This window comes from Dendropsophus ebraccatus, chromosome 7, assembly GCF_027789765.1.
Source record: "Dendropsophus ebraccatus isolate aDenEbr1 chromosome 7, aDenEbr1.pat, whole genome shotgun sequence".
In the NCBI taxonomy this organism is placed as follows: Eukaryota; Metazoa; Chordata; class Amphibia; order Anura; family Hylidae; genus Dendropsophus; species Dendropsophus ebraccatus.
Genome location: NC_091460.1, coordinates 117,967,009 through 118,111,187, shown reverse-complemented (window position 1 = coordinate 118,111,187; position 144,179 = coordinate 117,967,009). Strand labels below are relative to the sequence as shown.

Genomic DNA, 144,179 nt, shown 5'->3' with positions numbered 1-144,179 from the left:
CGGCTGTATTTGCGGCTGTAATTGTGCGGCGGTATTTTTGGTGGTTCGTGTGTATGCTTGGAAGTATAGGATATGCGGCTGCACAGTGCACACTATGTATGAATCTACGGCCCTATCGTAAACGGACCCGTAAAAAATGAACAAGACCATTGTTTGCGGCTGGACATGCGGCCGTGGATTGACAGGCGGTCCGTACGGAGTACTTCAAAAATAGCCGGCAATGATGCCGAATGCCGATGCCTCTAATAGTTAATATATTAAATTAATCAAACACATTTTCTTTGTAATCAAGACACTTTCGTTGATCAATAATTTATTTCTAACGAATCCATCATTTTGCAATTAAATATACTGTTAAAAAAAATAGATATATAAATAAATGTATATTTATCTATATATTTATTTTTTGACAGTATATTGAATTGCACAATGATGGATTCGTTAGAAATAAATTATTGACCAACGAAACTGTATTTATTTCAACGAAAATGTGTTTTATTCATTAAATATTAATTAGTACAGGAAACTCTATAAGCCGGTAATTCATATGCCGGCAATAGAGCATTCTGTACTAATCATCACTTTACTTTAATGAAAACATCAAATGTTTCTTCTAATTATGTTATGACAATAGCATTATTAGAAGAAACATTTAGAATTATATGTGCGCTCAGCTGATTGGCTGATCGGCTGAGCGCACATATAATAAGCCGGTCCGCAGCACAGTAACTTCATTGTGCTGCGGACCAGCGAAGAGGACACATCGGGGTGAGTATAGAGCTCTCCCCACCCCCTCCCCAGCACTGCACCCCTCCCAGCAAGGAAGGGGGGGTCAGTTAACCCCTTCCTTGCTGGGATGGGTGCAGTCTGACATCAGTCTGGCCCCCCGGGGGTTAAGGGGGATGCAATACATCCTCCCTTAACCCCTTGGGGGTCAGACTGTAAGCAGCGATCTGTAAAGATGCTGCATACTGTAAGGAGCACAACACCGCTCACAATGATGGGTGTTGTGCTCCTGTTTGTGTGTTTTTGTGTGTTTCTCCCTTTTTGTTTTTCAGATATCGGTATCCTGGGGATTACGTCGGATTCCATGGACTACGTCGATGACCAGCGTTTTTTTAATGTTTTTTTTAATAAAATGGTCAATGAGGGGTGTGGGGGTGTTTTTATTTGAATAAAAAAATTTGTAAACTTGTGTCTTGTCTTTATTTCTTTACTTTATAGACTTAGTAGTGGAAGCCGTCTAATAGACGGAATCCATTACTAAGTCGGGGCCTAGTGTTAGCCGGTATAAAATGGCTAACACTAACCCCCTATTATTACCCCAGTACCCAATGCCACCAGGGGTACTGGGAAGAGCCGGGTGCCTGTGGTCCTGGAGCGTCAAAATTGGCGCTCCTGGACCGGGCGGCAGCAGGCTGGTAAGATTTAGGCTGGGGAGGGCCTAAACCAATGGCTCTTCCCACCCTGGTGTTACCAGGCTGCTGTCGTTTGGTTTTTAACCCGGCTGGTTATAAAAATAGGGGGGACCCTATGCGTTTTTTTTTAATTATTTATTTATTTAAAAAAAAAAAAAACGCATAGGGTCCCCCCTATTTTTATAACCAGCCGGGTTAAAAACCAAACGACAGCAGCCTGGTAACACCAGGGTGGGAAGAGCCATTGGTTTAGGCCCTCCCCAGCCTAAATCTTACCAGCCTGCTGCCGCCCGGTCCAGGAGCGCCAATTTTGACGCTCCAGGACCACTGGCACCCGGCTCTTCCCAGTACCCCTGGTGGCATTGGGTACTGGGGTAATAATAGGGGGTTAGTGTTAGCCATTTTATACCGGCTAACACTAGGCCCCGACTTAGTAATGGATTCCGTCTATTAGACGGCTTCCACTACTAAGTCTATAAAGTAAAGAAATAAAGACAAGACACAAGTTTACAAATTTTTTTATTCAAATAAAAACACCCCCACACCCCTCATTGACCATTTTATTAAAAAAAACATTAAAAAAACGCTGGTCATCGACGTAGTCCATGGAATCCGACGTAATCCCCAGGATACCGATATCTGAAAAACAAAAAGGGAGAAACACACAAAAACACACAAACAGGAGCACAACACCCATCATTGTGAGCGGTGTTGTGCTCCTTACAGTATGCAGCATCTTTACAGATCGCTGCTTACAGTCTGACCCCCAAGGGGTTAAGGGAGGATGTATTGCATCCCCCTTAACCCCCGGGGGGCCAGACTGATGTCAGACTGCACCCATCCCAGCAAGGAAGGGGTTAAGTGACCCCCCTTCCTTGCTGGGAGGGGTGCAGTGCTGGGGAGGGGGTGGGGAGAGCTCTATACTCACCCCGATGTTGTCTCTTCGCTGGTCCGCAGCACAATGAAGTCACTGTACTGCGGACCGCCTCTTTATATGTGCGCTCAGCCGATCAGCCAATCAGCTGAGCGCACATATAATTCTAAATGTTTCTTCTAATAATGCTATTGTGATAACATAATTAGAAGAAACATTTGATGTTTTCATTAAAGTAAAGTGATGATTAGTACAGAATGCTCTATTGCCGGCATATGAATTACCGGCTTATGGAGTTTCCTGTACTAATTAATATTTAATTAAGAAAACACATTTTCGTTTAAATAAATTCAGTTTCGTTGTTCAATAATTTAATTCTAACGAATCCATCATTGTGCAATTAAATATACTGTCAAAAAATAAATATATATATAAATATACATTTATTTATATATATATTTATTTTAACAGTATATTTAATTGCAAAATGATGGAATCGTTTACATTTAATTATTGAACAATAAAAGGGACTTTATTACAAAGAAAATGTGTTTTATTAATTCAATATATTAACCATGAGAGACATCGGCTATAGTGCAGAGGATCGCAAACCCCGGTAATAGCGATTCATGTAAACTGTGTTCCCTGCTTTCCCAGATGCATCCAGAGGTGTTTCCATCACTTTCTTAACATTTTATTTGATATTTTTAGTTGAACCAGATTTCCAAGTAAATGACCGTATGTTTTGAGCCGCATGTCTATTTTTTCCCACGGCCGGAGTTTCACCCGCACATTTACAGCCGCATAAAAAATACAGCCGCACAGTTACAGCGTGTGAATCCAGCCTAAACCTGAACAGGTCCCTAAAAATATCTGATTTTGAAATTTTACTGAAAATTTGGAAATTTGCTGCTAATGTTTTAAGCTTCCTATTGTCTAAAAAAAATGAAAGTTTGTTTAATAAATGCCGCCAACATAAAGTAGACATGTTGCTAATGCTATTTAATATATAATTTATGTGGTATAACCACTTTCTGTATACGCAAAAAAGTTTCAAAGTTGGAAAAATGCAGTTTTTCAAATTTTTTCACATTATTTGTTTTTTTTTCATAAAGATTCGTTATGAGTATCGACTCCAATTTACCAGAAATGTAAAGTACAATATGTCACGAGAAAACAATCTCAGAATCAGCTGGATAGGTTAAAGCATCCCGAAGTTATTAATGAATAAAGTGACACTGGTCATATTCATAAAATTTGTCTCTGTCATTAAGGCCATTTCAGGCTCTGTCCTTAAGGGGTTAAAGGGACCCAGGTCGTTTTTAAATTGTCCAATTTCACTCTTAAAGGGACCAATTTCATGCTTAAAGGGACCCATTTCGCTCTTAAAGGGACTCAGATCGCTCTTAAAGGGACCCAGGTCGCTCCTAAAGGGACCTAGGTTGCTCTTAAAGGGACCAATTTCGCTCTTAAAGGGACCAATTTCACTCTTAAAGGGACCCATTTCTCTCTTAAAGGGACCCAGGTCGCTCTTAAAGGGACCAATTTCACTCTTAAAGGGACCAATTTCACGCTTAAAGGGACCCATTTTGCTCTAAAAGGGACCCAGATCGCTCTTAAAGGGACCCAGGTCGCTTTTAAAGGGACCCAGGTTGCTCTTAAAGGGACCCATTTAGCTTTTAAAGGGACCCATTTAGCTCTTAAAGGGACCCTTTTCGCTCTTAAAGGGACCCAGGTCGCTCTTAAAGGGACCAAGGTCGCTTTTAAAGGGACCAATTTCACTCTTAAAGGGACCCAGGTCGCTCTTAAAAGGACCCATTTTGCTCTTAAAGGGTTATATTTCGCTCTTAAAGGGACACATTTCGCTCTTAAAGGGGGGCGTGGCCTGCATCTGAGGAGACCGGACATGTTCTTGCAGAGCTCCGTCCTCAGCTACAATCAAGCATTCCCTGCTTTGCTTATTCCACTAGACTGACACCGGGAGACCTCGGGAACTCCTCCACGACATACCGGGATGCGACACACATCTAGAAAGGCATCGGCAGCCGCCAGAAAAAAGGCAAGGGCCTCGGTTCCCGCAGCGCCGGCTTTTCAAGATGGCGCCGGCTCCCTCCCGAACTCACTTATCGATGCTATAATAGCCAGTGCGGTGGAGCCGTGGGAGGACTCCCCTGCACCCGTTCATGAAGCTCTTTGCCGGGAGGTGAGTCTTGCCAGCTTATCACCTACTAAGGCAGAGAAACGGAGAAGGAGGAAGACTAGAATCACTGAGGCGACTAAACGGCGATTAGCGGTAGAAACGGACCAAGCTTTGGGAGCAAAGTCATGCTCTGACTTATGTCTTCCTAGTTTGTTTGATGATACTTTTGACTCTACTACTGCCGAATGTTTTATCCAGCCGACTGGAGATATGGATGTTACACATGCACACCGAGATGCCCTAGCGACTCTTCCTGCTTTGACACCTAAGACTCTCTCTCCTCTGGCGGTGCCGTTTACTACTGTGCCTTCTTTACACCTGTCTGGTGACATGGACGGTTCTGCTCCTCACTGCCTCTCAACGTGTACTGCTACCTCGGTTTCCCCACGACACTTGACAGCGCAGGTACCCAATGTTTCCACAAATTCCAAGCACAACTTCTTCTCCTTTGGATGCTGTTTCTCATGATCTTGCTAAGCATTTGGATTTTCTTCTTGCGTCCCCAGCTCCATTGTCTATTTCCACTGTTAAAGAGATGATCGCAACGCTAAGAGACTCGTTGTTACAGACACTGGACCATGCTTTTGCATCTCTTTCTTCCCTGGTGAGAGCAGCGGAGGATAGAGCATTGTTGGCTGAACAAAAGCTCTGCGAAGTCATTGGAGCTCACAATTCCTTGACAACTACGTGTGAGAAATTGGAAGCTGAGCTTAAACTCCTGCATGACAAACAGGGAATTTTGGACGATGTTCAAAGGCGTAATAATATTAAACTGCGGGGAGTCCCCGAAGCTGTTACTCTTTCTGAACTCCCATCCTATACTCAGAAACTCTTGGGTACTGTGCTCCCCAACTGCTTATCTACGGATTTACAAGTTGACTGGGCGAAACGTCTTCCGAGACCGGTTCATCTTCCATCTGATGCCCCGAGGGACGTAGTGGTTCGGGTTCACTACATGCATGTTAAATCGAAATTCTTGGCAGCAGTGAGGGACAGACAGCATCTTCCGTCTGAATATTCGGGTGTCACAATTTACACGGATTTGTCCCCAATAACTTTGCGAGACAAAGGCATTTCTTATAGGTGGATAAATTCCTCACAATTACTGATCTCACACCAGAAGGTGCAACACCTTGTTATTAACCCGGAGGAGGCCCGGCGTTTGATGTCTATCTGGAACTTAGCCTAAACATTTTAGCCTGGACTCTTGGTCTCACCATAGGTCCCTGTAAGGTCTCTGAATAGGCCGGACTCTGTGCCCCTACCACTCATGCCAAGTGGCGTGATTGTCCGCCCGTTTCCTGGCATGATGTTTCTAAGCTTTTATTACTCCTATTGTTGAGCATCATATTCTACCTATATTGGTACTGTGTTTGATGTTTGTATCCTTTACTACCTTTGCGATTCTTTCTTTTATATTCAGTTTTGCTAGCATGCTCTAACATTCCCTATCTTTTTGTTTGTTTGTCTTCGTGTTTATTGATCTCCGATTTGACTTGCTCTGCTACCCCCACATGATTATATATGTATATGTCTTTCCACGATCCTGAGCAAAGTCGAGTTTTCTATTCATCAGCCTATATCTGCTCTGTTCATATAGTAGCATTGTCATTTCATGTCGCTTATATATATGCAAAAAAATCTTAATAAAAACTATTGAAACAGAAACCAATTTCACGCTTAAAAGGACCCATTTCGCTTTTAAAGGTACCCAGATCGCTCTTAAAGGGACCCAGGTCGCTCTTAAAGGGATCCATTTCGCTCTTAAAGGGACCCATTTCGCTCTTAAAGGGACCCATTTCACTCTTAAAGGGACCCAGGTCGCTCTTAAAGGGACCAATTTCTCTCTTAAAGGGACCAATTTCACGCTTAAAGGGACCCATTTCGCTCTTAAAGGGACCAAGGTCGCTCTTCAAAGGACCCATTTTGCTCTTAAAGGGACATATTTCGCTCTTAAAGGGACCAATTTCACACTTAAAGGGACCCGTTTCGCTCTTAAAGAGACCCAGTTCGCTCTTAAAGGGACCCAGGTCGCTCTTAAAGGGACCTAGGTCGCTCTTAAAGGGACATATTTCGCTCTTAAAGGGATTAATTTCACGCTTAAAAGAACCCATTTCGCTTTTAAAGGGACCCAGATCGCTCTTAAAGGGACCCAGGTCGCTCTTAAAGGGAACCAGGTCGCTCTTAAAGGGACCCATTTCGCTCTTAAAGGGACCCATTTCTCTCTTAAAGGGACCCATTTTGCTCTTAAAGGGACCCAGGTCGCTCTTAAAGGGACCCAGGTCGCTCTTAAAGGGCTAATTTCTCTCTTAAAGGGACCAATTTCACGCTTAAAGGGACCAATTTAGCTCTTAAAGGGACCTAGGTCGCTCTTAAAAGGACCCATTTTGCTCTTAAAGGGACATATTTCGCTCTTAAAGGGACATATTTTGCTCTTAAAGGGACCCATTTCGTTCTTAAAGGGACCCATTTCGCTCTTAAAGGGACCCAGGACGCTCTTAAAGGAACCCAGGTCGCTCTTAAAGGGTCCAATTTCACTCTTAAAGGGACCAATTTCATGCTTAAAGGGACCCATTTCGCTCTTAAAGGGACTCAGATCACTCTTAAAGGGACCCAGATCGCTCTTAAAGGGACCCAGGTCGCTCTTAAAGGGATCTAGGTCGCTCTTAAAGGGACCAATTTCGCTCTTAAAGGGACCAATTTCACTCTTAAAGGGACCCATTTTTCTCTTAAAGGGACCAAGGTCGCTCTTAAAAGGACCCATTTTGCTCTTAAACGCAATATTTCACTCTTAAAGGGACCCAGCTCGCTCTTAAAGGGACCCAGGTCGCTCTTAAAGGGACATATTTCGCTCTTAAAGGGATATATTTCGCTCTTAAAAGGACCCAGGTCGCTCTTAAAAGGACCTAGGTCGCTCATAAAGGGCTCTAGCGACATTGGTCTCTTTAAGAGCGATATGGGTCCCATACCTTTTGGAGTGACTCTGGTCCCTTTAAGAGCAACATGCGTCCCGTCCGTTTAAGAGCAACTTGGGTCCCATCCCTTTAAGAGCGACTTGGATCCCTTTAAGAGCGACTTGGGTCCCGTCCCTTTAAGAGCGACTTGGGTTCCTTCAAGAACGACTTGGGTCCCTTTTAAAAACGACTTGGGTCCCTTTAAGAGCGACATGGCTCCTGTCCCTTTAAGAGCGACTTGGGTCCCTTTAAGAGCGACTTGCGTTCCTTTAAGGGCGACCTGGGTCCCTTTAAGAGCGATCTGGGTACTTATAATGGTAAAGATCATTGATCGGTTACCATGACAATCTTACTCAGGTCAGTGAGACAAAATCATTAAGGACCTTCCATATATTACATCTTCTATTGGCCAATAGTGGACATGTGACTGTGGATGGTGTGATACATTGCCTGACAAAACCTTAGAGTTCCTATTGGCTGCTATATCTCAGCTATTTGCATATGTGCTGTGATTGGCTGTTAGCGGTTAGAGTGTGGCCATTATTTGCAATGAGCCATTATTTTCTATGGGAAATTTGGGGTCTTTAAACGTAAATTTCTTAAAAACGACAAATCTGATCGAAACGAAAAATACCACACACACCACACCACACACCTCCGAGGGCTTTGAAACACAGTTTGAACGGAGTCTGTGTGTAAAGCGGTTCGGGCTGTATTACGCGCAGAAAAATAGCTGGAAGAAGAAACGGAAGAAGAAGAAGAATACGGATTACAATATAGTGCTTTTCAAGCACTATAATAATGTGCTACATTAAGGTCTTTTTATGACTGGGGTCACAGAGAGATATAGGAGAGACACGGACAGTGGACCCTAAGCTGAAGCCTTGCTTACTGTCCTTGATGACATGCTGCGTCAGCAAGCAACTGGGCGACAGTCCCTAACCTGTATACGTGGAACACATAACGCAGACAAGACAACACAATAGAGAGTAGTCAGCAATTCAGGTCACAACAGTTGGGCAACAAAAGTACAAAATCAGGATCCAATATCATTGTCTAAAGTTAGGCAAGCGGTCTGGGCTGACGGCAAACAGGGAAAGTCAGGAAGGTAGAGCAAGATCAAGAGTACAAGGGAATTGGCAACAGACAATATAGCAGACATCAGGCAGAGCTCAACAACCAGCAAGGAAGTAAGGGCCAGTACACACTTTATAGGGGGTCAGAGGTCCAGTCCAGGCACTGATTGGACCAGCCCCTCTGATCCCAACAGAAACACCTATGACCCTTGGAGCTCAAGGGCAGGAAAACCTGCCACTCTCAGGCCCTGCTGGCAGGGCATTCTTCTAATGGTCCAATATAGGTAAATGAGGTATTTTGCTGAACTGGAGGTTGACGCATGAGTGACACATTTACCTAGCCCTGACTCTGGGTCAAGTCCATCAGTTGGATTCCTACCCCCTGCTAATGACAAAGCTTAAAGGCTGCACAAGATCATGTGCATGGCCAGGCCGGACTTCACACAGAAAGTAGGACCGGTGGAATACAGAAGCCATGCATCTCTGGGGAGGAGATATCGGTGCACTGGGGGTGCTGGGCCCACCTCCAGTACAGTAATGATCAGATCTTACTAATATACTTAGCTAATATATGGGTTTAAGTGGTAGATTTGTTTTAATATTATGGAGTATTTGTCTCCGGTGGTCAAATTTTTTTGTGAAAATAGTCTAACAAATGGAGGAAAGTTGTTTAAAACAATAGTGACTGAACAGTAAGTTAGATGCATATAAATTCAATTCCACATGTCTAAATTACCTTAAACTTAGAGATATTTTATAATATGGATGGTTTTATTAATTTAAATAGGTTTAGTAGGTCAGATAAAACATTTCTTTAATGTGTGTAAAATTGGAAATGATCACACTTACTGTATAATTTCAATATGAGGGCTTAGCTATTCAGCTAATAAAACCATAAATCAATAAATTTAAGTAAATTTAAGCTATCATACAGCTGCGGACTTTTACAGCCTAAGAGCAAATAAAATAAAGGAACAATGTGGAAGCAGCTCCATGTTTCAGAAGAATAACTAAAAGCTTCACTGAATAATTCTACTGCAATACAGAAAGAGAATGATGGGAGAGATGTTTACTTTTTAATCACTTATTTTTGGTCACATGCTTAAAAAAACATGTAATGACACCCTAGACCTGCAGGAAGTGGTGATTTCTTTTCAGTCTGACACAGTGCTCTTTGCAGGTGTTTAGCTGTTTTGGTTCAGTTCAGCAAGTTTACTCAACAATACTTACCTGTCCGCGCTCTGCCCGATGCCCCCCGCTAATCACAGCTCCTTCCACTTCCTGACTGACATGAGAGTGACAGCCCGCTCAGTCAGTCACTGATTGGCTGTCACTGCCGTGGCAGTGGGTTTTCACTCCTGAGATTAAAGTGACAGCCCACTCAGACAATCACTGGCCACTGCACTATGTTTCTTTGGCTACAGCCATTAGCGGTCTGTCACTGCAGAGATGAGAGTGACAGCCTGCTTAGCCAATCACTGGCCGCGGTGCTGTCCCATCTCACTGTCCCAGGGATTGGCTAAGAGTGATTTTGGTGGCTGCAGGGGACACTGGATAACAGATGAGAAGGACACTGGGGGACCACAGACAGTTAAGTATAGAGTGAACTTTGTGAACGACACTAAAAAAAGTGCGGTGTGTTTGAGGTTTGGTTCAGACGAACCCAAACTTTACGCTAAAGTTTGTTGAACCTGCTGAACTGAACTTTTGAAAAGTTTGATCATCTCTAGTTCCCATATGTGAGAGATGTGGTTATGGTGTCTCCTTGGGAAAATTTATAGACTAGGCATTGCTTTCTGGGAAATTTATACTATACAAACTAGCTCCTGTGTTTAGTGCCACATGTAAGATTAGTAGTATTGATTTACAGCCAAAATAGTCCCAAAAGATGACTTTGGTGAACCCGGTAATTATCCAGAATTTACACTCTTGCAAAAACAGCATTAACCCTGTCCCCAGGTGGACAAGGGTGGTTCTTTGTGGTATCTTTGAAAGACAGCTGTCATGCTTTTCTAAGCCCAGAATCCCTTTGTATGTCCTATAAGATTCCTCATGACAAATTGGTGGTCTACCTTAGGTTACATGCTACCATCGGCAGGGACATAATTTCCAAACAAGGTTACCGCTAGTAGGCAAGATTTGTGTGTCAATTAAAAGGCAGAGATGGAGTGGTCACAGGGAAGAAGTGTGGCGACCCAGGGGAACTGTGAACTGCTGAACACACCTCACTGACACTCTTGGATCCCTTAAAAAACATTTTTGAAGGACGATAAAGCCACCAAGGAACAATGAGGCATGACATGCATCATTGCACAATTACCTAGTACACTGTAACAGATTCATTTTTAGGGTATGCTCTCACTGGGAAAATGTGGCAAAATCCCGCCTGCTTCAGTGTCAGACCGCATCTCTATGGGACGGCTCACGCGCCTTCCCTCAAAGAATTGACATGCCAATTTTTGGAGCAGAGAGTGAAGGAGAGCGGAGGCACACAAGCCTTCCCATACAGATGCGGTCTGACACTGAAGCATATGAGATTCCGCAGCCAAGAGTTGCGCCACAGAATTCCGCCCCATTTGCTCAGTGTGAACTCTCTGCCGTGGAAATCTGCTCCTTTGCTCAGTGTGAACATACCCTTACAACTTGGCTTCATTGACGTCAAAGAATGAAGCTGGGCAGCTTTATAACCTGAGAAAATAAAGAGACTAATTCACAAATAACTATATAGATTTCAAGCTGTCATTTATGTTAGAGGGGACATTACATGGTATTAAGAACTGGGGTATGTGAACTTTTGATGAGGGTCATTTGGATATTTTTGGTTGTCATTATGATTTATAAAGAGTACACACAGTAGTTTGACAGTAAATGGCTTCAAGCAACCACTAACCATGAGTGGTAAAAAAAGTTTTTGTGTTATCATTCATATTCTCTTAAAAAAGCACAAGAAAGCAAAAATTCTGCCAGGGTATGTAAACTTTTGAGCACAACGGTATATCTCTAGAAAAGTCACAATGACAAAAATGGTGGTCCTTGAAGAGAAGAACAGAGCTTTTTAACAATCAAAACGAGACATGTCAACCTATCAAGCATTAACAACAGTGGAACCTTTTACTTCATTTGCTTTGCTATTTTATAAAAATCAGAGACATGAATAGTCAGCAGTAGTTCTGTAACTGCAAAGTGGAGAATGAGGAATTGTTGAATATTTTACCAAGCTTCTTGCATTTATTGAAAAAGTTTTTTTTTTAAACCTGAGAGAGACACTTGGGACATATGTTGCTATTAATGTGAAGTAACATGTTTTCAACACAATAAAATTTGAAACTTTTTATTTTATAGTAAAAATCTGAAGGAACAGCCTAAATTGCAAGAACATAATTCAGTTCAGAAAGCAGAATAGGAAACAGTCAAAACCAGACAAGCAATCGATGAGCACAAAAACAGAAGTTTACTGACAATTTACGGCAATAAGTCATACATTTCGGAAATTACCAATATACCAATAATCAGAAGTGGTTTTGTGGACTCCTCCAACAAAGTATTTGTCCACAATAAGAAATGAAAGACATTTTTTTCGATAGCTTCTAAAAATCCTAATTGACACCCTATTGCAATAAAAACAACTCATAAGAGGATAAAAACATGCCTCATCTATCGGAAATTCATTATTTTGCAGTAGAAAACAGTAGAAGGCTGTTTTGCAAAACCTTCCTTTTGGGAATCCCTTGTTGTACCAAAGCACTTACGGATTGAGTTTACCTGATACAATCATGGCAACTTAGGCCACTTGGGTTCTCAAAAACATTTTACTGATACACAAAGAAGTACACTGCACAAATTAATGTCATGTCTCATTTGTTTTTAAGTTAACTTACCACATAAAGGACAAAAGCCTCGATTCCTACTTATTAAAGGGGATATATGGCATCTGGTGAATATGGCATCTGGTTAGGGGCCTGGATGTTTATGGTCAAGCTTAAGCATTCAGGAAAAAACCTATCTCATCAGAAGATATTAAGTCATGATTTTCTACCAGGGTCAGCCAAAGCTCTGAGCTGTGGGGGGCTGCCCGGGGGATCATCTAATCGCCCTGACAGCCCAAAGGAGACAGCAGCGGTCTGCTGCTGTCACTTTTATTACACAGAGCGACAGCAGCAGATCTGTAACAGGTTGATCGTTGCCGTTTCAGCCAGTTGAAAGACAGCGGTCAGTTGACATCGCGCATATCGCCTGATCGTTGTATTCTATTACGCAAAACGATTATTGTTCGTAAAATGGCCGATAATCGCTTTGTGTAATAGCGCCTGTTATTAAGCATATTTCTCGCTTGCATAGACCGCCTGATATAGCTTCTGCTGCAGTCATTTATCTAACAGCCCGGCACAGGAGAGAGGGACATGGCATTTTTCAAAAATGTATTGACAACTTTAATTGCAATATGAAAAAAATATCATTATAAGGAAGAAGCAATGTAATTGGTAGGTTTGTTGTATTTGTTTATTTAATATATGGATTTATTTAGCATTTTTATGTTTTGTTTTCTTTTCATCCATATTTAATCCACCATAGAGTTTCTGCTTGTTCCTGCTTCACCTCAGTGGATGTAAACAACCAATTCACTCAAATGTCCTTTGAGATCCCATAAGTGGTTAAGAAGATCTGAAAAGATAATTTTATTATGTGGGTTATCGAAATGACGCAGAATAAATGGTTTCATAATTTAACTTGACGTTTGCATATAATAAATAATGTTTTCTTGATAAGGCTTGCAGAAAAAAAAGGTGAATCCTTTGCTCATGTGTTTTTAGTAGTTATAAAAAGCAAATATAATATTTAATACAGTAGAAATGGAACATAATCTTGAAATTTTCCAATTTTAGTATGGGAATGTTTTATTCAAATTAATCAAAATATATTTGTGAAAGATAGAATTAGCACTGTATTAATACTAAACCTTTATTTTTGTGCAGAACCATGCAAATTATAATGTCAGGATAAATAAATCTAGCCAGACTGACAACAGAATTAGATAGTAATTATTCAATGTTTTGAGGCATTGATAGGTGAATGCTATATTCAGTATGAAACCGCTACTGTACATTCTCTGATTGAAAAGGTCAGACCATCCTGATTTTTGTTTACCTCTCGCTACACTGACAAATACTTAAACCTAATATTGTGTAGGTCACCCTACTGCCACCAAAACAGCAAACATAGCAGACAGAGATGGAGCCTTAGTGATAGAACTAGAGATTGATGGCTTCATTGTAAAAGCTGACATCAGGTAAAGCAAACTCTTGCCATCGGTTGTGTTATAATGCAGTAGGCTGATTTCTTTAATGTTTTTTTGTTAAAAATTTTCTTAAAGGAGAAGTCCTGCAATTTTTTTTAAAATTAAAGATTGAATTGCCCCCCCCCCCCCCAAAAAAAAGTTATACAAATTACAATATAAAGGGCCGTATCTACCACTAGGCAACCGTGGTCCAGTACCTAGCAGGGGGGCAGCACCAGGGAGCAGGGGGGAAGGAAACAACATTTTTTTTTCTGTTTTAATTTTTTTAGTCACTTACCTCCCATCCAGACTAGCCAGTAAATCTGGTGTCTTTTCTGGCTGTTAAATTAATCCATGGGGGCCAGGCTGTGCTCTGTTGGGAAAGGAGGGGGGCGATTATACTTACCACTCTTGTCTTCTATCTTCACAATCGCAGCTCAGTCAATCAGCAGCTGCAGCGGGACAGCCATTGATTGGCTGAGTCAAGATAGAGGACTGGCAATAGTCAAGATAGAGGATAGAAGGCTGAAGCAGTAACTATAATTTTACTCCCCTTGGGCTTAAGGCTGTGGAAATGCATTATGGATTTCCACAGCCTTAAAGCTTCTTGAAAGGCTACTCAGCAGCGTTTTAACTAGCTTTTTGTATACTGAGCACCCGAGCAGCACATGGTTCTCAGTTGAGTATCAAGCTGAATGAAGCACCCCAATACTCGATTTAGCAGCTCAGCCAATCACAGGCCGGGACTGCAGCAGCCTGTGACTAGCTGAGTGATGCTGCAGCCACCAGGATCGGGAAGCTGTGGAGCACAGGAGAGAAGACCGGGAGTGGTGAGAGGTAAGGTGTCAGGTGTTTGGGTAATGGTCAGCTGTTGCCAGCGCATCCCTATTACCCAAAGCAATGCACGATCGGCGCCCTGCGATTTTAGGTCCAAACCTAAAACAACGATCAGCCGATGATCGTTGTTATTGTCTGATTCTTGTCTCTATTACACAGAACGATATTTGGCCAAATCAGCCCGATTTAGCCAATTATTGCTCCATTCAATAGGGCCCTTAGAGCACAGTAGAAGATCTCTGCAATGATTACATTTAGGAAACACATTTGCTCACATTTCTGTTGTGGTGTCTACTTTTAATGGAAATTATTACAGTGCAGGATCACGTCATGGTAGACATCAGCATTTGGTGGACCCCACTGAATTGTTTTAAAAAAAAAATCTAAATTCTTGTGTCAACATTCCTTTTAGAAGTAGTCGGTGACTAGTGGGTACCATGTTGTGTAGAAAGCTGTAACATATAACAATCATCATACAGGAAACAGTACGTGATGTAGAGCTTAGATGGAGATCTGTCTGTGGAGATGCTAATAAAAGAAGAAATTGCTGTTGGATTTCATCCCTGATTCCATGTAATGTATAAGAATATTACATAACTCAGCTACTTTCCCTGAGAAGTTGTAGATTTCCCAAGTGGCCCTCGCCTGGTTCTAGGACTATTTTAAGTAAGAACCAGGGGTGGTTTCACATGACACAACTGCCTAGATAGACTGCAAGCAAATTATTAAAGAAGTGCAAAGGATTGTGGGAAGTCAGTAATTTGTGACTGGCAAACATTAATTATGGATGGTGTGACAAAAACCACTGCTGTGACCCGCAAGCTTGGTTGATTTGTTTACTTATGTACAGCCATGATATTAGTAAAACTGCCATTCAGCAATGAATTGAAGGATGTATTAACAAGCCACAAGCCATTAATAGACAAATGCACCAATAAAATCAGAATAAAGTCCCTTCTTTTTAAATTAATGACAAGTACAATTATACACAGGCAAATGATAATGTTATTAATTGTATTAATGTGTTGACAAGAAGAGCCAAAATGAACAGCTTGAACACATTTGCACTGGATTTTGTATCCAAATAAATTAACATTTTTGTGCTGTCAGGCAAAGCTTTCTTTTTCTCTGGGGCGGACACATACTCGTCTTCTTTCTATACCAATGTAATCATAATCAGAAAAAACTTTTGTCAACAGGAAACTCCAATACTGATTGTAATGTATGCTAGTGTAGAATGTCATGAGAATACAAGGTCAGGGGTCTAATTGGCATTCTAAGGGCTCAGCCACACTAGCGTTTTTCTTTGTTTCTAACGGATCCGTCTATATTCATTAAACGGATGAGCACAAACTGATGAGCAGACTGATGCAAACGGATTGCAAAATGTTCATCTTTTTTTAATGGTCCGTTTGTATTTTGGCTTAAAAAAACTGACTTTTGTACATCAGTTTGCATCCATTTGCATCAGTCAGCATCCGTTTTTCTATCCGTTTATTTTTCTTCTTTGGTTTCTTGCTGCTTCTGCGCATGCTCAGTGCAAAAACGGATGAAAAAAACGGATGTGAACGGAAATACCTTCCGTTTTAGATCCGTCCTCATTGACTACAATGTAAAAAAAAAAACGGAAGTGCACTTTCCGTTCGTGATCCGTTTTTTTTAAGCGGAAAGAAAAAGAAAACACTATTTTTTCTTCCGTTCAAAAAAACGGATCTTGAACGGATTGCATGCAAACGGAGCACAATTAGGGCAAACGGCGCACACTAATATATCATGGGAGTCTATGGGGATTTTAACGGATCCGACAGTTTCTGTTTTGCTTACTCCAAAACGGAAAAGGTAGACGGAATGGTGCCGGATGGTCAAACACTGATGTGAACGTAGCCTAAGGCTTTATTCACACGTGCAGTGATTTTTTAGGACTGTGATTTTAGTCCGCTAGCTAGATCCTTGATTGCATCAAATTTTACATCCCATCCCTGGCAGCACATAAGCACACCATACCCCCACCCTTGGAGCCCATCCCTGGCAGTGCATCCCAGGGCCGGCATACTCATTTTCACCAGAACGGGCGTGGTTGCCTGTTGCTTTCATCTCCCGTCTGATGTCACTTCTGCGCCCAGGAGCCAGGAAAATGAACTACAGGGGGCTACGCCGGCTCTGGTGGATATGAGTATGCCAGCCCGGGGGGAAGCGTGCCATGATGTACAAGGGCGGAAAAGGTGTTCCGAACATACAGTACCTACCTTGCTGCGGGCAGCCTTTGTATGTGACTGTGTGTGTAGAACTCTGCAACAGAAGAAAGGCTCTGCGGGCAGGTCCATGTCTCACCTGTTCTTCTTGCCTCTCTGGAGGGGTTTGAGCTGGAACAAGTGGTACAGCTCCTTCCCTTACAACTGGCACACTCCCTGGTTTTATGGAGATGTTGTCAGATTTGTGAGGGAACACCAGCTGGAGGGACTCAAGCCTGACTTGTGGAAGCCCACAAGTTCATCAGAGTGCAGGACACAACAGAGCTCGTTCCAGGGCTCACTGTGGCCACCGCAGAGACTGGATGGACTAATGTGGCTTCGGCGAAGTTGACCAACTGGCACAAGGATTTGTCTTGGATGGCCATTCAGAGAGGACTGCCTTTGAGGTCATTCATGCATGCCCGCAACCTGTGCAACACGAGGTACTGCCTTCGGTGCCCCTTCACGGAGGAAACATCTTTGCACCTCTTTTGACAGTGTCCGTTTGCTCAAGGCCTGTTGGACGTCCTGGAACTTAAACTCAGAGACAGTGTGCCCAGGAACAGGCTGTTGTACCGTTCGGTGCTGTACTGTCTGTTCCCTGGGAATTATGGCGATGAGGCAACCCGGGAGGCCTGGCATCTTATGAACTGTTTTAAGGACGCTGTATGGCTTGCCAGGAATCGCCTCATTTTGAAGAGGGAGAAGATGCACTGATCCACAGCCCGCTTAGAGACTATTCCATCATGGACAGATCAGACCAGGAAGAAGAGGATTGATACCCCTTTCCTTCCCCCTCTCCCCTTGTGTGTTTTTTTGTTTTTAATAAAGCTTTGGGCCTGTGATTCCCCTGCCTACCCCCTCCTTCCCACCCCCCTTACCCCATCACTTGTCTGTAATGCTTTATTGTTTGTTGTTTAGGATAAGGTGTGCAGGAATGTTAGTGTAGCGGGTGGTATGATGTATAGCGTAGGGAGCCTGTGCTGTATGTTGTACTATTACATGTGTATAATGTTTTATTTTTTTGGGCTGCGCTGCGTCGCAGTTTATGTATGTGAGATGATGACTGATTGTAATAAAGTTATTTTCAAATGAAAAATTTGCTGCCAGGGATTGGCATTCATGGAATAAGTAAAAAACACAGATCCCAGAGAGTTTTATTAGGGGAACCGTGCGGTGATTCCACTCTGCACTATGACCCGTCCTATTTTTCACAGGACGTGTTCCTATTTTTCACAGGACGTGTAAATGTAAGTACAGTATAAATTAACAGGATGTGTCAATAAGACCTAACATGATTTTGAATGTGTGGGTCCTTAAAGGAGAACTCCGGGTATGACACTTTTTTTCAGTATGCCAGAGGAGGGGGCATGAACTTACCTCCTTTACTCCAGCGCTGATGCCCCCAGTCTGCTGCTCTAATTTTAAAAAAATTGCCTGGTCTTGAAAGAGTTAAGCTACCTTCTGGTTTCGACCCGGTGTGTTTAATAGGGTGCTCCGGCAAAAATCTTTTTCTTTCAAATAAACTGGATTCAGAAAGTTATATGTTTTTGTATTTTACTTCTATTTAAAAGTCTCGAAGTCTCGAAAGAATCTGTTTTCTTTCCAGTCTGACACAGTGCTCTCTTTTGCCATCTCTGTCCATTTCAGGAACTGTCCCGAGCAGCAGCAAATTCCCATAGAAAAACTCTTCTGCTCTGGACAGTTCCGGTCTCAGACAGAGGTGGCAGCAGAGAGCAGTGTGTGTGGGGGTTTCCCCGGGTACTCCGGTTTATCCCCCAACCCCAAAACATACAGATAGGTTAATTTAGATTGTGATCCCTAATAGGGACAGGGACCCAAATTGACAAACTATTTAAAGTGCTCCGGAATTAGTTGGCGCTATGCAAATAAATAAAAGCATTATTATTCAGGTATTTCTCTGGTTGTTTTGGCTAGTGACAATCCTTCCCATTGTTTCACCATTGGCTTGTATTTGGTTTTGCTTCTGATTTGGTTCCTAACGTCTCTTCCTGGCTTTGACTCACACTGTTAAGAGATGAATAGAGATTGTCATTCCATCTGTACTCGACCAGTAGTGACCAGCCAGCTCCGCTCACTTCAACGGGAAAAAAATCTGCAACAGAGACCCCAAATGGAGCCTAAGACTGATGTAAATCTAGCCTAACAGGCACGCGCATACACGCACACACACTCACATGAATAGGCAGATTCCATAGATACACAGATATGCACAAATACATATACACATACATACATATAAGTATACATATGTATGGACACATACACACACAAGGACATTCACCTGTCATGCAGACAATCTCTGAGAGATATAAAGAGGTCATTTATCACCTGCTGGACTTCTTTTTACAGCCAAGCCTGTGAGGAGGGAGTGGGCAAGGTTTGCAGGCAGTACAGTTGGGGCAGGGGCAAAGGCAGCAACAAGGTGCCAATATCAATACTACCCCAATGTCGGCTCTGTCTTTTTATAGCACAGTTTAACCAGGTTGGTGTATATTATTACTTTTATTATTGACACTTACTGTACAGTACAATATCAACTCTTTTTATCTCATCTCTTTTATTTCTGTTCTTTAGAAGGGCTCTTTTAATCCCTGGTGATGCTGGTCAAACCACTCACATTAAGTAATAATTCTGTAAGGGCCACTTACTATGGAAAGGATTTGTGTTCAAGTGGAACTGTTTTGCATTGTGACAGACACTTTTGCTATATACAGTGATCCCTCAACTTACAATGGCCTCAAGATACAATATTTTTAACATCCAATGGTCCTTTCTGGACCATCGTAACTTGAGACTCAACATACAATGCTGTGGACAGTTGGGATCTGCAGCACATGTAAATAACTAGATGATCAACCAATGAAACTGGCCATTTTACTGGTTAAACCCAAATACTGAAATGTTGGCTGTCTAGTAGTGATTATCCAGAGTATAGTGTGATACTAAATGTCCTGTGCTGCTCTTTACCTGGTCCAGTTTTCCATAGAATTTTGGTCTCAACATACAATATTTTCAACATACAATGGTCGTCCTGGAACCAATTAATATCGTATGTTGAGAGACCACTGTACTGTGTGCAGAGAATTACTTATATTTCAGAAATACATCAATTGGAGTTGTACTTCTGTGTGTCAAATTTATCAGAAGGCACAAAGGGACATAAAGTGCATACAGAGATCCAACTTTTGGTTAACATTGCACAATATTTTTTTGTGGATTTTAACACTTTATTTTTTTAACATTCTTTAAACTTGCAGCCCCATGCCCAACGGCCATGGCTTGGAATATCTGTGCCCTAACTTTTCACCACCCCTCTCCATCCCTCCCCCCCACCCTCTTCATCATTAGGAATGCCACTGAGACATTTTCTCCTGTCTGAACATTGCACAGGTGCCTTATCGATCCAGCCCATGTTCAGTATTCACACAGCTGATGAATAGGAGACAATCTGCCTGGAACATTCCTAATGATGAGGTGAGTGGGGATAAGGGACAGAGAGGTTGTGCCAGCCTAATGCATACACAATCTAGGCCACACCCGTTGGGCATGGGGCTGCAAGTTTAAAAGTTGTTTTTTAGGACAATAACTGCATCACCTGCCGAACAGACCCCAGGACAGATCTTGGATTAAAAGCAGCCATCCGAAGGTACAAGCGGTTTTGTGGGGGGGGGGGGGTCAGATTGTGGGTGCAGAGTCGCTTTAACTGTGCATACTGCAGTGGTGTTTATCTAGCCGGTGCAAGGAGAGTGATGGCCCACTTGAGCAATAAATGTATATACATACCTCCCAACTATTTGGATGGCCAAAGATGGACACTTGTTGGTCACTCTAGGAAAATTTTACAGACATTTCTATACTTTTTAATTCAAGGATGCAATCACACATACAAGATCTGCTGCAGATTGATGCATTTAGTTGCAGATCCTGTATGTGTGAATGCATCCTTAGGTCCCTGTCACACATCAGTAAGCCTGTCTGTAATTACTGATCCGCAACTGCAGGACACAACCCAGGATTATGAATGTGTGTCAGTAACTGTCCGCATTTGCAGGGACCCACTGTCAAATAGGTGACATGGACGTACAATGGCTTCATTGTTTTTTTTTTATTTTGTGGTACAGATCATGGTCCCAAAATGGATCCAAAACACCTACAGATGTGTGTGGTCATATGATGGGGCCATATGATCTGCAATCTGTGAAATGATGTGTAAGAGGGGCCACAATGTCACATGATACATCTGAATATAAAAATTTTCAGGATCCAACTTGCACCACATGATGGAATAATATGCAAGTTTGGGTCAATTATCTATCTTTCTAGAGCAAATAAAAAAAAAAATTATTAATACAGATCTAGTTCCTAGGTCAGAAAGAGGAACATGTACGGGGCAAAGAGGGACGTGAGTCAAAAGTAGGGACTGTCCCTCCAAAAGAGGGACACTTGGGAGGTATGGTTTATATATTCTTTAAAGTTCTTTGTGATAGATGTTGTGAGGCTTAGCTTCCCCAAAAGAGATAATTTGGGCAAATTTAAAAAGCCAGGGAGGGCAGGGGATGGTGAAGACCTAACAATCAAGTTACACTTACCCATCCTGTAGCACCACGCTCATGGTCACCTGCCGGTCTCCTGTATGCCCTGGTCCTGTGAAGTCATGGCCCCGCCCAGTAATGCCTGCTCAACCAATCAGTGACTTAGGCCAGACACCTCTTCAGTCACCGATTTGCTGAACTGTTAGATCCTGTGGGGTTGTGATGACATAGGAATCGGGAGATACAGGAGACCAGCTGGTGATTGTTAGTGGTGACACTGCGGCTATGGAGGTAACGGGATGGGTCATCACCTTACAGGACTTTTCTTTAGAACCAGGCCCTGTGGGAACTGGTGGGAACACAACTAATTGTTATGTTCCCACACCCTGTCCTCCTTGTTTTTTAAATTTAACCAAAATACCCCTTTAACAGCAGCTTGCAGTTCTAACTTCATTGCCAGTAGGTTCTATAAATGTCAACATTCTCCGACACAGAAAAAAAATACTTCTGGTGTAAAACACTAAATAACAGGAGGTATAGAAAGTCATGTAGCTGCTGAGTGTTGCTGTAAGACTGCTTGCTGAGGTACAAGAAGGATAGCAGCAGAGGAAGACGCCATTTACTCAGAGCACAAGCACAACTCTTACATTACTTCAGGAAGGGCTGACCCACAAGAAAAGATGAAAAGTCCATGTATGAAGCCAGTAGCGGGAAAAGAACTTAAATGCAGGCAAGCCCCAACATTTCTGTTTTCACTGCATCTAATATACTGTACAAATATCTAAATATACTATAACTGTTTATGAAGCGGTTATGTTACTGTTTGTAATAAATTTACATTTCTGTCGATTCACACACACACACACACACACACACAGCTTTTGTGGCAGTTTTATATTTAATTAGACAAGACATGCAAAGCAGTTAAAAATTTGACATCGACATTGCGACATTAGCAATTTTTATCGCACAATTTGCAAACTTCGCAAACTGAACTTAATGAATGTATACAAACCTGTCTGCACTCCCCCGGTGACTTCTGTGTCTTTAGCTATGTGCTCAGGAAATCATCCATCAGGCAATGACTGTGGAACAGCAAGAGTGATAGCCAGCCCTGCCATCACTGGCTGTGGTGCTGTCAGTAATGGTGCATTTACACAGAGATTTATCTGACAAATTTTTTAAGCCAAAGCCAGGAACAGACTATAAACAGGGAACAGGTCATAAAGGAAAGACTGAGATCTCTCCTCTTTCTCCTCTCCTCTTTGTCAGTGATTGCCTGAGTGTGCGGCTAAGGATACACAAGAGGACATGTAGGCAGTTGAATAAACTAATTTTTGTTTGATCAACAGCAACAAAATGTGAAGCTGAGGGCACTCACTGGTCTTGTGCGTAGTCTTTATTTCATGTAGAAAACTTAAAATTTAGCAGGCATTTTCATGTTGGGCCTGGCCTCGTCAGTACAGGCTACAGATAGCCTTTACATTTTGTCGGTGATGATTGGGCACTGTATGCTATGTGCATAGGAGGAGCACCCAGATAGGCATTAGTCTGAGTGTAACCCCATCCTGCTACCCGCATTAAGCCGAGCCCAATGGTAGAGCCGCTGCAAACTCTTATGAACAAACATTTGTTTTGTTGTTATCGAATTTTATCAAATCGAATTTTGAATTTGTTATCGAATTTTGAATTTGTTGTTGTAGAATTTTGTTAACAAATTTGTTTCGTAAGGGCTCGTTCCCACTGAGCAAAAGCAGCTGAATTTCTGCGCTGAATCAGCGCTGAAATTTCAGCCGTTAAAATAGGTGCAGAGCTAATTTCCATTGTGTTGAATGGAAATTCTGCTGTGCAGTTCACACAGTGGAATTTCCGCACTGAACTAATCCGCTTTCCGCCAGAAGAATGAACATGTTCATTCTTCCGCTAGCGGAAGCCTATACAAATCAATGGGGCTCTGATTTTCTGTTTCAGCGCGGATTCAGCGCGGATTCAGCGCGGAATACAAGCGTAATACAAGCGGAAATTACTCGCTGAATCAGTGCGGAAATGGGGAAAAGGGGGGGGAGGAGGATTCTAGTATATGTTCTGGTATAGTCTAGTTTACTCACCAAATACTCGCTGAATTTCAGCGCTGAATGCATGCGGATTCAGCGCGGATTCCTCGAGTATTCCGCGCTGAATTTGTCAAGAGCTGATTACGAGCTGAACACTTTCCTAGCAGAATACGCAGGGATTCTGCTTGCATTCTGCTTATATTCTGCTCGGAATTCAGCGTCAGTTGATTTCAGGCGGAAATATTTCCTTGCGTAATCCGCTCCTTTTGCTCTGTGTGAACGTAGCCTAAGGGTAGCTTCACACGTACCGGATCCGCAGCTAATTTCATGCTGCGAGTTTGAGGCGAAATCCGCTGCGGATCCATGTAGTGGGAAGGTCTATGAGGTTACATATCACTCTTCATCAGCCAATCAGTGCACGGCAGCACTGATTAGCTTATGGGGAGCAAGGGGAGCCGGGAACCTCACACACAGCCGTGGCGCCGAGCAGGTAATATGTGCTCCGGGCCGGGGGCTGTGGGCGGCAGGCGGTGGGGGGGGTTAAAGGGGCCAGGTTACATATCTGCAGTGGATTGAAAATTCTGCTGTGGATATGTAACCTCATAGACCTTCCCACTACATGGATCCGCAGCAGATTTTACTGCAAACTCGCAGCCTAAAATCAGCTGTGGATCCGGTACGTGTGAAGCTACCCTTAAACAAAAAAATGGCTGAAAATAAAGTATTTAAATAAGCCAAGAGAAAATGGTTTGTGAACATAGGCAAAGCCTAAAGTGAATCTAGAGAGAAGTATATTTCCCATCCACTTCAAAACAGTGAATGAAGAACTGCCACAACCAGCTACTGTCACTGTTCTTGAGCATATAAACGTCCCTTTGAATGATATATTCAAAACTCTTCCGGCATATGTTACTCCCTCCAGAAGCAATTAGCAAAGCCCACTGATCTTTAGGTTTCGATCATTAAGGTTGGCTAAAACATTACGTACTGTATGACAGGCCAATAATGTACAGTATGTTCTAAAACATAATTACCCTTATCAATGGCTTTGTTAGACTTTGTCACTTACAGATGCTATTTCTTTCTTGTTCTGTAGGAAATCTGTATATTGGTTAGTAAAGAAATCATGTGCACAGTAGTGCTGTCAAAGCCCCATTCTTTACTGCCTTTATTTTAATTGGAACTGGCTTCAATCTGAATGCTAATGAACAGTCACTGCAAGCCTAGAGCTCTAGAACCTTCTGCCAAATGAACCGTTACTTATCACAGTTTTGTACATAATATATATTTGCCATAGATGACAGGTCAGAAGATTAATTATAATAACTTATAGGGAGACATTTATCAAGGCTGGCGTACTCATCAGTCTTAAATAAAGTCCCACCCCTATTTACCCGGCTGAATTTACTAAGTGGCGCACACTTTCTATAAAGCTGGTGGGACCTGCATCTGTTGCGGCTTCCGAGAAGGTGTAGATTAATGTATTATTTGTACCTGAACCTGCATGTCCACACCTCCTTATTACCTTGACCCCCCTCGACCGACCATTAGGTGAGCTAAGCTTCAGCTGGTATACACCATGGAAAAGGCACAATTTCCATGGCATACACCAGAGATGCATAATGATAAATGTGTCCCAAAAAGTGCATAATGAAGCAAAGCTACACACATACGTCTACAATGTGACAAATAGCATTGTTATGTCTTTCTGCATCCCTGGCCTTGTCTAGCCATCTAATTGCTAATACTAATAGAATTTTATTTAGGATTAAGGAGGTACTCCAGCATTTTATTTTTTAAATAAATTGATGTCAGAAAGTTATATAAACTTGTAACTTACTTCTATTTAAAATGTTCTAGTCTTCTAGTAATTATCAGCTGCTGTATCTCTTTCCAGTCTGATACAGTGTTCTCTATTACCATCTCTGTCTATGACAGGAACTGTCCAAAGAAGGAAAGGAATTCTATGGGAATTTGTTACTGCTCTGGACAGTTCCAGACAGGGACAGAGGTGGCAGCAGAGAGTAAGGGTCTGTTCACACGTGCAGACTCGCTGCGTAAAACTCGCGCAGAACTCGCATCAAACTGGTGGTGTTGAACTTGCCTGGGAAAATCATGTAAAAATGAAAACTCGCATGTAAAAATCGCACCAAATACGCAGCGAGAATACACATACATTGACTTGATAGCAATCAGTATCACTGTGGATTTATGTGAGAGAAAAATACGCGATAAATATGCAGCGAGTCTGTACGTGTGAACAGACCGTAAGACTGTAAAAAAATCACCACTTCCTGCAGGACATACAGCCACTGACTTGATGTTTTTAAATAGATGTAACTTATAAATCAATACAACTTTCTGAAACCAGTTGATTTGAAGTAAACTAAATTTTGGGGGAGTACCCCTACCAACTGACAAAAAAAAGCATCTTGCCAATATATTAGCAACTGGATTATGCATCCACTTTCTCCTTTAGGTACCTTCTGCACTAAGTAATTCTTCTGACGTTTCCTCCCCTCTGGAAGATATGCTGGGGAGGTTTTTTTTTTTTTTTGGGGGGGGGGGGGGGGTATATGCACACAAAGTAATTCTTGTAGAATACTCCGTGCACAATCCTCCGCTCGCTCCCCCGCACTCCCACCCAAATTTCCGCCTGTCACATAGGCTCCATTATTTTACAAGACAATTCTTTGGGCGGACACCAGAATCTGCTCAAGCATATAATGGAGCTTAATGGACACGCGGAAATTTGGGTGGGGAAACGGGCGAGTGAGCAAAAGATTGTGCATGGAGTATTCTACGAGAATTACTTTGTGTGCATATAACCTTATAGAGTTTGTGGTTTGGAATATCCAGTACATATAGAAGTAGATCCTGTTAAAATATCAACATTTACATTTTGTATTGAACTGAAATATGTTAGTAAAGAGTTTAAAAAACTGTTCAATTGTATAAAATTTTAATACGTCCATTTACATTTTGATCATATAGCGCATGTCATACCTTAACAAAAATAGTGACAGCTTTATTTACATGAGCTTGCAAAGAGTCGTTGCATAAAACCCCACGTGATATAGCGGCATTCAATGCGGTGGCTGTACAAAGCATCTTACAAAACACACAACAATCGGTCAGCAAAAACGTGTACATTGTGTGTGAGTCAGTTCCGGACATGATAAATAGATATTAAAAAAAAATGTTTGCAAATGCATTTTTCTCCTCATTTATCACAGCATGTCTTTCTGAATCCCATTGTTATTCGACATTTTTTCCAAGTCTTCCATAATTAAGTCTTGGTCACTGGTCAATGGTTTTCTTTTATCAGATTCCTTATCATCACTGCTTTGTTTGTCAAAGGCCGAGTCTTGTTGACCGGGATTTTGTGAAGTTGCCGGTAAGATAGCGTTGCCCTGTGCCCGATGCGAATACGTCGTTCTCCTTTCCAATTCTTCCGAGCACAGTTGAAGCTTGAAGGCAGCTTGGAAACCCCGTCTGAAGTTCTCGTTGAAGAAACCATAAATGATGGGATTGATGCTGCTATTGAAAAAGGCCAACCAGTGGGCAAACGGATAGATATAAATATTGATGATTTGGTATTGATTTTCCGTCAAGTTTGCATAGTCAGAGAGCATCATCAGAGTCCACAATGGCAGCCAAGACAAGATAAAAAGCAAAGCAATGATAATGAGCATTTTGATCACTTTCTGCTTCCGTCGGGAAACGGCATGTCTTTGCTGTTGATGATTCTTACTTTCGATATTCAGTTCACTCTTAAACAGAGTAATACCTATCCTGGCGTACATAATGACGATAAGGGAGAGGGGAGCAAGGTAGATATTAGAAAAGAGTACGGTGGTGTAGATTTTTCTCATCTGTGGATTAGGCCAGTCTTCGCGACACCAATATATGGGACCTGTTTGGTTGTTCGTGCCAAGAATTATTCGAAAGTGTTTATCCTCTTTTACATGAGACATAACTGCAGATGGACACATGATAGCAATAGCTAGAACCCAGATCACTGCGATGATAACAACAGCTGTGGATATGGTCAGCTTCTGCTTGAAGGGATAAACAATGCAGCGGAATCTGCAATGACAAATAAAAAAAAATATACATATAAAAAGTTCTCTTCTACGTAAAGTATACATGAAACAGATGGAAAAACAGGTGGTACAAATCAAATATTCTAATGTTGGCTTAGATAAAAAAAAAAAAAAATAGATCGCATTATTAAGACATTATATGTCTTTTCATGGATATATACTGATTTCTGTAGAGAAGGCTTTTTTTTTTTTTAAATCCTCTATCCTTTTCTATAATCTTCAAATTATTTTCTTAAAATCACTGAACATACCAAGAGGAAAAAAAATCTGTCCTGGTCATGTGATGGACACACTGGTGCACAGCTCATTAGAGGGCAGATCCCTACGTACAACATACAGTAATGTAGGTCCGTCACATGAACTGCACAGTTTTTAATCTCTCAAAGAAAACCAATGAAAAACAAGCAAAATCTTGTACACCATGAGAAAAGTGCTTAAAACATATAACATTTATTTATTTTAGTAGAGATGAACTAACCTCCGTCACACACCGGTGGCTGAAGAAGAACCTGGATGATCAACATTTGATTACTGGTGGCTGAAGAAGTTGGATGCAGCTTGGGGCTAGGTTCACACAACCTTGAAGTCTATGGAATAACGGACGTCTTTTCCACACAGTGTATTAAATGTCAGACGTCTTTTGAGGTGGACATCTTTAATATGCTGTGTGAAAAATACGTCAGTTATTATATAGACTTCAATGCAATTTATTGAAGTCACTTAAAATGATGCAATAACGTCTTTTTAAAGCTGCCAATTTTTTTCCTTTTTTTTGGATGTTGTGTGAACATAACCTTAGGGAGTACTGGAAAATATGAATACAGCCATAGGCCATAGGCTGTGTCCATGTTTTCCAGGCAGCCTTAGAGCTGCATCTTCAGACACCGGTTGTCAAATGCAGAGCATCCGGGTTGAATAAACCCAGTTTGCTCATCTCTATTTCTTAACCCCTTAACGACATCGGGCGTAAATTTACGTCCTGATGCCGGTAAGGGAGTTCAGAGCGGGGCCACGCGGCGACCCCGGTCTGAACCGCGGCGGTCCCGGGTGCCGCGTGTAGTCCGGGACCGTAGGTATTAGCGGGCACGGTCCGATCGCCGTGCCCGCTAATACAGTAATCAGATGCAGCTGTCAAACATGACAGCTGCATCCGATTACCGGATCCAGCATCTCCCTGGTGTCTAGTGGAGGAGATCGTTCCTCCGGGATGTTATCCCGGAGGAGCGATCTCCGTTTCTGAAGCCGGCCGGGGACCGCTCCAAGATGGCGCCGTCCCCGGCTCGGCACTCGTTTACTTCCGGCTGCAGCAGTCGGAAGTAAACGAGTGCCTATCTCATGGATCTCTGCAGCATATCTATGCTGCAGAGATCTCTATGAGAGATCAAAGCACTTATACTAGAAGTCCCCCAGGGGCGCTTCTAGTATAAGTGTAAAAGTAAAAAAAAAGTGTTGTTAATAGTGAAAAGCCCCCTCCCCTAATAAAAGTCTGAATCACCCCCCTTTTCCCAGGTTATAAATAAAAGTAAATAAATAAATAAATAAACAAACATGTTTGCTATCGCCGCGTGCGTAATCACCCAAACTATTAATTAATCACATTCCTGATCTCGCACGGTAAACGTCGTGAGCGCAAGAAAATCCCAAAGTGCAAAATTGCGCATTTTTGGTCACATCAAATCCAGAAAAATTGTAATAAAAAGCGATCAAAAAGTCGTATATGCGCAATCAAGGTACAGATAGAAAGATCACATCATGGCGCAAAAAATGACACCTGACACAGCCCCATAGACCAAAGGATAAAAGCGCTATAAGCCTGGGAATAGAGCGATTTTAAGTGACGTATATTTGTTGACAATGGTTTAAATTTTTTACAGGCCATCCGATACAATATAAGTTATACATATTACATATCGTTTTAATCGTAACAACTTGAGGAACATATATAACAAGTCAGTTTTACCCCAGGGCGGAAGGAGTAAAAACACATTTCCCCCAAATAAACAAAATGCTTTTTTTTTTTCAATTTCACCACACTTTGAATTTTTTTCTGGTTTTGCAGTGTACTTTATGCAAAAATTCAGCCTGTCATTGCAAAGTACAATTAGTGACGCAAAAAATAAGGGCTCATGTGGGTTTCTAGGTAGAAAAATGGAAGTGCTATGGCCTTTTAAGCACAAGGAGGAAAAAACAAAAACGCAAAAATCGAAATTGGCTCTGTCCTTAAAGGGTTAAGCTAAAATTAGAATACCCCTTTTGAAACAATATAGTTAGTTTACAAATTTCATTCTGATAGTACCAATGAATGTTCTCCTTTCTCTGAGCATTCAGTTGTGTTTCTCCATACATGATCTGACGATTGTGACAGTAACATTGGACTGACAATAAACACCACTTAAATTATGGACTACCAGATAACTAGCTAATAAGTGGATTCTGACCGCTGAGACCCCAACCAATCACTGGTGCTTCTAAGTGAGCGCGGGGTCTGCAATGTTCATAAGCTCCACATAGAATAAATGAATTGCTGGCCTTGCATGTGCTGTGCCACTCCATTCATTATCCTAAATAATCAGGAGCAGCAATGGTTGGACCATTTAAAAGTCTGATATTTATCCAATTTTATGTGGACTCAAGATAGCTTTTTCATTTTTCTATCTATCTATTCTATCTATCTATTCTATCTAGGGCCATGCAAGGGCTTTTATTTTTTTTTTTTGCAAGAACAAATTTACTTTGTATGGCACCTTTAAATGTCCTATAACATGTATGACCCAAAAATATTATTTATGAAAATACAAATTGGTGAAACTTGAAAAAATTGCAATATTGTCACTTTTTTTTTTGGGGGGGGGGGGGGGGGGGGGTTGTTAGGGGGTGTTCCCGTGTCTACCTAATGCACTTTACGGTAAAAGTGACACAATACCGTTATTCTATAGGTCAGTCTTAACACAGTTTTAATAGATTTTCTTTTTTTTGCAAATTATTATTAAAATGTTAAAATGGTCCTTTGTGACTTTATTTTTTCACCTATGGGGCTGCATTGGATGTAATTTTTTTGTGCCATGATCTCTAGTTTTTTTTTAATACAATATTTGTGTATATCGAATGTTCTATCATGTTTTATTAATTTTTTTATATATAATGTAACAAAAATCAGCAATCCTGGCCAAGGGCTGTATGGGATCACTAATGTTATATTTTACTAGATCGGACAATTACGCATGCTACAATATATAACATGTAAAAATGGTTAACCATGTTTTGTTTAATGGGATAGATAATGGTGTTATTTTTTATTGGGGGAGGGGCTTTGGGGTATATTTTATTTACTTTTTATTTTGAACACTTTTTAGGTCCCTGTGTTGTCGGCCTGTGGCAGACTCTATAAGCAGAACGCCTATCGGAGCGCATGGTGGTAAGGAGAACTCTCCTGGCAGTCTGGGGAATCGATCATTAACCCCTAAATACTGCGTATTGCAGTGTGATTGTGGGGGTCCTGATTGCAGCATTTAAAGGGTAATGATAGGCTGCAGCGCAATCGCTGCAGCCTGTCATGAAGAGCGAGGGCCCGGCTGCTGGCAGCCAACCCTCACTTGCTATGAAGCAAGCTCAGCTCCTGAGCTCGCTTCATTGCGGTATATGCAATCAGGATGTTCGTTTGCTGTACCAGTCGTCTGGTAACACGTGGCAGTGGCGTACTGGTACATCCTTGATCATTTAGGGGTTAAGGAAGACATCTCAGTCTTTCCTTTACAAGATTTCCTTCATTTATAATGTGGTTCTGTATCTGGCTTCATTAATAGCAATTTAAAACCTGACCGTGTAAACTCTCCCTTAAGAGTTTATTCTTGTATTCAGACAGCTCCTTGTCACAGTAAGTAATAATTAAGCTGGAATTCCAGGTGGTGATAATAGATTTTCAGAAACAATGGACCTAATAATGCTCTTTGTGTCAAACAACATGAAAACACTATACTATCATCTGTCAGCACAGAATGTTCAGCCATGTGTGGTCTGACTCCCGGGACCTTGTCTTCTCTTCTATTTCTCTTCTTTTTCTTTTTTTTTTCCATTGTTTTAGAAGTGGTTGTATACATGAAGGAGATAATTACTCTTAAATGGTTTTATTTTGTGTGTCGTATTTTCATTTGTGATTGGACTCTTGCCCCTTTAAATTATGTCTCCGCTTATCCTGCTAACCATGAGGAAGGCATGTGATTCCAAAACTCATTAGAGTGCATTTAATGTCATCTTGCCTGTGCTTTTACTGTCGAAGACTCTGGCCAGCAGCTACATAACCCATAGAGAAGCACTGCAGCTCACTACCCTATTGTCTTTCATAATCTTCTGCTGTACTAAGGGAAGATTTTTTTTATTTTTTTTTAACTCAGTCCTAAGCCATGATCACTGCTTATTGCAGGTTATTAGTGACTGCCACTCACTAATGATGTGAATTAACCATCTGGCATTTACAACATAGCTTGCAACCAGGTTCTTACATTTTCTAAAAGTACATCTAAGTGCACACACTGGGGGGAATTAAGCAATGCTAACACCAGAAAAACAGCATAAAAAGTCAGTTTTTATGCCCAATTTTTTGCACAAAAAACGAAATGCCCCCGACACAATCCCACACAATGCTCCCCCGACACAATGATGCTTTTGTGCACCAGATTACTGGCATGCAAGACCTTCTTGTAAAGTTTAAGTCTCATAAAAGATTGTGTGATGGACAGTTTATCTGGTCCAGTTCAGGTTTAGTTTGCACTTAAGGGGTTATCCAGCGCTACAAAAACATGGCCACTTTTTCCCCTCTTTTGTCTCCAGATTGGGAGGGGTTTCAAACGCAGTTCCATTGAAGTAAATGGAGCTTAACTGCAGACCACACCAAACCTGGAGATAAGAGAGGGGAAAAAGTGGCCATGTTTTTGTAGCGCTGGGTAACCCCTTTAAGCTCTATACTGGTTGCAAAACCCCACCCAAACTGAAGACAAGAGTGGAGCTGTCTCTGGAAGAAAGTGGCCATGTTTTTCTAATGTTGGATAGCCCCTTTATTGCACATTGCATCCTATTCCTTAGCATTTATTGTTGCTCCTGTGCAGGCTCACCTAAGGAAATGTTTGAATATTAAATTTATTTACATCTTATACTTCCTTATACTTTATAAAAAAAAATCACTAAAATACACAGTAATGTATTTCTAAAAATGCAAGCTGTCACAATAATGGACTTACAGAACGACATGCGGCCGGATGCGTACGAACCGCGAACATACGCCTGTAGTACAGTTATGCTTCCCTAGCTTGTTTCGAAGCGATCTGAAACAGGTCATTTACTTGGAAATCTTCGCCCAGCCCCGTAAACCACACAGAACCTTTTGGATCAAAAAATCAAGTTCAATTTGGCTGAAATAAGTACTTTGTACGGGACCGCATGGAAATCCACGGCCGTGAGTTTCAACATTTCCATCCTCAAACAATGGTCTTGTTAATTTTTCACGGCGCAGTATACGATCCGGCCGTAAGCTCATACGTAGTGTGCACTGTGCGGCCGTATATCGTATACTTTCAAGCGAATGCATCAACCTCAAAACTATAAATATATTCGCGGTTCGCACTACGGCCGGAAACATACGCAGTGTGAACATAGCCTAAGAAAGCAAAAGTTGACGCACATTTTCACAATGTCTCTAGCTGTCACATATAAATACGATAAAATAGCTTGGCATGTTCAGTTTTCTAATAGTGTAAGACACCCAGTTTACACACAGTGTAAAAATAATGTGAAGCAAAAAAAAGGGGTAAAAGAAGAACAAAATAATAATAAAATAAAAAAATTAAAAGAAAAAAATGAAATGGAAAAAGCCTTAAGGTTTTAAACTAGGATATGGGAAAAACAGTTAAAAATGAGTAAGTTGAGAAAAGTGAGAGGGCTCAAGCATTTGTTTAGGGAAACTGTATAGATGTCTATCAATTTACTGGGTTAACAAAATAACACTTTCCCAAGGGTACTCTCGAAAGATGAGCGAAGCAAATCTGGTGTATATACAGCAGTTTGTTTACGGGGGTGGCCAGTCGGCTGTGTGTGAAGAAGAGAGCAGGATGGCAGCAGGCATTTAGAGCAGAGCAGGGAGAGACTAACAGAGGGATATAGGGACATTGGATGAGTAGCTGGCTTACTGACTTTGATTTTCTGATTTTTTGACAATTTAACAACAACTTGCTTTAACAAATTCACCCTTCTGTAATAGTCCCAGTATTGTAGCTACTATAGTTTTGGCTGTTTTAATGAAATTCATTAAGATTCAATTTGCGAATATTAGCAAATGTGACCCAAAATTTGTGAAGCTAGTGAAACAAATTTTCAACTGCTTCACTCATCTCTAGTATTCTCTTCTAAAAGAGCAAAACTTTGATAACTTTGCCAATACTATCTATCTATGCATCTATCTATCACAGTATATAGGTAGCACTATACCAGTAGTGGATCCGAGTGCCAGCAGGGACGGCTTTGACCAGGAGCCTGTTGTATATAGCAAGGAATTCCCCACAGCACAGCTTAAAAAGGCTTGAGAAAGGCGGCGGAGGCCGCAGAAACACCGCATCAGACTCACCTTGCTGTGTTGCACTGTTTACTGCTGTTTTTGGATATGAAATAAATCACAACGTTTGAATTCTAAGCTGTGCAGTGGGGAATTCCTTTCTTCCTATCTATCTATCTATCTATCTATCTATCTATCTATCTATCTATCTATCTATCTGTCCCTCCCTACAAGCAATGTTGTTAATTGTAGAATTCTACAAGCAATATTGGGGTAGGCATAACAAGAGCATAGCCAAATGAAAGGTATTGCCAGGAATGTAAATGTGGAAGACTATATTGTGTAAAAAAAAAGGATAAAACAAAAGGTAGAAATATTTGTAAACAACAACAGACTGGAGTTTGTATAGGTAACTATATATTTAGTAAAAAAAAAAAAAAAATATATATATATATATATATAAATATATATATATATATATATATATATATATATATATATATATATATATATATACGTAGTAAATTAAATTTAGTGAAAAATTCTACAGGTACTGTAGCTCAAGAAGAAGCAGAAAAGAAAAGATGCCAGTAAAAAGGTTCACTATGGGAGATTCCTAAAATCCAGAGTATTGAGTGGAAAAACTACTTTAATAGATGTGCCAGTCTATTGCATGTAATAGGATAAACAATTTGGCTTGATTTTCTATTTAATTTGTCGAAAGTAAATCTTAAAGCTGGTGAATAGATTAATCAAAGCATCCAAATGGCCACTGATTCACAAACTAATTTGCAATCGAGCTAAATTGTTTGTAAAATTCTCTCACTATAAATCCTGATAATAGTTTGGACATATAAGTTGATGCAAAATGCAGCAAATGTATAAATGCAATTCTAAACAATTATGTTATGTTGATAAAAAAAAATAGATTCCATATTTTGTTAGATCTTCTCTTGCTTAATTGATCAAACAAATAGAATACCAAACAAGCAGTGTCTGGCAGCAGTGACAATAATATGGTAAACAAGGTTATAATATCTAATATAATTCTACATAAATTACTATAGCTACAAATACCTCGAGTTTTAAAAAGACTGAGTAAATCAATAATTTAAGCACTTAGGTGGACATTTATTAAGACCGGCCCCATTAGACCCCACCCTTCATTACTAAGAAGCACATGCCTCTTAGGTAAATTTGCCGTGACCTGATGCTCAGAGGGCGGCGGGCACAGAAACCTACACCTGCTCCAGAGCAGGTGTAGATTTTTGCCACGATTTCAGGCGTAAACCATGGTAAAGCAGGGGTGGGAGGAGGCCACACCCCCTCTCGGCCTTGTACCGACACACCCCAGTTATGGTAAAAATTGTAAGAGTCCGCACCTTCTCTGTTGTGTATGCCAGAAGCTTAAGTTTAATAAATGTCCTCCATGGTCTCCTACACTCAAAAAAAATTAGAAAATGAAGCCAGGTAGGCTTTCTTTATATCCATATTGGATCCGTGACACAATGGACACCAACAGTGCCTGATGGACTCCACTAACATGAATTTGCATGTCATAAAAAGGTGTTTTCTTCATTATTATCATCATATCATACAAAAAAGTTTTCTTTGAAGAATAACCTACTATAAAAAAATAAGAATGGTAATAGGAATCAGTATAACTACTAGTATTAACACCAATAGAAGAGGGTAATTATATTAGATTAAGGGGAAAAAAGTGAACTGGGATTATGAAGAATGTTATATTCAGTAAAGTGCTGCAGTGAATGGCTCCACTCTCTCCTCAGTTCCTCAAGTCCGTGACCGTTACCACCAGGCCATTACGACAACCTGCACCTCGAAACATTTCTTGAATGTGCTCCTTTCTCATTGTCTCAGTCATTGGTCAATTGTATCCTCCTCCTCTGTGTCCTTCCATCAAACACTTTTGTTTCCATTCAATCCATCCCCAACTCCTCCCAATCCCTCCCCAACTCCTCCCAATTCATTCCGACTAATTCACCTCTCCCCTACCTTCTCCTCTGCCTTTTCCAACTATCAATCCCGTTACTGGCTAACCGCTGCCTAATAGATTTAGTTTAAACTGTTAATTGTTAACCATGACCCTCAGACAATCTCCAATCTTCTGACGACCTCCAATTATGCTTTTTCTTTGTCCACACCTCACACAAGCATCTTCAAGATTTCTTCCATGCTTCTCAGATACAATGAACTCTCTATCCAAGCACATCTGGCTCTTGCCCACCATCCAGATCTTCAAAAACAACCTAAGAATCCATCAATTCAGGAAAGCCTTCAACCTAAAAAAACAAAAAAACAAACAAAACCCTGCTGCCACTGTTTTGCACTATGAATGGCTGCTGATTTAAATGCGCATAGATGACCAGCTATCTCCCTCATCTACTCTTTTCTTTCTTGCTCAGATCTCAACAGTTAACCCTGTAAATGCTGCAACCGCACTGACATCTCCCTTTATTCCCCATTAAGGCTCTGCAAAATGATCGCAGAGTTCCGAGGATAGCTCTGGCAACCTGAGGCCTCCAGTGTCATAGCTACAGAAGCCCTAAGGCTTAGGTCTGATCAGCTAGGCCTGTGACAGGCATAATATACTGCAATGCAGATCGGCACTGCACTGTTTTATGCCTGTCATCAGAATATCAGATAGATAAGTCCCTGAGTGGGACCGTAAAAAAAGATGTAAAAGTACAAAAAGTATAAAAGAAAGTGAAGCAAACACATAGGGGGACATACAAGTGCACCGGTCTTTTTCCCAACAAGAGTTACTAAAGGCCTCTTAGTAAACCCACCTGTCCCTGCGCCCGGCCCAACAAATCTGTCCCTGCTTCTGCACCCCCTGCCTGCCCATTAGGTGAGCGGGGCATATAGCAGGTAAGTACATATATCTTGTATCGCCAAGTGTAACAAAGCGGGAAATAAAAGTATCACATAATTTAACCTACACAGTGAGAATTAAAATTTTGAAAAATGCTAAGTTTGCTAATGCTACTTTATATGAAGAGTGGGAGTTGTTCAAGACAACTGTACTGATATCAGCCAAAATCTCAGAATCTCTTGGATAAGTTAAAGCATCACAGAGCTATAACCACATAAAGTGAGACAAGTTATATTTTTTTAAAAATGGACCCTGATTCTTAAACTGTGACTGTCATTTCTATTTTTTTTTTTTTTTTTTTGTGGCTGAAATCAATAGTGCAGGCAATTTTAGGAAACTTTTTTATTGGGTTTATTAGGCAAATATGCCATTATCTGCATTCAAAAAGACTTTTCCCAGTCCCCCCCCCCTTACTCTCTCTCATCCACTGCTTATTATCAGGAAATCACGTCTTGTTGCATAAGACGTGCCCCTGTCTGTTCTATGAAGAGGGGAGGGGGGAGGAGGAAGGAGGGAGATTAGTCAGCAGCAGAGAGCAGAGTACAAAGGATTACACAGTGGGAGCTGTATGAAAGCCTCTATTCAGAGGTCAGAGAGGTTAGTGCTGACTTCAGAGGAGATAGCCCGGTGATGTAGCTGTAAAATAACTCTTTGTTGTCCTGTTTTGGTGCCTCATCTCCCTCCACCCCTCCCCTCTCCATAGAAAACAATGAAGACAGGGGGGGAGAGCTTTAAACTGCTTTCTCATGATAAAAATGTATTTTTCGACTAATAAACCCAATTACAAAGTTCGTTAAAGAGGATGTACCATCAGGTACATCCTCTTTTAAATGACCCACAGATACAACGGCGCCAACACATGGAAGCCGTTTTTTGAACCGCGGCCCAGTTTCCGTGTACGGTGCCGTTCTATCCACGGGTACTGGGCCTGAAGCAATGGAGGTGGTTCGGCCCGCCCCCAGTGGGAGGAAACTCCTTCCCCTCTATGACGCAGCTCCATTGATTCTAAAGGACCCGAGTCATAGAGTGGCTGGAATCCCCCCCACTGGGGGTGGGCCGGCCCGCCTCCAGTGCTTCAGCCCCGGCCCAATACCCGTAGATAGAATGGTGCCAGACACGGGGACCAGGCCGCGGTTCTAAAAACGGACCGTGGCGCCGGCTTTCCCGTAACAGCACCGTTCTATCCGTGGGTCATATTAAAGAGGATGTACCTGATGGTACACCCTCTTTAAAATCGCCTGTGTTATTGATTTCTGCAAAAAAAAAAAATCTAAAATTAAACGACAGGTACACTTTAAGGTCACTTTTTGCCTTGTCCTGAAAGAGTTAAAGTAACAATAAAAAGTCTACGGCTACCATTTATTAAACATTGCTGTAGTTTACTTTTGCAGTTGTTTTCTTGCTTTTACACTATATAGCATGTTGTTGTTCTCATAAAATGACTCCGGTATCTTTTCCATTAAGCATTTACTTTCTAATCTCCTCCATATAAAACTGAATCATCTTTTAAAGTCAAAAGCAGTTTTATAATTTTCTTCTAATTGAGCAAAACCAAGGTAAACATCCATTTTAATCTTGTGAGGATTATGACACTAGAAACCATTAGTTCTACAGCAAGGCATGTATCTGTATGATAGCATTAAGTACATCAAGCTGTTCTTAACCACTCACAGACTGTTGGACCTTAGATAATGAACGCTAAGAGCTACCTACTCAGCTGTGGTAGGCATCCTTTATAAAGCTCTATATTGGTCTCTGCATACTAAATTTCATTAAATATGGTTAATACTTTTTCTCTATGTAAATTCTTATTATACGTAATTTATAAACATCTATGGTCTGATTTCTTTGCCTGTGTGGATTGGATGGGATGATCCCCACATCTAGTGACAATTTCTTGTCTATATCACCTTCCAGAAGTAAATTTGTGATGTGTTTAACCCCTTCATGACTGAGCCCATTGATGCCCGGATGTCCGGATCAAATGAATGCAATGTTCCTCCCCGCCTTCTAAGAGCCATAGCGCTTTAATTTTTCCACCTACAGGGCTGGTTGAGATGTTATTTTTTGCACCATGATCTCTAGTTTTTATTTATATCATATTGGTTTAACAGAAAAATTTTGATCACTTTTTATAAATCTTGGGTGTTTTTTCCCCCCGCTTACGCCGTTCACCGTGTGGGAACAATAATGTTATATTTTAATAGATCGGACAATTCTGCACGCTACGATATACAATGTATATTTATTTATTTTTTAGTATTTTTAGTCATATAATGGGCAAGGGGGTATTTTAAACCTTTATTGAGAGTGGGGGTTTATAAGGTTTTTCTTAATTCTTTTAAAAACTTTTTTATTACACTTTTTACACTTTTATTTTACAGTAAAACATACAATCATTAAATTGCATGTACTGATCTATGCTATGCCATAGCATAGCATAGATCAGTTTTATAGGCCATCTATGCATAGAGCCTGCCTGAGAGCATGGATGGCCAATCCAACAGGATGGAGGTAAGTGACTTACCCCCGCCCATCGGTACAAGCCGTGCAGTCCCAATCACTCAATGACAGGAACTTGTCCTGTCACTGAGTACCCCAAAGACTGCGATCGATATATATTGCGGCGTTTAAGGGGTGAATAAGAGGCAGCTGAGGGATCATTATCATCAGCCCCGAACATACTGATGTGTGCGGGGCCGCTCTCACTGTAGCGGTCCCACACACATCAGTCAGCCCCTGAAGTCAGTAACGTATAAATACATTCCTACTGTACGGGGTATGTGCAGTAGGATCGTATATATACAGATTACCGACGTGAAGGGGTTATTATTTATTTCACCCGCTCTAAGGGTTTGCCTAAAGTTACTCATGATGAGGACTTAAAAGCCACTCTATAGTCTCAGATTCAACAATAGAGATGATAGAGCCCTAAAATGCTTGTTATTCTTGCTGAGTATCTTTCAAGACTTGAATGCTCGATGGAGTAACAAACCCAAGTCAATGGGAGATTAGAGCATTTTTTCAGGAGTCTCCTATTCGGCAGAAGGAAGGGTGTCTGGTCCACCTGAAAACCTTAAGAAATGATGATAACACCAAGGAAATGGAACAGAAATAGCAGGGAAAGCATGTATGGGTGCATCTAAGACTCCCAGGCCCCTGTATTAGCTGTACTAGCTGTATACTGAACTACTATCAGACAGAGTACAACATTTAATACTGTGTCAGACAAGGATATCACTAGTTCTAAAAAGCACGTAACTCAATCCAGCATCAGGTGACCTGGGTCTATATCCATCCAGGTCACCTGAAGCAGCCAGCCAATCACTGCTAGACAAAGAGACAACTTTGCTGCAGCACAGCCGGATGTGCAAGCCCCTCCCTACATGTTTATTGGCTCATTCAAGCCACCAAACATGCAAGGCGGAGACTTGCTATTTTACATTAATACCACATGGTACTTGTTAGAGTATTGAGTACTTTTGAGCACCCTAACACTCAAGAGAATAGTATACTTGAACAAGTATACTTGCTCATCTCTAATCAATACCAATTCATGTTTATGAGCATACAGCCCATCTACCTAAAGGTTACACCCCCACAACCAAAGTATGTTATTTGTTGTTTTAACAGACTTTGAAAACATCATCCATAAGACAGAACTCAACGCTCTATAGTATTTGACAACACAACCACTTAATTTGTTCCTGACCTTTCTTGGATCACTATACAAAGCAAAGACACCTACGTCCTTTCTTATAAATTCTGAAAGACTATAACATCATCTACCAATGGTAATATTCCTTTAACCCTTACAGCTTACTCATACAGGGTATAACATTTCAAGCATTTCTATTGACCGCTTGCATTTGGAACAAACTCCGTACTTGGCAAAGGAAATCATTGTAATAATTAAGTCAAATTGAAAAATCAATTAAAAATAAAAACAGTGATGTATTTTTGTATGAATATTCAATTTTTTGTCTTCTCCCTGTAGTGAGCGCGAGGGGCTGCAACAGGTGGTGCTTTGCATGGCTAGCTTGGTGCAGTAGTGTTCTGTCACGTGGCAGGGTGATGTTGCTAGCAACCCCTGTATACCACACACACTCCTTTTAAATGAGTTGTTCAGTCCTACAGAGTGCAAAATGACTTCTGACACTAAGATTCTTGAAACAATGTAAAACTTTACTGATCAGTTTTTGTGAAAAATCCAATTAAAACAAAGTTTCTTACAGCAAAAGTCACTATACATATAACTTTATCGCTTGAGAGAAGGAATATCTGGTCACTTTGCATTTGTGATCACTGCTGATAGCAGATAAACTGAAGAATTTAGCTTAGAGGCAATTTAGAAGAAATGCATATCTTGGTTGCTATGGACTACAAACCTACTTAAAGGCATCGCAGTCCATTTAGACTTGACTCTACTGACAAAGATTTTTAGGGTTTGTCTTACTATGATTTGGGAAGAAGAGAACAAACCTACTCCCAGGAGAATTCTGCAGATGTTTTACATGATACCATATGAGAGGGACATCTGCATAAGCACGATTACTGACGATAAACCCAATCAACACCATATCCTACCAGAGGCCTAATCTAGGATGGCAATGCCAGAAGGCCCATAACCAAGAAGCAATTTGTCCAACCCTGGACATTCTCACTGTGTAACTACAACAACATGGCTGACAGACTTTCAGTGGCAGAACCAACAAACATGAGCAAAGACCAGAGGTCGGGCTCCTAATCCTTAGACTTGTTTCAGTCAACCCTTTTAAATGCATCAGGGATTGCTCCTATTATTGGAGAGACATGACGTGATGATTGCTCTCATTGGTAGAAAGACATGAGGTGATTTTGGGAGTACTTGGATTTGTTTACAGAGGGTCATTGACCAGATTGACATACTCTCAAACATGTGTCAGGGTGTGATATAGTGAAACAGAAGAAAATCTATAACAGTTACACTAACAAAACCATTCAGTGTATAATGCTAAGAAGTGTCATACCCAGACAGAATACAAGGTATCCCAACATAGCATAGAGTATACAATAAAGTACTTATCAGTCACCCCAGCAATATTATATATACTGCGACTGTAAAACAGGACTGGCACACTTTATGCTCTAATACTAACTCTCAAAGAAACAGAAACAGCAAAAACTATTACATAACTGCCTTATTTGTGCATGTTAGAGGTGATTTCAGCATATTGGCATGCCACTTGAGGTCAGTGATGTGGTGCTAGAACGTGATGCAATGCGAGATGAATGGTCGAATATGTGTCTGTACAGTTCCCACCATTGGCATGATGGTGTGTTCGTCAAAGGGAGTCCCAAAATTTTTGTGGAAGCCCTAGAGTCACCATAAAGACCGTTATTTTTCCAAATTTGTTCAGCAATCACTTCTTGATGTTCTGTTAAAAGTTACATTACTTTAAGAACACATTTTTGTAATGATGATTGGTTTGATGGTAATGTATTTCTAAAAACTTGATTCGCTTGTATTTAACATGACCTTTACCAATGTAACAAGAAATATAATGAAAAGTATGGCACCTGTCATAACTTGGTTTAAGAATTCAAAGAAAAAAATTGATTTAACACATCACTCACCTTTCCACAGCTATTGCAACCAATGTGAAGACAGAGGCAGATACTGAAATTCCTTGTACCATTCCACTCATTTTACATACTGTATTTCCAAACGGCCAACCTAAAAGGATAATAAACGAGAATGATATTTTGTGCTATGAATACAGATTAAATTATCCATTATACCCAGCTGCGTATATAATGCAACAGTAACAAATTACAACAAATGCAGCATTACAAATTAAGCTAAAAACAGGCGAATTGCGGTAGGTAAGCAAATACTGTAACTACCATTGATGTTAACCTCTTGACGACTGTCGATATGTCTTTTTAGAGCAATTATTAAAGCGACTCTGTACCCACAATCTGACACCTCCGCTTGTACCTTCAGATATCTGCTTTTAATCCAAGATCTGTCCTGGGGTCCGTTCGGCAGGTGATGCAGTTATTGTCCTAAAAAACAACTTTTAAATTTGCAGCCTGTGCCAAACAGGAGTATCTGTGCCCTTACTTTGCACCACCTCTCCGTACCTTCTCCCCACCCTCTTCATCATTAGGAATGTTCCGGGCAGATGCCTCCTATTCCCCACCTGTGTCAGCCCGGAACCCGTACGTCCAGGGCCACCTCCATTTGTTCAGAGCGGGGCCGCGCGATGGCCGCGCTCTGAACCGCCACGGTCCCGGGTGCCGCTCGTAGCCTGGACCGTGGCGTAGGACCGCGGCTATTAGCAGGCGTGGTCCGATCTCCGTGCCCGCTAATAAAGTAATCGGATGCAGCTGTCAAAGTTGACAGCTCCATCCGATTACTTGATGCAGCCGTTCCCTGGTGTCTAGTGGGGTGGATCGCTCCTCCGGGTTGATCCACACATCCTCTTCGATCTATGCAGCATAGATTTCAATGAGAGATCAGTGTACTTATAATAGAAGTCCCCCAGGGGGGCTTCTAGTATAAGTGTAAAAAAAGTGTAAGTATAGTGTTATTATCAATAAAAAGCCCCCTAATAAAAGTCAGAATCACCCCCCTTTTCCCATGTTATAAATAAAAATAAATAAATAAATAAACATGTGCAAAAAAGTGCAAAATTGTGCATTTTTGGTGGCATCAAATCCAGAAAAATTGTAATAAAAAGCAATAAAAAAGTTGCATATGCGCAATCAAGGTACAGATAGAAAGAACACATCATGGAGCAAAAAATGACACCTCACACAGCCCCATAGACCAAAGGATAAAAGCGCTATAAGCCTGGGAATGGAGCGATTTTAAGGAACATATATTTGTTAACAATGGTTTGAATTTTTTACAGGCCATCAGATACAAAAAAAAGTTATACATGTTACATATCGTTGTTATTGTAATGACTTGAGGAACATATATACAAGTCACTTTTACCCCAGGGTGAACGGCGTAAAAACGAAAAAAAAAAAAAAAATTTCAATTTCACCACACATTGAATTTTTTTCTGGTTTCGCAGTGTACTTTATGAAAAAATTCAGCCTGTCATTGCAAAGTTCAATTAGTGACGCAAAAAATAAGGACTTGTGTGGGTTTCTAGGTGAAAAAATGCAAGTGCTATGGCCTTTTAAGCACAAGGAGAGAAGAACGAAAATGCAAAAATTGAAATTGGCCCGGTCCTCTAAGGGTTAATCACCTGTGCAATGTTCAGCATGGAGAAAATGTTTCAGTGGCATTCCTAATGATGAAGAGGGTGGTGAGGAGGGACGGAGGGGTGGTGCAAAGTTAGGGCACAGATACTCCCGTTTGGCACGAGCTGCAAGTTTAAAAGTTGTTTTTTTAGGACAATAACTGCATCACCTGCCAAACGGACCCCAGGACAGATCTTGGATTAAAAGCAGCTATCTGACGGTACAAGTGGTTTGGGGGTGTCAGATTGTGGGTACAGAGTCGCTCCTTATTCTAGGCTACAGCCTTTTCGTGGCAGGTCTAGATCCCTGTGCAGGGATCACTGGAGCACAGAAGTCAGGCCCTTATTGTATTTACCAGGAGTGGACCCTTTGGATGCCATGGCCAGATCAATAATGAACCCTCTACATGCTGCATACCACCGGAGTTTTAATGTGACTTGCAGTCATCCACTACATTTTTTTTCTTCTAATTTTTGTTTATTTAATTTAAACATCCCTTCAAGCAACGAAATATACAAAAATTAGAATGAAAATATTTTAATAGGTTAACTCGGCGTCCTCAGCTCTGACGAGAAGGGGACACCTAGTAAAATGCTCAAATCTTCCATTGATTTCAATAGGATTGGTTACTCGAGTTAAACACTCAAGTACTGAAAAATGCTCAACTTGAGTAACAAGCACTCGAGCTTTTAAGTGCTCACTCAACAATTCTTAACATTCGTACTCCAATTCCAGATTGGTGCCTGGACCCCAACTTTGTGGTCAAATACCATTAGCTAGGCCTTCCTTTACCTTGAGAAATGACTTAAAGTGAACCTGTTAAAAAAACTTTTGACATGTTACAGAGACATGTCAAAAGTTTTGATCGATCCGGGTCTTAGTACTCCAAACCCCTACCGGTCAGGAGAGAACAGAGCAGGGAGAGGACCACAGCTGCAGTGCGTTCTCTCCTCCCCCCCAAAAAAGAAGTCATGCTCTATAGGAGCCCATTATAAGTTTGGCTCTTTTTTAAATTCAGAGTGGAGAGTGGATCCTCCCACTCTATCTCCTGATTAGGAGAACACTCAGACCCGGACCGATCAAAACTTTTGACATGTCTTGAAAAGTTTTTTTTATAGAAACAGGTACACTTTTATTCTTGTTCCTTTATCTAAATACCCTCATATATATATTCAGTCAAAGGCTAGGTTCACACAAAGTACACTAGAAGCTGAATAGAACTGTAATTTTAAGCAAAAAAAAAAAGTAAACCGATTTAAAAAACAAAAAGGCCATATTTTATTATTATATTGAAAACACCCCTGTATTTAGCCTTTAAAGGGAACCTGTCACCTGAGAACAGAGGGAAGAGCCCGCCCGACCCCTGGGGAGCCTCGGATACTTACCTCATCCTGCAAGTCCCTCTCCAGAAGCCGACTCTGCCGCAGAGAAATTGTCGCCCGACGGTCTGCGGGCGCGTTATGTAAATGAGAAGAGATGAGTCCAACCTCATGCAGGGCTCATCTCTTCTCATTTACATAATGAGTGCGCAGACCGTCGGGCAACGATTTCTCTGCGGCAGAGCCGGCTTCTGGAATGGGATTTGTAGGATGAGGTAAGTATCCGGGGCTCTCCAGGGGTCGGGCGGGCTCTTCCCTCTGTTTTCAGGTGACAGGTTCCCTTTAAACACATGCTGTAATTTACCTTTATTTTATGGTGTGTAACGCACACATCCTTGGAGGCTCATTGCTGAGAAAGATGATGGGCCTTTGGGACTATTATCAACGATGCTTAGAAGAAGTTAATGCCCAGTAGAAAATTATGTGGCTTTCTGTTTTTGTTGATACTTAAACTTTATCAATAGACTGTATTATGTAAACCATTGGACTCTGTTCAACGATTCGATTCTCTTAAATAGATAAGAAGACTTACTAAGTTAGATTTTGTGTTTCATACTGATTTTCAAGCAACAAGCAGATCTATTTATTTCCTGTTTCTCCACTTTCTAGTCTAAATTTACACTTCTCCTTTCAATCAGCAGGTTTGGATTTAATTACGATCTTTATGTTGACTATCCCCATCTTCTCACCATCTCCTTTTGATTAACAACATTAGCCGTATCCAGCTGCCACTTCCTCACTGCCAAGGTTAACTCGTGAAAGTCTGAAGGCTTCATTTATATAGCAGATATAGCAGAATGCTTTAGGGTGCCTTCACACCTACCAGATCCGCAGCGGATCTCACTTCTTCGGATTTGCAGCGAGATCAGCTGCGGATCCAGTACCATTGATTCCTATGTTAGCACATACTCGCAGCGTGATTGACATCCCACTGTGAGTATGTGCTTTTGCCCCCTGGCGCCCACAGCCCCGCCGCTCGCATCAGGCCCGCCAGCGGCATCTTCTATCCCCGCATCCTCCATCCCGGCCCCCCCATCAGCACTGCCGCCCGCATCCTTCATCCCGACCCCCCATCAGCACCACCGCCTGCATCCTCCATCCCGGCTCCCCCATCAGCACCACCGCCCGCATCCTGCAGCCTGCCGCCGAGGGCATACATTACTTGCTCCTCAGCACGGCTGCAGTGAGGCTCCCGGTCCCGCTCAGCCAATCAGTGTTGCTGTGCGGCTGAGCGAGGCCAGAGCTGGGAGCCTCACTGAAGCCGCGCCGCCGAGCAGGTAATGTATGCTCTCGGCGGCAGGCTGCAGGATGTGGGCGGCAGGGATGATGGAGGATGCGGGCAGCAGGGATGATGGAGCATGCGGGTGGCGGGGAGGATGGAGGATGCGAGCGGCGGGGAGGATGGAGGATGCGGCCGGCGGTGCCGGGATGGAGGATGCGGGCGGCGGTTCCGGGATGGAGGATGCAGGTGGCGGTAAGGATGGGGGCGGGGATAGAGGATGCCGCTGACGGGGCTGATACGAGCGGCGGGGCTGTGGGCGCCAGGGTGTTAAAGCACATACTCACAACAGGATGTCAATCCCGCTGCGAGTATGTGCTAACATAGGCATCAATGGTACTGGATACGCAGCTGATCTCGCTGCGAATCCGCAGAATTGAGATCCGCTGCGGATCCAGTAGGTGTGAAGGCACCCTTAGGAATATATTACGTTGACCTAAATATGTTCCCTACATACCCCCTAAAAGAATGGAGCCCCTATCGCATTATACTGTTTGATTCATGGTAAAAACTTATGCATGTGAACCGCATGTAAGAGGGAGTTTATAACTATCAAATTGACAAATGTTTAAGCTATTTATTGTCATAATATAGTAATATTGGAGCCAGACATTTCATCCATGTATTATCTGTACAGACAGTTCAGCAGGGACAGTGGGGGAGAGTTATCAAACATGGTGTAAAGTGAAACTGGCTCAGTTGCCCCTAGCAACCAATCAGATTCCACCAGAGTCCTCACAGACTTTTTGGAAAATGAAAGGTGGAATCTGATTGGTTGCTAGTGGCAACTGAGCCAGTTTTACTTTATACCATGTTTGATAAATCTTCCCCAGTGTGTGTGTGTGTGTGTGTGTGTGTGTTTCTGACAGTTGAAGTGATTGGTTAATAGTCACAAAATCATCAAAAAAAACCACTACCACTTATAGAAATAAATGGACAACAGCAGGGGTAAGGAACCCTTTGGCTGTGCAGGCATGATAGGAGTTGTAGTTTTGCAACAGCTGGAGAGCCAAGGTTCCCTACTCCTGGACTACATTATCCTTCTCTTGAGACAGAGAATGACAGAAGATGTATATTTAATCTTAACTGGGTTTATAGTGTTGCTATCCAGCCTTAAAGGGGTACTCCAGCATTTTTTTTTATCAACTAGTGTCAGAAAGTACCAGAGATTTCTAATTTATTTCTATTTAAAAATCTCCAGCCTTCCAGTACTTATCAGCTGCTGTATATCCTGCAGGAAGTTGTGTATTCTTGCCAGACTGACACAGATCTCTCTACTGCCACCTCTGTCTTTGAAAGGTACTGTCTTGTAATGGTCTATTAAAAGGGGTGCTTATTGGTCAAAGAGTCTTATTATTGTCCTATTTAAAAGACCCAGCCATTAAAACAAACTTGTACAAGACACCACCCACCCCAAACCACTGGTATGGTTTTCTAGTGTTCACTACAACATGTCTGATCCCTGGGTCAGCCTTTTTCCTGGGGATTGTATTATGGCTAAAAACTAGCTATATTCTGGTGGCGTGTTTAGATAGGGAGTCAATGAGGCGGGGCATTGACACTAGGGCGTGGATGCTCTAGGCCCCGGCCTGAAGATTATTGTTAGTCAGTCACACATTGCCCTGCCCTGCATAAACAGGGAAATTAAGGGCCACATAATCATTAAATTATGTAAAAGCCTCATTAAGTGAATGACGATCTGGCACTCCTATCCAGCATGGGTTTGCCCATCTAAATAGACTCTTGCTAGGTTTTTGGAGGCACAATAACTCTGTTACTAAATCTCATGGCGTTTGCTGACTCTGCCCAATTCTATACAGTAAAGCCGACCAGTGAGCTGTAGAAAATTTTTGTTTATGCTCTAGTGTCCAGTGTGAAAACTGGAATTTTTCATTTAAAGTATCATTACTTTATACTGGAGATGAGCAAATCACTCAGAAATTCCTTTCGCGAAGTTCATATTCGCAAATTCGCAAATATTCACAAATATTCGCAAATCGCTTACAAATTTTTATTAAAGCATGCAAACTATAGCAGCTACAATAATGGGACTGTTACAGAGTAGCAATTTTTTTTAAACAGCTGTTGCTGTGATAGTGTCAAAGTTAAAAAATGGCAATTAAAAAAATGTCAATCAGTCTGTCAATCATTCATTTTCCGCCCCGGACAGTAGTGAATGTTGGTGGATCAGCTGTGTAATGTCAATTTTCTCCCAGGACAGCAGTGGACATTGGTAAATGAGCTCCCAGTGAGGTATTAAGATGGACACTGTGTTCACTGTGACCTCCTATAATGCACACCCAGCACCCAGTGACTTGTAATGAACAAAGGTCGCCCAGTTACTTGGTATACTCAACAATGGCTTCATTGTTTCCATAGAAAAGAACCCACAATCCACCCTTCTCTCCTCTCCTCTCTGTATTTCTCTCCCTGCTGCCACCTACTCTCCAGTGTACACAGCCGACTGGCCGCCTCCAGGAAGCCAATCACCTTATATAGAGGGTGAGGAGGGGTTGCTGACATTACAGTGGGGTTTGCAACTGATTGGACGTGTGCTAAGGATGATAGATAATCTCTTGCCTCGCCAAAAGACAGCTCTGTAAGCTAATATGTGCGGCCGCCATGGCGGTTTGCATATTTAGTGAATTTGCAAAGTGAACCTGGCAAATTCATGAATCACTACAAAAAAAATGTAATGCCCGATTCGCAGCAAATCGGAATTGGTCAGATTCGCTTTACTCATCTCTACTCTATATGTTTATTTTATAAGATAGTTTTGAAAATATCCATAATATTTATTTTGATATAATGACTTTTTCTGATTAGACATTACTTATCTGTTCTCTATCTGTTATAACACAGTGAAGCCTTGATTCGTAATGAAAAACTGAGGATTTCTCCCATGGATTAATCCCAACAAAGTAATGCTTTATATTTCTATACAATATCACAAACAAAATACCTGCAATGATGTTATCCAACAAGGTCGTGGGCATGCAGAAGATCCCAACCAGCAAATCACTGACAGCGAGATTCAAGATGAAGAGATTAGTAACTGTTCTCATATGCTTGCTACTGAGAACAATGAAGCACACCACTCCATTGCCTAGCATGCATAAGATAAAGATGAGCAAGTATGAGATGATGAACACTGCTGCCACTGAGGGTCGATGAAGATAGAAATCAACAAAAGTTACGTTTTCTTCTGTGTTGGTCTGGGTTTTGTTCATGGCTTTCTTAGGAATCCATACTAAAGATACGTTCATGTCCATTTTTTCATTCATGATGAACCTTAAAGATAAACAGAAGTTATTCAGTTACAAAACAAATCTCCAACAATCGTAGGGCTATGTGCACTTATTATGAGACCGGGTCGCGGAACGGCAGGTGTTAGAAAAGATCGTTAGTGCCACAGAGTTCTGATGCGGGCGCATCCATGTGCACCCGCATCAGAACTCCCCACTGCACACTATGATGGAGCGTGCAGCCGGAGCCTCTTGCTGCATAGTGCGCACTGACAGGGTTTTCTGCGGCCGCTATTCGAATAGCGGCCGCAGAAAACTGACATGTCAGTTTTCTACTGCGCCGCTAGGGATCCCGGCAGCACAACGTAAATTCTGTACCAATCACGGCCGTTGATGCAACAGTTGTGATTAGTACGGAACTTACGTTGTGTGAAAATGGCCTAGAAGTGCACGAACCACATGGTGGACATGAACATCACAAAACAATAAAAACTCACTATGTTCACACAACTTATTTTTTCCGCCGTATTTTAGGACAGCTGTCATTTTGGGACAAAAATACGGATGTATTTTGGTAATTACAGCCATAAATAATATTAATTATCAAAATACAGATGTATTTTTGCCTCACAATAAAGCCATCTTAAAATATCTGTAAACTTACCCTGAAACTACAAACCAACAAAAACTCTATAGAATTACAGAAGGTAGCCTGCTTCCACCCTAGAGATCATGTGATCGATGGGTACTGGCTAAGGGCCTTAAAAGGCTAAAAGTGGCGGAATTCTCTGCCGCGGAATGCCGCCAGCCTCACTGTAATAATGACAGTCTATGGGAGGCTCGTGCACCTTCTCTCCCTGTGCTGAAGAATTAACATGTTCATTCTTCAGCGCAGAGAGAGGAGCCGTGCAAGCCTCCCATACAAACACTTTTATTTAAAAAATGTAAAAAAAAAAAAATTATAATTATAATATTGACCCACACTCTGTCTGATCAGAAGTAGAGATGAGCGAACCACGAGCATGCTCGAGTTGATCCGAAGCCGAATTTTCAGCATTTGATTAGCGGTGGCTGCTGAACTTGGATAAAGCCCTAAGGCTATCTGGAAATCATGGATATAGTCATTGGCTGTATCCATGTTTTCCAGACAACCTTAGAGCTTTATCCAAGTTCTGCAGCCCCCGCTAATCAAATACCGAACGTCCGGGTTCGGATCGACTCGAACACGGTTCGTTCATCTCTAATCAGAAATTTTGGAAGTTAAATGAACCTTAAAAAAATGTATTCTGTTTTCAATTAAAAAAATACTTTGTAGAGTCTCCTGTGGCTAGCACCTTCTGTTGCCTTATCACATATTTGCCCAAAATTATCAGTTCCGTCATTTCTGCTTCAAATGTTTTCCTTTTAAGTGTATATATTTAGGGTTCTTTTTGCACCCATTACTTTGAATATATTAATAAAGAATTCATTAGCAGATTTTTATCTTATCTTGTTTATTCATGTCTTCTTAGAGTTTGTAGCTTAGATGTGTCTACCGAGAGATTTCAGGTTGAAATGACCTAAACAGCTAACCAAAATATGTGCATGAATTATGTAGACTCCTACAGTGTGGTAGTTAACACACTTTTATGTTATTAAAGTAAAAAGAAAAAAATACTGAAGAGATGCAGAAAATGTCAAAGGCATTAGCTCTCCAGGAACATCACACTGTAATATATTAGACCACAGAACAGCAAGTAGCTTTTTGATCCCACATTTGAATTTGAGAATTGCAGATAAAAAGCACAAAAAAAAAAAGAAAAAAAAAAGAATGAATGAAAGAAAGATTTTTAGATTGAGCTTGATAAGCAGCAGCTGGCAAAACATGATTTTGTAATTGTCTTTATTTACTGATCACATTGCTAAACGCAGACAAGACAGCTTAGCTTCTGATTATGTAACAAAGAAAGTCATCAAAAATGCAAAGGTGGAAACATGGCTTAAAGGGGTAATTTAAGATAAAATAAGTGGGCTACTAATAGATTCAAGGGGGTCTGACCTCTGTGCCCCCCAGAGATCTCAGTAACCGCCCCCGGCTCTCGTGTTATGAATACAGCCCCTGGTCCTGCACGTGACCCGCAGCTCTATTCATTCCTATGGAGCTGTCGGAAACAGCTCAGTGCTGTACTTGGCTCTCTCCGGCGCCTCCATAGAGGATGAATGGAGCAGCCGGAGAAAGCCGAGTACAGCACTCAGCTCTTTCTGATGGCTCCATGGGCATAATTAGAACTGTGGGTCACGTGCCGTACCCATGGCTCTATTCAAAACAAGGGAACCGCAGGCCAATATGGAGATGGGAGGAGGTATGGAAGTCGGATTCCCCGCAAACTCTTACTTTAGTCTTGGAATACCCCTTTAGGCTATGTTCTCTGGTGTTCTGGCAGCATGGGTGAGTGCAATAGAATCAGAAGATAATAATAGCTGATTGTATACCTCTTGCAAATTGTATGTAAGCATATGGGAGACTAGGAGATCTTTTAGTCCCTAGATACATATATACCCCTGTGTGACATATTGAGGCAGAGGACTATAATTAAAAGAGATTATCATAGCTGCACCTTCCATGATGATGTATATCTGCTGACACCAGTTTTTTATGGTATTATACTTTTTATTGTGGTCATTTTTAAACTTTTTTCTAATGAGAAATATTCTGTATTTGGTACCAATGTATACATAATAAAAATCATATATATTTTTTAAAAAACTAAAACCCAATGTTTGTCTGTATAAATTTTAGTGTGGGTTGTTTTTTCGATAAGGTGACATCTGGTGGTGCAGGGTGGTACTGCAGCCTGAGTTGTGAGATTACCCCGTTCCCCTTATCTCAAACCTTGTGTGTAATTATGTTCACACAATGTATTTTTTACTATAAGAATGGTCGTTGTTTGCAATTAAATCAACGGCCGTTCTTGTCATACGAAATGTTTTTCATTGAAGTCAAAGCAAACGATAGACATTGTTCACACTGTGTATTGAACAATGGACGTTCTTTGCTTTGGTCATGGAAATAATCAACATGTCAATTATTTCCGACCGTTGTGCATTAATTTCAATTAATTTTTAGTGCAACAATGACTGTTGTTTGACACTCACTACAATAGACATTGTTTTTGAGTGCCAAACACAGCCATTGCACGTACAGTACCTTGTGTGAACATAGCCTTAAACTGTCTGTCTGGGCTGCAGTGGAATCAGTATACTAAGCTTGGTCAGATGGTTTATAATAAAGAAAGACTGATGCTAAATCATGTTTCGTCAGTTCCTTCTTATCTAAAATTACATGCTTTCTTTTCTTTTGATTTCATTGCGTTTTCTCTGCAGATGTGAAAGGGAAATTTGGAAACACATCCTTAGAATGTCAGCCATCTGGAAATCATGAGCTTGTACCTAAGGCTGTGTTCACACAATTTCAATCACGAATGTGATTGCCGGGCAATGTAACAATGATAATTCTGCCAAGATTGCGTGGCTATTTTTGGAGAAATGCATTCTGCTGAGCACTGAGCACTTGGGTACCAAATCACTGGACAACAATTAAAGGGGTGGAGTCACGAAGCAAAGAAGGTAAAATCAGATGTGTACCACATACATTTATGTACAGGAGAACAAATCTTTTGATTTTAGTAAAGAAGCTTATATCACAATACCATTTTTCTTCATCAATTTTACTGAGTATGGCAGTATCTCATATGTGACCATAGACTACTGTTTAATAGAGATGAGCGAGTACTAAAATGCACGGGTGCTCGATACTCGAGACAAATATTTCCCGATGCTCGGGTGCTTGTTTCGAGTAACTAACCCCATTGAAGTCAATGGGAAACTCTAGCATTTTTGCAGGGGACCAAAGCTCTGCACAGAGAAGGTTGCGTGAAAACCTGGAAACCTCAGAAAATGATGGAAACAACACGGAAATGGACAGGAAACAGCAGGGGGTAGCATGCATGGACGCTTCTGGGGCTGGCTAATTTCAACATCATGCCAAATTATGGGCAACAGCCGGGTGATGCCCCTTAATACAATTTTGCTGACCCAGACCAAGATGGGCAAGGCACATGTGCTGACACGTGTTAGTAAAGCACCCAACTAGGTGCAACTGGGAGCACTTTTGGTGTAGTCTATGGAGTCTGTGTGTACCAGGTACCAGGGGATGTTTGTTTTAGAGCACCCGTTACACTGCACACTGCACAGCCAGGATAGGTGGAGCTTCACTACAGATCCCAGTAAGCCAAGGTACAGCAGCAGCAAAAATGAGTACTGAGAGGACTTTGGGCACCTTCTTTGGAGTCTATGTGGACCACGTGCTGTTCCCTTTCTGTACCTGTCACTCTGCACAGTGTGCAGCCAAGATGGCAATCCCAGCCTGCAGTCAAGAAGAGGCCAAAAAAATGTAGTTGTAGCTCTTAGAAGGACAGTTAGGTTCTTTGTGGATGATTCCTGCCTAACAGACACACATTTTCCCTCCTTAACACTCTCCCTAAGCTTATCCAGCCTGCGTCTGAAGCGAGCATCGCGGGACCTGATTCTTATATGCCCCGGTCATCTGATCTGGCCAGCCAATCGCTGCTAACAACATGTAGGGTTCCCACGTGATGCTAAGAGCTCCCAAAGACTCTCCTGCATAATGATTGGCTGAAAAAAAAAGCCGCCAAACATGCAGGAAGAGGAAGATGCTCGTCCGAGTAATGAGCACCATTGAGTACCCTAATACTCGAACGAATACCAAGCTCGTCCGAGCATGTTTGCTCATCTCTACTGTTTAAGTATCAGTACAGATGGAACCACTCACAAGTGACCCTATTTTGTAATAAATAGGACCCTCAAGGACTTCACTTAGGTGTAAGTTAGGCACTAGTAATTTATAATGGAACTCAGTAAGTAAGAATAGCAACTTTTCCACAAGTATGTCATTCAGTTCAGCATATGATGCAGCTTGCCCATAAATGTAGGTAGGGATCTTTCTACGGACAGGCAGTTCTTCAGAGTGCCCCTTTTCAAGTTGGCAACATTGTATATTTTCACTTCCACTCTATTCAAACTCTATGGGTCTGACAAGAATAGCAGCATTCGTCTATCTTGAGCAGTCCCATAGTGTATAAATAAAGCAGCGGTCTAGTATGCATGTTACTTTTTCATTTCCAAAGGCACTCAGGACCCCAATATTTGTAATTGGTCAGGATTATAGCAGTTACTCCCTCACCCCTCACTTATCTATCCTCTGGATATGTCAGAAATTATACTTATTGCATTCCTCTGTAAGATTCAAAAGAAAAGAAAGAACAATAAAAAACAAACAGTTTTTTGCTGCTATATTCTGACAGCCTTTTTTTTTTTTTTAACTTGATTGAGTTGTGTAAGGCCTTTGCAGAATAAAATATATGTTCTTTTTTTGGAGGTCTTTTTATGGTCTTATTTGGTGGACTTTTTATCAGATCTCTTTATCAGTATTATTTTAACAGGAAAAAATACTAATTCTGTGTTTATAAAGTTATCTTTTTTTTTTTGGGGGGGGGGCGGACTTTACATGCAGTATAAATTGTATAAATTATATTTAGTCTGTGGGTTATTGCAGCAATATATCTTTGTTTTATTAATTTTGCAAATATATAGCTGACACATATAAAGGCTATGTTTCCACAATGTTTTTTCTCCTAGCCGTTTTGCAACCGTTTTTTTTCTGGACAGACATAATTTTGGCACCAAAATGCGACCAATTTATTCAAATTACAACTGTTAATTGGCCAAAAAAATACCTTGTGGGAACACAGCCTAAGGGTCCTATTAGACAAAGCGATTTTTAAGAATTAACGATCGTAAATGAGGTAGTTTATCATTAACCTGAAATTGTTCACCATATTACACAGAAAGATAGGCGTTGTGTTGTGTGGAATTACACTGAACGATTAGTGAACTATTAGTGAAAGAGTAACAATAATTTTAGGGTCAGATTTAAATGAACTATAAACGACACATGAACGATTTTTCGATTGTTGCCTGCAATTACGTTAAACGATTATCATTTGAATTTGAAAGATATAACGATTTTCCGCACGATAATGGTCCTGTGTAATAGGGCTCTAAGTCTGTCTAATGGTCCCTTTAGATGGAGAGATAAATCACCCAATTGATCATCTAACAGATCAGTGTTTAGACAAAGCAATAAATCATTGAAAAAAATTGTTTTTACGATTGTTTTAAGTTCACTTAAGGCCATCTCACACAATTGGATGAATCTTTGAAAGACTGTTTAGACTAAGCGATCTGTAAATATTCAGCTAACGACCAACGACGATTTAAGAACATGTTGAAAGACCACAATGAACGATTTCTCGCTCGTCGCTTGATCATTAGATGTGTTTACACAAGCCGATTATTTCTCAGATGCGATCGTTATCACGAAAATTTGAACGTGTAAACGGACCATAACCCATGTGTTCTTTCCCCAATAAGTACAATTATATGTAGGATTCAAGTAGACAGGCATTCATAAACTGAGGCTGATGCTTCCCTTCTATACACTGGAAATGTCGGATAGAAAAATGGGAGTTCACTAATGACTAATCTATAACCTAATATATAAGTATGAAGAAAACCAGAGTCACATGGTTATTCTCACCATAAAGAAAATACTAATGCGGGTGTGGGTCTAATAGGGCAACATCAGCCAATACTAAATACGCTGCTGACACTTTCATATTCAGCCAAAGCCCTGAGTCATTGAAAAAATTACCAGTTATCAATCTATTTCTGCCAACGACCGAAGGGCAGAAAATGAAACCAGCAAAATTATCCTGCAATGACAAATGATATAATGTACAAAGAAAACTGCTTAATCATCAGTCTACAAGGTATAATTCATATTAAACTATTGGCAAAATGACTAGCACATCGTAATTCAGCACACACTTTATATGGCATGATAATAATTAGATTTAATCCGCTATGAATTGACAAAATTCAGTTCATCACAGCTGTGACATTTGCATCAAATTTTATCGCAGAGGATTAATATGATGAAATATTGATTAACATTTCATGTTACTACAATAAAATGGAAAAAGTTACATCATAAGAGCTCGGACTTTTCATAGTTTATCGGTCTCTTTCTACCCTGTAGATTTCTAGAGCAATGAATAATCAAGATTCTAGATATACAGGTTAGCTGCTGAAACTCTTTATGAATCCAAACTAAAGGTGAGCGAACCGAACATTACTAATCAAAATTCGTTAGGAACCAAAATTTTTGCAAAGTTTCATATCGAGTTTGTAAAGATGATGGCCGCACATTTTAATAAATAAAAAAAAGAGCCTATGCTTATCTGTCCGCGCTCCCCCAGTGTGCTCCTATGGGTCTCTCGCGTCCCTTGGTTTTTGCAGCCACCTCCAGCCCACTCAGTCAATCACTGACTGAGATAGGACAGCGTTGTGGCCAGTCATTGGCTGAGCAGGCTAAGAATGGCAGCCCAATCAGCCCAAAGGCAGCTTCGCTACATAAGAAAAAAACAATATCATGAAAGGTAGACAGTGGTCGTGTTACAGATTTAGCAATGGGGCCCAGGAGCTCAGTTTAACACCTTCTTGATCCCACAAATTTTGATTTTTGACTTGGACTAAAGCATAAAACGGCTTTCCTTCCCACTGACAGAACCATCTGGGGGCTTCTTTTTTTGCAACACAAGTTGTATTTTTTGCTGGTATGCTTTTTTATTTTCTTTTATTTAACCATATAATGTTATTTGATTGCTTACATAGATCAATGAAATTCATATGTGTTGTATTTATCTATTAGGTTGGTGCTTTGCTAATAAAGTCTCTATCAGCAAAGCCTTGGGCTGCTATGCTAGCCGGACAGCTCCCTGTGATTATCATGTGGCGGTACCAATTGCTCCATTGTGTCACCAATCGCAACCGGCAAAACTTTTTAAATGCCACGAATGTCAAGGTAATGATCATAGATGACATAAAATCGTTGTAATCTTCATATGAAACACATTATATTCTTCCTTAAAAGATCATCATATTATCATACTAGTTTGTAGCTGAAACTTCTACTTATGCAAGATGGAGTCTACGTACAGAAGTTTCCTAGTTCCTATATGTATGTAGAGACATTGCCAGCTTGCCAAGGGACAATACCTAGAACCTTACTAAGCAGAAACAAGAAAAGTGCCTTATATTTCTATATATCCTGACTATGCATTTTATACCAAATATGTTCAAGTACAGTATACATCTATCCAATCATCTTTGATAATTATACATATGTGATTATATCTGTATATCATGACTATATAAATTGCATAACTTCCTCAAATAAAGCAGAATTTTCCAGATTTTTCTTTATTGCTGGCACTCGGCTAAATAACAAATCACTCAAAGCCATGGGATCACTACTGATCACATCACCTAAACAGGTAAATTACAGACATCAGAGGGATCTCCAAAGTCTTATTACCGATAGATGTTGTCTGTGGATAGTAGCCAGCACCCGACAGGTATGACACTGGGTTGACACCATCTATCACCATAAAATGGTTGTATTTGCTTATATATATATATATATATCCACACTCAATATAACATGGTTAACAGAAGTAGTGAATTGAAGCTATTAGCCCCAGAACAAAACGAAAACATTAAATTTACACTGTTAAAATGTGTGGATTTTATTTATAGAGAGCAGCTGACCAAGGTTACATTAAATACAGAGTTGCAATGGAAAAATAAGATTGCTTCTGGCATAACAAGGACAAGAGCTTCCTTTAATAACAGCTTAAAAAAGATGACAAGGCATAGATAATGCTGTCACATCCATAGCAGGAAAAGAGGGTAAAAACTCACATTTATTTTCTGTTAATTATGAATTTTTACAAGGATTTTGCCGCAAATTGCTAAATGGCGCTAATTTTGCATTGATATCATACAAAATTGCAACCAAAATATATTTTACAGTGATCATACAATTTGCTGCAAAAATGCTGTATATATATATATATATATATATATATATATATATATATATATGGTAGGATATCAGAGCAGCACTACTTGGTAGCATCAGTTGGTGCCAGCAAATTCCCCAACCACGGGTACAGATATAAAAAATGATGAATAATCTGCAGCGTAAAGGCTATCGAAACGTTGCGTCTGTGCTGCATGTTATCACTATTCTGATGTTTTCGAGTTGATGGAATAAAGTTACACCTCACCTACCCCTTGGAGTGCTGAAGACTATTCATTATATATATATATATAGATATATACTGTGTATATATATATATATATATATATATATATATATATATATATATACACATATATAGCTTTTGAAAAGCCTTTTTGACTTTACTTTCCAAGTGAAAAACCTGTTGCCAATACAAAAAAAAGGGTAATTTTTAGACCTTTTTATACTGCTGTGTCTGTTTCTGTATAAACACTGGCACACATCTGCTATTAAAAGAAAGAAATATTCAACCTTTTCATTTTCAAAAGCATAAGAAATCTGTTAATACAATTTTTTAAGCTGGTCACTACCAGGTACCATCAGTTTACCAATAATAATAATAATAATAATAATAATAATACAAATTTCCATTGCATAGACATTAATTTTGTCTTTAAAAAAAGAAAAAGTCCAGCAAAAATTAAAAATCTTGTACAGGCAGGGGTGGTAGCTAATAGAGAAAATATACTTACCCATCCCTGTGCCCCCGCAGCACCATATTACCGCTTCCACACCTCTGCTGGCCTCATCCAGCTCTTCCTCTTACAACATCATGACCTAGCTGATGGATTGCCTGCTCAGCCAGTCAGTGACTGGGGCGTAACACTGCTGCAGTCACTGACTGGCTAAGCAAGCAATCTATCTATCAGCCGGCTCGAGTTGTGACGAACCAGGAAGCTGGAGTAAAATGATTTCCGGCAGTGGATCAAGGAGATGCAGCGATGTGGGGGCACAGGGATGGGTAAGCATACTTTCTTTATATACTTTCGCAAATATTTTATTTTTTATTATTTTTTGTGACTCAACATGACAACTAAATGTGGAAAACCATTCAAAAGCAGTTTGGACTAAAGAAATTTCAGTAACATCAAAGCTATAAATTCAGAGAAACATTTCTAGCTCTTAGCTGAACTGAACCATTGAAGTTGAAAATATCTAGGGGAATTGATGTACCACTTTTATACCTCGCTGAATAAAATCCTTTATAGACACAGTTCCAAATATTATCTGATAGAGCTTTTCCACTTGGTCACACGGTTAACCTTTAATGAATGTATGTGAGGTCTTTTTATAGCTGTGTGTTTCACCCAGGAACTGAAAAAATAAAAATTTGCAAACATTTGATACGGTTTGTTGCCTGTTCTACTAAAATACAGTATATCCCAATGACATACTCAGAAAAAGAAAATAATCCCTTGCAGATTTGCTGTGCCAAGAAGAAGGGATTTGCACTGACTGACCGAGGAAGGGGGTCATCATACTTACCTCTAATAATAGGCACTATCAACTAATAATGCAGTCAGAGAAAGCAGTGTGTGATGGAGTTCACACTGCGTTTTTGCAATCCATTTAACGTATGCATTTTATGGAAAAAAACTGATGCAAAAACAGATGCAAATGTTTGGATCCATTTTTTTTATTGACTTCCATTATAAAAAAAAACGGATCAAAATGAATGTGTTTTTTTAACGGACACAAAAGTAGTGTTGACTAAGTTTTTCTGTCCGTTAAAAGTAACCAATTAAAAACTGATACGTTGAACATAATGGGAATATCATTATGTCATGATCATTATTAGCATCCGTCATATAACCCCGATTTAGGATGGGGTGTCCCATAGTGGGAACATAGCCTCAAGGAAAGTGTCCATGTAATTAAACTCTCCCCCAAAAAAAGATGTGGCACTCACCAAAGCGTAATGCAAGTATAACGTTTATTCCATTATTCAGTCAGTGTACAGAGGTGCAAAGACAAATGGGTGTCGATCGTTTTCCATACATGTTTTGCGCACACACGCTTCCTCTCAAACAATAGCTCCAAATTTGTGATCATGATAGCCTGAACAGTAAAATTAAAACCTTGGAGAAGACTAGATAGTAAGAACTCTACCTAGTAGTACAACTGGCGGTGTGGGTGTATAGCGAGTGAACTACTTGGTTGGCACCAAAAGACCAGTAAGTATATCAGTTATTAGTAGGCTCTCTAGCATAACCCCCTTAGAGTGACTAGATTAATATATTTGGTATTAAAGGGGAACTCCAGATAAGAAAAACTTGTTTTCTCTTAAAAGTACATTAAAAGTTATATAGATGTGTCTATACAATGTATTACTTTATCTGTACGGTTCTGCCACACTGGTAGCTGATAGAAATCCAGGAAGTGAAAAAAAAATGGCCCCTGTGCAAATCCACAAAGTTCGTTCCTTCTGCTATCCCTCCTAGGAGACAAATATTCCATCTGCTGTCCCTCCTAGGAGACAAATATTCCATGCCTCTGTCTCACATTGTGTGTGTTTGCTAATGATGCAGTCAGGGGGCAGGGCGTGATCTCACAGGAAGCTTGGCTGGATAACCCAATCCCCTGACTGATTCACTATCTCAGACCAGCCAGAAGCAGGTGCAGGACTAATTTTTCTGATTGTAATGGGTGGGGGCTGTAATGGTTAGCTGAGGGAAAGCATTGCATTCTGGGAAATGCTAAACCAGGAAGAACAGAAACACAATACAGAGCAACCCCCCCCCCCAAACAAATGGATTTTTGGTAGTTTCAAAACTGGTATAGACAGGTAAGCAATGCTACAGTAAATGCTTCTGCAGAAGTTTCAATTTTTAACCTTTACCCGGAGTTCCCCTTTAAGCAAATCAATATATATGTTCCCCTTTAAGAAGATCAATATATACGTCATGTAAAGCAGTATGACGTTGTTATAGTAGTATATAGATGCAAAAGATAATAGTAGTACTACCACTGCTATTATCTTTTGCATCTGAATACTACTATAACAACGTCATACTGCTTTACATGATAATATATATTGATTCACTTAATACCAAATATATTGATTTAGTCACTCTAAGGGGGTATGCTAGAGAGCCTACTAATAACTTATAAAATTAAAACCTAGATATTTTGTGGGGAATTCCAAAAGTGACAAAAGGAAAAAAAAATCCTTTTGCAAAATTGATCAATAAGTCCAATTTACCCCCCCCCCCCAAATATTATCAAATAAATCTACAAACCCTGCAAAATCACATTACAGTTAGAGATGAGTGAACCTCGAGCATGCTCGAGTCGATCCGAACCCGAACTTTCGGCATTTGATTAGCGGTGGCTGCTGAAGTTGGATAAAGCCCTAAGGCTATGTGGAAAACATGGATATTGTCATTGGCTGTATCCATGTTTTCCAGACAACCTTAGAGCTTTATCCAGGTTCTGCAGCCCCAGCTAATCAAATACCGAACATTCGGGTTCGGATCGACTCAAACCCGAACCCGGTTCACTCATCTCTAATTACAGTCCAAATCACATCCTGCAAAAATGAAACAAATCTACATATGCAACAGAATATTAACATTATAGGTCAACACAAAACATTTGGTGTACCCCAGTCTTAACTAATCCCTCCCCCTGTGCCCCATGTCACATGACAGAGGCTTCTCAACAAATCTGAGGCTGCTTCGCACCGTCACAGAAACCTAAACCAGCTCTTAGCCAGTATAAATTTCCTCTCACCACTTTTTATACCTGCTTGCTGAAGGAGGTCACATCTCCTCTATGCCTTGCCATAATGTGCCCTCCAAGCTCTGGACTAACCTCTGAGCCCCCAACAACATGGCTAACCTCTGTGCCCTCCACAACATGGCTAACTTCGGAGCCACCCACAACATGGCTAACCTCTGTGCCCCCTACAACATGGCTAACCTCTGTGCCATCCACAACATGGCTAACCTCTGTGCCCCCCACAACATGGCTAACCTCTGTGCCTCCCACAACATAGCTATCAGCTCCTGCTCTCCTCTATCAGCTTCTGCTACTGGGCTCAGGTGTTATCTCCTCCTACAGGGGTGGGGCTAATGAAATTTGAATGAATAACCCCACCCACCTGATGACTCACTGTTCCATCTCTGGCAGGAACAGGAAACAGAAAGGGAACGTGACATCACAGGAAGTAATGAAAACACACGCAAAGTGGTCATGTGACTGAACCTGAGAACACAATAAGGATAAGTGCTAAGTATATGATCAACAGGGATCCAATTGATCATGAAAACAGGATTTCCTGTCCTACAAATAGATTGAGCAGCATCAGATATACTCAACCACCCTTTTTCCCTTTTTCCCCTCGCTATTGAACTGCTAAATATCGCACAGTGATCAACTAACTTTGGCAGTCCCATAATAAATAAATGTAGCTGTGGCTGAGAATGTGCACTGATGCTCCATCCACTTGTGGGAATAGAGACCCTTTTTTCTTAACCAAAAGGGTCCCAGTGGTTGAATCCTTGTCAAATACATATCATCTATCTTGCCAATAGATAGCTACTTCACAGGTTTTTACCTTATTGTTCCTGGCTCCTGGCTTCCCACTGTGCAGAGACTACAACACTATGACCCCCTTTATGCTGAGTATCATGGGGGGTCCAGGTCATTGCCAAAAAGGAAGTGATGTTATATTGCAGTGTTATTCTATAGTTGAGAGGTGAGACGGTATAGAAAACCTTCTTAATGACAGCTGTAATATTGCTAAAGGCAAAGTGGGAAAAATAAATAATTTTATTATCCCTTTCTGCCTGGTGCTAGCAGCACTACCGCATGGTACATTTTCTAGTAGGTGAGCAGTAAATTCATAAGATAGCACAGCATTCTACCTGCACAATAATTTAATCGCGTCAGATTGAGTGATCTTACAAATAAATGTTTTGTACTCAGCAACTCAGAATTCTATTGCAGTAAATGTAAGTTATAGAATAATATACTTTAATACATGAAAGTTTGATGATTGATATATGAGGTTAAATTCATTTCAATTTATTAAAACCCACTTTTCTGTAATAGGTTTAAAGCTGAAAATAAACACACAAATTAAAACACTGAAGATGCGTAGGTTTATATCATCAGCTACATGACCTACATTGTTTTGCTATGTTTTATTTTGTCAAAGCTGTGCCTAAGACCTAAACTTGAAGTGAAGTGGAAAAGAATAATTACTCATAGCATATCCTTTGTGGAGAAAACAAGAGTAAAATGTCACTTGTACGGCATTATTGCATGGGATGGGTATGCATTTTGTTTAGATGGTTGTCCAGCGTTAGGTAACTTTTATTACTGCTGGTATATAGAAAACAATAAAGTGCTTGCTTATACTTACCTGTCCACGCTCCCCCAGTGCCCTGTTACAGTGTTGCTTCTGTCCCAACATGACTACAGAGCTTCCACCTCCAAGACTGAAGGCCCTATTACACCAAGTGATTATCGGCCGTATTTGGCCAATATTGGCCTTTACAGCTAATAATCGTCTTGTGTAACAGAAGGCAACGGTCAGCTGACATGCACGATGTCAGTTGATCTTTATCTTTCAAAACGTTGAAAGATCAACGATCCCAATAGCAGTGATATGCTGCTGTCGCTCCGCGGAATAGGAGCTGTGGCTGCAGACCGCCGCTATCTACTATGGGCTGCGCAGTAGATTCAGCCATAACCCAGCCATCCCCCCCCCCCCCCCAACAGCAGCCGGCGCCCCCAGCTCTGGGCCGATTACTGCCGACATGTGTAATAGCGCCGGTAACGAGGACCAAGCAAATGCTAGCTTGCTTGCTCCCCCTCATCGCCCAAGGTAATAGGGGCTCATTTGTTCTCAGTTGTTGCCAGGTCTTGCCCAATTGTCCTATTTTCTCTAAATGTTTAAATAATGATTTGAACACCAGTTTCTGAAGCATGAGCGAATTATCTAGTTTCCTCATAAATATCTCCTTTATCTCTTTTACATGCATATGCAAAGACTACTAAGCTGTGTTAAAGTAAATGTCTGTGTGTGTATTTAGCATTGGCTGTTTTAAGTATAGCATCATGTCAGGGACATTTGTGATAACGGTCGGGAGCGCTGAGCTGTAACTTATTGTTTTTAACAATGGGAGCATGGAAAAGTAAAGGTGGCAGTAGGGTGCAAAATAGGAAAGACGGTAAAAACTGTAAATAGTAAAACACTGACAGAGTTCATAATATAATTAGTGTCTTTTCTGTAAAGAATCCGAAACGAATAAATAATATTTTTAACAACATCCATAGAATAAACAATAGTATCATGAAATATCTTTGAGCCTTTGAGTCCTATTCAGACTGGAGGTTGAACTTCCAGTGTTAATTTGCTTATGACTTAGCTCATAAACAACCCCTTTCATCTACCTTCTAGTTTTTTTGTTTTGTTTTTGTAATGACAATAATCAAGTGACGACAACGTCATAGCCTAATAATTGCAACCAATATCACAGGTGCATGGCAAGAACCAATAAACAAATGGTAAAATGGTAGAATTAGAATGTTATTTTAAGTTCTATGTCATTGAAATTTTTGTTGGACGATCGACATTTAACGACAAATAATGGCCGTTATTTTTCAACAGCCAACTTTATGAGTAACAGGTTTAAAAAAGAGAGGACAAAATACGGGCAGACAAAATACAGACAAAAAGATGGGACACAGAATAGAATGGTCAGAGAGGGCTGGGTCAGCAACAGAGAGTGTAAGCAATGTACAATGACGGAAGACAAAGGTGCAGTCGTGGAAACGACAGCGGTCAGAACCAAGAAGGCAGCGAGGTACAAAGTCAAAATGAGAACAGGTAGTCAGAAGGAAACAAAACGTCAGGATACCAGGAAACACTGAAAGAGGACAAAAAAGCTGGATCAAGCTGAACAGAGCTATGCTGGACAAAGCTATTAAGAGAAAAGATTTAGGCTATGTTCACACATACACAGTATTCTGGTCAGTATTTAACCAAAACCAGGAGTGGAATGAAAACACAGAAAGGCTATGTTCACACACACTGTTAAAATTTAGTGGATGCTCAACAATTAATAGCAAATAACGTCAGTTGTTTTAAAATAGCGGTAATTATTTGCCATTAAATGGCGATAAATTTCGATCCACTAAATTTCAACAGTGTGTGAACATAGCCTTTCTGTGTTTTCAATCAACTCCCGGTTTTGGTTGAAAAATACTGAGCAAAATACCGTGTGGGAACATAGCCTTAAGGTGAAATCTTTGGCCTGAGCTATAAGGAAAATATTAATAATAATAATAAATAATAATAATAATAATAATAATAATAATAATAATAATATATAAAATAGTGATGTACTGGTATCATTCTCCAGACTTACTGCATCATACGTGCCTCCCACGTGCTGGAGATGTAATCAGTTGAGTGGAACACTTTTGCACATTTTTTGGAAGTGCCTGGGTCTAGTGCACTACCGGCAGGAAGTTTGCCATCTCATTGTGATAGTTCAAGTAGACATACCTTTAGATATCTATTGCCTCCTGCTCAATATTCCACCAAAGTGTCTCCGCAAGCCGGCAGCTCAGCTGTTACTACACATACAGCCGCCAAATGTTCGATCTCTGCTATGTAGTAACACACACAGGCTTCCTCCCTTACACAACTTGTCCAAAAACTCATGGATAGAGATGAGCGAATCTACAGTAGGAATCAAGTGAATCGCTTCTGCATTCTGCTCATCAAGTTGCGGGTTTTGAAGTCTGCTCCATTCTGTGCCGCTCCTCCCCAGGTGCTTTGAAAAGAGGGATCCAGTCCTGGGAAACTTCTTCCAGTTTCCCAGGACTGGATCCATCTTTTCCCAGCACCTGGAGGGAGCAGCACAGAATGGAGCAGACTTCAAAACCCGCAACCTGATGAGCAGAATGCAGATAGTACTACTGTAGATTTGCTCATCTCTACTCATGTAGATCAGATGGATGGAATATTTGACCTCACTGAATAGTAATACGGTAGATACGTTTTGGAGGGTTTGGCACCCTTGGGATGCTAAATATGGGATGACCAATTTAGTCTTGTATTTTTCGCTTTGGTGTTTGTGTTTGCCGTTTTTATTGTTTATTTTATTGTAAGATATTTTATTGTAAGATACATTGCGAGAATTCCTTTATTCTACAGTTTCAGGTCATTGTTGGAGGGACTGGACGATGGCTCCTTGGCCTGGTGGCATTATCCGACAAGATTGTGTAAAATACACCATGAGCCCCTGGAGGCATGACCGAAATTGTTGCCACACACAGTTGAGATGGACTTTAGATCTATCCTAATTTTGTATAAAATAATGTTACCCACTGAGGACTATGGGTGATTAAAGATGTACTAGAAGTCCTGAAGTTATATGGTTGTCTATAATTTGTATGTTTATAATGAAAAAAAATGGAGAACAGATTAAAGGAAGTCCCGGACTCAAAACTCATAGGTCCAGGCAGAGAAACACAAAATGACAGAGGAGCAGAAGACAATTTGTAGCAAAGCAAAAAGCAAAGGCAACTGCAGGGGGGACTGAAAAAGGCACGGACCTGACAATGAATAATAACGAAACCCCCATTTCCTCATTTATTATAAGATAATCATAATTGCTTCTTTTGGAAGCCTATTGAAGTGTGATTTTTTTTATTCCACAAGGTCAGGACCACCTCTAAAAAAAATTACCCAATACCCAAATGTTGTATTTCTGGCAGTAACCATACTGACAAATAATTTTTTTTAGGTATTTTAACTGCAGAATAAACAAAAACTACCCCCCCCCCAAAAAAAAAAAAAAAAAAAAAAAAAAAAAGAAAAAAGTCATATTATTTATTTATTTAAATAAATAAAGAGTGCTTTAGTTTAATAAAGGCCAAGAGCAAAAAAAAAATTATGTTACCACAAATCATTGTAGCAGGAAAGGGGTTAAACAATCAAAACAGTAGGAACTCACCAAAAATCCCTCATCTCACACTGCATGATAATCCTTGTTAATTTTTGGAGTATGCAGCTTGTAGCCCAATTATTTGCTATGTTCTAACACAGCAGTATAAGAAATCAAAGCTAAATTGCTATGACTACATACTTACACACTGGGCTCCCATGCAGCTAATCGCGCCTTCCACTGCTCCATCTGATGCTGAGGCTTCAAGCCTATCAAGCCTAGGCATCAAGCCTTTCAGAGCTTGGTCACTGCATCCCATGCACCCTGGAGTTTCCCTTTAAAAATGCAAACATCATTTTTAGTGGAGATGAACAGAGCAGCCAGAAATTTGTTTTGTGAGCTTTGTGATTTTTTTGGTCAAACTTGTTAAGATTCGCTATTCGGATCTTAATGTTTTTTTATTAAAACACCCAAGACTATAGTAGCTACAGTACTGGGACTATTACAGGGGGGTGAATTTGTTAAAGCATGTTGTTGTAAAAGTGGCAAAAATTGGAAAATTACAATAAAAAAAAAAAATCTAAATCAGTCAGTCAATCATCCAATTTCTGCCATTCCTCTCCTCTCTGTCCTAATATCACTCTGTTAGTCTCTCTCTGCTCTGCTCTAACTACCTGCTGGCCACCTACCGAACCTCCTTATATAAAGGTGGAGAGGGAGGTGCTGACATCACAGAGGGGTCTGCAGCTGATTGGATGGGCGCTAGGGATTATGGTTAATCCCTTTCTCCCTCAAAGTAACACTCCAGCCATTTCAAAAATTTTATTTTTTGGGGGGGCGAATTTCTTTAACAAATCGTCGGGAATTCGCAGGACAAAGTGAATTGACAGCACCATTCTCAGCGAATCTCTAATTTTCAGCATGAAATAAACTAATTGCCCTAATGTCATTTACAGTTTTGCAGCTTATTGCGCCATTCACACTTTATTAAACTGCTGGTGGATGAATCAGATGGAAGCTATCATGCACCTCATCACATAAAGACAAGCTGATATAAAATAACACACCGCAGGGGAATCTTCTAATCGGTCAGTACTATTTTAGCAGCAAGTTATATTTAAAGGCAGGACATTTGTGACAAGTGATAATTTTATTGTCAGGTTATAAAAGCTAAATCCAAAGCGTGTCAGGTGTTGGTCTTTAATCTGTTATCAAATTAATATAGTCGTGTCAAAGTAGCAGGAATGTAACAATTCCTTTATCACTGCAAACAATGATGATTACTTGTTATGTCCAAACTGTTATTTGTTTTATTTCCCTCTAAAGTGATTCAAGTACTATTGTTTATTAGACAGTTTACATTCAGGTGAAGCTCTAGTTTCTGATCAATTTTTGTTCTTGTTCAAATTCGATGGGATTTGTCAAATATACCTACTATATAAAATGCTATATTCACTCTGGAAAAAAATAACTTGGTTGCAAGAGTGTGCTATATACACTGTACAGTTTATTAGAACAGGGCAAGTGGTATTCAAAGTATATCACTAGAGGTGAGCAAGCACTAAAATACTTAAATGCTCGACTGAGTAACGAACCCCATTAACGTCAATGGGAGAGTGGAGTATTATTTCAGGAGCCCCTACTCAGCAGATGGGAGGGAGTCTGATCCAACTGAAAGTGATGAAAACACCTCATAAATTGAATGGAAACAGCAGGGGGAGCATGCATGCATGCATCTAAGGCTCCCAACAGAACTAACTATATACTGTACCATCTCACACTGGTATGCTATACTGTATACTGTACCATCTCACACTGGTATGTCATACTGTATGTCAGATGTTTTTTTTTCTGTGTCACAGGGATATCACTAGGCCTGAAAAGCACTTTTGCGTAGTTGGGGAATAATGCTAGCACTCCTAGCTTGATACTCTAATAACACAAACTATAGCACAGTATACAACTGTGTACTGTATACTAGCTGTATACCAGTACTAGTATACTAAACCACTTACTGTACATATTGTATAATTTTTTCGTGTGTTACAGTGTGAGATTACTATAGTAGTCCTGACTTTTTAGCTAGCCTCCTACCTATAAAAACTAAGCCTTTCACTACCTCTGTCCCTGCTCCAGCAGCTCTACCTCTAAGCTAATAGAATGCATGTGAATTAAGTTACAGGTGACCTGGGTCTATATACACTCAGGTCACCCGATGCAGCCGGCCAATCACTGCTAGGCCAGCAGCCAACATACTGTAGATGCAGCATAGCAGGATGTACCAGCTCCTTCCCGCAAGTTTATTGGCTAATGTAAGCAACCAAACATGCGGGGAGAATTGCTATTTAACACAAATACTTTTGAGCACCCTAATACTTGAGCGAATAGTATATTTAGTCTTTAGGCTGGTGCTTGGTGATCCCACACTGCTTCTCCATTGGACCTTAAAGGGGTATTCCCCCCAAGAACTAAAAAAATAAAATGCCCCCAAACCTTAGTCCCCCTGAGTATTTTGAGCCGCCTCCTGTTTTTCTAGCTGCTTCCGTTCCATAGTTACACATTTTTTTTTTAAAAAAGCCATCTATATCCAACCTGGCGCCGGCCAGAAAACTACATCGCCCATGCTTATGCCTATGCCTGATTGGTCCATGATGTAGCAGAGCTGATAGCCACAAGATATAGCAGAGTTGAGTTGAGGTAGTGACATAGCAGAGTTGAGGCAGTGACACAGCAGAGTTGAGGTAGTGACATAGCAGAGTTGAGTTGAGGTAGTGACATAGCAGAGTTGAGTTGAGGTAGTGACATAGCAGAGTTGAGGCAGTGATATAGCAGAGTTGAGGCAGTGATATAGCAGAGTTGATGTTGTGATATAGCAGAGTTGATGTAGTGACATAGGGGGAGATGTATCAACGTAAAAAGGCATATTTTTTGTCGGAAATGGGCACAATGCAAATAAATTTATTTGCAAATGGACGTTTTGCGAATAAATATTAAAATTTTTGAAGTATTTGAATCCCTTGCCGCGCGCAAGGGATTTATGTAGAGGCAGTCTACCTCTACATAAATCTCCGTACTGTCGGAGCTGCGGGGACATTCGGGGGTTTGGTGTGCCGCGGGTGACTCACCCCCACCCCTGAATAACCCCCTGCCTCAACTCACTAACTCAACTCTGCAATACCCCAACATCCCCGTGGGTGAGTCGCGTGGGGGGGCAGCGGGTGAGTCACACGGGGTGTGTGTGCCGCGGGTGAGCCACAGGGGGGGTGGTTAAGTTGAGGGGGTGCACAGGGGCCCACGGGTGAGTGCCAGGGGGCACAGTGTGGGGGCTACAGGTACGGGGGGCACACAGGTGACCTGGGGGAGGGAGACACTGAGCAGCAGCAGCTTTTAGTGTCCTCCCTGACTTCAGTGGGCTGGGTTAGAAGCCTTAACCCAGCCCATTGAAGAGACGGAGGGCATGTGATCCCGACATTGGAGGGTGGGGGCCAGGAGCAGGGAGTGGTGTCATAGTTGACTGAGATTTGATGATTCTATGAGTTTAGTGGGGTTGAATGCATCTAGATAACAGCAAAGTTGCAGAATCCGTAATTAATTGATATTCGAAAGATGGAAAGCAATGGGTGGGCAACGTAGGAATACCCTTTTAAAGCATTGAACATTAATCCAAGGTAAAGCAAGTGTTTTATTTCCTATACTAGTTCTCAGATTTCTGTGTTTTCTTTACACCGTGCATCACAAGAGTTAAAACATTGCTTTCTGCATGAAATATCGAGAAATAGGCAAATATTTTTTTTCATAAACCAATGTAGAGAACAGTTTAGCATTTGGCAACTTTTTCTCTATTTCACTGTATATTTCTTTGCCCGCTTAAAGAAGACAAGGTCATTTTCAGGAGCATATGATCTTTATTGTACTTTTTGTGTATTTATTCAGCTGTACAATTACTATATCCGGGGGTTAGGCTTTTTAAAGTATTTTATAACTGACTGCAATTGACTCCAAGGGAAATATAAACTAGTGATCCAGACAGTGTGCTAAAGTCTCTAAAGAGATGTTTCTTGCTTTATTGTCTTTGAAGGACAGCCAAAAGGAGTAATGTGTGAACAATGTTATTATGGGATACTGCACACCACCAGACTTAAAACATTTTGATGCAGACAAATGTAATAAAATGTTTCACATTTCATGACACACTCACCAGTCCGGCTCCTGCGGTATCCTCTGTTCAGGGCTGGAGCAGAAACAGGCCGTGTTTCCCCAGCCACCCGCCCGGATGTCAGAGGGCAGATAAGCCAATAAGAGAATGGGAGCGCTGGGCCAATCAGAGGCAGCACCAGTGTTCCATACTGTCCCAACAAGGGATATTTAAACCAGTATCTGCTACTGACAGGCACCCGTGATTGTGAACAATAGCACTCAATAAGCAGCCCTATTCTGGTCAAAAGAACATGACAGACCCAAATAGACCATAGACCTAATTTTACTGTATGTCAAAGGAGCTTATCAAAGATGATCTGTCAGAGCATTGTAGCTTTTATTATGAATACAAACCATGATGTGTGATCAGAGCCTAAAAGCAAATCTGTACTGGCCAATACCCACGCCCAAACCCCCAGCACCGTCTTTGCACACTTCATTGTGCCATGTATGATCCAGTGGTTGGCCAGTAATTTGGCAAAATTTGGCCACCCATCACCTGATAGGCCATCGCCCCCACACACATCTACTCTATCCAGCAGGCACCGTGACATGACATCATTGCGCCTGCTGGAGGATAGGCCTCCTCCTCTCAGAAGAGAGAGGGACCCGCTGTATGCAAGAAGGTACGTATAATGTTTTTTGTTGTTGTTGTGTGTGTGTTGTGATTGGCAATGAAGGGGGGGGGCAGTATTTTTATAGGGAAGAACATGGGGGCATTATTACTATGGCGCAGAACATGGGGAGGAATATTACTATGGGGCAGAACATGGGAGGGGGGATTATTACTATGGGGAAGAAAGTGGGAGGGGGAATAATACTATGGGGCAGAACATGAGAGGGGGATTAATACTATGGGGCAGAACAGGGGGGGGATTATTACTATGGAACAGAACAGTGGAGGGGGATTATTACTATGGGGACAGCACAGGGGAGGATTATTACTATAGGGCAGAACACATGGGGAATCTTACTATGGGGACAGCACAGGGGGAATTATTACTATGGGGCAGAACACAGGGAGGATTATTACTATGTGGAAGAGCACAGGGGGATTATTACAATGGGGCAGAGCACAAGGGGGATTATTACTATGGGGACAGCACACGGGGGATTGTTACTATGGGGACTGCACAGGGGGATTATTATGAAGGGGGGCAGCATGGGGGGAGGGTTATTACTATGGGGACAACACAGGGAGAATTATTACTATGGGGCAGAGCACAGGGGGATTATTACTCTGGGGACAGCACTGGGGGATTATTACTGTGGAGACAGCACCGGGGGGATTATTACTATGGAACAGAGTACAGGGGGGATTATTACTACGGGGACTGCAAAGGGGGGGGTTATTACAATATGAAGGCGAATCATGGGGCATTATTACTATGTGGGGGCAAAGCAGGCGCATTATTACTATATAGAGGGTACAGGAGGAGGCATTACTACTGTATGGAGGGCAAAGCAGGGGGCATTATTACTATATGGAGGGCACAGGAGGAGGCAGTATTACTATGGGACAAAACACTGGACATAATTACTATATGGAAGCACAGCAGGGGATCCTACATACAGGGGGCAACCCACTTACTGATCTTACTGAACATGACACAAAAAAGTGGAAGTTGTTGCAAAAGTGCGGAGCCTAAGATGTTTGGCAGGTTCAGAAGAGATGAATTCTAGATGCAAGAAATCATCATGGTGGTCTGGGCCAGAAAGAGAGGAAAAGGAAAGTGACTCCTCAGTTCAAAGAAGACGTCACCAGTGAGCTACTAAATCAAGTTAAAAAAATGTTGAGTAACACTCTATGCTATAATACACACACTGCTTCTTCATAGCAACAACCCCCCCACCGACATCACTTGAGAAGGGATGGGGGTGGGTGCTTTTTCACCCTGTTGTCAAAATTACCTAGAAACGGGACTATGTACCTGACTGCCTAATTTGCATACTGAATACAGTGACGATTTACTAAAAGTTGTACTAAGGATAAAGGTAAGAAAATTACTCTCATTCTCAGCGTCCTTGGCCCTAAGGGTAAATTCACACGGGCGGATCCGCTGGGAGTCTCACGCACGAAATCCACAGCTAATCCGCAATACATGTATTAATAATAATAGGAATAATACATGTATTGCATATTAGCTGCGGATAAGCTGCGGGTTTCGTGCGTGAGACTCCCGGCGGATCCGCCCTTTGTGAATTTACCCTAAGGGAAGATAACACAGTTTAAAGTCTGTTGATCGGCGCCAGTGTGAGGACGTTGGTTGTGGGGTCCTTTTTTGAACCACCGCCTTTATCCCTCGTACGACGCTGGTCTATTTAAACTCACAGCGCCAGTTTGAACAGCCACCAGCATCCCCGCGTCGGTGCCGATCCCTTAACGGAAAAAACCCAAGGCGATGTACAGTACCTGATGGTATATTCAAATTAGCTAACTGTAATGCAAAAACACAAGAATCAGGTGCTATGATATAAAAAAAAGACTAAATAATTGAATAATTTTACATTGCATTGCCATATTTCCTTTTTATTTACATTAAATGTAAAATTGTTGGTGAATATTTATTTTTTTGTTTCTTTTTTGACTAAATCATTAACACCATCATCATCAGCGATAAAGCATATAGTAACCGGATTCTCTGCTGCTTGGATCTGTGTCAGTACAATTTGAGTTTAATTACTGCCAGACCTTAAAATAGATTTTGGGTGCCTTGCAGAGGTGTTTGTAAAGATTATACACATCATAATATACTGCTTGTACCATTGCAGACTGGGGCAGTCTGTTGATCTTAGAATGACCTTGTTTACACTGCAAAGGTTAATTAGTTTGCTTAGTAAATTTGTTAGATAGCCGCAACAAGTCAGACTGGAAACAATATGGTGTATGAACAAAGACTGCCACTGGTTCCGTAATGACAGTTGCTATAATTTTACGTTACGTCAATGTAGCCAAATCTGCATGTGGAAGAGACTAGAAATGTGACACTAAATTCCAAAACAGACACACTTTAATATCACATAATTATTAGTGTTAAGCGAGCATGCGAGGGCGATTGGGGGGTACTTCACTGAGCTTGATGCTTGATCAAGCACCTTGTATTGCTCGGGGAAAGATGGCATATACGTCCAATAACTGATGGCTGAATGATCATCAATCTGCTGCTAGCTATATCTCCTGCCAGCGGCAGAAACCAATTACATTTTTCCATTATAAGTTTTGTATATTTGTTCCTTGAAGAAATTTTTAAAGGGAACCTGTCAGGATGGGTTTGTGGGGCCATCCAGGGGTGACAGGTTCCCTTTAAATGAAATATACAAAAAATAGAATGAAAAAATGTGATGGGTTCTAATTAGAGTTCTAATTTGTCTTGCAAAAACTTACATTACATTTCTTATTTTAAGGTTTAAATATTTTGTTTAAACATTTCTTCAAGGAACAAATATACAAAAATTAGAAGGAAAAATGTAATAGGTTACCCAGGCACCCTTTGCTCTGCCAAGTTAGTTAAATGCTTGAATCTCCCATTGATTTCAATAGGGTTTGTTAGTCAAGTCAAGGACTCGAGCATTAAAAAAAATGCTCACCTTGAGTGCTGGCTCAACATTAATAAAGAAGCACAGTAGTCCCAGATTAATTTTTTTTAAATCAGATTTTTGTCTCTGGCAGATAACAACCAGCGTACTTTGAGAAATGAAAGCCGAGCTGTGATTGGTTGCTATCTAAAACAAAAAACGCATTTTTTTCTCTGACGATTGCTAAATGTGTGTTTATACAAATAATATGAGTAAAATGTTATATCCTTATACATTTACAGACTATGTGGTTAACAATTGGAGTTGGATCACAAAGACAACTGCTGTCTATGCTTATGTATATAGTATGATGCAAATTCATGTACAGCAGTTCCTTCATATGCATCTGTTATGAGAATTACTTGAGTTTACAGTGAGTTCCCTTAATGACTCATTTGTACCAAATGCCAATTTATAATCCTCCAATTTCCTAACCTTTGAAGACTATTGGTAGACTTTGCCATTAACCAAATAAAATGAGTATAGAGAATGGACAACATATTGGTGCAGAAGCAAAAATATACATTACTTTACTACACCACAATGTAGTGTCCTAGTACTGCTGCTTCAGCTACCATCCATTTTTTGGGTGGCTACTGATAAGTTCAGGTATAAACACCTGACACAAGTATTGGGTGCTCCAAATTAATAAATTAGGGCAGCTGTAGTCTGCCGAATATCAGAAAGGACATATGAGACAACTCTGTGTTCAAGCTGAAAAGCTTCTGTTCAATTAAACGGTAAGCGTCTTGTTATAAGCAAGGATAAGGAAAAAGAAACGATTTCAAAATACACACTTTCTTCTACTAGCAGTTACATAGCCTGTGTCTTAGGGTCCTATAACACAGAGCTATTTTTAACGATTAATGACTAATGATGAACGATCGCAAATGAGATTGTTTATCGATAACCTGAAATTGTTCCCCATACTACACAGAAAGATAGTTGTTAGTTACGATCGTTACTACGATCGTTATTGCGATCATTACTATGATTGTTTATTCCTTCTGATCTCAGCAAAACAATGAACAATGTACAATTACACTGAACGATTAGTGAACAAATGCGGAACTTGAGCAAAGAACGTGGAATTACAGCGAACGATTAACGATAATTTTAGGTTTAGAGGTTCAGATCTAAATCAATGGTCAACGACATACAAAGATTTTTCGATCGGTACCTGCAGAACGATTATCGTTTAAATTCGAATGATATAATGCTATACGCCCAGACATAGCTGCTTCTTTCTCAAAGTCAATAGAAAGCCAAAGTCTTGTCCCAGTTCCCGCTGTGAGAATAACATTTAAATTCTTAACTCTGCTGCTCCAGGAAGGAGTTAGAAAATGCTGAACAATGACCCCCTTGCATTAAACATATCTTTTCTAAGGCCTATAATCAGACATAGCACTGATCAGCCACCATGTCGTCAAAAGATTCCTGGATACATCCCTCCACATAACATGTGACAGACCAGAGTTTGTGAGTAAAAGTACAAGAATTGCATCACAGTAAAGTCAATCATTGAAGATTCCCATCAGTGGAGTATAAACTAAACTGCTATATCTACCTTAGTAACTAACAACTAGTGTTGTGTCAGTCAAGAATAGTACTCGATCGAGCTTGGTGCTCTGGTAAAGGTAGCCATATACCACTGTACCTACCACTAGGCGCCTAGGGCAGCACCTTGAAGGAGGTAGAACCAGGGATCAGGGGCTAAGAAATAACTTCTTTTTTTTTTTAGTCTCCCACCTCCCGTTCAGATGTGCCAGTAAATCTGATGTCTTTTCCAGGGGGTTAGGGAGTTTGGTTATATTGGTCACGGTATGGCAGTATAGTTTAGGTCTGGTGTGGCGGTGGTAAATGTGGAGCTATTACCTACCAATCCTATGGTAAGTATTCCTTCAGACAATATGCAGATGGCTCTAATCATTGATTAAATGTAGAAATTTCTTTATGTTTTAAGCAGTTAAAAACCATGAAAATGCGATTTAGACAATGTTTCCCCCACACTGCCCAAGATGGGGGCTACTTCAGGTGTAGTGCCTCGGGCAGCAGCAGCTGTTAATACGACCCTGCATATACCTTCAATAACTGACTGCTGCACAATCGTCAAATCGACGTACATCACATGACTAAGACATAGGCTCCTCTTTGATTTGAAGGGTTTATCCAGAATTAGAAAAAACACAGCTAATTTTTTTTTTTGTAATCAAAGTTTATTATAAAGATTTTTCAGATATCATAACAGGAAAAGAAGAAAGATTTAGAAATAGCAATGTCATGGTCGGGGAACAGTCCCCAGGAGGCACATGGTAAAAACTAATAAAAGACAATAACATAACCATATACATGCACATCCAAAGTATGTCTACACACGAGAAATGTAAAACTGAGACAAGTGGACGGCTTGTCAATATGTATGACCTGAAATGTCGCATCACCGACCATCATACTCATACCCCATGACCTCTCTGGTCTGAGTCGGCAAACTATGCATTCTGACATCTGGGAGAGAAATATGCATTTGCACGAGAGTAGAAAAAAGGACAAGAGGGGTTTTCAGTAGGGGGAGACGGAGATAGAAAAAGAAGGGGTAAGCACAGAGAGACGGGGGGATTAGAAGGGGGGGGGAGGGAGCATAGAGAATCCAATGGGTAGGGACGAGAGCACTATGCCATCTCTAGGGCAACAGAGGGGAGAAAGCCTCTGTGAAAGCGTTCATGCCAATCTTTGTGCAAAAAGTGGGCTTGCCTTATACAGAGTCCAGGGAAGCCACTGTTTCTCGATCTTAGAGCCCCGGGCCTGGTCTTCCGCCATCAGAGACTCCATTCTGAACAGAAAATCCATTCCATGTACCCACTCAGTAATAGAGGGTGAATCTGTGTCTTTCCAATGGCGGGGAATGACTGTACATGCTGCTGTCAAAAAATGACGCAACAGTCCTTTCCTCACGGCAGAGACCGGACCGGGTATCAAAGATAGCAAGGCCAAGCTTGGCGAGGGTGTGATGGCTTTGTCCGTGACCTGTGTGTAAATTTCAAAGACTGCCTGCCAGAATGGACGCAAGACTGAGCAGTCCCACCAAATATGCAACATGGTGCCGACCTCCGTGCCGCAACGCCAGCATAAGTCAGACACCCCGGGGTAGCAGCGATGGAGTAGCTGAGGACACCTGTACCACCTCTTCAGAATTTTAAAGTTTTTCTCCTGCGCCAGACATGCCGTGGGCATCTTGTGGGTCAGGGTGAAGATCTTAAGCTGGTCTGCTGCCGTTAGGGAGACCTCCAGTTCTTTTTCCCAAGCAGCAATATAAGAGAGATCTCTATCAGCCTCTCCTCCCAGTAGGATACGGTAGAGTTGAGAGATAGTTTTGCACGGCGGGGAAGACTGCAGCAGTATGGACTCCAGGTCGGTGGCGGACGTCACCCTAAGTCCCTCCGGGAACTGGAGTCGAAGGAAGGCCTGAAGTTGGGCATACTCCAACCAGGATAAGGCCTGCTCGGGTCTAGTCAGCTGAAGCTCTGAAAATGACGGTAAGGAGGTAGCTCCACCAAGCACCTGCTGAATCCTGACACCCTCAGTTGCCGACCAAACCAAAAACCTATCTCGGCCACAAGCTGGTGGGAAGGCTGGATTATCGAATAAAGGGCTCATGATACCAGGCCGGTGTGACAATCCCAGGCGCGGCAGTGCATTGTCCCATACCCTGAGGAAGTCACCAGTCAAGAATGTAAATGAGGACAATGGAGGTCTCTGTATGGTCATAGCCCAAGGTAGCGATCGTAAAGCTAAAGGCATCAGTTCCGCCTCAATGCTGACCCACTGCTTTGTCTCGGGACTGTGGAACCAGTCCACCACCCGTAACAAAACTGCAGCCCTGTGGTAGAGAGTGAGATCAGGCAGGCCAGCCCCACCCTGCTGTTTGAGGCGTGTGAGGGTTTTGTACTTTAGACGTGGTCTCAGAGAGCCCCAGACAAACTTTTTGATGAGTCCCTGGAGTTGCTTCAGGTATGAGAGGGGGATACTTATGGGGATCGACTGGAAAGAATATAAAAAGCGAGGCAATATGTCCATCTTAATGACATTCATCCTCCCAAACCAGGATAACTGTGGGCAAAGGTAGGACGTCAGCTCAGCCTTCGTCCAGGCCAAAAGAGGGAGAAAATTCAGGGCAAAAATCTGTGAAAGATCAGAGGGAACGTTCACCCCCAAATATTTGATAGCCTTGTCCTGCCACCGAAAAGAGAAAGAGTCACGTAGCTGCGTCACCATGGTGAGGGGAAGAGAGACGTTAAGAGCCTCTGTTTTTGTATAATTTGCCTTAAAATTACTGACTTGGCCAAACCTATCAAACTCCCGGAGGATCGCTGGGAAAGAGACCAAGGGGTTCGTCACGTATAGCAAAAGATTGTCGGCGTATAACGCCAGTTTGTGGTGAGAGCGGGGGAGCCGAATACCAGAGATATCCGCCAACGCCCGTAGAGCTACAGCCAGGTGCTCCATAGCAAGAATGTATAACATGGGCGACAGCGGACACCCTTGTCGGGTGCCATTCGCTATGGCAAACGGCGCGGACAAGAGGCCATTAACTCGTACCCGCGCTGTTGGGCCATTGTAGACAGCCATGATCTTTCCCAGCAATCCCTCGCCCAGGCCGATCTGTTGCAAAGTAGCCTGAATGAAGAACCAATGGACCCGTTCGAACGCCTTTTCGGCGTCGACCGAGACCAAACAGGAGGGTATGGCCTTCTTTTGGGCATGGGACATTAGGAGCAAAGTTTTGTCTAAGTTATCTCTCGCCTCCCTCTGTGGCACAAATCCCACCTGGTCTAAATGGATGATGGAAGGTAGATGCAGCGCCAATCTGTTGGCTATCAGTTTGGAGTAAAATTTCACGTCCACGTTGATCAAAGAGATGGGACGATAATTGGCGCATAGGGCCACATCCTTCCCAGGTTTGGGGATTAAAACAATCGTGGCCATGAGGGCCTGTGCCGGGAGGGGACAAGTTGGAGAGATGGCGTTAAGGACCTTAACCAGAAAAGGTGACAATTGTTGGCCGTCCGGCCCCGGACTTTTCCCACTAGGGGTATCTTTAATGACTGCTGCCAATTCCGTTGTTGAGAATGGGCTGTCTAATTCAGTCGCCACATCCGCCCCAAGGGATGGAAGTTTAGTGGAGGAAATATAGGACTCCACTCTCTCCTGAAAGAGGGCCGGCGGCATATCTGCCAACGGGCCTCGTAAGTTATACAGGGAGTGGTAGTAATCTCTAAAAAGCTCTACTATGTCCATTGGAGAGTGACAGGTACCTCGAGTAGGCGTGGTGATCGTAGAGACGTTTGTATTTAAGGCTCTAGGGTGCAATAATTTTGCTAATGCCGAGCCACATTTGTTAGAGAATTCGTAGAAAAACCGGCGCATCCGCTCCCGAAAGTGCGCATACGTTTTATCTAAAAGGTGTTGAAGTTGGGTCCTAAGCTCAATTAACTCTGCTAATACTTGGGGGACCTGCGTTTGTTTATGGGTAGTTTCTGCTACGTGGATTTTAGTCAGGAGTAGTTTTATTTTGGCTGCGTGGTCTTTTTTCAGTCGAGCCCCATGTTGTATCAAAACTCCTCTAATCACACATTTAAGTGCTTCCCACTGTAAGGGAAGGGGGGTATCATCAGATGTGTGGTCGATAAGAAAATTATCAATGGCTTTCTTAATGTCTGCCTGACAGGCTACATCTTTTAGTAGGTTGGGGTTGAGGCGCCAGGACCATTCACGTGGGGCAGCATTGGGCAGAGGCAGGACCAGCGTAATAGGAGCATGATCCGCCCAGATCATCTGATCAATGGACGCCCGAGGGTGCCAGGCCAGCAAGTGGTGGTCTATAAAAAAGAAGTCAATTCGACTATGTGAGTCATGGACCGCAGAGTAAAAGGTGTAGTCCTTAACTCTAGGGTGCAGGATCCTCCACACGTCGACCAGTCTAGAGTCAAATAGTTTTTTAAAGGAGCGTGACTGAGATGCTGACAATGCTGACCTACCCGAGGAGGAATCCAGTTCCCTGTCGAGAACCAGAGTGAAGTCGCCTGCCGTGACCAGAAGTCCCTCCGCAAAGTCTTGTAGCTCTCCCAGGAACTTCCGTCCCGCTTGGATTTGCTGCTGGTTTGGGAAATAGAAATTAGCGATAGTGAAAATATGTTCAGCTACACGAATTTTAAGAAAGAGGTAGCGGCCCGAGGGATCTGCCCGCGAGTCCAACACAGAGGTCGGCAACGATTTATGCAGCGCTATGCTCACCCCCTTTGATTTTGTCTCTGAGTTAGTACTGTGATGCCATTGGGTATAGTATCTGGTAGGCAGGACAGGTACATGCCCTGTTTTAAAATGTGTTTCCTGTAATAGGAGTATGTGAACTCTTTGCTTATGCATATGATACAGTAACTGGGAACGCTTTTCTGGCATGTTGAAACCCCTGATATCGAGGGAGGTAAGTTTTAGAGATGACATGGTGCAGGGAAGACAGGGGCGGAGGGGGCAGGAGAGAGAATGAAAGAGAAAAAGGGAAGGGAGGGGGGGGAGGGAAAGAGAAGGGGGGGGGGAGAGGGAAAGAGAAGGGGGGGGATTAGGAGGAGAGAAGGTGAGGGAGTCAGTGGCCCACGCAGAATCCCCTTGACATTACCCTTCCCACCCACCCCCCTACAGGCCGATACATACACATCTTGAGAAACAACCCTGTAGATTAGAATGTCCAGGCACATTGTAAGGAGTGACATAAGGCTCAGTCCAGCCACATATATCTAATGACACCTCAGTCACACCATCAAACCAAGGGCACAGAGCATTGAAGCTAGCCAAGATATCCCTATATAAACATATACGCTAACAGGTTGGCACACAGCTGCCTCTCAAAGTTCCGGGCGACTGGGATCCTGCTCTCGGTCTGAAGAGCGCCGTCTCCTCCTCCGATTCTGCACGGGGCGCTGCGGCCCGGGGATCCTTCTGCGCTGGGAGGGTTGCATGAGAGGAAGGAGCAGCGGCCAGTCAGTTATGGTGACCTGGGGTAATTGGAGCTCCTCCAGTAGATGTGGTAGATCCTCTGGGGTGCGTAGGTAGAGAGTGCGGTTACCATGGCTAATCTGTAACTGAAATGGATATCCCCACGAATATGGAATACTTTTCCCCCTCAGGAGAGCGAGCAGGGGGCGCAGTGCCCGTCGTTTTGCTAACATGGCGCGGGACAAATCAGTAAGAAGCATCAGATTGGCCCCGTCAAAATCAATGGAGCCCGCTTCTCGCGTTTGCGCATAATGTCCTCTTTAAGCTGAAAATAATGAATCCGGCACACTATGTCCCTCGGTCTCGTCGGATCAGTACTAGGCGGGCCCAAGGTCCGATGGGCTCGATCAATTTCCATGGGCGCAGTTGGGGGTCTGCCCAAAAGCTAGTTAAACACTCCCTGAAGTGTAGGAATAATATCTGGGGGCTTCACTGCCTCTGGTATGCCCCTCACCCGTATATTATTGCGGCGGTTTCTATTCTCCGCATCATCCGTCATATCAAATAAAATCTGTAGTTGCTGTGCATGTAAGTCTAACTGTTGCTGCTGGGAAAGCTAGGTAGTTTGCAGCTCAGTAGTAGATTGCTCCAGTGTATGCACTGTGGAAGTCAGGGATAGCAAGTCCTCCCTCAGAGATCTTATTTCTGCTTTGCATACTGCTTCCATTCTCCCTATGTACCCCTCCATGTCTGCCTTTGTGGGGATGGCCGCCATTTGTGCCTGAAGTACCTGCAGCTCAGTCCCCTGAGGGGTAGCTGAGCCTTGTAGCGATCCGGCAGCCTGCTGTTGTGGGCTCTGATCCTGGAGCAGTGCAGGAAAGTCCTGAGAGAGCACCGTGGAAGCCGATGGGGCTCTCCCTGGATCCGGGGAGCCGCGCTGTGGGGCAGTCACTTCAGACCGGGCGGCCATCTTGGTGCGGCCTTGTGGAGTCTGCCCGGTGAAGAAACGCTGAATGCCGCTGCGAGTGCGGCCGGGAGTGGGTACCGGAGCAATCAGGGACCGGGTGTGGGACTTCCCCCTCATGGAGGCACGTCTCTGCAGCTTAAAGACGCTAATGGCGCAGGTGAGGGCCGGCGGCAAGACGGAGCTCTCACTGTGCACGTCCGTTCGGCGCCATGTCCAGGCCACGCGCCCCAAAACACAGCTACTTTCTTGCTTAAACAGCATCACCCAAGTCCTAGGATATGTGTGGTATTGCAAATCGGCTCCATTCACTTCAATGGAACTGAAATGAAAACCCTACTCAAACTGAGGGCAGGATTGTTCATGTTTCTGGAGCAAATCAGCCATGTTTTTCTTATATACAAAAATATGATGTATGAACGGCTCACCTCATGCGATTATTTTTTCTTATGGACCTGGAGACCATCAACAGAGGGTGCACAGATTCCTGGGGGCAGGCCAGGTGCCGTTGTCCAACAATACGAATCAAACAGAAAGGAGAATGTTTTTCCAGCACTCCAACCACAATTGTAAACGATTCAAAGCAGTCCTTTATTTCATCTTGATTAAAAAAAAGTTTTACTCCCCATGGGAGAACCACACCGACACGTTTCGCACTTTCAGTGCTTAATCAGGGTATGTTTTTCTTAACCTGGATAATCCCTTTAATAATTTTGATGTTGGCACTGTGCATTAAAGGCACGTGTCGATAAAAACACAGAAAGCTGCCATGTTTTTTTAATCTTATATAACTTCTTTTAAAATTAAACAATACTTAACTGTAATGTATTCACATATTGTAAGTCAAACATATGTTACAGCAATAAGCAGTAAGGGAATTTAGCTGAAAAGATAGTCCCCTAGATAATAATACAACAGCATGCTGTGAAAAAGTAGGTTTAGGTTTATATTCAAAGATGTCTGTCTTGGATTTGGTTTAACATATGTCTGTTAAGCTTATAATTCTGCATTTCTCACTTGTAGTTAAAAAAAAAAAAAAAGAGTTGGGGTATTTTATTGACAGGTATTGCAGTTTGCAATACAGGAGGAATAATACAGCGGAATGTTTCCTGGAACTCTTTTAGGCACTTAAGGCTGCTATTGTATTAGAAATTCTATGAATATCCAGCTATGATGTGTCAGTACTTTTCTATATCAGACATGCTCCTGTATATTGTATACTTATTGCAGGTGACTGACTAGACAAATATGCCATCCGAAGGCTACATCTGCTTTGTGTCTAGAACAAGCTTCCTATGCTGATTACAGACACTGCCTATCTCCCTCTCACCACGAGTGACTGTATGTACTGTATATAACACAACAATAACAATATTGTGGACAGTCTACCTTTAACTTGATCAATTCTACACACAACAGAACAGGAGAATTGGGGCATGCACTACCAAGTAATGAAGAAAGAGGGTGCTTCCTAAAAGATACCAAAATATGCACAAAACCACAAAGGAAACAGGGATATGTCATATAAAGGAGCACTCCAAAGTTAGAAATAATACAATAATATATTTATTAGTCATAACCAAAACATACACATAATGACACAAAAACTGGCAAAGGAATAGAAATCCCTGCACATTTAAAAGCAATTAAAATTCCCAAAAAGGGAGAAACAAGGTGGGACCCACACAATATGGAATACCCCCAGGTCAGCACACGGTCCTGTAACACAGCTTAACTAACCCTCAAAAACAATACAGAGTGGGTAAGCAACATGAACAAAAATAAAGGTGACCTGAACAGAAACCAAATTATGTATGTGTCATGTGAATGGTGGCTGAATTGTCAAGTGATAAACAATACAGTGGTGCCTTGGATTACTAGGATAATTTGTACCGGGGCCGTGCTTGTAATCCAAATCCACTCTTAAACCAAAGCACATTTTCCCATAAGAAATCATAGAAATGCAGACAATTGATTCCACACCCCAAAAATAATGATTTATTATTCTGAATAACATGTAAAACAAATGAAACAAACATTTAGAAACAGCAGAATATGTGATATTATAAGTTACTGTACAGTAATGGAGAGGATGGGAAACACAAGGGCGGACAGAGACTGCAGGGAGCATGAAGGAATGAGCAGGACATATGTGGGCACAGTATAGCGGTACTCTCTGTCCGGGGAGAGAGGGGTTACAGCTATGAAGAGATTACCTCCACAGTCCTGTCCCCTGATGCAAGCCCCAGCCTGAAGTGGATCTGCTATGATTTGGAAGGTGAGAGAGACTTCCTGGGTCAGAGTACAGAGCTGTAGACCCCGCTATGCAGACTATGCCCCTCCTCCACTCACCCTCCCACCCAGTACAGGAAGCTCTTAAACCAAAGCAATGCTCTTAAACCAAGTCACAATTTTGAAAAACTGAGCTCTTAAACAAAAACGCTGTTAAAACAAGTTACTCTTAAACCAAGGTACCACCGTACATCAATATCATAAAGAATGAATACCATCAAAAAAGCATATCATGAGAGAGGGAGAGGAGCGACTCGTGGCGACCCGCAACAGAACAGAAGACAATAAAGGCCAAATAGTAATAAAAAATTCATGCACATGGATGGGGCAGCAGTCCAAAAGGGATACTGCAACATCAGGAAACAGACAGTTCATATGGCACTATAACCTATGTAATATGTTGTATTTTTTATTTTTTTTTTACCAAAAGTGCAAATGGTGTTAGTAATGTATATTAACTACAACAATAAAGTGCAATACATGCAATAAATTGTGCAGCAAATTACATAAAACCATATATAAATGTAAACAAGACTCTATAAAAAAAATTACCATGGATGATGGAGAGAGACAAAACATGGATCTGGAACTGGTGGCATCCAAGACCAATGGCACAATATGGGTATATGATTTGGCCTCCCAATATTGGATTAGTTTTTAGCACTGTTACAGCAGTAATATACTGTATGTGGCTCTTCATGTATGCATGTTCTGGTGGGATAGTTGGTTGGCATGGTAATAATTAGGGATACGCGATCCGAACTTCACAAACTAAGATTCATTACAAACGTTTTAAAAAGTTTGGTTCCTTTTTGCAAAATTCATAATGAGTTCATAAAAATAGCGGCCGCACAATTTAATACACATAGAAAACAAACACAAAAAAGGATTTGTTCACCTGTCTGTGCTCCCATAGTGTCCTTCTATGGGTCTCTGGTGTCCCTCGCTGATAGCAGCCATCTCTAGCCCACTAAGTCAATCACTGAGACGGATAGCGCCACAGTTAGTGATTGGCTGAGCAGGCCAGAGAGAAAGTGACAGCCCGCTCAGCCAATCACTGACTGACTGATAACGGATACTCTCATCTTGAAAGCCAATCATTGCCCATGGCTCTGTCCCATCTCAGTCAATGATTGGCTGAACGGGCTGTCTTTCCCAAGACAAGAGTGACAGCTCGCAAAGCCAAACACTGACTGAACCGCAGCCTGTCACTGTTGTCTCAGCCAGGAAGTGGAGACGGCTGCAACACGCAAGGGACACCAAGGGAGCTTGGACAGGTAAGTATTGATGAACCAACTTGCTGAACCCCACTAAAACAGCTAAATACCTGCAATAGTTTATCTATTGCTTACTTCAAAGTTCGATGAACCCTGCCCAACCAAACCTTTAAAAAGGATGTACCACCAGGTACATCCTCTTTAACCTGAAGCCACGGATCGAATGGCGCCGGCGCCGGGCTGCTGCTCTATTCATGTGTGTCATTCTCATGAACTCCATGTTATAGAAATGAGTAAAAGTGAACAAGTGTCGTGCACTGACCACCGTCCTGACAGAGGTCAGTGCACAGCACCTGCTCACCCATACTCACACAGTTTGCCATGAACTTGTTTCTACATTCAGTTTAACTGTCACAGTGAATCGCCACATTCACTGTTATAGTGGCGTGGACCAGGAATACATACTCTGTCATTTTTGGCTACTAGCAGATCAGGACATATAGGTTATCTCGCTTTCCTTAGTATGCTGCCCGCTCCTATTGACAACACTCGGGTGCACATCCTCCCCCTTATTTATTGCTTTCTGCAGTGTGTAGGATTGCTTTCATGAAACAAGTCTTTTTATACAAATAAATGATTTACTGCCTGTAGCTGAATATTGCATCTGATTTTCCATTCCAGGGGGAAAAAACTCTGAGTAAAATCTAATCATACAAGTATATTTTATCTAAAATGGATAAACTGTACTTATGTGAATGTGCATGCAAATATGAAGTCTGGAAGCCAAGTAGAAATCATTCAACTGGAAAGGTCATATGTAAGATATTCTTTGATATTCTTTGTACTTCTGCAGAATAACAATGCTAAATCATTTCTTAGAACTCTGCTTTATGTAATTCATCTGGTATTTCCCCTGAAATTTAAAGAAAATGACAACTGGTCATCGTGAACTGTCAATAGGGTATGTCACTGTACATTCTGATGCTGTCATCTACGGGACAATGTTACACTGTTTAACATGTCAAACTGTGAAATTGTTCATACATTTCTGGAAGGACTAAGGCTGGGTTCACACTGCGTTTTTGAAATCCGTTTTTTTATCAGTTTTTTGCAAAAAAAAACGGATGAAAAAAACTGATGCATTTGTGTGCATTAGTTTTGATCCGTTTTTCCATTGACTTCCATTGTAAAAAAAAAACGTATCAAAACGGATCTGTTTTTTTTTTTAACGGACACAAAAGTAGTGTCAGCTACGTTTTTCTGTCCGTCAAAAAAACTGATCCGTTTTGATACGTTTTTTTTACAATGGAAGTCAATGGAAAAACAAATCAAAACGGATGCACACAAATGCATCGGTTTTTTTCATGCGTTTTTTTGCAAAAAACGGATGAAAAAAAATGGATTGCAAAAACGCAGTGTGAACCCAGCCTAACAGACGATCCCCCTCCCTAAGGGTGCGTTTACACAGAGAGATTTATCTGACAGCTTATGGAAGCCAAAGCATAGATTTGAAAAGAGGAAACATCCCAGTCTTTCCTTTATGACCTGATCCCTGTTTATAGTCTGTTCCTGGCTTTGGCTTCCAAAATCTGTCAGATAAATCTGTCTGTGTAAATGCACCATAAGTTTCCTTCTCTTATAATTGACCTCCTATAGCAAAGGTTTTCAGATGTTTATAATTCTGCAAATTGCAGCATTCTTGATCATTGGATAACCGCCAAAGTTTTTGGTACAATTTTATTTTGTAAAGAATTATAGAAAAAAAAATTACAAACAACCTTGGCACTATTCACACACATGCATTTTTCTGGATAGGAAACAAGCCATGGGTAAATAGACACTGATTCTCAGGTCAGGTCCCAGGTGTGCAATTCTCAGCTGATAGAAAAAAAATCACTGTGGCACTCAGTGAGACACTTGTATAAGGGTATAAACCCACACACCGTATATGCAGCGTATTTACTGCTGTGATATGCAGCAAACTCGCAGCAAACTCGCAGCAGATTAGATCTAAATAACTGAACACAGCATCAAATCTGTCACCATGAAAATGCAACCTAAGCTATCGCTATCATGTTTTAGAGCAGAATGATCTGAGCACATTAATATTTATCTTATGGGAAATCTTTAGTATAATTTGTCATTTATTGATTGAAATCTCTGATGTTTCCATGCTAAAGAGTCCAGTCCACAGAGTGACACCGATCACTGGACTCCTTAACACAGAATGAGCAGGGATTTTAAGCCCTTTATGACCCACAACGTACCTTGTATGTCATGGCACCATTAGTGGAGTTTAGAGAGGGGCTGCACCTCGACCCTGCTCTGAACTTCAGCGATCCTGGCTGCTTTCTGCAGCTCGGGGCCGCAGCTTTTAGGTATGACAGCTGCATTTAAATGCCCTGCAGTGCCCCTCCGTGGTGGTCAAGTGGGGGTTCCCCCCCACGATAAAATTGCAGAGGGGGGATCCCTTCTCCTTACCCAACTGGGCCTCAGCATCAGAATGACGCTGATCTAGGATCAATATTCTATTGATCTGGTCTGATCTAATGGATCAGTGCTCTATTATATACACAGCATTGATCTCAAGGGGGCTTCTAAATAATGTGTGTGTTAACAAAAGGTTTTTTTTAATATTAATGAAAAAAAAATTTCCTCTAATAAAAGTTTGAAGCACTCGTTTTTCCGATTTAATAAATAAAAATAAATAAATAAATATTCATATTTGGTATCACCACGTGCATAATCGCCCGACCTACTAATAATCCCATTCTTATATGGTAAACAGAATTAATGGCGCAAAAATAAGGTCTTGTGTGGGTATGAAGGTAAAAAAATATACAAGTGCTATGGCCTTTTAACCCCTTAACGACACAGGGCGACCCTGCTCTGAACCGCTGCGGTCCCGGGTGCCGCATGTAGCCCGGGACTGCAGCTATTAGCGGGCAAGATCAAAGTCTGATTACTTGTTGCAGCCAATCCATGGTGTCTAGTGGGGTGGATCACCCCCCCGCGGGACGTTGTCCCGGAGGAGCGATCCACACGTATGTACCGGCCAGGTGTCTGCTCTGTAATGGCGCTGATCCCGGCTCAGCACTCGATTGCTTACGGCTGCAGCAGCCGGAAGCAATCCACTGCCTATCTTATTGATCTATGCTGTATAACTATACAGCATAGATCTCAATGAGAGATCAGTGTGCTTATACTAGAAGTCCCCCAGGGGGGCTTCTAGTTTAAGTGTAAAAAAATAAAATAAAGTGTTGTTGTTATAAAAAGCCCCCTCCCCTAATAAAAGTTTGAATCAAACCCCTTTTATAAATAAAAATAAATAAATAAACATGTTTGGTATAGCAGCATGCGTAATCGGCCGAACTATTAATTTATCACATTCCTGATCTCGCACGGTAAGCGGCGTAAGGGCGAAAATATCCCAAAGTGCAAAATTGCACATTTTTGGTCGCATCAAATCCAGTAATAAAAAGCGATCAAAAAGTTGCATAAGCACAATCTAGGTACCATTAGAAAGAACACATCAAGGCGCAAAAAATGACACCTCACACAGACCAAAGGATAAAAGTGCTATAAGCCTGGGAATAGAGCGTTTTTAAGGAATATACACTCACCGGCCACTTTATTAGGTACACCATGCTAGTAACGGGTTGGACTCCCTTTTGCCTTCAGAACTGCCTCAATTCTTCATGGCATAGATTCAACAAGGTGCTGGAAGCATTCCTCAGAGATTTTGGTCCATATTGACATGATGGCATCACACAGTTGCCGCAGATTTGTCGGCTGCACATCCATGATGCGAATCTCCCGTTCCACCACATCCCAAAGATGCTCTATTGGATTGAGATCTGGTGACTGTGGAGGCCATTTGAGTACAGTGAACTCATTGTCATGTTCAAGAAACCAGTCTGAGATGATTCTAGCTTTATGACATGGCGCATTATCCTGCTGAAAGTAGCCATCAGATGTTGGGTACATTGTGGTCATAAAGGGATGGACATGGTCAGCAACAATACTCAGGTAGGCTGTGGCGTTGCAACGATGCTCAATTGGTACCAAGGGGCCCAAAGAGTGCCAAGAAAATATTCCCCACACCATGACACCACCACCACCAGCCTGAACCGTTGATACAAGGCAGGATGGATCCATGCTTTCATGTTGTTGACGCCAAATTCTGACCCTACCATCCGACTGACGCAGCAGAAATCGAGACTCATCAGACCAGGCAACATTTTTCCAATCTTCTACTGTCCAATTTCGATGAGCTTGTGCAAATTGTAGCCTCAGTTTCCTGTTCTTAGCTGAAAGGAGTGGCACCCGGTGTGGTCTTCTGCTGCTGTAGCCCATCTGCCTCAAAGTTCGACGTACTGTGCGTTCAGAGATGCTCTTCTGCCTACCTTGGTTGTAACGGTTGGCTATTTGAGTCACTGTTGCCTTTCTGTCAGCTCGAACCAGTCTGCCCATTCTCCTCTGACTTCTGGCATCAACATGGCATTTCCGCCCACAGAACTGCCGCTCACTGGATGTTTTTTCTTTTTCGGACCATTCTCTGTAAACCCTAGAGATGGTTGTGCGTGAAAATCCCAGTAGATCAGCAGTTTCTGAAATACTCAGACCAGCCCTTCTGGCACCAACAACCATGCCACGTTCAAAGGCACTCAAATCACCTTTCTTCACCATACTGATGCTCGGTTTGAACTGCAGGAGATTGTCTTGACCATGTCTACATGCCTAAATGCACTGAGTTGCCGCCATGTGATTGGCTGATTAGAAATTAAGTGGTAACGTGCAGTTGGACAGGTGTACCTAATAAAGTGGCCGGTGAGTGTATATTTGTTAACAATGGTTTGAATTTTTTAAAAGCCATCAAATAAAATAAAAGTTATACATGTTACATATCGTAATCGTAATGACTTGAGGAACATATATAACAAGTCAGTTTTACCCCAGGGGCCAACAACGTAAGAACAAATACCCCCCCTCCCCCACACACACACACACACATTTATTTTTATTTCACCACACATTTATTTTTTCCTGGTTTTGCAGTGTACTTTATGAAAAAATTCTGCCTGTCTTTGCAAAGTACAATTAGTGGCGCAAAAAATAAGAGCTCATGTGGATTTCTAGGTAAAAAAAATTGCAAGTGCTATGGCCTTTTAGGCACAAGGAGGAAAAAACGAGAACGCAAAAATCTAAATTGGCTCTGTCCTTAAGGGGTTAAACACGAGAAGGAAAAAACTAAATTTGAAGAACGAAAATTGGCTCAGACCTTAAGGAGAATTAAAAAGTTACAAGTTATACTGTCTCTTTTCCCAGAAAGATACAGTATATATCGATCTGCTCAGCTCTTCTTGCTCTACAATATAATGTTGATAGATTATATAGCATTGTCTTGGTGACCGGTTCCCTTTAAAAAGTAGACTTTCATCCATCATAGTGCAGACTGTTTTGCACCTTTGTGCACTTCCTCCTGACCTGGTGAAAGCGCACAACATGGTCTTTGTCTATGGCTGTATTCAAGTTTTACAGGACTCCCTAGGGCTGCATCCAATTTCTCCAGCCACCAGGAGTCAAGTGGTGAGAGTTCGAGTTCAGCCAAACCTAAACGCTTGCTTATCACTACTCATTAAATCAAAAAAGGTCCTGCTCCTGAAGGGATGAAATAAGCACCAGTCTACTTGACTGGCGCCCAAATTAGGTGTTGATCTGCTCGTATAATACTAGCCTTAGTTATACTTTCTTTGATTGTTCTGTACTTTGGAGCCTTACTTAAAGGGAACCTTAAAGGCTCCCGACCACCCGCTATAGCCCCCTATACTTACCTGAGCGTGCTCGCTCCTGAGATGAGTCCGAAGCTCATAGAGAATGAATGGAGCGTCAGACTTTTCATTCTCTATGGGCATCGGACTCATCTCAGGAGCGCGCGCGCCGGGTTTCGGGTGCTGAAATCTCCGTCACTGGACCGGATCAAGAAGTGGGACCCGGCGCGATCAGGTAAGTATAAGGGGCTCTAGCGAGGGGTCGGGAGCCTGTCACCCCGGCACGGGGGTGACAGGTCCTCTTTAACGGTTTGTCTTAGAGGGCTGGATGGTCTTTAAAGATAAAGTTGGCTGCCTCAGCTTTAATTTACACCTGTATTCACCAGTCTTACTAAACTGCCCATGGGAATTAATCAGCATGATGTATGCCAAAGGCATTATACCATTTACTCAGCATGAACTATCATTCTGTATATGCCAGCAAAGCAGTTGTCCTTGTTTCAGTGTCTGCTTTCTGGTTACAAAGTCATATACAAGAAGCACCAGAATGCACAATGATATTCAAATATGGTCTGAAGGAGATTTGACTTTGCTGCAAAGTTTTTTGTTGGCTTATCCTGCAATAAGTAAGAATTTTGTGAATATATAACGATAGAAAAATATTGTTTGAGATTGGCTTAGTTTGCAAAAAAGTTCAATAAGGAGTTTAAAGGGGTAATCCAGTGAAAATCCTTTTCTTTTAAATCAGCTGAAAGTTATACAGATTTGTAGTTTACCCCTATTTAAAAATCTCAAGTTTTTGTTTGTCCTGCAGGAAGTGGTGTATTCTTTTCAGTCTGACACAGTGCTCTCTGCTGCCACCTCTGGACTTGTCCAGAGCAGTAGCAAATCCCCATAGAAAACCTATGCTTCTCTGGACAGTTCCTGTCTCGAACAGAAATGTAGTCAAAGAGCACTGTGTAAGGTTATGTTCACACAACAAAACTTGTGCAATCTGCAACTTTTTACGGAAAACTACGCTGCTTAGGGATCCCGGGCGGAGCATACTCACATAGTATAAGCTCTGGCCGGGATCCCTAGCGGCGCTGCAAAGAACTGACATTTCAGTTCAGTGAATAGCGGCTGCAGAAAGCCCTGTCAGTGCACACTGAGGAGCGAGCGGCTGCATGCTGTATAGTGGGGAGTTCTGATGCAGGCGCATCAGAACTCTGCGGGCCGAAAGATCATCCGACCAGTACTGCAGTACCGGCTGGGATGATCTTTTCAGAGACTGGCCGCTCCATGACCCGATGTGAACATGGCCTAAGACTGAAAAGAAAACAACATTTCCTGCAGGACATACAGCAGCTGATAAGTATGGGAAGACTTGAGATTTTTAAATAGAATTAAATTACAAATCTATATAACTTTCAGAAACCAGCTAGTTTGGGCCTTAATGACCAGGCTAATTTTTCAAAATCTGACCTATCTCACTTTATGCGCTTATAGCTCAGTGATGCTTTAACGTATGCTAGCGATTCTGAGATTGTTTTTTCGTGACATATGGCACTTTATGTTAGTGGCAAAATTTGGTCACTACTTTGTGTGTTTTTTGTGAAAAACATCAAAATATCATGAAAAATTTAAAAAAATTAGCATTTTATGAACTTTGAAATTCTCTGCTTCTAAAAAAAGAAAGTCGTAGCACATAAATTAGTTACTAAGTCACATTACCAATATGTCTTCTTTATTCTGGCATAATTTGGTAAACATATTTTACTTTTTTAGGGTGTTATGGGGCTTAGAAATTTATCAGCAAATTATCACATTTTCGTGAAACTGATTTTTTTAGGGACCAGTTCTTTTTTTAAATGTATTTAGAAGTCTGGTATCCTGAAAACCCCAATAAGTGACCCCATTTTGGAAACTACACACCTTAAAGAATTAATCTAGGGGTATAATGAGCATTTTAACCCTACAGGGGCTGGAGGAAAGTATTCACAATTAGGCAGTAAAAAAATGGAAAATTTAAATTTTCCAATAATATATACGTTTAGATTAAAGTTTCTCATTTTCAAAAGGAATATGAAACAAAAAGCACCCCAAAATTTGTAATGCAGGTTCTCTTGAGTACAACGGTACCCCATATGTGGGCGTAAACCACTGTATGGGCACACAGCAGGGCTCAGAAGGAAGGGAGCGCCAATTAGCTTTTCCAATGCAAATTTTGCTGAAGACGTTTCTGAGCGCCAGGTGCGTTTGCAGAGCCCCTGTAGTGTCAGCAGAGAGAAAAAAAACACATAAGTCACCCCATTTTGGAAAGTGCACCCCTCAAAAAATTCATCTTGGTGTGTGGTGACCATTTTGACCCCACAGTTATTACAGGAAAGTATTCAAAAGAAAACAGTAAAAATGAAAAACTCGAATTCTTCCAATAATATGTTCGTTTAGTTTGAAATTTCTCAATTTCACAAGGAACAAGAGGAAAAAAGTACCTAAAAATTTGTAACGCAGGTTCTCCTGAGTACAATGGTACCCCATATGTGGGCGTAAACCACTGTGTGGGCACACAGGAGGGCTCAGAAGGGAAGGAGCGCCAATTAGCTTTTTCAATGCAGATTTTGCTGCAGAAGTTTCCGAGCGACAGGTGCGTTTGCAGTGCCCCTGTAGTGCCAGCGGAGTAAAATCTCGCCATAAGTCACTCCATTTTGGAAAGTGCACCCCTCAAAGTATTCATCTTGGTGTGTGGTGACCATTTTGACCCCACAGGTATTAGAAGAAAGTATTCAAAAGTAGACAGTAAAAATGAAAAACTCAAATTTTTCCAATATTATGTTCTTTTAGTTTGAAATTTCTCAATTTTATGAGGAACAAGAGGAAAAAAGTACCCCAAAATTTGTAACGCAGGTTCTCCTAAGTGAAAAGGTACTTCATATGTGGGCATAAACCACTGCATGGGCACACTGGAGGGCTCAGAAGGAAAGGAGCGCCAATTAGCTTTTTCAATGCAGATTTTGCTGAAGAAGTTTCCGAGCGCCAGGTGCGTTTGCAGAGCCCCTGTAGTGTCCGCAGAGTAAAATCTCCCAATAAGTCACCCCATTTTGGAAAGTGCACCCCTCAAAGAATTTATTTTGGGGTGTGGTGAGCATTTTGACCCCACAGGTATTTGAGGAAAGTATTCAAAAGTAGACAGTAAAAATGAAAAACTCGATTTTTTCCAAGAATATGTTCCTTTAGTTTGAAATTTCTCAATTTCACGAGGAACAGGAGAGAAATGTTACCCCAATATATGTAACGCAGGTTCTCCTGAGTAGAACGGTACCCCATATGTGGGCATAAACCACTGCATGGGCACACAGCCGGGCTCAGAAGGGAAGGAGCGCCAATTAGCATTTTCAGTGCAGATTTTTCTGAAGAAGTTTCTGAGCGCCAGGTGCGTTTGCAGAACCCCTGTAGTGTCCGCAGAGTAAAATCTCCCAATAAGTCACCCCATTTTGGAAAGTGCACCCCTCAAAGAATTTATTTTGGGGTGTGGTGAGCATTTTGACCCCACAGGTATTTGAGGAAAGTATTAAAAAGTAGACAGTAAAAATGAAAAACTCGATTTTTTCCAATAATATGTTCCTTTAGTTTGAAATTTCTAAATTTCACGAGGAACAGGAGAGAAATGTCACCCCAATATATGTAACGCAGGTTCTCCTGAGTAGAACGGTACCCCATATGTGGGCAAAACCACTGTATGGGCACACAGCAGGGCTCAGAAGGGAAGGAGCGCCAATTTACAGGAGCAAAACCGCAGCTATTAATGGTTATTAGAATAGCGCAGTTACTAAAATAAAAGAAAAAAAATGAGATTACAGGTAATGTGGGGTGGTTATGGGCAACCTGAGGTGGTTACAGGTAATCTGGGGTGGTTACGGACAACATGGGGTGGTCACGGGCAACCTGCTGTGGTTTCGGCAACCTGGGGTGGTTACAGGCAACGTGGGGTGGTTACGGGCAACGTGGGGTGGTTACGGGCAACGTGGGGTGGTTATGGGCAACGTGGGGTGGTCACGGGCAACCTGCTGTGGTTACGGCAACGTGGGGTGGTTACAGGCAACGTGGGCTGGTTACAGGCAACGTGGGCTGGTTACGGGCAACCTGCTGTGCTTACAGACAATCTGGGATGGTTACGGGAAACGTGGGGTGGTTACGGGCACCTACCTGCAGTGCTTACAGACAATCTGGGGTGGTTACGGGCAACGTGGGGTGGTTACGGGCAACCTGCAGTGCTTACAGACAATCTGGGGTGGATACGGGCAACGTGGGGTGGTTACGGGCAACCTGCAGTGCTTACAGACAATCTGGGGTGGTTACGGGCAACGTGGGGTGGTTACGGGCAACCTGCAGTGCTTACAGACAATCTGGGGTGGATACGGGCAACGTGGGGTGGTTACGGGCAACCTGCAGTGCTTACTGACAATCTGGGGTGGTTACGGGCAACGTGGGGTGGTTACGGGCAATGTGGGGTGGTTACGGATAAACTGAAGTTCTTATAGGCAATCTGGGGTGGATACCTGTAATCTGGCATGGGCACCGCAATCTGGAGGGGGTCATTGGCAATTTGGGGTGGTCAGAGGCGACGTGTGGTGGTCAGAGGCGACGTGTGGTGGTCAGAGGCGACGTGCGGTGGTCAGAGGCAACGTGCGGTGGTCAGAGGCAACGTGCGGTGGTCAGAGGCAACGTGCGGTGGTCAGAGGCATCGTGGCGTGGTCAGAGGCATCGTGGCGTGGTCAGAGGCATCGTGGCGTGGTCAAAGGCATCGTGGCGTGGTCAAAGGCATCGTGGCGTGGTCAGAGGCATCGTGGCGTGGTCAGAGGCAACGCGCGGTGGTTACGTGCAATCTGGGGGGGTTACATGTAATCTGGCATGATTACGGGGAACCTGGGGGGGTTATGTGCAACCTGGAAGGGTTACAGACAATCTGGGATTGTTACTGATAAACTGAAGTGCTTATAGGTAATCTGGGGTGGGTACATGTAATTTGGGGTGGTTACGGGCAATCGGGAGGGGGTCACTGGCAATTTGCGGTGGTTACGGGCAACGTGCGGTGGTTACGGGCAACGTGCGGTGGTTACGGGTAATCTGGCGAGGGGTTAGGGGTAATTTGGGAGTAAACTGCAATTATTACTATAATAAAAAGTGTGTGTTTTATTTTTTGTATGTTTGTCACTTTTTGTACTTTACATATTCATTTTCACTGTATTACTATGATTACTGTGATATTTTCTATCTCAGTAATCATAGTTCAGTGACAGAGACCAAATTGGTCTCTGTCACTTTAAATTTTCAGAGTTGGCTGGTTGTGAAGCGCATGCGCACTTCATAACCAGCCAGGACGTCGAGGAGGACGGAGCTCCAGGATCAGGTGAGTATATGGGGAAGGGGGGGGGTGACTGGGGGACGGGGTTGACAGGGGGGTGGGTGGCGACTTGGGGGGTGGGGGGACATCACTTTTTATCCCCCGTCACCAATCATTCATGGTGACAGGGGATAAAAAGTGCCAGGTGCACATGGTACAAGCGATCAGCGGTATATAGTATATACCGCTGATCGCTTGTACCAGGACCCAACAGGGGGGTCCCTGATGACTGCCCCATGCTCTCCGCTACCTCCGGTGGCGGAGAGCATGGGGCTTTCATTCATTTTAACTTTTCCATCGCTGTGAACAGACATTAGTCGGTTCACAGCGATGGCGGCGGCCATCTTGGAAATGATGGCCGCCGGGGGAGGGGGGTTAGTGATCGCCCTACTAGGGGGGGCTGATCTGAGGTCTGGGGGACACTTATTTCATCTCCCCCCGCCGTAGATTCACGGCGGGGGGAGATGAAAGGCGGCGGCAGCACCGGTAATCCCCTTTACCGACGGCCGCCGCTATAACGTTAATAGCGGCGATCGTCGGTTGGGGGGGGGGGGCGGGACGGACCCCACACACTGCCCCAACCCCTCAGCTATCTCCGGTAGCCGGGGGGATGGGGTGGGGGCCGTCCCGGCCCCGCAGCCTTATTCTCTGCCATCGCCGTAAAAAGCTGATGGCAGCAGAATAAGGACCCTTAGTGACCGCCGTAAAAAGCCGTATCGGCGGACACTAAGGGGTTAATAATCCACAAAAAAAAAAGAAAGAAAAAGAATGAACTGGAAGCCATATGATTATTTTATTAGACGTATATAAAAGCTGAAGGCAGTACACAACATTTATTCTCAAATGAGAATGTTTAGATCCATTAACAAGGTGACACCCACCCTCTTAGTCAACCAGACGTAGGAGAGAAAAGTGGCAAAAATGCAACTCTGAAGTTCCAACTACTTTTTTGAGGCTTCATAAATATACAGATGTGGCCATTGTTATATTGATCACTGACTCAATAATTTCATCAGGGAGATGAGTTAAAGTTATATAGATTTGTAATTTACTTCTATTAAAAAATCTCAAGTCTTCCCATATTTATCAGCTGCTGTATGTCATTCAGGAAATCCTGTTTTATTTTCAGTCTACTCTCTGCTGAAATCTCTGGCCAAGACACAAACTCTGCCTCTGTTTTATATAAATCCCCATAGAAAGCCTCCCCTGCTCTGGACAGTTCCTGTCTCGGCCAGAGATGTCAGCAGAGAGCACTGTGTCAGACTGAAAATAAAACACTTCCTGCAGGATATATAATAGCTAATAACTATGGGAAGACTGGAGATTTTTTAATAGAAGTAAATTACAAATCTATACAACTTTCTGACACCAGTTGATTTGAAAGAAAATGTTTTTCGCTGGATAACCCCTTTAAGTCAGTTAGAACATCGAGTTAAACGTGTCATTGTGATCATGTTTACTCAGGCTACATCTGTAGCACAGGAAATTCATTCCATAAGTTTTTTTCTGGGTTAAAAAAAGATAAAATGTCTTTGTGAATTACATAAGAAAATAGCATAGCTTGCGGTTTTACACTGTTTACAAAACGTCCTCTATTAACTTCTAAGGAATTATATAAAGAAAGTAAAACAGCTTGTTTTTAGCTTTTCCACTACCCCCAACCAATTTTTGCAGGCTGGATGAAGCCAGGGGGCCCTTGCTCAAGATACAAATATGTCCACTCTCATCTTATCTCTAAACTGAATATAATTAGTGAGCCAGAGTCAGAGGACAGTGAGCCCGAGTCCCAAGCTGTCCCTACTTATTTGCCACAGCTCCCTTGAAGGGTAGCAGATAACTTGGAGATGTTCCTTTACTACAGTAAGTCAAAGTTGGAACACAAAACTCAGACAAGACAAACAAACAAATAAAAAAGTAGGGATGGTCAGCTAGCACAGGGTCAGAACCAGGGGCAGTGAAGAACAGTGAAAACCAGAATAATAGTCAAATAGCAATAGCAAAGCAAGATAAGATAGACAGGAGGTACACTAGCACGCTCAAACAGTGACTAACATTTAGGGTATGTTCACACTGAGTAAATGTGGCGGAATTCTCATAGACAGGCTATGGCACACTGAGGCAGGCGGGATTCCGCAGTGGAACTCTCCACATTCCGCCACATTTACTCAGTGTGAATATACCCTTACTAGGTTTAACTAGGTTTAAATTAACAGTAAACAGCTTAAATTGTGCCCTGGGCTCGTCATTCAGTATCATCCATTGTGCTTGTATATATCTATGGAACATACCAAGGAATAATACTCATATATGTCCTCTCCGTGTTTGAATGGGTTTCTGTGACGGCTGTTTGGTTTTGACTCGGCTAGTGGACTTCTCTATTATTGTGTTTGTATTCTCTTGTCTTCGTCATTGTGTTTCATGTATTCTAGTACACTGATCAGTCTTCATGTTGATGCCTGCCTATTAAGGACAGCGGGGCGGGTGACAGTGTCAGGGCCGCACTTGTAATACACAGTATTTTCCTGCGTATAAGACTACTTTTTAACCCAGGAAAATCTTCTCAAAAGTCAGGGGTCGTCTTACACTCCGGGTGTCATCTTATAAAGGCAGGTGCTGAAAAACTTCAGAATCAAACTGAAGAATCTGTATTCGGCACATTGGGAGAGCTCAAAAACGGGCACAGCTGCCGCTTGAAGGGCAAAGCAAGCTGCAGGCGCCTGGGGTAAGGAAAAAAGAAATGTTAGAGTGGCGCTGTGCCCAGAAAAACACACCTTTTTTACCCGTCCGGCCCGCCCCTGTATCCTACCGGTATTACTGTACCTCCTTCTCTGCCTCTCAGATCTCACTGCTGTCTGATGTTTTTTTTATTAATTTTTATTTGGTGTGCATTGGAAGAGGGGTAGGCTTATAGGGCGAGTATATCCTAAACTCTGTATTCTAACTGGAAAGGTTGGGGATCGTCTTATACCCCTAGTCGTCTTGTACACCTTAAAATACAGTGTGTGTGTATATATATATATATATATATATATATATATATATATATACTGTATATTATATATATAAATTATTATTATATTATATGTAGTTTCTATTATAGTTGCTGTACTGGGATGTGCTATCTGCTAGTTTTCATATATAGTTCAGACATTTATTTGTGATTTGTACAAGTTGTGTTTTTTTAAGTGGAAAGCTACTGCTTATAATCGCTATACTTCCTTAATTACACCTTTTCTCCTGGCATATAAAGTATATGCCTTTTCACATTTATACAGTTATAATTATTTGTCACATTGCTTTTGAACACTGCTTTAACAACATCTACAGTAGTTTAGCACTAGGCATGCTATTGGGGAGGATAACACTCGACTGCACTCAAATTATATTTATTTTAACTACTTTTATAGGGACAATAAAACATATTTTTAAATTATCTGCAAATACTTCTCTGTGGGGTAATCGCTTTGCTGCCCCTATATTTGTGTATTTGTGATATATGGTAGTACACAGCAAAGACACATCAAGATATTTAATAATTTAATTAAGATAATTAAGATAGCTACCTGGCTGTCCATCAGTTTTGAGCACGACTCAAGTAATACAGTATGTTAATTTATTTGTAGTGGAGAATTGACTATTTTTTCCTTTGCTGTTATCTAAATTAAATCAGTGAACTTTCACTTTGAACTCTGCTCTTGAAGTATATTACCGTTAATCTATTTTCTGTTATCAATAGCTTTCTGTGAACTGTGCATTGCAACTTGATTTCAGCCTTGCTATACGAAAATTTCAGCTGATTTGCTAAATTCTATAAATACTCTAAATTTCACATTCTTAGGCCATGTTCACAATCAGTATATTTTCAATAAATAGCGCTTGCAACACCGGTGTCATGGCCGCGGCTGCGTCCCGTGCTCCGGACCGCCGCCGCGACCTCTCCATGCAGCTGCGGGGGTCCATATACAGGGACCCGGCGCTGCTACTAGTTCGGCCCCGGGGGGGCGCCTCACCTCACCACGCTCCTGCCCGTCGCTGTGCTAGCCTTTAAAGGGGCAGTGCGCTCCTAATTGGCTGAATGTTAATCACTCCCCTATAAGTTCCAGCCCTGCCCCCTTCCAGGTGTTGGAGCCTCTACATGCTTCCCATAGCGTTTAACCCAGCTCCCTGTTGTTCCTGATTCCTGTCCGCTACCTGGTCCCTAGTCCTTGTTCCTGATTCCTGTCCGCTACCTGGTCCCTAGTCCTTGTTCCTGGTTCCTGCTCCTCTGTCACACTATCGCTCCTGTGTTCAGCCTGTCACCTGCGGCTACGCCTACAGACCTCTGCCAGCACCATCTCCTGCCTACTGCTCCTGCCTGGCCTTGCCTGCTGTCACTAGCAACCAAACCAGGGGTAGCGACCTGGGGGTCGCCTGCCGCAGCAAGCCCATCCCGCCTTGCGGCGGGCTCTGGTGAAAACCAGCGGCCCCTTAGACTCCGCTCCCTGGTGAGGTTAGTGCCATCGCTAGTGACGGTCCAGTGGATCCACTACTCCAGGCGTTACAACCGGCCGCTATTTATTGAAAAGGTGAATTCACATTGTTTCCTATGGAATCCCAGCTGGAGTGTATTTTCTTAATTTAAAAAAGGTACTTGGACCAGTGTTTGCAGGTGAAACATCTTATTGAAAGATGTATGTCTATGTGTCTATGAGTGTATTTTCTTTATATATCTAAAATAACTGGTTTTGCAAAAATCCATCAGAAAATATATATATATATATATATAATTTATTTTTTTTAGGGGGGGAGCAATTGAGAGGCTGGGCTTAGTCAGGAGAAATTGCTACATTTTTGCATATTTTCTTTTTTACAAAAATAAATGAATAAGGGATATCGGGGGGGGGGGGGAGGGGTAAAGCTGCCTAATTATCAGGGCTTTAATTGGACCAGGGAAATAAGAAAGACATGAAAGCAAATAGGTTGCAATGGACAACAAAGAGAGTCTTGCTGTAAAACATTCTTACCTCTTCACATCATCATCTTCGGTGGAGTCAACATCATCATCCGCAGACTCATGCTGCAGGAACACGTCCTACAACCCAGATCCAGCTCCCCTGCCGATTGACGTCATAGCTGGCCAACAAGATGCCTGGTTAACAAAGCCGGGGGGGGGGGGGGGGCAACCTGTCTGCAACTGTGCTGCATCCAGGGAGGTTTGAGTAAGCTTCTACTGTTCAGACAGTTCATCATTGTCTAAAAAAAGAAGCTAACTGTGCTTAAAATCTTTGTTTAATATGAGACTAGTACCCAATTGTATATTGTCCAGTTGGCAATTACATGAACGAAAAAACATTCCACAGTGAACAGTCTTTCTTCCTGTTGTTATTAAACATATACTGTAGTGCCCGTTTAAAGAACTGTAATGATCATTATGAACTAAAATATCTATGTCTGTGTCAACCAGTTATTGATCCAATAGTGTATGGCCAACTCAACTGTGAGTCTCAGTGCGTCTCTCTCACTGTGTTCACATTATCTGTTCATATTCTATATTGCACATGAAAGACTTTCACCACTACATGCATCCAACTGGCTTGGCTAGAATCAAACAATTATCTTTTTTTATCTGATTAAAACAGCTTGAAATACTTCAGGTTTTCTATCACAGCATTATGGCCTCTGACAAAGGACTAATCTATATTGATCAACACCAAACTCAATTCCTGGTTAAATTCACAGTAATTGCCGATAGATTTCCATTCATGTGCAAAGTAAATGAAGAGTAAATGGATAGTTCTAAAGAGTCTTCTACTTTCCCTGTCTTTAAAATGCTTGTAAAATTATGGGTTAAGCCCATTCTGTTCAATGAAATATGTGAGGAATAAGAAAATGTGGAAACCCAATAGGTGAAAATAAGAGCACGGGAAAAGAATATTAAATTGCTGACATTGTATTTATAAGTCTTTAAGTATAGTAGAAGTAACAAAAGAACTACTAATAAGGCGAATAGAGGCAGCAAAGGGAAGTCATTATTATTGGGGACTTTGGCTACTCTGCTATAAACTAGAAAGCAGAAACCTTCAGGTCAAACAAAAGGAGACAGATGTTTTGTAGAACTGATCAAGAACTTATTTACTTGAGTTGAGCATTTTTTAATGCTCCAGTGCTCAACTCAAGTAATGAGTCCCATTGAAAACAATAGGTGACTTCTGCATGGCAGGTACCTGGTAACTTGAAGTGACAGTATGTTCTCTGTTGGAGCGAAAGTTAAAATGATACTGACTGCTACAGTCTTCTAACTTCTAGGTCCTAGGTTAAGGTCTTCCTTTTGGTTTTCTAAAAGTGTTCCTGCATTTTGTGCTGCAAAGCATTCCTTAATTTCTGCATTTCTCCATTTCCTTTATATACCCTGCCTGGCTTTCCTGTGTTCCCGTTGTGGTGGTCCTGTATCCATGTGTTCATACTATCTGGTCCTGCAACCCCGAAGGGCTCCTGGAACCCATGTTTCCATGGTTTCCTGCCCTGTGGTATTAACCTGACCTACTCATGTTCATCTTAGCACTGAGTGAACTTCACCGTGTGACCTGCACCTGTTTCTTTCACCTAAGCTCATCACCTGCACAGCCTGTGTCTCCTGTGTCTCCTTGTGGTTGCCAGTACCAATGGATGGCAACTCGGGTAGCTGGCCCCACTTGCCACCTGGTCGGCCTGGATCCTCTTGTGTCCCCGTCTTATCTCAAGAGGTAGTGACCTGGCGTATCCTCTGGGAAATTCTATCTCCACCATCTGGAGTATCCCGTAAAGAACAGAGAATATGCTTAGACAAGGTCCCTAGGGAAAGACACGCATGTGAGACAGTGGGCTCCTGACCCTATGATGTATTAGTGTAAGTTTAGTTGGGTTGTGATTCTACAATAACACTAAAAATCAAGAAGGCCAGTTTTCACCAAGAAAAAAAAATTGGAAAATTGATATAATGTTTCTCAAAATAAAAGTATACAAGCTGAACAAGACAATTTAAAACACCTTAAATAGGTCTAATATAGACTATATAGTAATAAACAGATTTGAAAAAGGAGAAAATTAGAAAATTTATGTAGTTAATATATACTGTAAGGGGTTAGAAAAATTATAAAAAGAAAAGTTTAAAGTACTAAACCAAAAATAGTGAGCCAATACAATTTTTAAAAGAAAAATAAATTGTGTAAATGACTAATTTAGGCAGTAAAGATTGAAACATTGCTAAAGATTGCTACATAAATTTAAAATAATCAATTTGTTTACTTTGATAAATAATGAGGAACCTAAAGGGGACCTGTCAGCTGTAGACCATGCTTAGAGCTGAAGCATTGAAAAGGTTGTGTTAAGCCTCAGAATGTATGCCTCTTCCCCCCCCCCCCCCCACACTCCTCCTTGATTTGTCTGATTGAAGTGCATGATTCATTGATGGAATAAGAACTCTGTATGTCAATCAAGGCAGGGAGGGTTGGCAGAGGGAGGAGATATGCATCCTGAGGCTCAACCTAGACTCCTTGACCCTTCAGCTCTGAGCATGATCTAGAGCTAAAATGGATTCCCATTAAATGAATGACCTAGCCATGGCTAGATCATGAAGTGCGTATTGACAGGGTTCTGACACCCGGTACTCCCTCTGATCAGCTGTTCTGCAAAGTCACAACATAGTGAATGGGGCCAGAAGCAGTTGGCTCCATATGCTGTCTAGTGGGAGCTATGCTCCTTTAACCTGCAACTACACAGGCTACAAACCCAATGAGCTACCATCCTGGTTCACTGTTGAGTATAGGTACAAAAGCTGCAAGCGGAGAAGTACTGGAAATCCTTGAAAATCACCATTATAACTGAAAACAAAAACACCCCCCATAGAGCCCCCCTTAAATATTTAGGTGTATTGATGAAGGGAGACTTATTAAAAGTCACATTTATTATATGTCTCCTCCTGTACTCTATTATCATAGGAGTCTGAATGACTGAGTGAGATTAACATACATTCTCCACCAAACGTCATTTGTCTAACCTAATAAGAAGTGCCAAAGTCAAAAATATTTCTTTGTTATATATCTTTTTTTTTTTTAATGAAGATATTTACCTCCATTTTGAGGTAGCAGTAAGGGGCAACATGGCCCCCTCTACAGTGACCAACATTCGTGATGGAGACTGCAGGGCTATAAGAACTGGGGTTCCCAATCCCCTGCTGCTAAACAGCACTATGCAGAACAGCGTCCCATTCCCCCATGTACTCTATATCCTTATATACAGTACACGGTGAAGATGAAAAAATGCAATACGTTACTGCAAGGCATGAGGGTATGCTGCATATTGATAGCATACCGTCAGAGTTCTAAGTCTATGTCTTGCATTAACATACAGTACTGTATTTTTGGTTCTACATTTTTTTAGATTTCCTTTATACATCTCCCATTAAAACAAAATGCTTAAATCAAGTAACAGGCACTCAAGCATTTTACAGCTCACTCAACACTAGTGAATGGGTTAGCAATGGTTCAAACACATTGATCACAAACTCACAATTATGTGCTAAGTAATAAAACACTTGGTAAGACGTTAAATAAATAGGACTTGGCATATTGGAGTACAGTAGACTAGACTTTAGCAACTAGTGGCAGGCAGCAGGTTTCAATGCAAATAAAATGATAGGAAGCATTAAAAGAGGCTCGGCTTATTGTGACAATAACATATTTTACCGCTATACAAAATCACATGGATGAACAGGAGGCGTTGTTAAAGTGGGCGACCAAGAAAATTAGGATAATGGGAGGACCGCAGTACCAAGACACATTTTTAAACTTGAGGGTTACTTAATTGGAAAAAGGTTGGCTTGGGGGGAGGGGGGGGGTGTAGTTATCCAATTCATTGCTTACCGTTTTTTTCTTTTGTAGCCAACCACATTCTGTAGTCTTGAGTTTTACATGAAAATGAATTACATTTCTTTATCGTAATGTATCGTACTGTGTGTATGCACCACCCCAAGTGCACATCCAAATACATTATAATCAATAGACAGTCCAAAACACCAAACACATGTTAAAACCATTCAAAGATCCAAACTAGAATTAGGGGAGAACCAAAAATAAGGTTCCTCTGAAACAGGGATATATAAAAAGTGCTAAGAAACAAAATTACTGCAATACCCTGATTGGTATCACCCAAATACTCAGAAACAGTGTAAAGATTATACAATATAATAGTTAATAGTATCCAAAAAGACTAATCCAACCCGCTGATAGCTCCCTGATGCACATGAGGCACTAAGGATCCTGTATGCTGTAAGGCTGTTTGGAGCACAAGAGGCGAGGCTACAGCCCCCAGAGGGCTGATCCACCCCTGGCTGGTCTTCTCCTTCTAATAATTGTTGGTCAAGCAAGCTAGCCAGAGATGGTCTGGATCGGTGCTCTGGGGGGGCTCTAGCCTGGCCCCCAGTGCTCCAAACTGACTTACCAGACAGGATTTCACTACAAATTGCATGAGAATGGCGCAGAGGATAAAGGTAAGAGACAAACCTTCATCCTCAGCTCCTTGTGTGCATAGGGAGCTATTATTAGGCTAGATTTATCTAACTTGCTGATAGTTCCCCTTTAAATAAAGTCAAAAAAGCATATCAATAATCAAAGGGAGAAAAAACTGCCATAGTTAAAAGGGGTTGTCCCTCAAAACATCTCAGCAGAATTCTTAGGTGCTGAGCTTTCCCACCATTATTATTTATGGATAAAATTCAACTGGAAAACCACTGACACTAGAGCACCATCGGTAACTATGTATACAGTAAAATTTAAGGAGATATGCATATTTTAAAAGGAGGTTTTAATAAAATGACTTATAGCTAGCACATAGACTATGGTACATGATATCTTACTTAGATGCACGTTTTTGGCAAAGATGGAAGAGTAAGACTCTTTTGGACACTTGCCCAGAAAGCCCTTTTAAACAGTAGAATTTCGATTAAAGAGCATGTATTGCCTAGATGTTCTCTTAGTGATTAAAGCCAGAGACTGAAACATGTTCTTTTTCCAATCTATTTCTTTTTTCTAAAAGAAATCAGTAGAAATGAGTCAGCACTCTGAGTTTTCAAATTGCTCTTATGCAAACAATTATTTTTTGATCCATAACAATGTGAGTAGAAAAAAGTAACTATATGACTGTATGACTATAGGGACTGTGCAAGACACCTTGTGACCAGCTCCTTCCCTCCTCATTGTAGGTGATTTTGCTTCTTTTTTATCTTCGACTTCATAGAGACAGAAGTGCTTATTGCTCATGCCAAATGCCCGAGGAAGGGTATTCGGCCTCGAAATGCCAAACGTTGCTACAAACTTTATATGTCACAAACCTCAATGTCATTTGGCTACATGGTTACTCACATGGTTATGGATCAAATATGATTTGCAGAGTGCTTCCATTGCCCTGTATCTTTTTTCTTTTTTGAATGTACATTGTTGTGGGGCAGCCGTCCTGCCTGAGATGTTTTTATGATATACTTTAAAGTTTCCCACTGGGACAAACCGTTTGACATGTTGCTGCCCATGGTGAGACTAACAATTCCTCCCATAATTGTTATTATCTATTCAGTCTCCTCCTCCGAATTCTCAGCTGCTGCTTTCTGCTGAAATCACAAAAATCTGTGTGAGAGCTGTTTTCTCCATCTCTTCCTCCTCCACCCTGAGACAGTTGATGTAAAAAAAAAAAGTCCCTGACTGGCTTTATCTAAAACATTGTAGATTCTTTGTAATGCTGGGAGGATTAATCACAGTGAGTTCATTAGTAACTTGATCTCAGAATAACCCTCCCAGCATTACAAAGAAGCTACGATGTTGCAGACAAAGCCAGTCAGAGACTTGTTCACATAATCTGTCTCACACAGATTTTTGTGTTTTCAGCAGACAGCAGCTTAGAACTGGGGGAAGGAGAATGAATAGATAATAACGTATGGAATGATTTGTTAGTCTCTAGTGATGAGCGAGCATGCTCGTCCTAGCTTGGTACTCGTTTGGCATCTCGTGATACTCGAGAAAATCTCATCATTCATTTCCTGAAAGTTTGGGCACTATTTCTCAGCCAATAAACATGCAGGAGACTCTTTGGTACATCCTGCGATCACGTGGGGCCCATACATGTTGATAGCAGCGATTGGTTGGCCAAATCAGATGACCCTGCTACTGTATATTAAAATAGCGGTTGGCAAGGCTCAGCTCACATGTATGCTGGAAGAGATCAGAGACAGAGCTGCTGCTGGTCAGGGGGAGCGTTAGAGAGGGAATTAGCGTTCCAGTAGGCAGGGAATACTAGCGGAACAACCAAACAGCCCTTGTAAGGGCTTCAAATCCTTTATAAATTGTATTACTACAGACTGCTGGCTGGGACTTGCAGTGCAGCTACCACGATTTTAGCAACACACTGTGGTGATCAGCTGCTGGCAGAACGGGGACATTAGCTGTTGCATACAGACCCCTAAGAAGTGCTCAGTACTATTTTATTGGGACCTCTACTATATTTTCTGATTGCTGTATTTCTTGCTCAAAGGGATATCTAAGTTCACTACTGCTTGCACAGTGTAAAGGGGGTGTCACAGAGTGTGTATAGGTGCAGCCATCACCAGATTGTATATCACAGCCCCCCAAAAAGTAGTGGGACCAGTGGGACTAATATTCTCACCATGGGCAACAACATCAAAATTTATGTTTAAGTGGAATACCCTTTTAAAGCAAGCCCCATGGACATATAACAATAAACAGTAATGTGAAACATTATTAAACATCCTCTGTGACCTTTGAAGAATTAATTTCACAGAGATTTACCATTGTCCTATACTGGTGCCATCTATCTATTTCTGTCACCTTTTGCTGCAATCCTTTACAGATCAATTTACAACAGTTTTCTCTTATCACCACAGGCAGAACAGGAAGTCTTATCTTAATTTTTACCTATGTTATGAGGATGAAAACTGCTAAATTTTAGGATTATTCTATAATATAGATAGTGATATGGAAAAGTAAAAAAAAAAAAAAATATATATATATATATATATATATATATATATATATATATACACACTACCGTTCAAAAGTTTGGGGTCACATTGAAATGTCCTTATTTTTGAAGGAAAAGCACTGTACTTTTCAATGAAGATAACTTTAAACTAGTCCTCACTTTAAACAAATACACTCTATACATTGCTAATGCGGTAGATGACTATTCTAGCTGCAAATGTCTGGTTTTTGGTGCAATATCTACATACTGTAGGTGTATAGAGGCCCATTTCCAGCAACTATCACTCCAGTGTTCTAATGGTACAATGTGTTTGCTCATTGGCTCAGAAGGCTAATTGATGATTAGAAAACCCTTGTGCAATCATGTTCACACATCTGAAAAAAGTCTAGCTCGTTACAGAAGCTACAAAACTGACCTTCCTTTGAGCAGATTGAGTTTCTGGAGCATCACATTTGTGGGGTCAATTAAACGCTCAAAATGGCCAGAAAAAGAGAACTTTCATCTGAAACTCGACAGTCTATTCTTGTTCTTAGAAATGAAGGCTATTCCATGCGAGAAATTGCTAAGAAATTGAAGATTTCCTACAACGGTGTGTACTACTCCCTTCAGAGGAAAGCAGAAACAGGCTCTAACCAGAGTAGAAAAAGAAGTGGGAGGCCGGGTTGCACAACTAAGCAAGAAGATAAGCACATTAGAGTCTCTAGTTTGAGAAACAGACGCCTCACAGGCCCCCAACTGGCATCTTTATTAAATAGTACCCGAAAAACACCAGTGTCAACATCTACAGTGAAGAGGCGGCTGCGGGATTTTGGGCTTCAGGGCAGAGTGGCAAAGAAAAAGCCATATCTGAGACTGGCCAATAAAAGAAAAAGATTAAGATAGGCAAAAGAACACAGACATTGGACAGAGGAAGACTGGAAAAAAGTGTGGACGGATGAATCCAAGTTTGAGGTGTTTGGATCACAAAGAAGAACGTTTGTGAGATGCAGAACAAATGAAAAGATGCTGGAAGAATGCCTGACGCCATCTGTTAAGCATGGTGGAGGTAATGTGATGGTCTGGGGTTGCTTTGGTGTTGGTAGGGTGGGAGATTTGTACAGGGATTTGTAAAAGGGATTCTGAATAAGGAAGGCTATCACTCAATTTTGCAACGCCATGCCATACCCAGTGGACAGCGCTTGATTGGAGCCAATTTCATCCTACAACAGGACAATGACCCTAAACACACCTCCAAATTGTGCAAGAACTATTTACAGCAGAAGCAGCAGCTGGTATTCTATCATAGGTAATGGAGTGGCCAGCGCAGTCACCAGATCTGAACCCCATTGAGCTGTTGTGGGAGCAGCCTGACCGTATGGTACGCCAGAAGTGCCCATCCAACCAATCCAACTTGGGGGAGCTGCTTCTAGAAGCGTGGGGTGCAATTTCTCCAGCTTACCTCAACAGATTAATAGCTAGAATGCCAAAGGTGTGCAATGCTGGAATTGCTGCCAAAGGAGGATTCTTTGACGAAAGCAAAGTGTGATGTAAGAACAATGTTATTTCATATACAAATCATTATTTCTAACCTTGTCAATGTGTTGACTCTATTTTCTATTCATTTCACAACGTATAGTGGTGAATAAGCGTGACTTTTCATGGAAAACACAAAATTGTTTGGGTGACCCCAAACTTTTGAACGGTAGTATATATATATATATATATATGTATATATATATATATATATATATATATATATATATATATATATATATTTAACATAAAACTTGATTTAAACAATCCCTCATTTTCTGACCAGGCCCAAAATGATCTTAGTGTTTTTGTTTTTCCCTCCTCCCCTTCTAAGAGCTCTAGCACTCTCAGTTTTCTATCTACAATGCCATGTAATGGCTTGTTTTTTTACAGGAATAGTCGTACTTTGTAATGGCATCTTTCATTTTACCATAACATGTATGATGGAATCCCAAATATATTATTTATGAAGATATAAATTGGTGAAATCGTAAAAAAGAATGCAATATGGTAACGTTTGGGGGGTTCCTGTGTCTACGTAATGCACTATATGGTAACAGCGACATGATACAATTATTCTATAGGTCAGCCCGAACACAACCATATGCAGGTTACACAGATTCTCTAATGTTATATATTTTATTTTATGAAGTCCTTTTTTTGGCAAATAATTATTAATAAAATGGGCCTATTGTGACGCTTATAACGGTTTTATTTTTTCACCTACGGGGCTGTATGGGGTGTCATTTTTTCCGCCATGATCTCTAGTTTTTATTAATACCATATTTGTGAAGAGTGGACGTTTTGATCACTTTTTATTGATTTTTTAAAAAATATAATGTAACATAAAATCGGTAATCTGCGCACTTTTTCCCCTCTTTTCGTGTACGCCGTTCGCCGTTCGCAATGACGCTTGTTATATTTTAATAGATCGGACAATTATGCACGCTACGGTATATTATATGTTTATCTATTTATTTATTTTTATATGTTTTATTTATATAATGGGATAGAGGGGGTTATTTCAACTTTTATTGGGGGAGGGGTTTTGGGGTAGTGTAATAGTGTTTTGAACTTTTTTTTTTTACACATTTGAAGTCCCTTTGGGGGACTTTTACATACACTAGTTTGATTTCTACACTGATGATTGCTATGCCATAGGCATAGCATTGATCAGTGTTATCGGCGATCTGCTCATTGAGCCTGCCTGTGCAGGCTCAGTGTAGCAGCTCGCCGATCGGACCGCACGGAGGCAGGTGAGAGGCCTCCGGCGGTCCGTTTTAACAATCGGGACCCCCGCAGTCACACTGCGATCGGTAAGTGACAGGGGACTCCCCCTGTCACTTACACTTAAACGCTGCGGTCGCGCCGCGATTGCGGCGTTTAAGGAGTTAATGACATGCGGCAGCGCGATCGCTGCAGCTCACTGCAGCCGGCCTCCACCTCCTATGAAGCGCGCTCCGAAGCGGAGCGCGCTTCATAGCGGGAGAACCACCCAGGACGTACAGTTACGTCCAGGGTCGTCTGGTGACAGACTTCCATGACGTAACTCTACGTCCTGGGTCGTCTAGGGGTTAAAGTTGTGATTTAAAAAACAAAAACAACTTATTTATATTAAGTAATCTGCGGATGAATCAACTCCAGATCTGCCTGATTTGTCTTGTAGAGTTCCCTGAAGATTGTACACTACGGTATGTAGAATTGTTGGAGAAAGTTTTTGCAACTGATCTCAACCATATGAACTTACCCTAATTAATACTAAATTCCCTTGACGGATATATAAACAGCTTCTGGTTGGCATTTGGGGAAGAGATTCACTTTTAGCCATATCTCTATCCCTCTATATGATATATTTCTCCCTCTCAGCAGGGGGGATGTAAAGGGCTGCAGTAATGTATGCCTCCTAATATCATTAAATGAAGCTTGAAGACTGCACAGAGCACTAAATTTAGTTCTAGCTATGATAAAAGGGTTATTTTATTTTATTTTAATTCAAAAAGGATCTCTAAAGAACACTTTAAAGTGAATCTGTCACCCCATTTAATGTTTTTTGTTTGTTTTTTTACACTTTTTAAGTTCCTCTAGGGGGATGTTAAAGATATTTTCCAATTAAAACTACATTGTCCCCTATCCACAGGTCTAGAGACCTTCTGAGCATTGCTGAGCCCGTGAAGAATGAGTGGACAGGTGGACCCTTGCATACAAGACCCCCCCGCATTAATTTGCGGCTACAGTTTACTAGCAATCTTGACATCATTACAGGTCCTAGAAGTCAGACCCCCACCAATACGCAAGCTATCCCCTATGCTATGAATATTGCATAACGTTAAAGCCACCTTCCATGTACTCCCTTACTAAGGCCCTTAGCTCAATATAGGAAGTTTCCTGGTTATCTCTTTCTCACTCGTGGTGTTGAGTAATCTGAACTGCATCCCACCTCTGGTCAGTGGCGTAGCTATCATAGAGGCAGGGTAGGCAGTTGCTATGGGGCCCATGCAGGAGGTGGGCCCTGGAAAAGAAGGTAAGAGCGTGTGTCCTTCTGCTTAACCCCTTATGTACTGCAGTGTGTAAGTGACCCAATGTTTACTTACATGCTGCAACACAAAAAAAGGGTTAAAAAGCAGAAGACAGAGATATCTGCTTCACTGCACTGATAACCCCTGACCACATATATATATATATATATATATATATATATATATATATATATATATACATGCGCAGTGCTTTGTGTTGTGTGTAGGGGAGGGGGGCCCCTAAAATTTTTTGCTATGGGGCCCCGTGAATCCTAGCTACGCCCCTGCCCCTGGTGATCATTTCTCACTGCGCTGGCATCTCGGCGAGCCTCTAGTAAATTTATATGCCTATATATACACTTATAATTGTGCATACTGTATACATAAGGCAGAGCTACGGGGGAAGCAAGAGAGAAGCAGCCTGAATCAATGACTAAACAGCAATTGTTTCTCAGTTGGATAAGGTGTAGTTACAGCTCTATTGTACCGGAGCTGAACTAAAATAAATCTGAGAAACATATATAGCCCATTGTAATAGGGCAAGCTTGTAACAAGCCTGTAAACAAGCACTGATCTAACGGGGGCTGTCTAATAGGGTGTTTACCCTGTAGGCAGTAACCTACATACAGTTTTTGAACTCATGACTGGATATTTGTCTTAAAGGGATTTTCCACTTAAACATAACTGTTCATATGTTGCTTACCATGGTGAGACTAATAATTCAATAATTCATAGTTGTTATCTATTCCGTCTGCTTACCCCAGTTCTGAGCCACAGCTTTCTGCTGAAGACATAAAAACTGTAAGCTTTTCTCTCTGTCTTCCCCTCCTCCCCCTCCCTTCTGAGACAGCTAATGTAAACAAGTCCCTATCTGTAACTTTGTAGCAGCTTTGTAATTCTGGGAGGGATAATCATCAGCAACTTGACCTCAGATTAACCCTCCAGGCATTACAAAGAAGCTACGAAGTTACAGATAAAACTGGCCAGGGATTGGTTTACATCAGCCATCTCAGAAGAAAGGGGGGAGAAGGGGGTGATAGAGAGAAAAGCGCACACAAAGTTTTCTGTCTTCAGTAGAAAGCTGCAGCTCAGAACTGGGGGAAGGAGACTGAATAGATAATAACAAGTATGGAAGGAAATCTTTTGCTGCGTTTACACAGAACGATTATCGTGCGAATTTGCACAATAACAATCGAACTCGAATGATAATTGTACGTGTAAAACGCAGCGAACGATGAGCGAGAAAACGTTCATTTTGACCTTTGAACATGTTCTCAAATCGCCGTTGGTCATTTGCAAAAAATTCGCAGATCGTTCCATGTAAACAGCCGTTCACCGATTTAATCTATGTTCGAGATAGACTTAAACGATCGCAAAAAGATTTTTTCATTCGATATATCATTCTGTCTAAATACTGATCGTAAAAAAAAAAAAATTGTTACTTCGAAATCGTTAATCGTACAATCAGGCGAATTATCGCTCTGTGTAAACGCAGCATTAGTCTCACCATGGGCAGCAACATATGAAAAGTTATGTTTAAAGGAGAAGTCCGGCCAAAATTAATTTTTGATATGTTCTTACTTATGAAAAGTTATACAAATTTCTAATGTACATTAATTATGGGAAATGCGCATATAGGGCTATTTCCCTTAATTTAGTAGATCAGGAAGTGTTAGAATTCTCTCAGTGACGTCACGACCAAAGGTGTAATTCCTATGGAGTGTCCAGCAGTCTATGGGACTTTATTGTGTCTATAGATGTCTATGTAAAGTTATGTAGTGTAGTGTACAGTATGCTTTATTGAATGAATACATCTATGGAATACTTTGGGGAGCAAGGGTACTTGCTCCCCAAAGTATTGCATAAATGTATTTTTTATGCCTTCCATGGCAAGACTAACAATTCCTTTCATACTTGTTATTATCTAATCTGTCTCTTTCCCCTAGTCCTAATCTGCCTTTTTTCTGCTGAAAACACAAAAAATTATGTGTGTGCCTTTCTCTTTGTCTCCCCCTCCTCCCTTCTGAGACAGCTGATGTAAGAAAGTCCCTGGCAGGCTTTATCTGCAAAATTGTAGCTTCTTTGTAACCCCAGGAGGATTAATCACAGTGAATTCAATAACAACTTGACCTCAGATTAACCCTCCCAGCATTACAAAGAAGCTACAGTGTTTCAGATAAAGCCTGTTAGGTACTGGTTTATATCAGTTGGGAGGGGGAGGAGGGAGAGACAGAGAGAGGCTCACACACAGATTTTTGTGTCTTCAGCAGAAAGCAGCAGTTCAGAACTGGAGGAAGGAGACTGAATAGATAATTACAAGTATGGAAGGAATTGTTGGTTTAAGCTTGGGCAGCAACATATCAAAAGTGAAGTTTGAGTGAAATACCCCTTTCCTTTATTGAGTTATGCAATAAAACTCCAACATGTGGAACATACCCTAACATATCTCCAGAGACATAACCGCATGCTGAGTTTTGCATCAATCCAACATTTATATCTTAATGCATTTTTTATTGTTTTGTCAATGAGTGTCTGCAGGATGCTCACCACAGACCCAGCTAAGCTTTATGGTACTATTTGACAGTACATATACTTGAGAGCTGCTTTACTATCCCTATGTTAGTTGGTCACTGATGAATATTCCTTGACTAAGTAAATGTGGAATCTGCAAGGTCAAGTAGTCAAAAATTGATTTTGTTTTCTAATTAACCTTGCAGCGGGGGGCTGGGAAACTGGGGAAACTACAGTCAAACCTGATTTTTATAGTGAGCAAATGCATTCAGCCAGCAATATGATAAGGTGTAAATCAAAAGCTTTAGCAAACCTTTAAAAAGGTATGCATTTGGTATGACACAATGGCCCTTTCTCCTACTTCCAGTAGAATGTGAAAGGTGGATGGCTATGTTCACACGTGTTTTTCCTCCCCATATATAATATTCGTCATTCTGAGTTTGAAATAACGTCCGTCATTTCACTGTTTGGCCGCCCGTCAGAGCAATAACGGCTGATGGTACATTATTCTAGTTTAGGTGGACTAATTGGCCTTTGGATATGTCTTTAAAGGGGGTATCCAGCGCTATAAAAACATGGCCACTTTCTTCCAGAGACAGCCCTGCTCTTGTCTCCAGCTTGGGTGGGGTTTTGCTGCTCAGTTCAATTGAAGTGAATGGGGCTTAATTGCAAGTCGCACCTGAACTGGAGACAAGAGTCGTGTTGTCTATAAAAAAAAAGTGGCCATGTTTTTATAACCCCTTTCATTGAAAAGTCCATTGAATTTAATAGTAAAAGCGGTGAAAGGACGGTGAAAAAAAACAACAACTGTGTGTTAATAAGGAAAAAATTACGCCCGCTGTTCGCAAAAGATGTTTTAAAATATTTAGCAAATGGGGAAACAGAAAAAACACAGGGCAGAGCGCCTCATAGGGTGACACTGTATACTTAAAAGCACCGTAGCGATGAAGTTGCACACAGGTTTAAGCTCACCTGATGTGTTTGTGAGAAGCCACAACCACTATAACAGCATGTAAATGGTATAATCTATACTTGGCCGCTGCAGGAGACTCTCAGACGCAGAACCCTCGGGTATGCGTAGTCATATGTAGAATCCAAATGAAACAGGGAGATATGTCCCCGCGCAGACCATAAGTATAGAAGCAAATTTTATTGGTGTATATCCACAGGTAACGCGTTTCGAGAGCGCTGGGCTCTCTTTTTCAAACCTCCAGGATACTTAACCCCTTCAAGACCAAGCCTATTTGCACCTAAAAGACCAGGCTCATTTTTCAAAATCTGACCTATCTCACTTTATGCGCTTATAGCTCAGTGATGCTTTAACGTATGCTAGCGATTCTGAGATTGTTTTTTCGTCACATATGGCACTTTATATTAGTGGCAAAATTTGGTCACTACTTTGTGTGTTTTTTGTGAAAAACATCAAAATATCATAAAAAATTGAAAACATTAGCATTTTATGAACTTTGAAATTCTCTGCTTCTAAAAAAAGAAAGTTGTATTACATAAATTAGTTACTAAGTCACATTACCAATATGTCCTCTTTATTCTGGCTTCATTTCATAAACATATTTTACTTTTTTAGGGTGTTACGGGGCTTAGAAATTTATCAGCAAATTACCACATTTTCGTGAAAGTTTCCAAAACTGATTTTTTTAGGGACCAGTTCTTATTTTAAGTTGATTTAGGAGATTTGTATACTGGAAACCCCCCATAAGTGACCCCATTTTGGAAACTAGACACCTTAAAGAATTAATCTAGGGGTATAATGAGCATTTTAACCCTACAGGGGCTGGAGGAAAGTATTCACCATTAGGCCGTAAAAAAATGAAAAATTAAAATTTTCCAATAATATATACATTTAGATTAAAGTTTCTCATTTTCAAAAGGAACATGAGAGAAAAAGCACCCCAAAATTTGTAACACGGGTTCTCTTGAGTACTACGGTACCCCATATGTGGGCGTAAACCACTGCATGGGCACACAGCGGGGCTCAGAAGGGAAGGAGCGCCAATTAGCTTTTCCATTGCAGATTTTGCTGAAGAAGTTTCCGAGCGCCAGGTGCATTTGCAGAGCCCCTGTAGTGTCAGCAGAGAGAAAAAACCCCATAAGTCACCCCATTTTGGAAAGTACACCCCTCAAAGAATTCATCTTCGGGTAGGATGAGCAATTTGACCCCACAGGTGTTAGAGGAAAGTATTCAAAATTAGACAGTAAAAATGAAAAACTCAAATTTTTTCCAATAATATGTTCGTTTAGTTTGAAATTTTTCAATTTCACGAGGAAAAAGAGAAAAAAAGTACCCCAAAATTTGTAACGCAGGTTCTCCTGAGTAAAAAGGTACCTCATATGTGAGCATAAACCACTGCATGGGCACACAGCGGGGCTCAGAAGGGAAGGAGCGCCAATTAGCTTTTTCAATGCAGATTTTGCTGAAGAAGTTTCTGAGCGCCAGGTGCGTTTGCAGAGCCCCTGTAGTGCCAGCGGAGTAAAATCTCGCCCATAGTCACCCCATTTTGGAAAGTGCACCCCTCAAAGAATTCATTTTGGGGTGTGGTGAGCATTTTGACCCCACAGGTATTAGAGGAAAGTATTCAAAAGTAGACAGTAAAAATGAAAAACTCGAATTTTTCCAATAATATGTTCCTTTAGTTTGAAATTTCTCAATTTCACGAGGAACAAGAGAAAAAAGTACCCCAAAATTTGTAACGCAGGTTCTCCTGAGTAAAAAGGTACCTCATATGTCGGTATAAACCACTGTATGGGCACACAGCAGGGCTCAGAAGGAAAGGAGCGCCAATTAGCTTTTTCAATGCAGATTTTGCTGAAGAAGTTTCTGAGCGCCAGGTGGGTTTGCAGTGCCCCTGTAGTGCCAGCGGAGTAAAATCTCGCCATAAGTCACCCCATTTTGGAAAGTGCACCCCTCAAAGAATTCATCTTGGTGTGTGGTGAGCATTTTGACCCCACAGGTATTAGAGGAAAGTATTCAAAAGTAGACAGTAAAAATGAAAAACTCGAATTTTTCCAATAATATGTTCCTTTAGTTTGAAATTTCTCAATTTCACGAGGAACAGGAGAGAAAATTCACCCCAAAATCTGTGACGCAGGTTCTCCTGAGTAGAACGGTACCCCATATGTGGGCATAAACCACTGTATGGGCACACAGCGGGGCTCAGAAGGTAAGGAGCGCCAATTAGCATTTTCTCTGCAGATTTTTCTGAAGAAGTTTCTGAGCACCAGGTGCGTTTGCAGTGCCCCTGTAATGTCTACAGAATAGAATCCCCCCAAGTCACCCCATTTCGGAGAGTACACCCCTCAAAGAATTCATCTTGGGGGGCGGAATCGCAGCTGATCCTCATTATCTCCGGTGCTGTACACAGATGAGAGCGGGATCGCTGTCCCTGCAGCGATCCCGTTCTCATCACAAAGCCCCTGTCAGTCAGGAACGTATATGTACATTCCTACTGCACGGGGCACGTGCAATAGGAACGTATATATACAGATGGCTGACGTGAAGGGGTTAAAACATGGTACACATCGAGATATGCTAGCATTGCTCTGGACTTCCACGTTGGTGCAGGACCTTTGCACATGTGCACACCAATCAGCACCACGTCTTAAAATATTTGTCATGTCCTCGCAGACAACGTCCGTCATTTTATTATACTGTGTGCATTGGACGTCAGTCATTCTATTGACTTTAATGCATTGCAGTCAATTAAAGAAGTCCTGCAAAATATTTTATTAAAGTATTGTATTGCCCCCCAAAAGTTATACAAATCACCAATATACACTTATTACGGGAAATGCTTATAAAGAGCTTTTTTCCCTGCACTGACTACTGCATCAAGGCTTCACTTCCTGGATAACATGGTGATGTCACTTCCTGGATAACATGGTGATGTCACTTCCTGGATAACATGGTGATGTCTCGACCTGACTCCTAAAGCTGTGTGGGCTGTGGCTGCTGGAGAGGATGATGGCAGAGGGATGCTCAGTGTCCCTCCAGTGCCCTGTGCCCCTTAGTGTCCCCCTGCCATCATCCTCTCCAGCAGCCACAGCCCGCACAACTCTGGGAGTCGGGACATGACATCACCATGTTATCCGGGAAGTGACATCACTATTTTATCCAGGAAGAAAAGTCTTGATGCAGTAGTAAGTGCAGGGAAAAAAACACTTTATAAGCATTTCCCGTAATAAGTGTATATTGGGGATTTGTATAACTTTTGGGGGGCAATACAATACTTTAATAAAAAATTTTGCCGGACTTCTCCTTTAAATCTCAGCTATAATGGATGTCTTTTTTTTTTTTTTTTTTTTGGAGTTTTGTACAGGGCATGCATCCCATTAATGTGTCTTTTATTCTTGTATGTGCTGCACAGAATAGAGATAGTCCCCAACATTGATAAATCTCAATAGTATGTGTACTGCATACTGCGATTTGGGATTTTTAAAGCTTCTATATAGGCAGAATATGTTGTACATGGCAATCTACGGAAAACTGTGGAACGACTGCTGCAGTAAAAGGCACGCACAGAAGCTGAATGGGAAAAGGAAATCAATACAGCTGTTATCTGAACAGAAATGACTAGGTCAGCAAATGTATTACTAAGAGCTGTAGTACATTGTAGTAGAGGTAGTACTCCAGCTTTTTTTCTAGCTCTTTAAAGCAAGTGTCAACATTGGTTAAGAGCCATCTATGTCTCGGTGGTTCTTTTCTGTGTGTTTGGCTGCTAAATCATATTGATTTTAAGGCAAGTCATCCATGTGGCTTAAATAAAGTGACTTAGAGCCATGTAACCATATTAGAAACCTGCCGCCAGCCTGATTTGCAGTGGACACCTTGGAAATGTGCTCATTGATTTCTGCTGTACTAAAGCTAACCACTAAATATATATGCAATATATTTAAAACTACTATATATATAGACATATCAAATGTACCACCTTTACTTTTGTTTTATATATATATATATATATATATATATATATATATATATATATATATATAATCACAGTTTTCTTTAAAAAGGTTACAATCGTGACATTAGGCACTAGAATGCTGAATGACACTGTCTTCATGCTAAAAAGGTTCCCTATATATAGGTTCCCTATCAAGTTCTAGGCGACATCCCAGTTATAGCTGTCACTGTTACCATCACTATGGATAGAACATACAACCAGGACGGTAATGCTGAATACAAGCCAAATGTGAACATTCACCATATACTATAAAATTCTACCAACTGCTCACAGTTGCTCCTTAGCAACAGGCTATAAACATTTTTTTTTTGTTTTACAATGTTTACTGACAAAGTGACAGTTTGTAGTCTGTTGCTTAGAAACAAAATGTCTATGTGACTGTACTAAGGGTATTATTCAAATGAACTTACTGCTTTTTGCATTGTGATGAATTTGTTCAAGTTCAGATTGAAGTAGAAGTAACAGGTTTTAAGTAACATGGAATTCTTTATCTAGCTAAACCTGGATCTGTATTGGAGGTTGATCTATACTTTACTCCACTGATTGATGGTGTGTACCCTGGATAGATAGATAGATAGATAGATAGATAGATAGATAGATAGATAGATATTAGATGGATAGATAGATATTAGATAGATGGATGAATAGATAGATAGATAGATAGATAGATAGATAGATAGATAGATAGATGACATAGATAGATAGATAGATAGATAGATAGATAGATAGATAGATAGATAGATAGATAGATAGATATTAGATGGATGATACTGTAGATAGATAGATAGATGATAGAAAGATGGTAGATAGATAGATAGATAGATAGATAGATAGATAGATATTAGATGGATAGATAGATAGATAGGAGATAGATAGATAGATAGATAGATATTAGATGGATGATACTGTAGATAGATAGATGATAGAAAGATGGTAGATAGATAGAGATAGATAGATAGATAGATAGATAGATAGATAGATACATAGATATTGGATGGATGGATAGATAAATAAGAGATAGATAGATAGATAGATAGATAGATAGATAGATAGATAGATAGATAGATAGATACTGGATAGATGAATGGATAGATAGATAGATAGATAGATAGATAGATAGATAGATAGATAGATATTAGATGGATGGATGGATGGATGGATGGATGGATGGATAAATAGATAGATAGATAGGAGATAGATAGATAGATAGATAGATAGATAGATAGATAGATAGGAGATAGATATTGGATGGATGGATAGATAGATAGATAGATAGATATTAGATAGATAGATGGATGGATAGATAGATAGATAGATGATAGATAGATAGATAGATATTAGATAGATGGATGGATAGATAATAGATAGATAGATAGATAGATAGATAGATAGATAGATAGATAGATGATAGATAGATAATGAATAGATAGATGGATAATGGATAGATAGATAGATAGATAATGAATAGATAGATAGATAAATAGATAGATAGATAGATAGATAGATAGATAGATAGATAGATAATGAATAGATAGATAGATAGATAGATAGATAGATAGATAGATAGATGTTGTGGCAGTGCCCATGCATAACTACAGCTCCAATCAAAACAGCGGGATTCTGAACCTTAGTTTTATGATGTCTGGGGGGGGGGGGGGGCTCCAGTTGTCAGACCTTTATCAATCATACATTTATCACCTATCAATGAATAGGAAATAAATGTTGTTAGTGGGACAACCCCTTAAAAAGAGCAATTACATTACAAAATTGCTAGCTAGCTAGCTAGATAGATGTGAGCAATATACTGCTCTTCTCAAAGACAGATTGTTAGTTGAACCTTATTGTCTTTCATCTACTATCTGAACACATACTGAAAGCATTTTCCAAATGACCATCTAATACAGTAGCTGATAACCTATTCTTAGTATTTTTATTTTACAAGTATAAGTATAACAAATGAGGTGAGTGTATTATGTGGAGGACCCTCCATTCATTTGGCCAGTCTTCATTTACCCTGCCCTTTATGGTTTTCATTAAGTAGCCCCATAATATATTGTTCTATAGATCATTCAGTAGCTCACATTATGCGCATCAGACATTGGATACAAGTTCATCGGACCAGACGTCTCTTTCTCAAGTTGTTATTATATATGAAGTGACCTTAAAATCCTGTTACTGATTCCTCCACATAAGCAGCAGTGCAATAAGCAACACAATGTAGTAACACAATACCACTTTAGATTCATGACCTCTACAGTCTCATACTGTAACATTGCTGCAGTTGTTCCCCATTGTTTTATGTGGAAAATGTCAGATGGACACAACATGACTGTTGTAGTCACAGCTGATAGAATATAGCAAGTCCCCCTGGACATGGTCCTTAACATAACACAATTTGTTACAAGAACAACAAATAGTTTACATTGTCATAGAGTGTTATATAATCTTACAATGACATGTTGCAGTTCTGACCACACATCTATTTTCAGATGACCCCCATCTGTACTTAAGGCATGTAGTAAACATTATACACTACACTATACACTATATACACTGTACACTATAATAAAAATCCTGGGTAATATAGTAATATAGTGCTAGATATATAGATGATGTTAATTTCATTAAAATACTTTTCTTAGCCAATACAATCTGCCAAGAGGAGGACTTGTAGACCAGGTGCATGCACATACCTGCAGTGAGGGATCTGGCAGGTCAGGAGTATAAGATGGACTTCTTCAGCAGCAGGTTTGTCTCCTATACTTATACTGATATGTCTCTTGGGAAGAAACCTGGAGGAAGCTACTTTCCAGCTCCAGGCTGCAGAGGGAGCAGCTGTTATGTCCAGTGCAGGAGCTGCTCTAAGTCAGCAGCCACCCTCTCCCAGATATAGGCAGGAGATATAGGCAGGCAGTGCCCAGGCAGCACAGCAGCACGTTTTCACCTCCCTTCTTTTGTTTTTGGGAGTGGAGTCTGTGATGATGGAGGCTTCACGTCATAGGTTTATGAAAGAGCTGCCTGGATGGTGGGTGTGATTCTCCCTGCAACTCCTCATATCATTTGTGGGATGCTGAGAGCTCCAGCAGCCTGGATGGGGAGGAGGGGACAGCCCCCACTTGTCACAGCTAATAGACTGCAGGATGGGAGCACAGGGTTGTTTGCAAATAGTAATAATAGTAAGGAGGAGTTACTGATGGTGCAGGCACCTGGACCATGTATACTTGTGTTCTATTCCTATATAGTGCCTGGCATCCATCCATCTTTCTCTCTCTCTCTCTCTCTCTCTCTCTCTCTCTGTCCACAGTGGTGCTTGCATTACGAGCATAATTCGTTCTGGGTCCGTGTTTGTAATCCAAATCCACTCTTAAACCAAAGCTAATTTTCCAATAAGAAGTCATAGAAATGCAGACAAATGGTTCCACATCCCAAAAATAATAAGATTTATTATTCTGAATAACATGTAAAACAGATGAAACAAACATTCAGAAACAGCAGAATATGTTATATTATAAGTTACTGTACAGTAATGGAGAGGATGGGAAACACAAGGGCGGACGGAGACTGCAGGGAGCATGAAGGAATGAGCGGGGCAGGTGCGGGCGCAGTACAGCTGTACTCTCTGTCCGGGGAGAGAGGGGTTACAGCTATGAAGAGATTACCTCCCCAGTCCTGTCCCCTGATGTAAGCCCCAGCCTGAAGTGGATCTGCTATGATTTGGAAGGTGAGGGAGACTTCCAGGGTCAGAGTACAGGGCTGTAGACCACGCTATGCAGACCATGCCCCTCCCCCACTCACGCTCTTACCCAGTACAGAAAGCTCTTACACCAAAGCAATGCTCTTAAACCAAGTTGCAATTTTGAAAAACTGGGAGCTCTTAAACCAAGGTACCACTGTGTATATATATATATATATATATATATATACACACACACACACACACATCTTTAGGCTATGTTCACACACCATTAGAGACCAGCCGTTCCATGACCCCGGTCTCTGGCCGGATCATCCCGGCCGGTACTTAAGTGCCAGCCGGATGATCCGTCCGGCCGCAGAGCTCTGATGGGGGTGCATCAGCGCGTGCCAGCATCAGAGCTTCCCATAGCCCACAGTGAAGCACGCGGCCGGAGCCGCTCCCTTCACTGTGTGAACTGACAGATCTTTCTGCAGTTGGAATTCCTTGAATTCTGGCCGCAGAAAACTGAAAACTGTTTTTTGCGGCCTCGCATGGGCTCCCAGCCGGAGCGTATAGGATGTGTGTACGCTCCGACCAGGATCCCATTCATCAATAGGCATTGTTCCACCCCGCAAAACTACGGCCGTAGTTCTGCGGCGAGAACTACGGCCGTAGTTGTACGTTGTGTGAAGCCTTAGAGTGTGTAGATAGATAGTTTGATTTCCTTGGTTATTACCTTATTATATGACATATATGATATATGATCAATGTAAATGCAACACAATGAAAGCACAACTAAGGAGTTATGAAAGGAAACACTAAGAATTATAAATAGCAGCTTATATGGATAGAAGTATTACTAGTGTTCCTGTACTGTAATACCTAGGTGCTATGCCCATGTACATTACTATCCCTACTAATATGACATTACTATCATTATTATACCTGTGCAGAGTTATCAGGCCACATCCTAGGAAATAACTTTTTCTATTTTCATTCGCTGTGACTTCCCTGTATGTATTATCTCTGGTGCCATCACTGTGTGCAGCATTACTGTCATATCTCTATTACTAGTATTTCTGTGCTGTTTCTTTGTTTCCATTGCCTATATGCTGTAAAATCAATATCTCATTGCAGTGACATCACTTTTAATCAGGGCTTATATATGGGGTAGGCAGGGTAGACACCAAAATACCTTGTCTTAATAAAAAAAAATTATATTATTATTATTATTATTATTATTATTATTATTATTATTATTATTATATGTAGTCCAAGTAGATTTTGTCAATTCTTTGCACGGAGAGCGGCTGGAGCGGAGGCATAGACAGCCTAAGGCACACTAGAACTCTCTGCTGCCAAATTCCACCACATTTACTCACAGTGTGAACTGGCCCTGCTATGATTGAGGTTTAAAATAGACTAAAACATGTCAGCGATCATCAGGATTTTATTGTTTGTTGTTTTTTTTCCGCTATGCTACGATAAAGGAATTGAATTTGGACGACTCAGTGCTGGAACTATCCTTGCTGCGAACTGGCCCTAAGGGTATGTTTACACTAAGCAATCCAGCCTGCCTCAGTCTATGGGAGGGCTTGTGCGCCTCTGCTCAAAAAATTGACATTTCAATTCTTGCCGTGGAGAGCGGAGGTGCGCGAGCCCTCCCATAGACACACTGTTTGACATTGAGGCAGGCGGAAATTCCAGTGAATTTGCTAATTGTGAACATACCCTAAGTGTGAGAGAATGATTTCCAGCAACCTCCCACTCTGCTTCTAGAAGGTTCTAACCTGTTGGGTACCAAGGTACCTCAGACTGCTGTCCACCAATAGGAAACTAGCCCAGTCTTGGCCTACAAATAGCTAGTGGGGACAGACATGTGCAGTGTCCCAGAACATGCTGTCAGTTTCTCACTTTAAGTTACTTTTATTGCTATAGCGATGCCTGTCCTGGAAACTATATGCACTGCAACTGTTTACGGTGTAATGCCTATTACTCTCAGTTTCATGTGTATATCTTGTGTGCATAACTATATGCAGTGGTATGCAAAGGCTGGTGATCATGTGACCGTGCCCTGTAACCATGGTTCCTCCAATGGCCGTCGAGCTTTGGCCATTCCTCTTGCAAGTCAGCCTATTCCCTGAGCTTTGTGACTTCCTCTTGCAAGTCAGCCTATTCCCTGCCACAAAGGGGATAGGATGTCTGTGTGAGTTCTGCCCTCTACCTCAGAGAGGACAGATGTGTTCCTGCGGCCCTCTTCACCTTTAGAAGAGTGGCTGGTGCTCTGCTGTAGCAGTTCCTGGCTGTCCGCCTGCTCAAGTTCCTGGAGTATCCTCTCATCTGGGTGTCGTTCCTGTTCTCAATCTCCTCATCAACTCAAGATATTCACCGCAAGAACTCTAATCCCCCCAGCCTCTCTATTCCTCTATCACTACTACTCCCATCATCCGGCACGCTTCACCTCAGCCTATGCAGCACCACCTTTGCTCTGTCTGTTTAAACCTGCTATATACCCGGTTGCATCCGGAACAGACTGTTACTATCAGTTACCTCAGTTACAATAAACTTGTAACCACCACTGTTACTGAACTCTGGCATTGGTGTCCCTTATCTGGTGCCCCGACTAGGTACAGCGAAGAATCGCATGCCCAGTATCCCGCATAAAACCGCAGACCGGCCTACAGCTGTGCCACCCTCGTGCCAGTACCGTGACAACTCTATACCCTGCAGCTGCCCGGTTCCTGCCTGCTAGTAACACCTGCACTGCGGAGTGGCCCTCACGGGTCAGGGCATCGCACATGTGGGTCCTTCTGGTTAGTTGGAGTTTAGTGTTGTTCCTGAGCAGATCCTGCCAACCAGAGTTCCTTCCCAAGGCCTGGTCCTTGTGGTCAGGCACCCATGTGCCTAACAACCTGTATCCTGGTTCTGCCAGTTCCTGCTAGCAGAATTCTGGCCTGCTAAACACCACCAGGGGCAACTACCACTAAAGCGGAACTCCACCTCAGGGCCGCCATCAGGAATTCCAGGGCCCCATACTGCCAACTTGTCTGGGCCCCCACATTACCAAATGCAATAATCCAAAAAAACGTAAACTCAGGACATACGTTTGGCTATTTAAAGACCATAATATGTGCTAAATTACAAGTCAGTTAGGCCATGTTTTCAGCCTTAAAAATAACTATTGGTTTATGCAAGAATGGCTGAAAATGTCATTTTTCCACAAATAATACTGACACATCATATATTCATATACGATCACCCCAATTGACTGAATAATGCTGCCATATATCAATACTGAATAAAATGACCAGAAAATCCTACAGCAACACCATGACCACAAATTCCGACACCCAAATGACTGGATAGCACTATCATACTGCTTATTATACAAAACACAATATAAAGACCAACATTAGACCCATATAGTCACTACAGTGTAGCTACATCCAGTGACTCACAGGTGACGTCTTCTTCGTTTGGAGTCGTTCACTTTCCTTCTCTCTTTCTATCGGCCTCGTCTCCGCAGAATCTGCCAGACAAAAATCTTAGGCTTTGCACTTTTCCAGCATCCTACACTTATACAAACTTCATATATACAGTATCACAGGAGATTTCACACTGTGAGTTCCACAGCTGTGATGCTCTGTAGTGTTATTCCTATGGCTTTAGATAATTCGCTGCGGAAATGTAGCCCCTGCTCACTTAACCCACCACTGCCGCACTCCTGCCTGCTTCTCTGGCTCCTGGCTCCCTGACGTCCAATCAGTGGCTGCGGCTGGACATCTCACAGTGGCTGAGCAGGAGGCCAAGGACCCAAAGAAGCAAATGGGAGCGCAGCTAGGTGACATATTAGCCCGGCAGCTGGTGGATTAAGTGGCAGGGGCTACATTGTCACAGGGAATGAAAAATCTGCTGCAAGAATGTAGATTCATAGGAAATGACAGTATTGCAGCGGATTTTGCTGCGGAAGTTGCAGCATGAAATCTGCTGAAATACTGTACGTGTGAAGTCACCTGCCACTGGAATACAGCGACTGTCTGGGAATCTGGGGCATGTAGAGTGGGGGCTGCAACACAATATGGAGAGTGTGAGCAGCTATGGGCCCCCTGAGAGTCCTGGATTGCCCCCTATACCACCCATATTACAGTATAATCCATCAATGTATATACATGTGCTACATATCCACACACTACACACAGGACATATATTGTACTACCACACAGAAATACACACGACATAAATATATAATAGATGTGCAAACCCATACTGTACAAATAGGCAGATATACACAAGTAGGGCGGGGCGATATGGCCAAAAAATAAAATCTCAATTTTATTTTTAATTTGGACGATTCTCGATCCCCCTGTGACTGGGGAAGACTGGGGGTGACTTAGGGGAACTGGGGGTAACTGACAGGCTGTCAGGGTATGCTGGGGGTAATATACACAGGCTGTCAGGGCATGCTGGGGGTATTATACACAGGCTGTCAGGGCATGCTGGGGGTATTATACACAGGCTGTCAGGGCATGCTGGGGGTATTATACACAGGCTGTCAGGGTATACTGGGGGTAGTATACACAGGCTGTCAGGGCATGCTGGGGGTATTATACACAGGCTGTCAGGGCATGCTGGGGGTATTATACACAGGCTGTCAGGGCATGCTGGGGGTATTATACACAGGCTGTCAGGGCATGCTGGGGGTAGTATACACAGGCTGTCAGGGCATGCTGGGGGTATTATACACAGGCTGTCAGGGCATGCTGGGGGTGTTATACACAGGCTGTCAGGGCATGCTGGGGGTGTTATACACAGGCTGTCAGGGCATGCTGGGGGTATTATACACAGGCTGTCAGGGCATGCTGGGGATATTATACACAGGCTGTCAGGGCATGCTGGGGGTAGTATACACAGGCTGTCAGGGCATGCTGGGGGTATTATACACAGGCTGTCAGGGCATGCTGGGGGTATTATACACAGGCTGTCAGGGCATGCTGGGGGTGTTATACACAGGCTGTCAGGGCATGCTGGGGGTATTATACACAGGCTGTCAGGGCATGCTGGGGGTGTTATACACAGGCTGTCAGGGCATGCTGGGGGTGTTATACACAGGCTGTCAGGGCATGCTGGGGGTATTATACACAGGCTGTCAGGGCATGCTGGGGATATTATACACAGGCTGTCAGGGCATGCTGGGGGTATTATACACAGGCTGTCAGGGCATGCTGGGGGTAGTATACACAGGCTGTCAGGGCATGCTGGGGGTAGTATACACAGGCTGTCAGGGCATGCTGGGGGGTATTATACACAGGCTGTCAGGGCATGCTGGGGGTAGTATACACAGGCTGTCAGGGCATGCTGGGGGTAGTATACACAGGCTGTCAGGGCATGCTGGGGGTACTATACACAGGCTGTCAGGGCATGTTGGGAGTAGTTATACACAGGCTGTCAGGGCATGCTGGCAGTAATAGTTATACACAGGCTGTCAGGGCATGCTGGGGGTAGTATACACAGGCTGTCAGGGCATGCTGGGGGTAGTATACACAGGCTGTCAGTGCATGCTGGGGGTAGTAGTTATGCATAGGCTGTCAGGGCATGCTGGGGGTAGTAGTTATACATAGGCTGTCAGGGCATTTTGGGAGTATTATACACAGGCTGTCAGGGCATTTTGGGAGTATTATACACAGGCTTTCAGGGCATGTTGGGAGTAGTTATACACAGGCTGTCAGGGCATGCTGGGGGTAGTAGTTATACATAGGCTGTCAGGGCATGCTGAGGGTAGTAGTTATACATAGGCTGTCAGGGCATGTTGGGAGTAGTTATACACAGGCTGTCAGGGCATGCTGGGGGTAGTAGTTATACATAGGCTGTCAGGGCATGCTGAGGGTAGTAGTTATACATAGGCTGTCAGGGCATGTTGGGAGTAGTTATACACAGGCTGTCAGGGCATGCTGGGGGTAGTAGTTATACATAGGCTGTCAGGGCATGCTGAGGGTAGTTATACATAGGCTGTCAGGGCATGTTGGGAGTAGTTATACACAGGCTGTCAGGGCAGGCTGGCAGTAATAGTTATACACAGGCTGTCAGGGCATGTTGGGAGTAGTTATACACAGGCTGTCAGGTCATGCTGGGGGTAGTAGTTATACATAGGCTGTCAGGGCATGCTGGGGGTAGTAGTTATACATAGGCTGTCAGGGCATGCTGGTAGTAGTAGTTATACACAGGCTGTCAGGGCATGCTGGCAGTAATAGTTATACACAGGCTGTCAGGGCATGCTGGGAGCTGTAGTTTGGCAGTAGCTGGCCAGTCACGTGTGAGCTGGTGTGGTGACACTTCCCCAGCACTTCTGGCGGCCATTCTCCTCTATCAGAGCAGGAAGAGATGAGTAATCCCGTCCCCGCTATAATAAAAGTGCGGGAAGTCAGTCAGTGTGCGGGGACAGCGGGGTGTCAGGCGGCAGAGGGCGCCCTGCTCTCAGTCTCTCTCCTCTTTGGATCTCCTGACCTCATCCACCTGCCATGGCCTCCACCCCATTCACGGCAGCGCCCGCCGGCCCCACACTGCCCATCTCTGGACTGCTCGGCCACCCGCCCCTCTTCTCTCGCTGCTCGGCCGCTCGCCGTCCGGCCCTCAATGATTTTTTGTGAAAATCGAATTTATGATTTTCACAAAAAATCAAAACGATTCTAACATTCTGAGCGAATTAATCGCCCAGCCCTATACACAAGTATGCTCAAACACATCACATAGATACAAACACAGGAAGATTACATATATAGATCCCCAATACATGTATACACACACAGATAGGCAGATTACAGGATACACAAATATGCCAACATAGAGAAACTACACGGATACAAACACATGCAGATCCCATATATACCTATATACACAGACACATAGCATAGATGCAGATACACACATGCAGATTCCATATATACCTCTACACAGACCCACAGCATAGATACAGACACACACATGCAGATTCCATATATACCTCTACACAGACACACAGCATAGATACAGACACACACATGCAGATCCCATATATACCTCTACACAGACACACAGCATAGATACAGACACACACATGCAGATCCCATATATACCTCTACACAGACACACAGCATAGATACAGACACACACATGCAGATCCCATATATACCTCTACGGACACACAGCATAGATACAGACACACACATGCAGATCCCATATATACCTCTACACAGACACACAGCATAGATACAGACACACACATGCAGATTCCATATATACCTCTACACAGACCCACAGCATAGATACAGACACACACATGCAGATCCCATATATACCTCTACAGACACACAGCATAGATACAGACACACACATGCAGATCCCATATATACCTCTACACAGACACATATAGATGCATATACACAGACATGCAGATTCCATATATACCTCTACACAGACACATAGCATAGATACCGACACACACATGCAGATCCTATATATACCTATATACACAGACACATAGCATAGATGCAGATACACACATGCAGATCCCATATATACCTATATACACAGACACATAGCATAGATGCAGATACACACATGCAGATCCCATATATACCTCTACAGACACACAGCATAGATACAGACACACACATGCAGATCCCATATATACCTCTACAGACACACAGCATAGATACAGACACACACATGCAGATCCCATATATACCTCTACACAGACACATATAGATGCATATACACAGACATGCAGATTCCATATATACCTCTACACAGACACATAGCATAGATACAGACACACACATGCAGATCCCATATATACCTCTACAGACACACAGCATAGATACAGACACACACATGCAGATCCCATATATACCTCTACACAGACACATATAGATGCATATACACAGACATGCAGATTCCATATATACCTCTACACAGACACATAGCATAGATGCAGATACACACATGCAGATCCCATATATACCTCTACACAGACATGCAGATTCCATATATACCTCTACACAGACACACAGCATAGATGCATATACACAGACATGCAGATTCCATATATACCTATATACACAGACACATAGCATAGATACAGACACACACACATGCAGATCCCATATATACCTCTACACAGACACACAGCATAGATGCATATACACAGACATGCAGATCCCATATATACCTCTACACAGACACATAGCATAGATACAGACAGCACACATAGTGTCAGATGCACACATGCAGATTACATATATACCTCTACCAGCACACAGACAAACATGGATACAAAAGCACACACATGCAGATTACACAGATATATGGTCACACACACACACACACACACACACACACACTTACTTTCTATGCAGGACGCTCCAGGGGGGTCACTAGAGAAGTCTCTGCTCCCAGCCCAGTCTGCAGCCCCTCCCCCTCTGCACCCGACTGCAGAGCTGTATACAGGAGGGAAAAGACGTCACAGCTGAGAGGGAGAGAGGAGAGGGGGCCTCCTGCATCTTCCTGTCTCCTGGGAGAGCACTCAGGCCGGAAGTCACTGTGTCAGAGCCAGGGAGCTGCTGAGGACGGAGCCCGGTCCGTGGGGGAGGGGGAGTTCTGCAGCCCGGTCCACAGAGTGCAGGGAGGAGGGGGGCCCCATGGTTTGAGTTAAGTAGAGGGGGCCCCTTGCATCAGCGGGAGCTGTCCCCTCCCCCTGCACTCTGTGTAAACCAGGCTTTTCACAAACTTAAGTGTGTGGGAGGCAGCACGGCCCCTCCATAGGCCAGGCCCCATACAACAGTACTGCTAGTACTGCCCTAATGGCGGCCCTGCTCCACCTGTCTACGTCTATGTAGACTCTTCTGTTCTACCATTCTTCAGGAAGTCCTTTCTACTGACTAAGGACTATCCCCTTGGAGAAGTTGTTTATTCTGCTAAAATGCCCCGCTGACTACTGTTCAATCTTCCTTGAGTAATCTCGAGGAATTAGCTCTGCCTGGATGCATTCTTCTGGGGCCAATATTCCTGGACCTGACAGTTTGTGATATGTTCCAGCAATAGGCGGTACGTCAAAGCTGTGAGTACAGGCATCTACTTCTTATCTACAAGTAATTCAACTGTAGCCAAAGATGCAAGAGACACCCCAACAGGGCCATTACTGAATTCAAGCCTAAAGGGCTGGTACCACATTAGTTCTTAATGGGCCCTTACTGAATTTGCTCTTTGAGGGCTGGTAGAGTTTTCACTCTTAAATAGGCCAACACCAAAGTCACCTTTAAAGGACAGGTACTAAATTCACTTTTAAAGGGGCTGGTACTGAATTAGCTCTTATAGGGCTGGTACCATATTCGCTCTTAAAGGACCGGTACTGAGTTCACTCTAAAAGCAGCTGGGGAACGCACTGTATGAGGTTGGAAAAATCTGCAAACTTGTCTAATAGACCCTTGACGGACCCAATGACAAAAATAAATGTCACATTCATTAAAGGGTTAAAGTTCCTCTAAAGTGCCATTTTGGAAGTCACTGTTAAAGCGGCCCTGTACCCACAATCTGGGGGAGTGGTGTGTCTGACGTGTTAGTGATTAGAGTTGATCAAGCACTTTAATACTCGAGTCGAGTATTTTTCAATGCTCAAGTAACGAGCCCCATTTAAAATAATGGGAGACTCAGATACAGTATTTAAAGGGGTAGTGCGGCGGTAAACAATTGTTCACAGAATAACACACATTACAAAGTTATACAACTTTGTAATGTATGTTATGTCTGTGAATGGCCCCCTTCCCCGTGTCCCACCAACCCCACCCGTGTACCTGGAAGTGTGGTGCGCTATACATACCTGTCACGTGCCGACTCGTCTCCGATCTTCAGTCTGCGATGTCGTCTTCGGACGGCCCGGCCGAATCCCTCCGAGCGTCCTGAGTGCCGGCCACCCTCTTCAGCGTCATCAGATGCTCAGCCGCGATTGGCTGAGCACAGTTATGCTCAGTCAATGACGCGGCAGAGGGCGGCCGGCACTCAGGACGCTCGGAGGGATTCGGCCGAAGACGACATCGCAGACTGAAGATCGGAGACGAGTCGGCATGTGACAGGTATGTATAGCGCACCACACTTCCGGGTACACGGGTGGGGGTGGTGGGACACGGGGAAGGGGGCCATTCACAGACATAACATACATTACAAAGTTGTATAACTTTGTAATGTGTGTTATTCTGTGAATAATTGTTTACCGCCGCACTACCCCTTTAACCAGGTGCCCCTCACTTAGCAGACTGGAGGGTACCCCGTTAACCTAAAGTGCAGTAAATAGATTCTGTAGCATGTCCTGTGTGATGCAGCCTGACACCGCCCTCCTGTATATTCTAATAACTGCAGTAATAGGGAGAAAAAGTGATACGCTGAAACTGTATTTCATACTGTATAATATTCTATGATGTTAGGGAAGTGAACTTAATCTTTCCTTTACCACAGCCTGGTTCCTGCACACGGCGCAGGTCTATTACTGAGCCCTGGTACAGCATGAAGCACTAAAACCACATCATGATTCTAATGGAGCTGCGTCATTGAGAAAGCTTTTGGAAGGTCTTTTCATGGTGAAAACAGAAAAGCAATGTACTGCTGGTAAATTCGCTTTAACTTCCTTTCTCAGCAAAGCCAGTGACGTCATGGTTAATGTAGGCAGCATTAGAAAACCATAACAGAAGTGGAATCTGAATCAAAATGGTAGACAACCCTTGCATGCCATATCATTTAAAACAGGTTTATACAAGGAATACAAAAGAACATCTATACTATTATTTTTTTAATAGCCTATACTATACTATAATAGCCTAAACAAACTTCCATTTTAAGTAATACTGTCACCTTTATTTAGCTAAGGGTACGTTCACACATACCGGATCCGCAGCGGATTTTCTGCTGCGGATCTGCAGCAGATTCGCAGCAGGTTTCATCTAAATAATTGAACACAGCATCAAATCTGCACCATCAGATCTGCTGCGGATCTGCTGCAGATCTGCTGCGAATCCTGTACGTGTGAATGCACCCTAAATGTCTTGCTCTGCACGATCAGTAAGTCCAGACACTTGGGAAGGCCTCCGAGGACACCAGGGAATGTGGTATGGTAAGTTAATTCTTTATTATTTTACACTAAAGGCAAGGGCTGCACGGACATTGCTATCGATGTCCGTGCAGCCCTTGCGGCTCGATAGTTGGCGCATGTAATGGCGCATGTAACGAGTGCCAATCTAGCACATTAATGCTCGTTTACAGTTTATGATCGGGCTGTCTAATAGAACCCTTACATCTTAGTGGCGCAGATGTAAGACTCCACTTTGACCTCTATCATACTGTTCCTTGAAATTTTTTTGATTTTTACAAAGAATCAAATGGAGGATCCAGATAAAGGTATAAACAGAATGCTTGCTTAATAATTAACTTTTAACTGTTAGCATGTATACAGTATATGCATATGCATATGCAGTATATGCATATGTTCACACAACGTCTTTTCAGCTCCATTTAAAATTACGTCTGTTATTTGAAGTCTAAAATAACAGATGTCATTCAGCTGTCTGACCTCCCCTTAGTACAATGACGGCTGTTGGTACATTATTCTAGTTTGGGATTACTAATTGCCCTTTGGTTGTGTCTTAATTAAAAAGTCCATTGAATTTAATAGTAAAAACGGAGAAAAGGACAAAAGAAAAACTGTGCTTGAACAACTAATAAAAAAGTCCGCTGTTTGCAAAAGACGTCCGAAAATAATGATCATGTTTATTATTTTGACGCCCGCGGCAAAATCGTCCGTTATTCCATACATTGTGTGCATTGGACGTCCATCTTCCCATTGACTTTAATGCATTGCCATTGCAGTCAGTCAAATCTCAACAAAAACAGACGTTATTTTAAATATGAAAATCGTCCGCCTTTTCAATATTTTTGACGTTGTGTGAACAAAGCCTATATGTGTTGTCAGTTCCCCTTTAAATAAAAAAAAAAGAAAAAAAAAGAAAAGGACAACATTAACAAAGGTATTTTTAACATGTGCTGCAAAGACTAACTGATGCTGTTAAGAACAACACTTAGCTAAATGGGGGTGACAGTATCACTTAAAATTCCCCCAATCGGACTAGAATGATGTGCACTTATCCCGGTAAATCTACATGTATTTGTGTAGTAGATTAGATGAATCTGTTATATCTGGCATAGCAACAATATATCTGCAGCCTACACTGTTGTTTTGGAAGGTACAACAATTAAACATTGTTTGTTTTAATTACTGTTCCTTCATCCGAATAGTAAGACAATGGTGGAAGCTGCAGGTTTGCCTGTATCCAGACAAACTCAGGGGTTATTGTGGGGCTGGATGAGACTCTAAGAACGTCAAGTTATACCTGCGGTTCCATTAATCACTGGTGGCCTGTTAATACCTATAGGCCATGTGTGTTTTTCATTTTGAAGTACCATTGAGAATAAATAACAGTTGAAAACATCTAGAGCAATTACAATGTCACAACCATATAAGTGATTTATACTGTTGACATATTCACCTAATACTGCAGCGGTTTATTAGGTGCTATGTTATTGTTACCGTAAATTATAAGAATATTTAAGCTTATTATGTCTTTAAAATTGTAGTACTATTCTTGTAGACTGTAACCCTTCGCAGGTCCTATGTACCAGTCTGTCAATTACGTTATTGATGTTTTTTTTATTGATTTTGTGTTATTCTGTATGTTAACCCTTACCATTTGTATAGCACTCTGGAATGAAGAAACTTTAAAAATAAATAATAATAATAATAATAATAATAATAATAATAAATAGGTAGATGGGGATATATTATTTTTTACAATACACAACTCACAGATTAACCCCTTAGTGACCGCCGATACGGCTTTCTACGGCGGTCACTAATGGTCCTTATTCTGCTGCCATCAGCTTTTTACGGCGATGGCAGAGAATAAGGCTGCGGGGCCGGGACGGCCCCCACCCCATCCCCCCGGCTACCGGAGGTAGCTGAGGGGTTGGGGCAGTGTGTGCGGTCCGTCACGGCCCCCCCCTTACCGACGATCGCCACTATTAACGTTATAGCGGCGGCCGTCGGTAAAGGGGATTACCGGTGCTGCCGCCGCCTTTCATCTCCCCCCGCCGTGAATCTACGGCGGGGGGAGATGAAATAAGTGTATATCAGACCCCAGATCAGACCTCCCTAGTGCCCCGATAACTAACCCCCCTCCCCCGGCGGCCATCATTTCCAAGATGGCCGCCGCCGGTTCACAGCGGTTAACGTCGGTTCACAGCGATGAAAAAGTTAAAATGAATGAAAGCCCCATGCTCTCCGCCACCGGAGGTAGCGGAGAGCATGGGGCAGTCATCGGGGACCCCCCTGTTTGGTCCCGGTACAAGCGATCAGCGGTATATACTATATACCGCTGATCGCTTGTGCCATGTGCTCCCGGCACTTTTTATCCCCTGTCACCATAAATGATTGGTGACAGGGGATAAAAAGTGATGTCCCCCCACCCCCCAAGTCGCCCCCCCACCCCCCCTGTCACCCCCGTCCCCCAGTCACCCCCCCTTCCCCATATACGTCCTTCCTCCTCGATGTCCTGGCTGGTTATGAAGTGCGCATGCGCTTCACAACCAGCCAACTCTGAAAATTTAAAGTGACAGAGACCAATTTGGTCTCTGTCACTGAACTATGATTACTGTGATAGAAAATATCACAGTAATCATAGTAATACAGTGAAAATGAATATGTAAAGTACAAAAAGTGACAAACATACAAAAAAATAAAACACACACTTTTTATTATAGTAATAATTGCAGTTTACTCCCAAATTACCCCTAACCCCTCCCCAGATTACCCGTAACCACCGCACGTTGCCCGTAACCACCGCACGTTGCCCGTAACCACCGCACGTTGTCCATAACCACCGCACGTTGCCCGTAACCACCGCACGTTGCCCGTAACCACCGCACGTTGCCCGTAACCACCGCACGTTGCCCGTAACCACCGCAAATTGCCAGTGACCCCCTCCAGATTGCCCGTAACCACCCCAAATTACATGTACCCACCCCAGATTACCTATAAGCACTTCAGTTTATCAGTAACAATCCCAGATTGTCTGTAACCCTTCCAGGTTGCACATAACCCCCCAGGTTCCCCGTAATCATGCCAGATTACATGTAACCCCCCCCAGATTGCACATAACCACCGCGCGTTGCTTCTGACCACGCCACGATGCCTCTGACCACGCCACGATGCCTCTGACCACGCCATGATGCCTCTGACCACAGCACGTCGCCTCTGACCACCACACGTCGTCTCTGACCACCACACGTCGCCTCTGACCACCACACGTCGCCTCTGACCACCCCAAATTGCCAATGACCCCCTCCAGATTGCGGTGCCCATGTCAGATTACAGGTACCCACCCCAGATTGCCTATAAGAACTTCAGTTTATCCGTAACCACCCCACATTGCCCGTAACCACCCCACGTTGCCCGTAACCACCCCAGATTGTCAGTAAGCACTGCAGGTTGCGCGTAACCACCCCACGTTGCCCGTATCCACCTCAGATTGTCTGTAAGCACTGCAGGTTGCCCGTAACCAGCCCACGTTGCCTGTAACCACCCCAGATTGTCTGTAAGCATTGCAGGTTGCCCGTAACCACCCCACGTTGCCCGGATCCACCCCAGATTGTCTGTAAGCACTGCAGGTTGCCCGTAACCACCCCGCGTTTCCCGTAACCATTCCAGATTGTCTGTAAGCACAGCAGGTTGCCCGTAACCAGCCCATGTTGCCCGTTACCAGCCCACGTTGCCTGTAACCAGCCCACGTTGCCTGTAACCAGCCCACGTTGCCTGTAACCACCCCACGTTGCCGTAACCACAGCAGGTTGCCCGTGACCACCACACGTTGCCCATAACCACCACACGTTGCCCGTAACCACCCCGCGTTGCCTGTAACCACCCCACGTTGCCTGTAACCACAGCAGGTTGCCCGTGACCACCCCATGTTGTCCGTAACCACCCTAGATTACCTGTAACCACCTCAGGTTGCCCATAACCACCCCAGGTTGTTCGCAACCATCCTCATTACCTGTAATCTATTTTTTTTTATTTTATTTTAGTAACTGCGCTATTCTAATAACCATTACTAGCTGCGGTTTTGCTCCTGTAAATTGGCGCTCCTTCCCTTCTGAGCCCTGCTGTGTGCCCATACAGTGGTTTATGCCCACATATGAGGTACCGTTTTACTCAGGAGAACCTGCGTTACAGATTTTGGGGTACGTTTTCTCTCCTGTTCCTCGTCAAATTGAGAAATTTTAAACTAAACCAACATATTATTGGAAAAATTCGAGTTTTATATTTCTACTGGCCAATTTTGAATACTTTCCTCTAATACCTGTGGGGTAAAAATGGTCACCACACCCCAAGATGAATTCTTTGAGGGGTGCTCTTTCCAAAATGTGGTGACTTTTGGGGGGAATCTATTCTGCTGACACTACAGGGGCTCAGCAAACGCACCTGGCGCTCAGAAACTTCTTCAGAAAAATCTGCACTGAAAATGCTAATTGGCGCTCCTTCCCTTCTGAGCCCGGCTGTGTGCCCATGCAGTGGTTTATGCCCACATATGGGGTACTGTTCTACTCAGGAGAACCTGCTTTACATATATTGGGGTGACATTTCTCTCCTGTTCCTCGTGAAATTGAGAAATTTCAAACTAAAGGAACATATTATTGGAAAAATTCGAGTTTTTCCTTTTTACTGTCTATTTTTGAATACTTTCCTCAAATACCTGTGGGGTCAAAATGCTCACCACACCCCAAAATAAATTCTATGAGGGGTGCACTTTCCAAAATGGAGTGACTTATTGGGAGATTTTACTCTGCGGACACTACAGGGGCTCTGCAAACGCACCTGGCACTCGGAAACTTCTTCAGCAAAATCTGCATTGAAAAAGCTAATTGGCGCTCCTTCCCTTTTGAGCCCTCCTGTGTGCCCATACAGTGGTTTACGCCCACATATGGGGTACCATTGTACTCATGAGAATCTGCGTTACAAATTTTGTGGTACTTTTTTCCTCTTGTTCCTCGTGACATTGAGAAATTTCAAACTAAAAGAACATAATATTGGAAAAATTTGAGTTTTTCATTTTTACTGTCTACTTTTGAATACTTTCCTCTAATACCTGTGGGGTCAAAATGGTCACCACACACCAAGATGAATACTTTGAGGGGTGCACTTTCCAAAATGGAGTGACTTATGGCGAGATTTTACTCCGCTGGCACTACAGGGGCACTGCAAACGCACCTGGCGCTCGGAAACTTCTGCAGCAAAATCTGCATTGAAAAAGCTAATTGGCGCTCCTTCCCTTCTGAGCCCTCCTGTGTGCCCATGCAGTGGTTTATGCCCACATATGGGGTACCATTGTACTCAGGAGAACCTGCGTTACAAATTTTGGGGTACTTTTTTCCTCTTGTTCCTCGTGAAATTGAGAAATTTCAAACTAAACGAACATATTATTGGAAGAATTCGAGTTTTTAATTTTTACTGTCTTCTTTTGAATACTTTCCTGTAATACCTGTGGGGTCAAAATGGTCACCACACACCAAGATGAATTCTTTGAGGGGTGTACTTTCCAAAATGGGGTGACTTATGGGGGGTTTTTTCTCTGCTGACACTACAGGGGCTCTGCAAACGCACCTGGCGCTCAGAAACTTCTTCAGCAAAATTTGCATTGGAAAAGCTAATTGGCGCTCCCTTCCTTCTGAGCCCTGCTGTGTGCCCATACAGCGGTTTACGCCCACATATGGGGCACCGTTGTACTCAAGAGAACCTGCATTACAAATTTTGGGGTGCTTTTTGTCTCATATTCCTTTTGAAAATGAGAAACTTTAATCTAAACGTATATATTATTGGAAAATTTAAATTTTCAATTTTTTTACTGCCTAATTGTGAATACATTCCTCCAGCCCCTGTAGGGTTGAAATGCTCATTATACCCCTAGATTAATTCTTTAAGGTGTGTAGTTTCCAAAATGGGGTCACTTATGGGGGTTTTCAGGATACCAGACTTCTAAATCCATTTAAAAAAAGAACTGGTCCCTAAAAAAATCAGTTTCACGAAAATGTGATAATTTGCTGATAAATTTCTAAGCTTCATAACACCCTAAAAAAGTAAAATATGTTTACCAAATTATGCCAGAATAAAGAAGACATATTGGTAATGTGACTTAGTAACTAATTTATGTGCTACGACTTTCTTTTTTTAGAAGCAGAGAATTTCAAAGTTCATAAAATGCAAATTTTTTTAATTTTTCATGATATTTTGATGTTTTTCACAAAAAACACACAAAGTAGTGACCAAATTTTGCCACTAACATAAAGTGCCATATGTCACGAAAAAACAATCTCAGAATCGCTAGCATACGTTAAAGCATCAATGAGCTATAAGAGCATAAAGTGAGACAGGTCAGATTTTGAAAAATTAGCCTGGTCATTAAGGCCCAAACTAGCTGCAGCACGAAGGGGTTAAATATTTAGATCTGCATTTTCAAAATACGTTCTGATTTGGCAGTCACCAAAATAATAATAATAATAATAATAATAATAATAACAATAATAATAATAATAATATAGAAGAAGGTATTATTTTTTACAATACACAACTCACAGATTAAATATTTGCAATAATAATAATAATAATAACAATAACTCTTTATTTATATAGCGCCAACTAATTCCATAGCATTTAGCATGGCTTTGCCTATTTGGTCCCTGGCCCCATTAGGGCTTGTAATATAAGGCTATGTTCACACAATGTAAGTTTAGTTGTAATCATGGCTGTTGTTGGCCATTTTCACCAACGGCCGTGATTACTACTGAACCTACATTGTGCTGCAGGCTAATGGAATACCGACCGGAGTGTATACACTCCGTCGGGGATCGCTAGCGGCGCCACAAAAAACTGACATGTCATGCGGCCGCAGAGAAGCTGTCAGTGCACACATTGGAGCATGCGGCAGTGGTAAATTGTAATGCGCCTGCATCCCAATTCATTAGAAGTGAAGAGCACTGCAGTACCGGCCGGGATAATCTTCTCTGGCAATGGACATTCTGTGACCCGGCCGGGACACAGAACGGCCGGAGTCTTACGCCATGTGAACATGGCCTAAATTTGCTTGCTTGTATGTTTTGGGAGGATACCGGAGTGCCCAGAGGAAGTCCATGCAAACATACCTGTATATGTCCTTGGTTGAATTTGACGGTAGGACCCCATCTCTATAAGGCTACAACGCTAACCACTAAACTACCATACTTCTCACAGGGGGTTGTAACAGAAGGACCAGACACAAGGTAGTGGATCCCCTGGGTCACTGAGGAGTGCTGACATAACTTTCCCAAAGAGCAGAGTCTAAGGAGCCCCCGGTTTTCACCAGAGTCTGTTGCAAG

General features: G+C 42.0%; 1 protein-coding gene across 1 annotated transcript; it reads right to left on the bottom strand.

The window, feature by feature from the left end:
• Nucleotides 1-26,450: 26,450 nt before the first annotated feature.
• NPFFR2 (neuropeptide FF receptor 2) lies at nucleotides 26,451-124,799 on the bottom strand. Its single transcript, XM_069976777.1, has 4 exons — nucleotides 124,720-124,799; nucleotides 49,878-50,206; nucleotides 42,635-42,734; nucleotides 26,451-27,564 (listed from the first exon to the last, which is right to left on the bottom strand). Exons 2-4 carry the CDS (start codon nucleotides 50,197-50,199, stop codon nucleotides 26,706-26,708), a joined length of 1,281 nt encoding a protein of 426 aa, XP_069832878.1. The 5' UTR covers nucleotides 50,200-50,206; nucleotides 124,720-124,799; the 3' UTR covers nucleotides 26,451-26,705.
• Between the last annotated feature and the right edge of the window lie 19,380 nt (nucleotides 124,800-144,179).

Excerpts from the sequence above, each read along its gene's own strand:
- NPFFR2 (XM_069976777.1), bottom strand. The coding sequence starts at position 50,199 with ATGAATGAAAAAATGGACATGAACGTATCTTTAGTATGGATTCCTAAG. Across the intron at positions 42,735-49,877 it reads GTTGGATAACATCATTGCAG|GTTGGCCGTTTGGAAATACA; the intron begins GTATTTTGTTTG and ends TTATCCTTTTAG. Across the intron at positions 27,565-42,634 it reads GTTGCAATAGCTGTGGAAAG|ATTCCGCTGCATTGTTTATC; the intron begins GTGAGTGATGTG and ends TTGTCATTGCAG.